The sequence below is a fragment of the Dermacentor variabilis genome, chromosome 11 (genome assembly GCF_050947875.1).
Source record: "Dermacentor variabilis isolate Ectoservices chromosome 11, ASM5094787v1, whole genome shotgun sequence".
Classification (NCBI taxonomy): domain Eukaryota; kingdom Metazoa; phylum Arthropoda; class Arachnida; order Ixodida; family Ixodidae; genus Dermacentor; species Dermacentor variabilis.
In genome coordinates this window covers 99,068,662-99,212,840 of record NC_134578.1, presented here as the reverse complement: position 1 = coordinate 99,212,840, position 144,179 = coordinate 99,068,662, and the positions used below count along the sequence as shown (strand labels likewise).

At 46.2% G+C, this 144,179-nt stretch overlaps 2 protein-coding genes across 3 annotated transcripts; both read left to right on the top strand.

Annotated features, from left to right (window-relative positions):
* The first annotated feature begins 32,259 nt into the window (after positions 1 to 32,259).
* On the top strand, positions 32,260 to 76,719 carry LOC142564882 (uncharacterized). 2 transcript variants are annotated; one of them, XM_075676072.1, is made up of 5 exons: positions 32,260 to 32,457; positions 35,032 to 35,259; positions 51,466 to 51,652; positions 73,428 to 73,470; positions 74,939 to 76,719. In XM_075676072.1, the coding sequence occupies exons 1-4, from the start codon at positions 32,400 to 32,402 to the stop codon at positions 73,462 to 73,464; spliced, it is 510 nt and encodes a 169-aa protein (XP_075532187.1). In that variant the 5' UTR covers positions 32,260 to 32,399; the 3' UTR covers positions 73,465 to 73,470; positions 74,939 to 76,719. The 2 variants fall into 2 exon arrangements, with proteins under 2 accessions (XP_075532187.1, XP_075532188.1); XM_075676073.1 differs by lacking the exon at positions 32,260 to 32,457 and adding an exon at positions 33,128 to 33,269.
* A 31,300-nt stretch (positions 76,720 to 108,019) lies between these two features.
* On the top strand, positions 108,020 to 141,647 carry LOC142564884 (lysosomal acid lipase/cholesteryl ester hydrolase-like). The gene is made up of 9 exons (XM_075676075.1): positions 108,020 to 108,232; positions 110,762 to 110,978; positions 113,631 to 113,745; positions 117,410 to 117,560; positions 120,303 to 120,395; positions 125,362 to 125,514; positions 128,675 to 128,746; positions 135,783 to 135,851; positions 141,246 to 141,647. Exons 1-9 carry the CDS (start codon positions 108,110 to 108,112, stop codon positions 141,498 to 141,500), a joined length of 1,248 nt encoding a protein of 415 aa, XP_075532190.1. The 5' UTR covers positions 108,020 to 108,109; the 3' UTR covers positions 141,501 to 141,647.
* Positions 141,648 to 144,179: the final 2,532 nt, after the last annotated feature.

The window sequence follows — 144,179 nt, the reverse complement described above, 5'->3', positions numbered from 1 at the left end:
AATCAGAAGAATAAGAGTGGGCTGGGGTGCGTTTGGCAGGCATTCTCAGATCATGAAGAGCAGGTTGCCATTATCCTTCAAGATAAAAGTGTATAACAGCTGTGTCTTACCAGTACTCACGTACGGGGCAGAAACCTGGAGGCTTACGAAAAGGGTTCTACTTAAGTTGAGGACGACGCAACAAGCAATGGAAAGAAGAATGGTAGGTGTAACGTTAAGGGATAAGAAAAGAGCAGATTGGGTGAGGGAACAAACTCGAGTTAACGACATCTTAGTTGAAATCAAGCAAACGAAATGGGCATGGGTAGGACATGTAATGAGGAGGGAAGATAACCGATGGTCATTAAGGGTTACGGACTGGATTCCAAGGGGCGGGAAGCGTAGCAGGGGGCGGCAGAAGGTTAGGTCGGCGGATGAGATTAAGAAGTTTGCAGGGACGACATGGCCACAATTAGTACATGACCGGGGTCGTTGGAGAAGTATGGGAGAGGCCTTAGCCCTGCAGTGGGCGTAACCAGGCTGATGATGATGATGATGATGAAGTGGCCAGCTCGCACAAGCGGCGAATGTATGTTCGAAGCCGCGAAGTGTCGCTCGCATACAACTGGTGTGCGCCGCCATTGCTTGTCCGCTCGGTGAAGGGACATTTCCCATTTCCTACATATGTCAGGGGCTTTTGGCACCGAAAACAAGGCTATTTTAGGCCTCTTTGTCAGATTTAAAAAGCTGACGTGTATTTCGGAGCGAAGCAGTGAGTGTCCTTCGTGGTCTACTTTGGTCGAGCTATACCGCCGCTAATCTCGTCGGTGATTTTTAGCACTTGAAACATTCTACATAGGTTTGGAACTTCTAAACAGCAAGGGAAACCCGGGGCTCTTCGGCTTTGAAACTGACACGAACCAGACGACATACAACCATTCCTGTACGGGTTCTGTGTTTAGCGCATATATAGTCTGCTACCTGTAGCAGACGACGCGCGCTGCGGAACCGTTACACGGACTGCAGCGCCAGTATTGCGTCATGATGTGGAGAAGCGCTGAACTACTCTCCAGACTATTGGAATCGCACCGCTGGCACGAGTTGTTGGGAACTCTGCGCTGACGCCCGTTGTTGCACCTGGGTCGCAAGCCCCAAGGGTAGCGTTGGCCTGGCGGCCTGGGGTACAACTGGAAGCATCCGAAGGTCCCGGAAAAGCATGAGTCGACTGGTAACAACAAAACAACTTGTTTATTCTAACATCGCAAAGAGTTGGCGGTCAGGTCGACCGAAGTAGAGAGACGGGAGAGCACGTTACTCAACAGCAGAAATCGGAGCCCCTCTTGGCGTCCGGGGGCAGCTGCTTTTATACTCTCGCAGTTGAGGGCAAGAAGGAACCCCTCTATAGACGAGCACGTGACTGTGCCGCTCGGGCACAATGGGAAGAGAAGGTGGAGCAGCCGTCGTGTCGGCGCCGGTCAGGCACAATGGGAAGAGAAGGTGGCGCATACGTCGTGTCGGCGCCGGTCAGACCCCCTCGCTTCACAGTTGGGGGAGCTCCTCTCCCCGGCTGCCGCGCTTCGACAAGCGTGGGCACCAACATGCACATACACACACACACACGCACACGAAGACACGTGGCATTGGAACATGCCTGGACGCGCTTGGCGGGGAGGCGTAGCGGCGGCGCCGAACGGGCCAAAATGTCTGCCGCTTTGAACGAAGCCCCGGCGTCCGTTGCATCCGCGCCGGCTAAACCGCGCGTCGTAGGCGAAACGTAACAGACCGCCCCGCCGGGGGAAGGAGATCCCGATGGTCAGGGGACTGCATCCGCTGTCCGGAGGGATGTCGCTCGATGATGCTCATAACCGAAGTCGGGCGTCCCTCGACGTTTCTTGAGCGCAGCGCACAGAGAAGGCCTCGTTCTCTCGTTCAGGTTCGCACGGGACACTGCAAAGTGACTTCGGGAGAGTTCACATTTTTGTTCTCGTTCCCGGCAAGCGTTAGAACTACGCTGAAACTCAACCGCTCAGTCAGCAAGCACGGCACAACCCTCACTAAGCCCTGCCAGGCTCTTTCCCCTTTTATACCACTGCCTAGTTCCTTACAGTAGTCTAGCAGCACTCAGAACGCGTCCACAAATTGGAAAATTGCACTAGAAAGCACATCATCACTTTGAAACAATACACAAAAGCAATATGTTAAAAATCCTGCCTCAGGAAGAAAAACATCAGTAACAAACAATTTTGAGGCTGATTCCTACGTTAGGGGCTTCGACTTAAGCCATCGGCGTTACCGTTGAGACTCCCCTTTTGTAACGCACCTCAAAGGAATATTGTTGCAAAGCGAGGCTCCAGCGCAGGAGGCGGCCATTTTTGGGAGAGATGGTCTGCAGCCATTGGAGAGGGCAGTGATCCGTCTCAATGATAAACCTCGAGCCGGCTAGATAGCATGACAATTTCTGAACGGCCCACACGAGACACGCACACTCTTTCTCGGTGGCGCTGTACGCCTGCTCACGACTGGTCTGCTTACGACTAGCATACAGGACGGGGTGTTCTACTTCTCCATTTTCCCGTTGGCACAGTACAACGCCCATGCCTCGCTCACTAGCATCGCACTGAACAACGAACCCTTTTGTATAGTCTGGCGATCGTAGCACCGGCTGGCTTGTTAGGGCACTCTTTAGGGCGCTAAAAGCTCTTTCCTTTGTCTCGTCCCAGACGACTGTTTGCGGCTCTGTCTTTCTTAGAGCATCCGTCAGGGGAGCCGCGATCTCAGAGTACCTGGGGATGTACCTCTGATAGTAGCCGGCGACACCTAAGAACGACCGAATATCGGTCTTCGTGCGCGGTTGCGGGAAGTCTCGCACAGCGGCCACCTTTATTTCAGAGGGGCGGCGACGACCCTGACCAATCACGTGACCGAGGTAGACAACCTCGGCCTGTGCTAACTGGCACTTAGGAGCCTTGACTGTCAAGCCCGCATCGCGCAGGCGGGTTAGCACTGCCCGCAAGTGTGCCATATGCTCAGACCAGGATGCGGAGAATATCGCTACGTCGTCTAGATACGGTAAAGCGAATTCTTGCTGTCCCCGCAACACTTTATCCATGAGGCTTGAAAAGCAGTATGGCGCGTTCTTCAAACCAAAACTCAACACTTTAGGACGGAATGTTCCCATTGGTGAAATGAACGCCGCATACCTACTAGCCTCTTCTGTAAGTGGAACCTGCCAATAACCCCTGACAAGATCTAGGGTGGAAATAAACTGAGCGCTACTAACTTTCTCAAGGCGCTCCTCGATGTTAGGGATCGGATAAATTTGATCCTTAGTGATGGAATTAAGCCTGCGGTAGTCGACGCAAGGACGAGGTTCCTTGCCCGGTACCTCAACTAAAATCAAAGGGGAGGTATAATCACTCTCACCTGCCTCAATAACACCGAGCTGTAGCATTTTCTTTACCTCAGCCTCCATAATATCGCTCTGGCGGGGTGACACCCGGTACGCCTTGGATCGTACTGGCTCTGGGGAGGTAAGTTCTATGTCATGAGTAAGGACAGAAGTCCTACCAGGCCTCTCAGAGAACAGACCTTGAAACTCTTGTAAGAGCTGGTGTAGTTCGGTTTTCTGCTCAGGCGACAGCGATGCTTTACTAAGTCACTAATGACTTGATCGGTGTCTTCCCTGTTCGTCACTGAGCCTAGTCCCGGAAGCTCGACCGGAAGCTCTTCAGGAACGTTTACCATCAGGCACACCACTGCTTCCCTTTGTCTATAAGGTTTGAGCAGATTACAGTGGTAAACTTGCTGTGCTTTCCGCTTTCCTGGCAGACTCACCACGTAGTTAACGTCCGACAGTTTCTGAACAATTCGTGCTGGGCCCTCCCACTGCACGTCTAGTTTGTTGTTTAGCGATGTGCGCAATATCATGACCTCATCGCCCACCTCAAAACGACGGGCCCTGGCTGTCCGATCATAATAAACCTTGGCCCTCTGCTGGGCCTTTGCCATTGCTTCACCTGACAACTCCTGTGCCCTTCTTAAGCGTTCGAGGAGCTTAAGCACGTACTCCACCACGACTGGGTCGTCGCCCCTGCCTTCCCACGATTCTCGAAGCATGCGAAGCGGAGATCGCAGCGAGCGACCGTACACCAGCTCAGCTGGCGAAAACCCCGTAGCCGCATGCGGCGCGGTCCGTAATGCAAACATCACCCCAGGCAGACACAGCTCCCAGTCAGTTTGATGTTCAAAACACAAGGCTCTCAACATGCGCTTCATGACGGAGTGGAGCTTCTCAACGGAATTCGACTGTGGGTGGTACACTGAGCTGTGTAACAGCTTTACCCCACACCTTTCGAGAAAAGTTGTCGTCAAAGCGCTAGTAAACACTGCGCCCTGATCTGATTGGATTTCCGCAGGAAAACCAACTCGCGCAAATATGGACAGTAGTGCATTGACTATCTCAACTGAGCTGAGTTCTTTAAGCGGCACTGCTTCAGGGAACTTTGTCGCTGGGCAGATCACAGTCAAAATGTGTCTGTACCCCGTGGCTGTTACCGGCAGAGGTCCCACTGTATCAATAACGAGCCGTCTAAAACGCTCCGTAATGATAGGTACCAATCTCAACGGCGCCCTCGATTTGTCCCCTGGTTTGCCCACCCGCTGACAGGTGTCACATGTCCTCACGAAATGGTCTGCGTCCCGAAAACACCCTGGCCAATAGTACTCTTGCAAGAGACGGTCCTTAGTTTTCTTAACTCCTAGGTGTCCGGACCACGAACCCCCGTGCGACAAGCGCAACAGATCCTGACGATAGCATTGAGGCACGATCAGCTGATCGAACTCCACTCCCCTGCGGTCTAGATACTTCCGGTACAGGACTCCACCTCTTTCCACAAAACGCGCATTTTTCCTGGCGATACCTTCCTTGATAATGCAGCGTATGTTTTCTAGGCTGCCATCCTTCTTTTGCTCGGCTATCAAAGCCGACCGGCTGACTTTTAGCAACCTATTAAGTCCGTCTGACGTAGGCGCGATGAGCAAATCTGCAGATAGCTCTTCTAACTTTCCCGCATCGGGATTTTCCTCTCCAGTATCTGGTGCCTTTAACGCTACAGGCTCAATTTTATTCAGTTCGGGCGTGCTCTGAATATCGGCTTGCTGCGCCTCTGACCCTTTTTCATTGTTTGATAACGTCGGCCCCGCAACTACCGCCTTTGCAGCGAGCTCCCGAACCTTCGATCTGGTTAAGGCCGGAACGCTAGCCTCACCAAACAAAAGCCCCTTCTCGCGCAGGAGGTGATCGGACCTGTTCGAAAATAGGTACGGGTACTGGGGGGGCAGCATAGATGACACTGCCGCCTCCGTCTCAAGCGCTCCGAAAGGTCCTTCAATAAGCACTTTTGCTACCGGCAGACACACGCTATGAGCTTCCACGGCTTGCTTGATCCATGCGCACTCGCCCGTGAACATATGGGGTTCTACGTAAGAGGGGTGAACTACATCCATCGTAGCTGCGGAATCGCGAAGCACCCGGCACTCTTTCCCGTTCACGAGGAGGTCTCGCATGTAAGGCTCGAGAAGCTTCATGTTCTCGTCAGTGCTGCATAATGACAAAAACACAACTTTTGGTTTTGTTTCCGGACACTGCGCCGAAAAGTGACCCGGCTTCTGGCACGTATAACACAAGCGCGCTTGCCTCATCTCGAACCGCTTTCTGCGTTTGGCTTCGGCTGCCGCCGTCTCCTTACGTTCTGTCGGACTGCTTTCACTCGCATCCGCACTACGTGTGTTCCCCTTTGCTCTCATGGGTGTGAACTTCGGCCTCTCAAACTTCGAGCCAAATTCACCCTTTTGACCGTCCTTAGCTCCGCGAGCCCGACGCGTCACAAACTCCTCGGCTAGCTCAGCGGCTTTAGCCACCGTACAAACGTCTGGCCTATCCAAGACCCAGTACCGCACGTTCTCCGGTAACCGACTATAAAACTGTTCTAGCCCGAAACACTGCAGAACTTTCTCGTGGTCACCAAACGCTTTCTCTTCTTTGAGCCACTCCTGCATGTTTGACATAAGCCTGTACGCAAACTCTGTGTATGACTCACTTCTGCCTTTCTCATTTTCCCGAAACTTCCGACGGAACGCCTCTGCTGACAGCCTGCACTTTTTTAGCAGACTCGATTTCACTTTGTGGAAATCCTTTGCCTCCTCTCTATTCAAGCGAGCGACTACGTCGGCCGCCTCGCCGGGTAACAAAGTGAGCAAGCGCTGTGGCCACGTTTCCCGAGAGAACCCCTGCTTCTCGCACGTTCGCTCAAAGTTAACCAGGAACAAACCAATGTCCTCTCCAAGATTAAACGGCCGCATCAGGTCAGTCATTTTGAACAATACTCGTTCTCCTGCACCGTGTGCCTGACTTCCATTACGAGCGCGTTCCATCTCTACCTCAAGACGCTTCATTTCCAAAGCGTGGTCGCGCTCTTGTTGCTCTCGCTCTTTCTGTTCTTTACGTTCACGCTCTTCTTTTTCTTTCTGTTCTTTAATTTCGCGCACCTGTCTTTTTGCCGTCTCCCTCTCCTCAATGGTCTCAAGGCATTCCGACAGCTCGTCATCCTCAGCTTCTAACTCAAGAATAGCCCTTAGCAGTTCAGGTTTTCTGAGTTTGTCTGAGACATCCAGACCCAACTCTCTTGCAAGCTCCAGCAATTTCGGTTTGCGCAACGACTTCAAATCCATGGCTGCTCTGAATGCTGCTTTCTCTACTGCCTATTATTGTCTTGCCGCAAACTAACCCGGCAGCAACGACAACCACAATTACCAGCTCTGTTTCTGACACTAACAAAAGCCTGGCAAAACTCAGAAGAAGAAAGTCCCGCACTCACCAAACCTCGCAGCCAAGAATTCAGCGCAGTCGTTCCGCTGCAGGCAACCAGTCATCACACAGGGCTCGTTGCATTGCTCCCGATGGTCGTTGAGCTGCTCAGCATACAGTCAACTGCATATCTTCGCTGCTGGCCTCCGTTGTCGCGATCTCACCGCTGGCAGACAGTTGTTGTAATCGCACCGCTGGCACGTGTTGTTGGGAACTCGGCGCTGACGCCCGTTGTTGCACCTGGGTCGCAAGCCCCAAGGGTAGCGTTGGCCTGGCGGCCTGGGGTACAACTGGAAGCATCCGAAGGTCCCGGCAAAGCATGAGTCGACTGGTAACAACAAAACAACTTGTTTATTCTAACATCGCAAAGAGTTGGCGGTCAGGTCGACCGAAGTAGAGAGACGGGAGAGCACGTTACTCAACAGCAGAAATCGGAGCCCCTCTTGGCGTCCGGGGGCAGCTGCTTTTATACTCTCGCAGTTGAGGGCAAGAAGGAACCCCTCTATAGACGAGCACGTGACTGTGCCGCTCGGGCACAATGGGAAGAGAAGGTGGAGCAGCCGTCGTGTCGGCGCCGGTCAGGCACAATGGGAAGAGAAGGTGGCGCATACGTCGTGTCGGCGCCGGTGAGACCCCCTCGCTTCACAGTTGGGGGAGCTCCTCTCCCCGGCTGCCGCGCTTCGACAAGCGTGGGCACCAACATGCACACACACACACACACGCACACGAAGACACGTGGCATTGGAACATGCCTGGACGCGCTTGGCGGGGAGGCGTAGCGGCGGCGCCGAACGGGCCAAAATGTCTGCCGCTTTGAACGAAGCCCCGGCGTCCGTTGCATCCGCGCCGGCTAAACCGCGCGTCGTAGGCGAAACGTAACAAGACGCACCGGTCGACACGCCTAGCCATTTAGTCACCATAGTCTAGGCATAAAAAATATAGAACTCAAGAGAAAAATGCACCATAGCCACGTGACAGGCAAGCGGTACCTCTTTGCGCCTTACGCGGACGCCCATTCGCCCTTGTTACGTTTTGTCTCCGACGTGGGGTGTAGCCGGCGCGGATGCAACGGACGCCGGGGCTTCGTTCACAGCGGCGGACATTTTGGCCAGTTCAGCGCTGCCCCAACAACTGCTAAGCGCGTCCAGGCATGTTTCAATGCCACGTGTCTTCGTGTGTGTCTGTGTGTGTGTGTGTGTGTTTGTGTGTGTGTGTGTGTGTGTGCATGTTGGTGCCCACGCTTGTCAAAGCGTGGCAGCCGGGGAGAGGAGCTCCCCAACTGTGAAGCAAGGAGGTCTGATCGGCGCCGGCCCGGCGGATACTTGTCACAACGTGTTCGTGCGCCGCCGTCACGTGCGCCTCTTCCGAGCCGTTCCTTCTTGCCCTCGACTCCGAGAGTACAAAAGCAGCTGCCCCCGGAAGCCAAGAGAGAAGCTTCGATTTATTCAGTCGAGTAACGTGGTCTCCCGTTTCTCCACTTCGGTCGACCTGACCGGCCGCTCTTTTGCGATGCTAGAATAAACAATTTGTTCTGTTAGCAGTCGACTCATCCTTTGCCAGAACCTTCGAATGCTTCCAGCTGTGCCCCAGGCCGCCAGGCCAACGCTACTCTTGGGGCTTGCGACCCAGATGCAACAACTGGTTGCCAGTGGTGAGATCGCGACAATGGAAGCCAGCAGCGAAGATATGCGGTCGACTGTATGCTGAGCAGCACAACGACCATCCGGGAGCAGTGCAACGAGCCCTGTGTGATGACTGGTTGCCTGCAGAGGAACGACTGCGCTGAATTCTTGGCTGCGAGGTTTGGTGAGTGCGGGACTTTCTTCTTCTGAGTTTTGCCAGGCTTTTGTTAGTGTCAGAAACAGAGCTGGTAATTGTGGTTGTCGTTGCTGCCGGGTTAGTTTGCGGCAAGGCAATAGCAGGCAGTAGAGAAAGCAGCGTTCAGAGCAGCCACGGATTTGAAGTCGTTGCGCAAACCGAAATTGCTGGAGCTTGCAAGAGAGTTGGGTCTGGATGTCTCAGACAATCTCAGAAAACCAGAACTGCTAAAGGCTATTCTTGAGTTAGAAGCTTAGGATGACGAGCTGTCGGAATGCCTTGAGACCATTGAGGAGAGGGAGACGGCAAAAAGACAGGAGCGCGAACGTAAAGAGCAAAAAGAGAAAGAGAAAGAGGAGCGCGACCGTCAACACGCTTTGGAAATGAAGCGTCTCGAGGAAGAGATTGAACGCGCTCGTAATGGAAGCCAGGCACACGGTGCAGGAGAACGAGTATCGTTTAAAATGACTGACCTGATGCGGCCGTTTAAGCTTGGAGAGGACATTGGTTTGTTCCTGGTCAACTTTGAGCGAACGTGCGAGAAGCAGGGCTTCTCTCGGGAAACGTGGCCACAGCGCTTGCTCACTTTGTTACCCGGCGAGGCGGCCGACGTAGTCGCTCGCTTGAAGAGAGAGGAGGCAGAGGATTTCGACCAAGTGAAACCGGATTTCAGTAGAAGCGCTAGTGGATATCTTCAAAATAGCTCATTCTAATGTATTTATATGTGGCGACTTCAATGCACACAACATCATTTGTGGCAATGATCATTGTGATGCACGGGGTAACCTCATTGAGTGCGCTATAGATAAATACTGGGCCCAACATCCTCAATTCGATAATAATTTGACATTAAGCGAGCCTCAATGTGCAATTGCATCATGTCGCCAAAAGTCCGCTGCTGGGCCGGACGGCATTACGTACAATATGCTAAGAAACCTCAGACCGACAGGTACAAATGCTCTCTTAGACATCTATAATAACTTATGGATAGAGGAAACTGTACCTGACTCTTGGAGAGTCGCTGGAATCATACCAATTTTAAAACTCGGTGAGACGCCATTGTGCCTTGAATCCTTCCGCCGTGTTAGTTTGACAAGTTGTTTATGCAAAGTAATGAAGAAAATGATTGACGCGCGACTTCAATGGTGTTGTAATAAAACGAATGTGTTGTCCAACTACTTTGTAGGTTTTAGGAAACATAGATGCACAATGGATGCAATGTTAGATATAGTAACCTGTGTGGAGCACGAGCGTGCACGTGGAAACATGACTATAGCAGTATTCCTAGACATCAACAGGGAATTTGACACTGTTAGTAACGTTCGTGTTCTGCTAAGCATGTTGGAACTTGGTCTGTCTGAGCTCTGAATTTCTATCAGGTCGCAAAATATTTGTTCAGACGGGTGAAGGAAAGAGTGCTGAACATGTTGTCAAACAGGAAGCACCGCAGGGAAGCGTAGTCAGCCCCTTCCTTTTTAACTGCGTCATGGCTGATTTAAGAAGGCTGCCAGAACAGTTGAAGTTTTCACTGTATGCAGATGATCTGTGTATTTGGACATCTAGGTCTAATGCTCATTTACTTCAGATGGCATTGCAAGACGGCATAAATATCATCAACCAATTTTTGAGAGAGAGAAGAATGGTACTAACACATGCAAAGACAGCTGTATTGCCCTTCACTCAGAGGCAGTTAAAAAATTTCTCTCTTATTCTGGAAGGACACCCTCTAATGTTTGGTCACACAGCATCGATTTCTTGACATAATACTTGATAGGCAGCTATGCTGGGCACCCCACATAAAAAAAAAAACTCCAAAACGAGGTCAATGCCATAGTGACTGTACTTTGCAGACTTGCAGGCACATCATGGGGCGGATCAGTATCGTCCATGCTGGCTGTTTACAATGCATTAATACGACAAAAAATTGCGTATTCCGCGCCCATCTTACGCGGACTTTCCCACACGTCAGGAGAGCGACTTCAAAGACTTTTAGCTAGAGGACTAAGCCTATGTCTAGGAGTTCCACGAGCGAGTTCTAGTTCTCTTATAATAGCTGAGGCTCGCCAATCACTATTTCCAGTTATGCGAACTACAGAAAGATGCCGGCATTATTTTCGTCTTCAAACCCAGCATAAAAACCACCCATTGGCTCTAGACATAATGAAACGAGATAGAAGTTATGTTCATATAGAAATTCAAGAAAATCTTCGCATATTGCCAAGACATGAATTTTGGAACTTAGACATCAAATATACTCCATGGCTGCTTACAGTTCCAAAAATCGAATTGTCAGTAGATGGGATATTCAGAAAAAGAGACTTGTTCATTCAAGCTGCTCAACAAGTAGCACTATACCAGATATATATGCGGTATTCAGGATACACCCACGTCTATACAGACGGCTCCTGTACAGCAACCTCTTCAACTTCATCATTCATTAAACCGCACCTCAACAAACAAGAATCATTTAAGTTATCTCGTGCGACTTCGTCCACAACGACTGAACTGTTCGCAATCCTATGTGCGATAAAATTGATATTGTCAGTAAGAAATGCGCAAAAATGGGTAATTTTCAGCGATTCACAGGCGGCTCTAACATCACTCTGCAGCACAAAGAGGAAAACATTCAGGCAGAGTATAATGTATGAAACACTTAAAAACCTCACAGAGGCAAGCGAAGCGAAACATGCAATAGCATTCCAGTGGATACCTGGGCACTGCAACATTCCTAGCAACACAGCAGCCGATGAAGCAGCAGGACAAGCGCACCTCAAAGATGTTACGGCTCCGCTCCCAATATCAAAGAATGAATTACGCGGCATTATAAAGAGAACGTATTTCAAAATGTCTAGAAACACTTGGTTTGACCGGAATCCTAAGAGCTCGGATTTATACCATATTGATCGATTTATTGAATTCAAATTTTATTGTCATTAGATAGAACTATGGAAACCCTTATTCATCGACTAAGGCTAGGCACTGCCTACACAAAGCATTTATTACACAAAATTGGCCGAGCGGAAACCCCCGAATGTGATTGTGGATTCGTAGACAAAGTTATATATCACTTCTTTCTAGGTTGCCCACATCACGACACACCAAGATGCCGACTTAAATCAGCGCTAATTAAATTAGACCGCGGACCTTTCAGTTTAAGGAAACTTTTGGCCCTTGGCCAACAGCGGCCTTGCAGAAGAGCGCTTTAAAAGCACTAAAGACTTTTCTTGAAGACAGCGGCATTGTTGGACGTTATTAGCGCTTTCATTGTTCCCTTCATTTCAATGTCACTGTATATATGCATCTATTTGTGAATTATGTTATGTGGAATGTTCTGCTGTAACTGTATGTGATAATGAATTTACACTATGTATGTACCACCCGCTGACTAGACAATGTGTTATTAGGCGACAGTATCGTTGGTACTTTTGAGACTTTCATCTACATAAGTATGGAGAAATTTACCTTGTATATTGTATGTACCATGTGTTCCTTACGTCATAGTCTTACTGTGGAAACGTTGCGTGATAAGTCCTGGTGCTTGTGTGAAAAGATTATTTGATAATTATGTAATCTTGAACCCTGTATGATGTATGATGGAACCACCTAAGGAAATAAGGAGAAGCCAGCGCCTTAAATTGTGCACCAACATCTCCTTATATCATATCAATAAAAAAAGCGATGTTCGAGGTGTGGGACATCCATTTTAAGTTTAAGCTCCCTCACACGTAGTGAAAAAGGCTGTCTAACAGAGGGTCGATTATGAAAAAATGTAATACACGTGAAGTTGTTAACGGTTTTAGAACACGGATGTTCATGAATAGAGTACACTTTAAGCAAATATGTAAAGATTCAGGATCTATTTAGATAAATGGGACCGCTCATTCGATTCTACGTGTAAGCTTTCAATAGGGCTTCATCTGAAAGCGCCGCTGGCCAGGCCGATACCCAGACAGTGAACGGAGTCTATCAACTTTAGCTCGCTGGGGGCGGCTAAGTGATGTACTACAGCACCATAATCCAGTCGCGATCGAATGAACTCTTGTAAATGTTCATCAAACACTTCCTGCCGCTGCCCCGTGTTTTGTGAGATAGAATTTTCATTGCGTTTGTTCTTTTTAGGCATTTCGCTTTGAGATATTTTATGTACGGGATGAGAGAAGGCTTAGAGTCAAGAATGAAGCCTAAACGTCTGTGTTCTTTGCTCACAGATATCTGTTGTCCATACAGCTCTACACTATGATCGAGAATTTGGCCTCTCTTCCTTGTAAAAAGAACACAAGAACTTTTGTTGGGATTAATATTAAAACCGTTTTCGTTTGCTCACTTAGTGACCTTGTTCAAGCACTGCTGTAATTGTTTGTCACATAGTGCAAGGTTAAAGGATTCGAAACATACTTGCACGTCGTCTCAATAGACACTATAAAAACTATGCGTGGCTCTGCTATTGCAAACGCCACAGACCAGTGGAGCTAGGGGAAGGCCAGTAAAGTAGTGCGAAACCGCACGCTTAGCGTAAGTTTTGCTGGGCTTTACCCAGCTGGGCTTTCCCCGCATGGTCTCCGGTGTTTGCGATAGCAGAGCCACGCATATTTTTTTCTACTGCGAGAATGAGGGCCTCTGAAGTGAGCGCGCGGTTTTCTTATCGGATTGCGCTGACGTCACACCACCTGTGTCCCTGCCTCGGCGCTGCATGTCCCCTACTAGGCTCCTCCCACTCTCGCCGCGGCGCAATGCTGCGCGATCTTATACTCTGCTTTCACTCTCTCTCAGCTTTCTCTCCCTCAGCTCAGCGAAGCTGTGGACGTCAAGAGAAACCAAGCGAGGTTCTAAAAGCTTCACTGTAAAATACGGCGGGTGGTAACGAAGCTCGCAGCGTGTTCATCTTAAGGATAAAAAAGTGCGCAACTCAGCACGCCTCCCTGAGGTACTGCAGCTTCTTGTATAAATGGACGTGTCAATACATTGCCGATTTTTGCGTGGAAGATACGATTAGACTAATAGTTACGTATTGAGTTTAGCATATTGCCGCGGATTCCCATTCCCGTAAAATTCCTCAGGATTCCTTAACGCCACGTTGTGTCGTACGCTTTCTTCATCTCGAGGAATATCGATAAGAAAAACGGTTTATGCACAAATGCGTCAGAGATAATTCAATGCGCAAAGCTGATGAGTTGTTGACCTCCCTTCTCAGAGGCCACACTGATAGGGATCAATCATTTTGTTCAGTTTAAGGAAATATATTAGTCATCGAATAATCTTTGTTTAAATAGCTTACGAAGGCAACTTGTGAGAGAGATATCGGGCGGTAACTTGCCGCCTAGGAAGGGCATTTACGCTGCTTCGAAACAGGGACCGCAATCTCTTCTTTCCATGCGGGTAGAAGGTATATGGCACCCAAAATAGTGTTGAAAAGTGCGGGTAGTGTCACTTGTGTGTCATTGTGTAAGTTATTAATCATGCCATAAATGACTCCTGGTGCAGAGCTCTTGCATGCAATCAAGGCAGCCCTCAACTCTGCAGTACTAGAAGGAGTTATAGGGTTCCTTTTTATGGGATTTGCGGCAAATCCCTTACATTCTTCTATTTGTTTGTACTTGAATGATTGTGAGTAGTGGATTGTGCTTGGCACAGGCTCAAAGTGCTCCCCAAGAGAGTCTGCCTGCTGTTCTAAGGTACTGCCTCGGTTGTTCACCAGAGGCAACGTGTGGATTTCTTGCCTCTTTAGTTTTTTAGGCAATTCCACTTTCTTCTCCTGTGTATGTGAATGTATACCTGAGAGGAATCTAAAACAGCTTTGTCTCTTTGCCTGATGACGTGTTCGCTTTCCCGGTGATTTAATGTTCTTAAATGCTATGTGATTTTCCGCATTTGGTGATCTACGTAGTACGCCCCGAGCTTAATTCTGTCTCTTTCACGCTTATTTGCAGTTTTAGTTTCACAAAGGAACACGCCTTTTATGTGAAGCGCCTTTCGTTTGTAGAATAAGCTTTTCGGCTGCACCAATAATAAAAGCTGTAAAATATACGATATCGTTTTTACTAAATCATTTATAAAATCTCGTGGTAAATAAGTTGAATCTTTAAGGTACTTCCAGTGAGCCGATGCTAATTTCCACCGAGGAATATGGAGAGGGTTGTCATGCGGCGGTAATAGGTTTAAAGTTACAGGGAATTTATCACTGCCAAGAGGATTGCTGATGATATTCTATGCCGGGTCTGGCAGAAGAGGCAGAGCCAATTGTTGGATGTATTGATGAGTAAACATTTTGTTGAAGGCTGTAATACGTGGGCTCCTTTTTATTAAATGGCACGCACCAGAAGTAAGAAGAACATTTTCAATGATTCGACCTCTCGTGTCACAACGGCGCTCTTCCCAGAAAGTATTGCGAGCGTTAAAATCATCCATGAGTATGTTGGGTTCCGGTAGATTATCTATGAGCTTATATAAATCTGTTTTTCTGAGTTGGTATATAGTTAGGTGGTATGTGTATTGTAACGAGTATAAAACAATTTATAACATATTTACAACAATAAAACGTTCGCGTAGGCGGAAGAGAGCCCAGTCCGGCTGTGTCCACTTTCCGTCGTCTTCAGGACCGTCGTCGTTCTTTTTTCGCCTAATCGTAACACGATCGCCGGCGGAAGAAGCACCGTCCCGGTGCGTCAAACACGACCGTCAGCAAGAGCGTGGTAAGGTTTTAGCCGTGCGACATGAACGACATCAGGTGAGGTGAGGCCAGATACTGCGGTAGAAATGACGGGGACGATCTCATAGGTGAGATCGGTCACTTGACGTAAGGCCCGGCAAGGGCCCTTGTAGCAAGGAAGGAGTTTTTCCGAGAGCCCCACTCGACGGGAAGGGGACCAAAGTAGCACAAGGGAACCTGGTGAATAGTGTTCGTCAGGGTGCCGCTTATTGTAAATGTGCTTTTGATTTTCTTGTGGTGCTGCCAGCAGACGAGTACGGACAAGCTGCCTCGCATGGTCAGCACGGCCATGGCGTCACGGACATACACGCTCCTCGAGGCATTAGCAGAGGGAAGTTAAGCGTCCAGGGGAAATACAGGGTCGCAACCATACAGCAGGTAAAACGGCGAATAACCGGCAGTTTCGTGGCGCGGACGTCACGTAGGGTAGTGAAATGTCCCTGTGACGGTGCTCTGGCGAAATGTACTTTGACAGCATATCGGTGCTGGTTCGGTTCAATGGCTCATTCAGTCCATTGGTCTGTGGATGGTACGACCTAGCGAGCTTGTGCGCGGCAGAGCAACAGTGCAATATGTCAGCAATGACTTTGAAAACGAAGGTACGACCACGGTCCGTGAGTAACTATGCACCAAAATGATCCGTGACGTCACTTCTACAGCCAGTTGGAAGCGCTCGGGTTATGGCCTAATGCGTCGCGTAATCCGTAGCCACAGTGATCCACCTGTTGTCTTACTTGGACTCGGGAAAAGGACCGAGAAGGTCCAAGCCCACTCGAAAGAATGGCTCATTTGGGATGTCGAGGGGTTGAGATACCCGACAAGAAGAGTCGCTGTTTTTTTCCCATGCTGACATGGCTCCCACTCCGCAAAGTATAGCCGTGCAGAGCGAGCAAGGTCGGTCCAGTAGAAGCGACGGTGGACACCGCTGTAGGTGCGAGTGACCGAGATGGCCTGCAAATGGTGCGTATTGAAGCTCATGGAGAACAGCTGAGTGAAGGTGTGGAAGGACAACTCAGAGAAGGGAAGGACCGTCGACGGGAAAATTACGGCGGTACAAAACGCCGTTTTGGAGGACGAACCACCTCAAGAATGGCTCAGTGGGCGCAGATTCAACTCGCTCAATGAGGGTTCGCAAAGTGGTGTCACCGCGTTGCTCATTGGCCGTGTCCATAAGTTGGGAGATGGAGACAACGTATACGTTGTCTCCATCTATAGGGGGAAGCGTCCCCGTCGTCGACGTTGGGCATGTCTGCGGGGTAACGGGACAAGCAGTCGGCGCCGGTGTGCTGGCGCTCCCATTTGTAGACCACCGATTAGGTGCACTCCTGCAGCCGCAAAGCGCATCGTCCAGGCCTCCTTGTGGGGTCTTTTAAGGAAGAAAGCCCACAGAGATCGTTGTAGTCAGTGACCACAACGTTCTCGCATAGATTGCAACATGTGCATTGGTTCTGCTTAGCTTTATTGCCACAGAAATACACCAGGAAAAGTGGGGCGCAACAGCTCGAAGTGCTTTAAAAACGGTGCATGCTTCGAACCACTTCGAACGCCTCCCCTCTTCCCCCCCCCCCGTTTTTTCTGTCGTCGCCCTCCTATTTGCTCTTCTGTTTTTTTTCCTCCTGGTGTTTATTTCCATTTTATTTTCTGTCCATACGGACAAATTCCAAAGTCCCAGACGCCAGGAAACCTTTTTCGGCGCCTCGACCACAAAGGGCAGCGCCACTTCTGTATGCCGCTGTGACGGCGACTAACTACTGACGCTAACGTTCCTTGAAAGTCCAAGCTGCTGCTTTTCAACCACGCTTTCCATAGCCACCAGACTCCGTGTCGCCATCTTAACACCTTCAAAATTACCCGACGTATTGCTGCTATGCTACTCATGTCATTCTTTCAAATCGTTTCTTTTTGTTACTCGTACACTAACCGGCTCTTCTAAAACTACCATCGCACGCCCCCGACGACACCTCAGAAGGCTCCTTCTAACCACTTGTTCCTCCATTATCCCACCCTCCTACGTCGTTTTCATTTTTTTTTCGGCCACCTTCCCGCTTTCGCGCTCCTGTCCCCCTTTCCTAGAAACCACGACTAGGGACGCGAAACGGCAGCGCTCATTTTGTTTTCAGTATCGCCCTTCACAGCCAGCGGCCGCCAACAACGACCGCACGCGATGTCACTCTACTAATCCCTTAAAGATAACCTGACGCAGATGACGAGGCCGTCTTTGACGAAGATAGGTGCTCTTATCGAAACGTTGGCTAGCCTTTGTGAGGTACGTTATCCCTGTTTATAGTCTTTATACCACGTCACTGCATGTAGCATAGAACTGTTGAGATATTTCATCGTTTCCTTTTTTGGGGCGGTGCTGTAGTGCTTCCATGATTTTCCTGCTCCTTGTTGCTTGAACGTTCTTGTGTCAGCCTCAATTTTCCATTTGTGTTGTTGCAGGGCTGGCTTTCTGCATTAAGTGTTTATCTGTCGTGTAGTTACAACAAAGTCAATTTTGTGCATTAAGTATTACAGTGCCTTCTATCGAAGTTGCAATATGGGTACTGCGGCTCGCGTCATTACCTAAATGCCTTTCAGAGCTGACTTTCCCTAAAGTAAACGCTAGGTGCAGAAATGTTTCCCGCGTGCCCCTCAGGGATGAGTTTACCGAAGGTACTTGCTATATGAGGATCCTATAGTCCCGACAGGGCGTAATTGCAGAGACTGCTGAGAGGAAGTCTTACGGGGACAAGTGGAAAAATAAAATGCGCACGTGTATTGCTCTCACAGCAAGGAGATGAAAGTGCAATGTGCAAATGCATACATTATGTTTAATCGAGAACGGATAGGTATTGCTGGAATCAACATGGAACCATGTGTTTCTTTTGTTGGGCAAACTTCCATGCGTACGTGGCATTCCGAGAAATTTTGCATACCATATGATCAAGTAATGTATTCATCTTTGAATTGCCTTGTCCAGCGGAAGAAACAACACGGACGACACCTAAACAGAGCTGTCTCTCAGGTGAATATTTATTGCACACGCCGTATAAGCACGAACGTGAATGCGCGTTCGCAACGAAAATCCAGATAACAACGAAAAAAACAAACAAACATGAAAGGCAACGCAATCTGTGTAGCGCTCATGCGTTTCTTTTTTTTTTTTTGAGAATTCGATTTCGTTATCGTTCAAGAAGATAGACGGCTAGCTGATGCACTTCGTACTGCTTTTTCTAATGCGAAAACTCTCTGGTTGAGAGTCAGCATTCTGCGTTTGCGCTTCTCTGTCCTACGTGTTGTTCGCTGCGCTGCACAAGTCAATTAAAACATTGTATCAAGAGGAACTAGCCCGGCTGACAGTTCTGTCATCTGTAACAAATAGAATACGTCGTCTGTATGCTCCGACGGATACTGCCACGATGGCAGCGTTTGCTTTTGCAACACGTGCTCTCCTTATGGGCCATTGTCCTCGTTATCGGTGCATATACTATGCGCTGTAGGAGCCTTGATTTATGCCCATTAGCTACTGCTCTGTTTGCTGCAATACACATGTTAAACTTTGGCGACGTCAACCGAAGATGAAATATTCATCAAAAATAAACAACGTAATTCAATACACTGCTCCAGCTGCCGGGCTGCAAATGAGCTTCAGAACGGCGGCATCGAAAGTGTGCGGAGCTACGTAGGAAGCTCCTTGGAATACGTTAGATGTGAACAAATTTAAGCTCTGCTCATAACCTCCAACTACATATGTTACACCGATCGCAGACTTACGTCACGTAAGGAATGTCATTGCGCTCTCACCGCAGAAGGATAGCTGTATTTTTTCTCGAAATTATTGTATATAAATCCTGATTCCTAGCGCAGATTCCATGCTCGCTAGTCGTCATTGGTTAGTGACAACACATACATGGCTTGCTCGTCTATTGTATTGCCACGTGCACCTGACACGACGTGCCACGGTCATTAACACGTGGTCATACATCCCCGGGCCTTAATGTCAGCGATTTGCATATTCATTAAAAAAAACCGCAAGGGTCGGCTATTAGGACATACTTATTCGATTGGTGTATATTAAATGGCACGTGTAAGTACTAGACCGCGACGTGGTCTGATGAATTTTATTTCGTTCTTTATAGAAATATATAGGCGATATCGGTCAAGAAGTATTCTTGGGCTTAATTAGTTCATATTGGTAGTAAAACAGCGCCTCAGAACACAAGGGACCGGAAGAACAAGAACGACACGTACACAGGGCGCGATAACAACTGAAGGTTTATTCACTGGATGAGCGGGACAAGTACTGGTCGAATATGAATAAACCGAAGATAGGAAAGTATAAGAGACAGGAAGGAGCATCACGTGGTCAAGCCTATACTGCGCGTGGTAAACGGTTCCTGTAAGGAATCTGACGTCTTTCTCTGAGAGCATGACGAACGGCTTGCTGACGCAAGAATCACCCAGCTTTCTTATCTCTAGGGCTTCAACGATCCCCCCTGTTTGAGTATTTGTTGATTTGGACATGATGCCAGTTCTTTTTCCAATAATGATGCGCAGCCGCAGTCCCTACAATGAGTGCCTAGATACGCTGGTATTATTTTTGTTTTGTTGTGCCGATGTTCTTTCAATCTGTCATTTAGGCACTTTCCCGTTTGACCTATGTATCACGCGCCGCAGTAAAAAAAAATTGCGTAGACCACGTTTTGAACGCACCATACAGTCTTATCGCGACGATTGTTAGTGCAGACAGATTCCCTATTTCCTTTATTAACCGCTCTGCACATTTTGGTATCTTGGCGGTTGCGGTAAAAACAACCTATACTTCCGTCCTTTACGCCACTTTCTTCGGCTTATGCGAAACGGAAAGTATGTAAGGAATAAAGGATACAATCTTTGTAGCTTCTTGTGCTCCCGCATGGTTGGCGTTAGTGCGTTGCTTCGTTTGCTTGGTATCTTTTCTGCAACTGCAGAGAGTACTGTTCGCGGGTACCCCGCTTCAGTTAGGCGACTCACTTGCACTTGCAAGGTGAATAATCTACCCCAGCCGCAGAACAACACAATTATTAGAGCTCAATAATGTTTTCACTCACTCACTCACTCACTCACTCACTCACTCACTCACTCACTCACTCACTCACTCACTCACTCACTCACTCACTCACTCACTCACTCACTCACTCACTCACTCACTCACTCGCGTAAGAAAAATGTTACGAAAAAAAGTTCACCGGCAATAACGATACTCCATAATGCGAAATTTGAGTGCAGCTCATATGGGCTTTCATTTCGCGATATATTGGCGAAACGGGCGCAGGAACGGGCGCCAAAGAGCTACGCTCTAAAAAGCGCATTCATAAAGCTAGAACCATTGGTGAAATTGACTAGCTTGCTATGCCCGCCGCTGCAGAGATGTGCGTTGTGAAAAAGTAGTTTGATGATTGGAAAATGTAGAGAGGTCGGCCGGAAGAAAGAGCATCTGGCCTGCTAGTCTACGTAAGGGAAGGGGAAGAGGGCAAGAAGAAGGGTCACAAGAGGGGGGTGATAATAGGAGGAACGAGGTGAACGACACATTGCATAAATGTTATCACTAGCGTGAGTCCAGGCCCGTGTCGCCTAAGAAACGTGAAAGAGCACGCATTGTCTCCATCGTCTGCCAACACTGGCCATGCGCCTAGCAAGAGGTCTTCCGACAGTGGTCCATTGTGTAAATGTCTCAATGTATCTGCTAATGTCAGTCTTTCTCGCGCATACTCGGGGCACACCACAAGCACATGTTCTATAGTTTCTACAGCGCCACACACTGAACAGTCCGGAGAGTCTGTCCGTCCAATGATGTGCAAATATTTGCACGTGAAGGCGACGCCTAATCGAAGTCTGTGTATCAGGCAGGTATGAGAGGGTGGAATTCCACGCAGAACAGGAAATTGCATATCGGGATCCATCCTTTTAAGGCGGACGTGACGAGCGTGTGGCTGGGCCCAGTATCTTCTCGTCACACTGCTCATTAATTCCGACAGGAGGCATGTGATGTCCGGTCTGGAGAATGGCACCATAGTTCGCATTGCTGGCACCATTGCTGTGGGGGCGCCTTGCTGCAGCATCGGCCATCTCATTACCGTTGAGCCCACAGTGTCCCGGGATCCAACGGAGCACTATGCGGTGGTGTTTTTCTTGAGCGCATGAAAGTGGCTCGGTGATCTGCAGTGCCAGAACTTGATACGCGGTGTGCCGCATCCCAAAATTTACAGCGCGGCTTTTGAGTCCGTGAAAGTGCACCGCTCTTGACGTCTTTCCCCGCAGATGTGGCGAATCGCTTACCGAATAGCTACAAGCTCTGCAGCGGTTGGTGTAGAATTATGATCTAGTACAAAACCTCAAGTCATCTGTTGGGCTGGTATCTCCACAGCTGCTGTCGACGCCTTTGGTGACGCGGAGCCGTCTGCGTAAACATGAACATATGTCTGGTATTCTGACTAGATGTATTCCAGAGCAAGTTTTTGTAGTCCGCTAACGGGAACCAGTGATTTCTTTAGTATGACGGGGACATGCACACATACGGAAAGTTGAACCATCACCCACGGTGGTGTGACGGGGTGATGTAGAAGGGCATGATGTTATGTGGGTTAGATGGCAGCGGAGTGCACTGGTGAAACTTCTGTCCGGCCTCTCATGTAGAACCGACGTCAATGGATGGCAATGGTGTCGTTTCAGTAAGCGTAAATATACGCGAAGTGGTTCGTGGGACAGGTATACCGATAATGGGCATACGTGGGCTTCCTCAATTGTGCCTTTGTTGGAGGCCCGCCGTGGCAAACCGAGGCATATTTTGAGTGCCTGTCGACAAAGGTGTGTACGCAATGGTAGCACAGGTGCGAACTTCAGTAGTTCCGCTATTAGTAAGCGTAAGTCAACTCACAAACCCAAACAGCCGTCGCAGCTGTCGACACTGAAAGTAATTTGTGCAACATTTCGGTAGCAGTCTTACAAACCTTCCAGTTTTGCGGATGTTAGGCTATTAAGCGTTGGAACGTGCAGTTGCGGCACATTGGCTAGAGGCCACAACTGAAAGTCGTGGATGGTGCGTGCTTTCATCTTTCTGGCGCGCTCTGATTAGTCCTCTCACAGTGAATTGGGCAGTTTTAGTGCATAATTGCGTTAGGCGTGCGCTGCCGTCGAAGGCAGCACCACCAATGCTGTGCTTCGGACTTCCAACTTTATGTCTGATAGGCTCTGTTTATGTATGCGCGCAATAGATTGACTTTTCATACTCGCCGTGGCAGACAAACGTGTGGTATCTGTCCCTGACAACCGTCAAGCTTGTCATTGATATGTTCTGAGCATTTCTACACTTTACATTGTCTTCTAGTTCGAGCTTTCCCTCTCTGGTAGGGCTCCGTATGATTATTTTTCAGACCGTTTGGAGGGTGTAATTTTTTCATGCGAGTAGAAACAACAACAAAAAAATCGCTGAACTTTTTTGTTAAACAAAGCTCGTTGCTGCTGGAGAATTCGCTGTCGTCTTCCGTGATGCTAGCCTGAGCCTTCTGTTATATTTCTCATAGTTTCAATTCAGCACTCAAAGTGGCGAATTGTTTGTACCCATGGTTTTGCTAACCCTATGGTCTACGATGTGAGCGAGCCTATGCGCACGGCAGGCAGCAATCATGCCTATGATATCAAGGGGGACGTCAGTACGATGAAATATATATTGAAAAACGGCAAGTTAAATTATATGACAATTTATACGACTACCACATGGACTTCCCGAACAAGCGTGATGCTTCGAAATGAAGTATACCTCATTAACGGAACGAATGATCACCGCATTAGCCCTCTTGTAGGTAATCGTATGGAAAGAAGGCGTACGATTACTCTTCTGCGTGGGTAAGGACTTTCGAGCAGACAACACCTGTCTAGTTTGTCTATACTTCTCGATTCTAATGGACTACAAATATTTATCCCTCCAGAAGCGTCAGCGGGGTGTCGTCAAAAAGCGGCATGCGATGGCGATCATTTTTTAGTCTTAAGAATTTTTTTTAAAAATCGCATGTGTCAGATAACAATTATTGTCCCCGAGTTGGATTATTTGAAGAGAACAATTTTACTGACACGAGAAATCAAAACACATATTCAAGTAATAAACAAAAACTCAGTCATTAACATTTCAATTAGTTACGTTATTGGACATATTTCTATTTGCGAGTTGTAGCCGGGGAGTTTGCAAGTCTTAGCCACTTGAAATGTATTTCGAGCATGAAAGTACGTTTTGAGCTTGTTAAGTACGTAAATATGTGTTTTGATCTCATGTCAAAGCAATATCTGCGTCTCTGAATATTCCAGCTCAAGGACTAAAGATCTAAGCATTGAATTGAACGGAAAACTATGTTGTCTACCGTAGGTGATTTCTGAAAATTTTATAAAACATAAATGTCACATCAAGCCTGCCTTTCATTCGTCCTAACTGTTAACTTGGGTTCGGTGTAAAAAGAAGTACACTTTTTTGGGTATCGCCTCATATCGCGGCACTAATGCGTTTTGTAAGAGACGTATATTTTTTAAATTTCCTAATGTATTTATTTAGCGTTGCACTGAAGATGTGCACTCACCGCCTTTGAGAATGTTTAGGTATGTCCCATGAATTTAGTGAAGCTTCGGTTATGTCTCGTCCATAGGCTGGCTGAACACACACACACACACACAAACACACACACACACACACACACACACACACATATATATATATATATATATATATATATATATATATATATATATATATATATATATATATATATATATATTTATATATATATATATATCAGAATCAGCCTTTATTTTCGTCTTTCCAGTGACGTACATCACTAGAGACACTTAATTATTGGTAAGAAAGTGCGCAGTGTGACGCTTACAAATACTCCATTACGTACTTATTTTGCATGCGTAAAGCAAGTAACAACGCTACGGGAAGACCAGACGACAAAGAAAAGTGACAGCAGACGACAGCCATTAGTGGTCTATTAATGTTACAGAGTGGCTGCTAAGAGAAAGGAAGCGCTGTTGAGGAAGGCAGCAAATGAGGTGGCGTGATTAAATGAGTAAAATGCAGGCACAACTTGGAATCAGCTGGTGCACGCTAATTGAAGATAGCTAGGGAAGGCCTTCGTCTTGCAGGGGACATAAAAGTAGGCTGAAGACGTTTGAAAACGTGCAAAATTTGTCGGGTATATTAACGCAGGCTTGTTCTGAAACCCCAGTTCGATTCCTGCTGCCACTCCGCATTAGCATGTTTACAGAACGGCGTCTGGCGCCGCTAGGATTCCGGCCCCGCTATCTCGGCCTCGTACTCTATGTGCACTGACGGTTCCGAACAAAGTGCTCCAGTGTAGCAAGATACACGACTTGAACAGAACTGATCAGATAACAGCTCTAATGTTCACCCATTGCGTGTTTTGCGTGCGGCGCTGAACAGTGCTCTGATTGGCTCTTGAATGTGTGTTCCTTTGAAGCTAGTGGATTTATCGAACGCTGGCACTAATCATTGTAGTGATGTTGACTGATTAACCTTGACTTCTATGAGGTACCACTGGGGCTATGAGAGGCACTGTGGTTAGGGACTTAATACCTTGACGTGAGTAACCTATGATATATTACGGGGCCAATATTTCCATTCTGGGTCCTGAGTTCAAGTGCCTTAATTAAATCTATCCGAATTAACCGTACCTTAATTAACTTCGCCGTAGATAACACCAAAGGTCGTGAGTTCGACTCCCACAAGAAGTCGTGGGTGCGACTCTCGACCTTCACGATGTCAATTGGGATACAACTTGGAGATATGTCTGGTTCGCTCATATCTCCAAGTGCGTTTGACTCCCACTAAAGGTCCGTACCCGAGCACACGAGGGTTGGACCCTCCCGCGTGTAGCCGTGCGCGGCTCAGCCGTGTCCGGGGAAAAGGGGATCCTGGGGGTTGAGCCGATGCTGGGTGTTCGGACCTTTAAGGCCCCCCGGCGGAGGCAACACACCCCTTTGGCCTCTGCTTCACGTAGACGGCACCCCCGGACTGACCCACCCGGGGGAAATCGGTAGTTGCCTTTTCCTGTCTCTCTCCCTATTACCTTCGTCTTTCCCTTACTTTCCGCCTTTCCTGTCTCCTTCTCATTTCTTTATTACTTCCGACCTTCCTGGCAGCAAGGGTTAACCTTGTGTGAGTAGCCAACCTTGGTTATGTCATATTGGGTTATAGTGGCAACGTACAGCTGGCGTTTGCAGGCCCTGTTTTTCAGGCCCTGCAGCGTCCCCTTGTTGGACTCCATGGTGGGTGGCTGGCGTTGCTGCCGAAAACTACACGTCCACACATGGCTACTTCCTTCCCTTCACTACCTGATCGCCCTCAGAAAAGAGGGCGCACCGATGAAGTCTTTCAATTTTTTGGCCGCCAAAAAGAATCGTTCCCGCGTTTCCATGTTATCCATTCTGCAAAACCAGATAAACCAGTAAGAACTATCTCACCCTTCCTTGTTTCGAAGTCATTGACCGAAGCCTTTGGTCCTTGATATAAGGCGTCGAGGATGGCAAGCGGGGATCTCCTCTTGGAGCTCCGCGATAAAAAACAATATGAAAAATTGTCTACACTAGTGTCATTTGGGGAAACCGAAATAATTATAACCCCGCACCGCACGATGAACACCACCCGTGGTGTTGTCTCTGACGATGACTTGATGGAGCTCACTGAGGCTGAACTCTTGGAGGGCTTCAGTGACCAGAATGTTATAAATGTTAAACGAATTAAGATGAGGCGAGATGGAAAAGAGATCAAGACGAAACACCTGATACTCACTTTCGGCTCAAGTGTCCTTCCCGAGTCCATCGAGGCTGGTTATATCAAACTTCGTGTTCGACCATACGTTCCCAATCCTCTCAGATGCTTTAAGTGCCAACGTTTCGGCCACAGTTCACAGAACTGTCGAGGCCGGCTGACTTGTGCCAAGTGCAGTGAAAATGAACATTCCTCCGAAACGTGCCATAACACCCCACACTGTGTCAACTGTGATGGCGAGCATGCCGCATACTCGCGCGCCTGCCCGTCCTGGAAAAAAGAAAAAGAAATTGTGACCATAAAAGTAAAAGAAAATATCACTTTCAAAGAGGCACGGAGGCGGGTGTCATACCTGTCTAAGAGCAGCTTTGCCGATGTGGCGCGTAAGGGGGCAGCGTCACAACGGCCTCCGGCGGCTGTCCGACCCACAAGCAGTGAGTCGGCAGTTACGCCATCTGCCCCCGCGGCGGTCGCAGCTAGCGCTGCTCCGTCAACAGAGCAGGGGGGACCATCGACCCCGAAGGTGGGCGCAGCAGAGGGTGCCCCAATCTCCCCGGCCCCTCCCAGCGCTGGCAACAAGCCGGCGCAGCCAAATCCCGCAGGGTGCCCCATCGACCTCCGGGCTGGTGGGCGCAGGGGTCTTGCCCTCCAAGGCGGGACCCTCTCGGGAAACTTCTCGCTCGCAAGAGCAGGTGTCCGGCGCCTCACAAGAGGCAATGGACACTACACCTATTCTCAAGGCGCACCAAGCGCCTAAGGAGCGGCGAGGCTCCCTCGAACGCTCCAGAAAGGGCAGAACCCCCGTTACAGGGCCTCGAAAGAGCTCTGTAACCTAAGCGGCATCACCTCAATTTCCGTAAACACAGCACAAATTTTTCTTTAAATATGGATACACAAATCATTCAATGGAATGTCAGAGGTCTTCTTAGGAATCTCGATGATGTGCAAGAACTTATCCATAAACACAATCCGAAAGTGCTGTGTTTACAGGAAACACACTTAAAACCAAAACACACAAATTTTCTTCGACAACATGTTACTATTCGCAAAGATCGCGATGATGCTCTCGCATCATCGGGCGGTGTTGCAATTATAATTCAAAAAAGCATAGCCTGTCAACGTTTGCAGCTACGAACGGCCCTTGAGGCAGTGGCGGTTCGAGTCATTCTGCTAAACAAGCTTATCACTATTTGCTCACTTTATATACCCCCACATTATAAACTAAGCAAACATGAATTTCAGTCCTTTATTGATGAATTGCCAGAACCCTACGTTGTTCTTGGCGATTTCAATGCACATAACTACCTGTGGGGCGACCCTCGTATAGATGCGCGAGGACGTCTTCTCGAACAGTTCCTCTTTTCTTCTGGTGCTTGTCTGTTGAATAAAAAGGAACACACATATTACTCTCTTGCAAATAGAACCTATTCTTCCATAGACCTAAGCATAGTCTCCCCGTCTGTACTGCCTGAACTTGAATGGGAAGTTACCGACAACCCTTACGGCAGCGACCACTTCCCTATACTGCTAAGATCACCGAAAGAAAATGAATATCCACCACACGCTCCTAGATGGAAGGTTGAGACAGCTGATTGGGAGAAATTTCGATCTCTGTCTAGTATCTCATGGGCTGACTTGTCTCCGTTAGGAATTGATGCTGCAGTCGAGTTCTTTACAGCATTCATAATAGATGTCACATCTAAATGCATATCCGAAGTGAGTGGTCTGGCATGCAAACGACGTGTGCCGTGGTGGAACAGCGAATGTAGGATCGCCCGTAAGAATCAGAACAAGGCGTGGGGGTTGCTACGCGCTTCTCCCACTGCAGAGAATCTTATGAACTTTAAAAAAATAAAGTCCCAAGGCAGGCGAACCCGCCGACAGGCCAGAAGAGAAAGCTGGCACAAGTTTTTATCAAGTATTAACTCGTTTAGGGATGAGGCCAAAGCCTGGAACAGAGTAAATAGGATTAGAGGGCGGCAAACACATTCACTCCCCCTGGTAAACACACAGGGAGATACACTGCAAGACCAGGCCGACTCACTTGGGGAATATTTTGAGAGCGTGTCAAGTCCAACAAATTACACACAATCCTTTCTCAAACACAAAGAAACAGAAGAACGTAAGCCATTACCAAGAAAAGGTCGAGAGAATGAGCCTTCCAACCGTCCCTTTAGCATTGCCGAGCTAGGAGCTGCCTTGATCACATGCAAGAGCTCTTCACCAGGACCTGACAGAATTATGTACGACATAATTAAGAACGTACACACTGATACACAATTGACTTTACTTGCACTTTTTAACACTATTTGGGCTGCTGGATATCTTCCACTTGCATGGAGAGAAGCGATTGTAATTCCCATTCTGAAGCAAGGTAAAGATCCTTCGTTGGCGTCAAGTTACCGCCCGATAGCCCTCACAAGTTGCATTTGTAAGCTGTTTGAGAAAATGGTTAATCGGCGACTCATACATTTCCTGGAATTAAACCAAATGCTTGATCCCTTTCAGTGTGGCTTCAGGGAAGGGCGGGCTACAATTGATCACCTTGTGCGCATTGAGGGAAACACTCGCGACGCCTTTCTACATAAGCAATATTTCCTATCCGTGTTCCTCGATATGGAGAAGGCGTACGACACAGCGTGGCGCTACGGAATCTTGAGAGACTTGTCGGGAATGGGCATCCGTGGCAATATGCTCGCCCTAATAGAAAGCTATTTGTCCAACCGTACCTTCCGAGTAAAAGTCGGTAATGCACTGTCACGTCCTTTTACGCAGGAAACTGGTGTACCTCAGGGAGGTGTGCTCAGCTGCACTCTTTTCATTGTTAAGATGAACACACTACGTGCTTCACTGCCACCGGCCATTTTTTATTCCGTATACGTCGATGATATACAAATAGGCTTTAAATCCTGCAACCTCGCAGTATGCGAGAGACAGTTACAGCAGGGCCTGAACAAGGTTTGCAAGTGGGCTGACGAAAACGGATTTAAGATCAACCCCCACAAAAGCTCTTGTGTTCTTTTTACTAGAAAGAGAGGCCTGGTTCCAGATCCGTGTGTTCAACTGTGTGGACATCAAATACCCATAAACAAAGAACACAAATTTTTAGGTATTATACTAGACTCCAAGCTCACTTTTATACAGCACATTAAATATCTTAAAGAAAAATGTCTAAGGACAATGAACTTGCTTAAAGTTCTATCCCACTCAACATGGGGTAGCGACAGGAAGTGTCTGATGAATGTTTATAAGAGCCTAATTCGATCACGATTGGACTATGGTGCCGTCGTATATAACTCTGCCGCTCCGAGCGCACTAAAGATCCTAGATCCTATCCACCATCTAGGTATCCGCTTAGCCACTGGTGCTTTCAGAACAAGCCCGATTGAAAGCTTATACGCGGAATCAAATGAATGGTCGCTCCATCTACAGAGAACTTACATCAGCCAAACATATTTTCTGAAAGTCCACTCAAATCCTCAACATCCATGTTTTAACACTGTTAACGATATGACCTGCACTACACTATTCCATAATCGTCCTTCTGTAAGAAAGCCTTTCTCGCTTCGAGTGAGGGAGCTTAGTGATGAGATACATGTCCCACTCCCCGAGCTTCGCCTAATGCATCCAGCCAAGCTGCTACCTCCTTGGGAGTGGCAGCTGATACAATGCGACACATCTTTCATTCAAGTTACAAAGCACGCTCCTGAGGCCGAAATCAGAATGCATTTCCTAGAACTCCAGCACAAGTATTCCTGTGCAGAGTTCTACACAGACGCTTCGAAGTCAAATGCCGGGGTATCCTATGCAGCCGTCGGCCCATCCTTCTCGGAATCCGACGTACTGCATCCGGAAACAAGCATATTTACGGCTGAGGCCTACGCATTACTTTCTGCTGTGAAGCATATAAGAAAATCAAAACTTCCAAAAGCAGCGATCTATACAGACTCTCTAAGCGTCGTGAAGGCCTTGATGTCAGTCTATACACACAAAAATCCTGTACTTAGTGAACTCTACACCGTCTTGTGTAAAGCGTACATATCTAACCAGCGTATCATTATATGCTGGGTGCCTGGCCACAGGAGCATTGAGGGTAACGTTCTGGCGGACGAGATGGCCACGTCCATCGCATCGCGAGCCGCTAATCCTACCGCTGAGGTGCCTGTCACAGATCTGAGGCCTTTCTTGCGAAGGAAGCTGCGAGCCCACTGGCAACACATATGGGATGCGGAAACAAATAATAAGCTGCACCTGATAAAACCGCAGTTAGGATTCTGGCCCTCTACTACAAAATCGCGCCGAACAGATGTCCTATTCTGTCGTCTCAGAATAGGACACACGTTTGGCGCCCATAATTTTCTACTCACCGGAAGTGAGCCTCCAACTTGTGGTAGATGCGGGGAGAGGCTGACCGTACTCCACGTCCTTCTGGAGTGTCGGGAAGCCGAATCTGAAAGAATGAAACATTTTTCCTTAGCTTACAGACAGCACATCCCTCTTCATCCAGTAATGTTCCTCGGCCCAGAACCGCTTTTTAACACGGACACAGTCCTAGGTTTTCTGAGAGATGTGGTCCTACATGTTATTAGCCCCATGCATTCCTAGCGCTTCCTCTCTTTAGAGGATGCCGCTGGGATAGTTGTACGGTATAGCACATGCCTCCAGACCCTTGTGTTTCAAGGGCTCTAAGGAGGCAGTAGTGCTCTAGCATTTATTATAATCTGATATATTTTACCTATTGTATCATTCTTTTTAAGTGCATCGAAATGTTCATAGTACAGGTCATATCTCATCGCCATAATTTTATTACACAGATTTTACGCACTGTAGAGCGTATATTTTAAGGCCCCTTTACAGCCACGTCACACCAATTTCATAGTAATCATAGTTACACTGCACACCCACTACCACAGACATGGCGCTCTTTGGCCATTCCTGGCCTTTGCGCCATAAAACCCCATACATCATCATCATCATCATCATCCCACTAAAGGTCGTGGGTTCGAGTATCTTAACGCTATGTTAACCCATTAGCGCCCAGTGTACCTTTAAGTGTACAGTACCATTTTGATTTGTAAATAATTAAAGACGAAACACACAGTGTTCCTTGGTACGCCATTTTGCTAAGCGCCCTGCGAAGACGACCGCATGGTAGTTTTTTTTTGTCAGCTGCATGATGCATTAAAGTGGATGAAAAAACAACTTGCCGCAGGTGGAAACCGAACACACAACCTTCGCATGCGAAGGTTGTGGGTTCGGTTCCCACCTGAGCAAAGTTGTTTTTTCATCCACTTTAATTTCCATTAATTTATCGTTTATTTCATTTATTAAGCACAAGTAATTTCCCCTATGTCGTCCTTGGTCTCAGTGTTTGTTGGCTTCTTATGATATGACTAAATAAATCGTGCCCCTCGGTTAACCCCCTTTCCTCTCGTTCGTTTTGCTAATAGAAGCTTATGAGAACTTGCGCAGAATTTCGTTTGACTCTTCGCTGCAAGCCTTTTTGTTTGTGGAAGTTCCAAAATATAGCATGTAAATATCAGGACCTATACGAGATTTTGCTCCCATAAAGGCCCAGCGTACTTTATAAAATTCATTGTCGCAGCGTTTCAAACAATAAAGCGCCACTCACAAAACATTCAGAATGCATTTACAGTGTGAAAATATCGTCGGACACGAAAAATCAACGAAATACTCGTGTGAAAATTTTCTTCGGCCTTAATGGTAACTTCGCCTTAATTAATACCAAAGGTAGTGGCTTCAACTATTGACCTTCACGATGTCAATTTGAATCGAACATGGAGATATGGCCAGACCGCGCATATATTTGCAGAGTACCATGTAGGCGAACACTGCTACGTCAGCAAAGCTCTCTGCTTTGCCGCGGAGAAAATAACATACACAGAGAAACAGAAAATATAAAGAGGAACAAGAATAAGGCATTATTGTCTTCTCTCCTTGGCTTCTACAAATTCGTTTGCGTCAAAGGCGCTGTGAGTATCTTTGCAGAAGAGGACATCATATGAGATGCGTAGTTTCCAAGCGCTGTGACGTATGTTCAAATGGTATGTTCTTCTCATTACCAGGGCATATATTATGTACTCGGTGACAGACAATCAGACACACGGTAGCTGTTGCACGGCTACAAACGACATTGAAAAAGCACAAGACGAGCCCATCCACCTTTAGTTGCCATTTGAATTCGTATTTTGGCTTTAGGGTCAGGGGAGAAGATGGCACATCTGGGCATATTCCTTGCAACGTTCACCATCTGGCTGTCAGCAAATGCAGGTAAGATATGGCTACGTACGTCTACAAATCAAGGACACTGTAAATAGGCATAACCTACTGTAGGGCAGGAGCGTGAACATTGCTAATGGAAATTTCAGGGAGCAAGAACTGAACTTGATTACACTACTTCGGTTGCTTTCAATACTGAAATACTTGTTTAACGTCTGATATTATTAAAGGTGAGACAAGCTTAATATCAGTGCACATATATACTGTAGCGCCCAGTGGAAAATATTTTCTGTGTTATAAACTCTTCTTCTTGTTCTTTTTTTAGTTCCCCAAGAGAAATAAAACTGAGGTGCCAGTTTATATATCCGGACAAGCGCCCGCTTCAGCTTCTAGATATTGTACAACCCGCTACCATGTTCGGCTAAAGAAATGGTTGAAACGAGCAAGAAAAAGAAAGTCACACAGAAGCAACTCCGGGAGTTGTCTCAGTATGCACAATCACAGCGCCTCTTTCTAGTCTCCACAAAGCCCAGTGTCATTATGAATGTTAAATAACATGACTTTACTCAGTCCCTCAGCACTCAAATAAAGTTCTTCTCATGTCATGTCATTTACCAGTATAAATGACAGCGCTGCAGGGACACGCACTGGTGCGGGCGGCAGTGCATTGATAACCGAAGCAAAGTGCTGCAGGTGGCTGTGCCAGGTGCGCTGATGGCATGCCGATCATTACAAGTCGTTATCGCTCTTTAGCGCCTGATCCATCCGCGTCAAACCATTAGGAACCGTGATCAACCGTACTCCGGCGCCGGCTGCTATGACGCGGCTGCGCGGTCATTATCTTGAAAGCCACCTGCAATGTGGTGAGTGCGGCGAGTGTTGATAGCTTCGTAAGCGCTGTGTTCTCGCCGCTTAGTTCGCGTCGAAGCGAGAGGCAGCACGAAGTTGAATTCGCTCGCTTGTGCGGGCCTTATCTTGATAGCGATCGTCTTACGGGACGGATGGACGGTTTTCCTCGTTGGGTAAGCATACAATTGCTTACGCATACAGCTAAAGTTTAGGGTTATTTCATTCCTGAACCAAGTTTGGTGTCCGCAGAAGCCAAGGCTGGTGAGCAATAACAGGAACAAGGAAACTAATCAGGAAGACGCGTGCAAGTTGCGCACAGAGAGGGCACTAGCAGCGTTTTCTCCTTTAGGAGTCCCTGCGAATTGTACTTCCTCTGGCAGCGCTACATAACGCGGTACCTTGAGCTCTTGCCGTTTGCGCGATGTTTTTCACATGGAAGATTCATGGCAGGCTGTCGAAAAAGCGTTAAATTATTTGCCGCTTTGCATGTTAGAAATATAAGGTCTCTTCATAATTGCAAGGTTTGCCCAACGGCATAAACTACTAAATATACAATATAAGATGTACAGCTGTTCAGACTTTCTCTAGCGTCCGCATGATCAGGACAAATAGCAGATGTCGCGTTTTATTAGTCAATAAATATTGGTACAACGATTCTGCGACGGTCGTGAATCTTTGAATGTCAACGAGCGCGTCAGTCATCTGAAGAACCGAGCTGCCGCGAGCTGAAATAAAGCCGAAGAATTATGAATTGTCCATGCATGCCAAGTCTGCGTCCTTAAGCGTTTCGTAAATAAGCATTTTGCTCCCGGCTTCCCCGTGTTTTTCTTGTCAATCGAGTGTCATGGCAAAGTTGGACGATATCGGCTTACGTCGCGTATAGGCGAAGGAAGGGAAGTTCCACATTAACCACTACAGATGTTATGTAAACGTGACCTAAGAAATACAGTGTGTTGTTACACTGCTGGAATGCTAATCACATTACCATCGACAATCACCGTGATATGCCGTTCTGCTGTAATTTCATTTAGATAAGGCAACCAAAAAGCTATAAAGGCAGTAATTGGTTATCCACAATCTAAGGAGCGATACGGACGAGACACTAAAAAGGTGCAGCACTAACTTTCAACTGAATTTCAACTGACTCCCTCGCACTCTCCGTACATCATGCTGTAATTTACAAACTTACAATTACTTACAAGAAACACTCAGAAATTCGATTTCTTTCTTTATCAGCGGATCAGCCGTGTTGATATGGTTCTTAGTTTCCAATTAGATAAACGAGGCTCTGCGTATGAGCTCACACTTGAGGTTATCATGCGCCTGCTTTAGTTACGTGGCATATTAAAATAGCGGGGAGTAAGAAATAGTGGATGGATTTAAAGTGCGAAACCCCCAGTCTTTGTAAGAGGCACGCCGTAGTGGTTGGCTCCTGAATAATTTTGACCACTTGGGGTTAACTTGCGTTTAAATCTAAGATCACTAGGGTTTTAGCATTTCCCCTGCTTCTAAAGGAGGCCGCCGCTAGACGGGATTCGATCAGCGACCTCGATCTCAGTAGCGCAATGCCATGGCGAGTCAGCTACCGTCGCAGGACACCTTGACGCAAGTTGCATTGGTTCCAATAGATTTCGAGGTGTCATATCGAGCAAGTTACTACGGCAAGATTCTACTCACGTGAGCTCTCACTTAAGTGAAACATGGCTAGCTGAGCTTCGCTATCATGAAAAATTGCGGAGCTTTTCTGACAAGAAGTGCAATGTTCTCTTTTACAAGGAACGAACCAAGAGGACTACGCTCAGAAGCGGAGCGGAGAGCGCTGCCTTCGCAGGGATAACCGTACGTGTAATGACCTGAAAGCTAGCTATCCGAACGTCACATACATGTTCGCCTATGATGAAGATACCGGAAAATGCAAAGACTTCGGATGGGAATATTTTTCTTATGGTGGAGCCTGCGGAGCTTTCTTCGACTTCTTCTACTGCCACAACACCTGCACACCACGTGAGTTGTACTTGGAGAGTCGTTTTGTTTATTAATGTTGGCAGTAGGGCTACCCTAATTTATGAGCAACAGCATTTATGCCCCATACTTAAAAGGAACCCGCACAAGTAAATCAACGTGCAATTTTTGCGTGACACGTGGACTTCGCACGCCTGATCATGCATGTTTATAGCGTACTGGACTGGACGATGTGTACACTCAATGGTTCTTGTGTAGAAGTGTGGCTCGCGCCAATTATGAATTGCGTGCAACCTACGGGAACATACAGCACAATTAATCTGTAATTGAAACTTCTTTGCACTTCATAGGGCCTTCCTAATGCCTGCGTTAAGTGCACCTCTTGAGTTAAACTTTAACCTGCAACGGGAATTCGGTCCATGGGTTGTTGCCGCCCGTGCATCCGGCGCTACCACAGCAGTTTTAACTTTTCTACAGGACACTGATCTCACCGAAACAATTGATTTCCGAATGCTGCGTTGTTTGCGCGTAAAGTGTCGTATGTCTATGTATATGTCAAATCATTTACCATCGAGTTCACCTCGAGCTTGCTGGGCGGTCTACAACCTCCTTAGTTCTATGAAAGGGCTATCTCGCTTGTAAATTCAATAAAAAGTGCGTAAACTATACATTGTAACAAGAATCTAAGTCACGGCTACAACAGGTGGATTAATTGTGCTTGTTATAGTTATGTTACGAACAGCTGTATTCGCCGAGCAACTTCAGTTTTCATTATTGCAGTCTCGGAGATCGCGCTACTACCTAGCCATACGTTGTTTAGCGGCAAAGTAGCGGGCAAACCGATTTCCTTCTGAAAGACGAAGAGCTTGAGCGTAGCTGTTCGATGCAGGCAAAATGAAGAAGGGTTTGCGGTTTAGAACGTGAAAAGCGCATTCGTAGATTTATTAGCAGCCCAGCCGATGGCTAACCAATGGTGTTGGCCATCAGTTTTTTCTTCTCCGAAGCACATGATCGGCAAGAATGCGGAGCGCAGAGATCACGGATTCTGCCGCACAAAGGATCGCTCGACGATTCTAAGTTAGGCTTGTTGGTTTACGTTCAGCATGCGCATAAATATAAAAAAACTCGTTTCTGCTACACATTTCATTGCCGCATCGACTGCCAACTACTCCCAGGAAAATAATTGAGCCATCCGTAATTTTATTCTACAGCACCGCAATCCCTCGCAGCCATATTTATAGCAATTGCATAGGAAAATTGGGGACGCAAAAGGATAGACAGTTGGGCGAGTTGGTACGGTAACATGATTTTGGCTTCTAGCGCGAAGTGAAACACGGACACAGAAAGGAGCAGACAGGACGAGCGCTAACTCTGAACTAAATTTTTATTAAAACGAAGAACATATATATATAGGTGATTGCAAAAACCGTAGCATAAGAACATGACAAGGTAAAAAGGACCAGTTAAACATATCAGGGGGTATGGAAGTCAAAGAACAAAAATTACTTCAGATTAGTACACGTATTGCGAAGGTACTGAAATTCGCAATCTAACAAAGACAACGAAGGATGACTGACGCAAGTGTCTCCTAATCTTTTTATGTGGAATGCCTCGATAATTTCCCACGTGGTTTGGCATCTGTGTCTAGAAAGAATTTTTGTGTCTTCAAAGAAAGGTTTGCAACCACAACCGAAACAATGTGCCGCTAAATGTGATGCATTAGGGTTGGTTAGACTAAAAGAACACAAACATTCGCTTATGGTAATGCACCTGCCACTCTGTCCAATGTAAGCTTTCCCACACTCGAGTGGAATCTGATAAACTATACCCGTGTCGCAAGGCACTAAAGGGGACACATGTTTAACTCCGCAATCATCTTTTCTTTTTTTTGCCTTCCTGTTCAAGTCTCCTATTTATCAAAGGGCACATGTTAGACAACTTGCGTGGGGCCGAGAAAACGGTACTAACGTCATACCTATTGGACACATTCCTTAAACCATGGGATAATCTATGTATGTAGGGTACTACAACAAACTTTGTTTCTTTTTTCTGTTTTTCTTGTTTCTTACCCGTTTTATAAGTTTTTCGCAGGTTAGTGATAATAAATGCACGGGATAGCTAGCCTTTCCAAGCCTTTCTATCTGTTGTGAAAAACTTTGTTGCATATTGTGCGGACATGACTTAGTAATGGCAGACCTAAGAGTTGAATAAGCTATCCCCTGTTTAACAGGTTTAGAATGGCACGAAGAGAATTCTAGCAGTGGCTTCTTGGCCCTGGGCGAATAATGCCAACAGACATGCTCATCCTAGAACGTTAAGCACAGATCTAGAAACTGTAATTTGTTGCCCTAGATAATCTCTAGCGTGAAACCTAGGCCCGCACCACATTCCCTAAAAACTATTAAATTATCCGTACCTTCGCAATACGTGTACTAATCTGAAGTAATTTTTGTTCTTTAACTTCCATACCCCCTGATATGTTTAACTGATCCTTTTTACCTTGTCATGTTCTTATGCTACGGATTTTGCAATCTCCTATATATATGTTCTTCGTTTTAATAAAAATTTAGTTCAGAGTTAGCGCTCGTCCTGTCTGCTCCGTTCTGTGTCCGTGTTTCACTTCGCGCTAGAAGCCAAAATTGGGGACATCTTAAATTTGACCAAAACACCGCTGTAAGATGCCGTCTTACACACAGTAGTTATAGCAGTTAACTTCCCAAAGAATTAGTTTGTATTAAAAGTACGTTTAGTCTAAATTGTTATATATATACACTGTATATACTTCACACTCGGCGTGTTCTGTTACCCTTCCCTTGCTGAAGCTCGGCACAGGTTACTTGTATGCCCCTCATAGCAGGCAATATATATTGATAACGCCGTGGAAAAAAAACATAACAATGTCGCCATAAGGGCGAAGCACTGAACAAGATAGCAGCATGTTGGAATAGTACACGAAGGATCAAGTTCGTAGCTGTAGCGGCAGTATGAACGGCAGCAGCAGCGGTGAGAACGACGCGGTTTTGTCGGAGAGTCGCCTTGAGTTGACGTCGCGTTCTCGAGAGGCGCATAAGCGCTAGCGGAAAAACGCGCGCTGCGCGTCGGCGGCGGCAAAATGTCGCTGCGGCGGAGCTGCCACACCAACTGGCGGAGAGCAGCTGCGGCAGTGACGTGACCCCAGCATGGTGTACGAAAAACACGGAAGACACATTGTCGAGACTAAAGTGTGAAACTGTGGAAGCCTGACACCACTGACAATGACGATTTGTTGCGTCGGAAAGACCACGGAGGCACACAGCTCGTACACTGTTATGGGAATATTTGTTTGTTTATTAAATGCCTGCAACGTCGTTTACGCCTATGTCTATCGTTTCGATGTCTTCTGAGTTCATCATTTCAAAGCTGTCTTCTGGGAGGATGTCGGCTTGCAACTCATGACCGGCGAACTCCTTGTGCTTTAGTGGATCCACATCCAGGATGGCTGATTTATGGTCCCTGAAGTGCACAGATATGTAGGCAAGGTTGGTCACACTACTGCGAGTGTTGAAGACGAGGTCTAGACAACTCCCATGGTTGGAAGTTGCTTTGCTGGGCGGGGTATCCAACTTGAGCATAGGGGAGGTGTGCATTGCTTGGATGAAATCGTGTTTCACTCTAGTATCTTGATTGAAGTCACCGACCACAAACCAGCGCCGTTTGTGGATCAGGAGGAGACGCGTCTTCCATGGCTGTGTCGGGGTGTAGTTGGCCATCCCCATCACCCACTGTGCTCGATTGACTTGTACTTGCTCAGCTTGCTGCGGCGAGAGGGCGGGCGTGGCGCTTCCGAGCTTCATTTGCCTTGGTATACCCGGAGATGCACCGAGTCACCTCAAACGCATTGCCTCTGTTGCGTTGGCCCGTCGCGTCCCTGGACTTTGTGGTGTCGGACGCGCCTCGCCACCCTGATGCATACGACGTATACGTTCAGCCTCTCTTGAGCGCCGCTTGCGTTCAGCGGCTCCCGCACGTTGCGTGTTGGGAGACACTGGTTTGGTGAGAGGAGGCATCCTTCCCACACAATACGGCAAAGTAAACTGCCGCCACCGCCGCCGCCACACCACACCCAAGCAGACGGTCGCCATGTGCGCCTCGCGACAGTGACGTCAGACCACACAGCGCCCAATCAGGAGGCCACCTCAAGCGCCTGACGACAGTGACGTCAGGGCGCACCGTCGAACACACGGCCGCCACGCGTGCCGATGTGATGAGTCATCCCGCGCGGCAGCGAACCACCCCGATATCTGCACTTGACGACAGTGACGTCACGCACTCTAGCCAATCAGGAGGCGCACACCTGTGCCTAGCGACAGTGATGTCATTACACAGAGGAGACCAATAGGACGCCGGAAAGCTGTGACAGCTTCTGCTAACGGCAGATGACCTTGACAATGAGCCATTAAAGGCTTCCGCCTTAATATGTATACTTCTTACACCGTGCGTGACAGCATAAAAGTCTCGCTTTCTCTCTTTTACTTTGCCTGTAGGTGTCAGATGTCACACGCTTTTTCCTTCGAGTGCTGTCAGATCGGTGCTCTGTTTACCATCTTCGTCCTTCGTTCTTGACCCGTCTTATGAAGACGACAAGTCACCTTGGTGTGCTCTCTGCTGTTGCGGTGCCGCCGCGTTCAAAAGGCAAGGAGAATAAGGTACTGAGTGTTGCCTTCGCGTCCTTTTATTCAAGGCCCGTCTTGTCGTGCAGAATCGGATATGGCGCACTGTCTACAAAAATCCTTTCCATCGAGACGTCTCGGTTTAGAGTCATTGTTGTAAAAACATCGGAAACCATGACAATTAAAACAAGCAAACAAAACAAGCGCGAGCGAGAGCTCAGGCGAGCAGACTATAATATGAACCTGAGCCACCAAGGGGAAGCAAAGGCAAGTGCGATGATTTACTCGTCTCAAACCTACTCATTGTACCCACCGCCAAGCATGGGCAGAAACGCGCACGCGGAACCCTGTCCACCATAGCTGCAGCTGCAGCTGCTAAACCCAAGGCTGCGTTTCCTCATGGCGTCTCTCGCTACAACGGCAACGCGACGCCAGAGTTTAACGCGTACGGCTCGGACTCGGCGTCTACTCACGAAGATGACAGGGAACAAGGAGCATGGAAGACCGTCACATATAAACACCGCAATCCACCGAGGAAACAAGCGAACGCTCGCGCTCAACGCCATTCATACGCTCACACTGTGATCCTAAAACTTCAAGAGCCATGCAGAATCATGGATGAAAATTTCATTGTTATTGATGAGGCAATCTGGAATCACATTCACAACGCTCCCTCAACGCATGAAAGGGAAGCTGACCCGATCGTTCAGATCAGATATTTGGACAGGAGTAATCAAATAGCGGTTGACACCGATGACCGCGACACGCGGGATGCCCTTCTGACTTTAATACAGCTTCCAATAAATGGCAAGCCAACTGCATTTCAAGCATACGAGGCCATACAAAAGGATCAAATCCGGGGCATTATCTGCAACGCAGGAGGAATGACTGCCGAGCAGCTTATGATGAACCTGCACTGCCGGAAGTGCAACATTACCAGCGCTCGCCCCATTGGGGAGAAAGGCACAGCTGTAGTCACTTTTAAAGGGACTAGCCTTCCATACAAAATCGGGCTCAAGTCTTTCACAATACGAGTCTACCCGTTCAAGTCGCAGGTTTACGCTTGTGGGACGTGCCACAAATTAGGACAAGGAAAACAGCATTGTCCGAATTTTAACAGCATTGTCCGAATTTTAACAGCCCGCGTTGTGCCACATGTGGAGGAAAGCAGCATGGCAGTGACGAGGTCTGTCCCAACCAGGCGCCGAAATGCCGCAATTGTGGGGGTAAACACGACGGCTCGAAACTGCCCCCAGCGCATAAAGATCAACAAACAGCTGCGCGTGAAGTCAAAACGACCTCAGAAGCATAGCCAGAACTCCATGGGGTCACAACCGCAAGCTCATGAGCGCCCTCAAAAGACAGTGACCATGAGACAGAACTTTTACACTGGGCCTCCGCGCGCTCCATCAACATCAACTCCTGAGATACCGCCAGAAAATAAACCGCTTTCCAAACACGGCAAACATGCCTTTGCTAATGTCGTCAAGATGGCTAACAGTGAAGCGTTAGAACACGCGAAAGCGAGTCACGCCAGAATTACAGGTCAGTCTGTCCCCGCCTCACTCTCAGCAAATGAAGCTGCACGTGTTCACGGACAAGTCCATGAAACTACCTCTCGAGCCCTCACTGTCGGGGCACCAGAGCAGAGCCAGCATAAGCTGCTAGAAACGCAGCCAAAACCACAAATTCAGCCTGACTACGAAGCAATCTTCTCTGCACGCCTGGCACAAATGGAACACAACATCATGTCAAGGGTACAAACGATGATAGAACGAGCTATCGAAACATGCGTTCGCACCGTCATAGAGCGCCTAATGCTCAATGGAACGCTCTCCTTCGGAGGTCTTACCACGGCCGGATCATTTAATACGGCGCGTTTGCTGCCTGTACAGACAGCTCCGACGCAGATGGCTCACACACAACATGGCTCAGCTAATCACTCAGGTTAATGTTCGCGGTCACGGTCGGGATGTGGGGGGAGCCATCCCGACCGTGATTCAGTGGAACTGCCGCTCCCTCAAGAAGAAAAAAGCAGACATGATTCTACGCTGGGGCCTGTCTCATAACAGTCTCAGACCCGCCGTTCTGGCATTGCAGGAGGTGAACTGCTTCATGCCACGCTTACGATACTACGAGGGCTATGGCTTCCCCGAAGACACCGTCACACCTGTGTGCACAGCTGTGTATGTGGATCGAAGACTCACCCACACAAAGCTCGACACTGAGCCTTGGTGTTCGAATATTGCTAATGTTAACGGATGCCGGATTCAACTCACGCCCGAAAGAATAATTATTGTTTTTTCCGTGTACATGCGTCCAGAAAATGCACGAAGGAAAACTAAGCGCGCCTCGGTAGACTTTAGCTACCTACAAGATTTTCGGAAGATCTATCCCAAGGATACAATTCTAATCTGTGGAGACTTCAATGCTCAACACGTAGCCTGGAACTATAATAAGTGCAGCCCACGCGGTCGTCGTATCATGGAAGAGTTTGACCATTATGGACTATCGCTCCTTAATGTGCCGCAATCCCATACGAGGCTCGGACGGGACACAAGGCAAGCAGACACGACGCCAGACTTAACATGGTCCTCGAGACCCAGAACCTGGCAATGGAGACTTCTAGAGGACCCTCTTGGCAGTGACCATCTTCCAATTGCCATCATGGTGAGAACAAATGGTTCCTCGTGCCGCCCGTCGTCTTACAAACGGGATTGTACGATTACGCACTGGGACAAATATTGGATGCTGCTAGAAGAAAACGGCCCAGTTAACAATCTTGACTCCTTAACGCAAGCTATGACGCGTGCCAAGCGCACAGCAACTAAGACGCTGCAAGTTTCTCCGGACCAACCTGATCCGGATAGGCACCTCCTGCATCTATGGAACCGCAGGCTCAGACTTCTGTCTTCTTATCGAGCGAAGGGGCGCCCCTGGACATTACGAACTAAACTACGCTCTTTACAAGAGGAAATCGAGAAGTATGCGGGAGAGATAGCTTCCCAGCATTGGATGCAGTTGTGCGAGCAACTCAACGGATCGACTAATTGAAGCAGGGCGTGGGCTATATTGAGATCTCTTCTTCGGCAACGTAAAACCTCAGACGCCGCAGCCCGTGTTGCCTTGGAAGAAGGCATTACCAATGCCGAACTCGCAGAGAAAGCGGCAGATATATTTTTCCCCAGTCAAATAGTACCTTAAATATAACATATGCGAGGGACGATGACCAAGACGGACACGATGATCTAAACCAGCCCTTCACGGCCAGCGAGCTCGAAGGCTCCATACGCAGAATCAACACCCGTGGCGCACCAGGGGTTGATGGAATCACGGCAGCGCACATTCAAAACTTTACCGAAGGATGCAAAAATACTCTTCTGGCGGAGTTTAACCGTATATGGAAAGAAGGAACTTTCCCACGAGAATGGCGCCACTCTATTGTCAAGCCTATTCCGAAACCGAGCAAACCACCGAACTGCCTGGGAAACTTAAGACCAGTTTCGCTCACGTCATGTCTGTGCAAACTTTTGGAGAGCATGGTGAACGCAAGGTTAATATGGTGGTTGGAGGTAAATTGTCTTCTGCCTCACACTCAATACGGTTTCCGGCCTGGTCTTTCTACTCAGGATATTATCATCCGCCTAAAAGAGGACGTGCTCGATGTCTCGTCCTCGTGTCCTCGCATAGTTGTTGGGGTGGACATCAGGAAAGCTTTCCATAGCCTTCCCCACGCATCTATCATGCAGGCGATACAAGAAATGGGCATCAAAGGCAACATGCACAACTTTATTGCTGCATTCCTGCAAGACAGAGCGTTTCAAGTTCAAGTAGGCAGCGACCTCAGCTCCTATCATCATAACGGGGTTGGAGTCCCACAGGGAGCCGTAATCTCTCCAACATTATTCAACATCGTCTTAGCAGCTCTTCCTGTAAAACTAGAGACAATCACAAACATTGAGCACGCTATCTACGCAGATGATGTGACGCTGTGGCCTACGCGAGGTTCCCTAGGAGAACAAGAGGAGGCCCTGCAGACGGCGTTGAATACCATCGAGAGCTTCACGAGGGAGATAGGGCTTACACTAGCACCGGAGAAGACCGAGTTTGTCGATATCCATGGTGGGAAAAGGTCAAAGTTAAAGGACGAGGAGAAAGCCAGCGTCCATCTCTCGATCGGACAGACACCCATTCTAAGGGAGCGGGTCATCCGCACACTCGGAATGTTTTTAGACGAGCAGTGTATATCTATAACGTGGTACAATCAAACAGTAAGGGTCACCAAGCAGGTCACTCAAATCCTCCGCAGGATTTCCAAGCGTACAAGGGGAGTTAAAGAAAAAGAAATGAGACACTTTGTGCAGGCTTTCCTGCATTCTCGCATCCTGTATGGCGCCCCTTTTCACCCCATCACTCGAACACAGCTACATCCTTTGGAACGCCTCAACAACGAGGCAAGGAGAGTAATGACAGGATTGCCAAAGTACACGCCACTTCCAGCACTCAAGAGCTGCAGCGCTTTGGGTGACATTGCTGATCTTATTTCAATGCACGAGCATACTCATGTGACCCGCCTCAAGTCCACAAACGCAGGAAGGGCCACATTGGTTAAAATTGGGCATGACATCTCTAACCTTCCGGTGCTTCCACGGATATGTCCCCCTTGGGAGAGCACGTACCAATTGCGGATTCCAAGCCACTGCCGAAGAACATGGGACAAGATCAATTGGCAAGAAGACAGGCCCACGCCAAACGCCATAAGAAATATACGCAATAACTACGTGAGTGGGGCAACGACAACTCTGGCAGGTGCCATATAGTCTATGGATGCTTCTATCGGAGGACCAGAGGAGGAGCCAATGTTCACTACGGCGTGGACAAATATGGAAGCAACCGAACGGGGCAGTAAACTCCACCTCACAACACATGTCGTTCATAGCTCTACGGCAGAACTGTATGCCATCCTAGATTTTGCCAAGCATGCTGAACACACTGCCAAAAAATTTTCAAGAGATTCTAACCACCACTACAAAGTTTTTACGGACTCTCAAAATGCCTTTAGAGCTTGCCAGGACACTCGCACAACCACTGCTCTGGTCCAACAACTCCGCCTCCACGTGCGTCGTCTGCGTGACCAAGGTCATGATTTTAAGCTACACTGGATCCCGGGGCACACGGGTATACCAGGAAATGAACGGGCCCCTCGACTAGCGCGCGCCACGCTACTATCCGCGCTGTCGAAACCGCCCGAACAATTACTGAACAACGTACCTGAAGACACGGAAATACAGTCAGTGGTACGATCCCATGGAAGCAATAGCCGAAGCCAAGCGCCACCGACGCAGCTATCCCTTCACTACGTCCAATCCCATGGACATTCCTCCCCTTCCCTCCCAGGCTGTTACTCGTCGGCAGCAGGTTCTGCTCTGGCAGGGACAGACTGGCAGCCTCCTTACTCCCTTCCTCGTGCAGCGTTTTCGCAGAAAAGAGGACCGTCGTGACCTGGAATGTTCGCGTGCGGGTACCTGCAGCCCCTGCAACACCAGGGCGGACCTCGAACACTTAATCTGGGACTGCCCGCTGTATTCTGGCCCCAGGCAAAGGGCCCTTGCTTCGCTTCCAACGGAATGGCGACCAACCTCCCTACAGACCTGGGCGCTAGCGAGACACTGCAGTGCTGCGACCGCCAACAAGCTCTGGCGGTCACTGTACGAATTCCTGGATGATCCTGAGGCTCCAGCCACTGGGACCAGGCTTCTTCATCTCGAGCGTACCAGCGAAAGCATCAGACCCCATGATGTAGATAATTAAGTCTCCAATTATTTCCCTTACCGCCGCTCCCCAAGCCAATTCACCGCAGCCCTTTAAGGGCAAAAATGTGAATAAAGACGTGTAAACAACAACAACAGACTATATTACGAAACGAGCGGTCGGGCTGAGACTACATGCGAGTACGAATCGAGCAGTCGGCCGCATCCACATGAAACCAGTTTTCCCCGCGCATGTCACACAAGGCGCCGCTCTCATTGGTTTCCGGCATTCGCAGCTCGCTTGACGCCGCGAGGCAGCTTTCGCTGCCCTTCAAGAAAAGATGAGGTGAGTTTGTAATTAAAGTCTCATGAGTTATCACATCACAGCCATTTGACTTTCTCGTGTATTTCTTTGTAATTTTTGGACTTATTCCTAATGTCATTCTAAAACATATTGGCCACCGTCATTCGCATGAATACTTGATGAGTGTTATTCTTGTGAGCATACAATGTCTTCCTAATGTGCGGTCCAGAGCACTTTCTCGTGACTGTCTCATGACTTCCTAATGAACCTCTAATGAGCTTATGCATTAGATTGCTGGCGTTCATATCACTCCTATAAGAAAATTAGTCACCACGTGTGGTAACATTTCTCATGTGTCCCGATAGCAGTCATACCTTATTTAAAGATGTCACCTGTGCCTGACCGTTTTTCGTGCGTGCTTGATATATGCAGCCTCTCTATCTATCTATCTATCTATCTATCTATCTATCTATCTATCTATCTATCTATCTATCTATCTATCTATCTATCTATCTATCTATCTATCTATCTATCTATCTATCTATCTATCTATCTATCTATCTATCTATCTATCTATCAAAGGTGCAGCAAATTTTACATGTACGTGGGCCCGTACATATGCTGCATGTTAGACATTGCTCAACGAAAGAAAGTTAACAAAACATTTATTGCGCATATATCCACGCTTCCTTGAACACAGGAGGAGGTTAAACGAAAGGAAAACATAGTATCCGTCTGGCTACGGATGTGACATTTTCCTTTCATTCAATCTCGCTACTTATCATTGGGGATAGGCTGTTCCTGAAGTGGAAGGTCATCGTATTGAAGTGAGTGCACGCGTACCCTGCATGGTAGAAACGACAGAAAATTAACAAAACTTACCAATAAACCCGAAAAACTTGTGGGTCTGTTGTGCGAAGTTTGTGAAAAAAACGGGAACGACAGTATAAATAAATAAATAAATAAATAAATAAATAAATAAATAAATAAATAAATAAATAAATAAATAAATATCAGTGTGGCAGACCTTGCATATATTTGTCAAGTATGTACCGAGATATAGCCTGTGGTATTGTGCTGGGTATAGGGTATGTGAGCGTCTGCAGTTGTCTGAGGGCCACCGCCAGCGCCCTGTCCAGCTTATCACTGGGCGGAGGGAAGAAGCACAGATACCTTAAGACATAAATTTGTAATTTTATTTGTTGTAGTTTACCTCATTCGTTTGCCGGAAAGTGGAGAGAGAGAGAGAGATAAAACTTTAATATATCCTTGACGGGGTCCAGGGGTGGCGGAGGTTGGGAGACTAACCCCAGTCCCCCTAGTAGGGCTTGTTTATAGGCACTCTTGATCATGGTCTTGAGTTTGAGTTTGTCAATGGCACTGCGGCTAAGGTACGGGGCGACATAGGTGATCCTGCTCAGGCCGTAGGGGGTTACCACGCGTATAAGGTTGTGTTCTTTCATGCCGCGATGTCGATTTGCGATGCGTGCAATGAGGTGAGTGGTTTGGTGTGCATGAGTATCTAATTGCTTGAGTATTTCTGTGTCTCTGCCTCTTCGTTGGATGCGTAAGCATGGATAGGGATGCTAGGTACCGTAGGTATGCATTGCTGATGCACGTGGAGTTCTATATAGCGTGGGGGGGTGAGGGTCTGGACGTCGACCTCCCCAATTAGGCTTGTATAGAATGAGCTCCGATTTCTGTGGGGAGCACTCCGGGCCACGCGGTTCTACGTATGCAACAACCTCGTTGATGGCTGGCTGCAGCGTGTCTTGGAATGCCCCCGTCGCTGCCCCCGGTGACCCACATGGTGATATGGTCGGCGTAGAGGCTATGTTTGAGGTTGGCGATGCTAGCTAATGCAGGCGGTAGTCCGAGCAAGGCCACCTTAAACAGGAAAGGGGACAGAACCGATCCTTGCGGCGTGCCTTTGCTGCCCAAGTGAATAATTGGCGACTGCAACCCTCCGATGGTGATGGTGGCCGTGCGACCTGTAATGCTTGACATAGTTCTATGTTCGATGTCCAACCTGAACTTTTGCCAGTTGGTTCAGTATGGCCTCATGCGTAACGTTATTGAAGGCCTTGGTTAGGTCTAGCCCCAAGATGGCTTTGGTGTCCAGCCTGGAACTTTTATCGCCATAGGTAATTTGGTGCTTGAGCTGAATCATGATATCTTGAGCAGAAAGTTTAGGGCGGAAGTCAACCATGGTATTGGGGAAAAGGTTGTTGTTCACATGCATGTGTAAGGGTTTGAGGATGACGTGTTCGAGGACCTTTCCGACACATGAAGTAAGGGAGATAGGGCGGAGGTTTTCGAGTAGGAGGCGCTTCCCTGGTTTGGTAATCATGATTTTGGCCGCTTTCCATTGTGAGGGGAGGTGTAAGTTTCCAGTACGCGCTAAAATAAGCTGTGAGGGCTAGTATAAAATCCTCACCTATATTGCAAGGCATTTTATTAGTAATACCATCAGGCCCCGGGGCCCAGTTAGGGCGGAGTGCGAGGATGGCTTCACGTACTTCTGCTTCTTGTATGGGTGTGTCCAGGTGGTCGTTAGTGGTGCCAGTGTATGCTGGAGCGAGTGTAGTAGGTTGAGGTTTTACTTAGCAATCTATCAGCTCTTGAAGAAATTCTGCGTCCGTGGCTGGATGGGTGTGAGTAATCTTTTGCAAGTTGGGCTGTTGTATGTTCTTGCTGTTGGCCGGATCGAGGAGGCAACGGTGGATATTCCATGTTTCGGGCAGGTTTGGTTGCCACCGAAGTGCTAGAATGCGGCGCATGTGTCCTGTTCGCATTCGACGGAGGATAAAAAGATAATGCCCGAAAAAGGAGGCATGCCCATGACGCGCCCAAGAAAGGCATGGAAACTGCTCAGGGCAAGGGTGCAGATAGACCACCGGGCAGTCATGGTATTTTTAAGTTGCGACTATACCTTGGTAACAATACGCGGCGCTGGCGCATTTCGTTGCGCAGCCTTCTGCATTTGAGACGCGAAAGCAGTATGCCACGCAGGGTGCGATGATGTCATACGGGACCTTTTCTCGACATTTATTTTTCGCCGGCTATTTTTGCGCGTTCCATGCTATTTCCGTTCACTGACTGCCGTCGAGCAAACTCGGGTAGAACTTGTGCGATCAAGGAACTCGGCGCATCCTGCATAGAACCCATGCCCATGTGTTTCATGCGGTAAAAAAAGATTGGCTATCAGAATACGACAATCCAGCAGCTTTTATTGTTTGCTTACGAGTCACCTTTTTTTTTTAACTCCTCACCTATGCCCCCCCTTTCCCCCTTAGTTATGACAGATATTATATTCCCCCAATACAAGCAGTAGGCTGGTGCATTCTTTTCGAGTTCTTGAAAGGTCTCCGTACCATACCAAGCTGTGGACTGAAGCTTGCTACCTCCCGATTGCACAGACTGCACGGAACTGGCAGCCCCGCATGTGTGGAATGCGGCGAAGAAGAGACTCTCGAGCACCTCCTGTTGCATTGCCCATCCTTTGATGTTGAGCGCACTGCGCTTTGTGCCTCGTATCGTCGCGTGGGTCTGCCTTGCGACGCGGAGGGAGCCCTTCTGTTTCCCGCAGCGCACGCCTCTATCGTCAAAAGAGTGCTTGCTTCCCTCCTTGACTTTTGCTGCGAAACGCAGCTGAGAGCGCGGCTATAAGCGCCGCATCGCTCCTTCTTCAACCTTGTCCTCTCTTTTTTTTGCCGCTTTCTTTCCTTCTCTTCCTGATCCTTTTCTCCCCACTCCCCTTACCCTGCGCAGTGCTGTTGAGGTGTCCTCCTTTGAGAGACAGTTACGGCACTGCACTTCTCTCTTCCTTTCTTCTAAAGATCACTACACACACACACACAAGCTTGCTACCTGCTCTGGACTGAAGAGATGAGTTTGTGCTATGTACGGTTATTTGCATGCTGTACTTTCGCTGACGAATAGCTGGGGAAAACTTTATGAGCCTAGAACGCCTGAGCGATGGCGAGAAAGCTTCGGCGCGTCTTCTGACGTGATGGCTGGGCGCGTCCAAACGGAGCGTCACGCGCTCCTCGTGCGATGGTCGCCTGAGGCGCCTGATTGGTCGGCGCTGCCTAGGACGGGGTGGCGTCCTTGCGTCATTTTGTAACTGAAGTGATGCCGGTTCCCCTCATCAAGCGCAATAGCGCAAGGTCTCGTGGAACAGCTCTGCTCGCAGGCGGGGCGCCGCGGAGTCTCTGCGGGCACAAGCGTCCCTTCCGCCTGCGGGTCGACCGCCATCAGCTGCATCGTCGCTGGCTGTGGGCCGATCGCCACATCTTTGCGCGTGGGATAAGGCCCGTGGGCCGTAGTTAATATGGAGACCGCTTTTCTTGAACAACGAAAGTACATTGCAGTAGAATGTACATAGGTGGCCTACTACTGCACACATATTGCACAATCTTTTTTTTTTCCATTCGCCAAGCACGTCGTGTCGACAAACATAGAAATACTTGAATCAATAGTTCTGCTATGGGCCGTTCCTCTACACATCATCGCATGTGCCGTTGTTGCAGTCTCTGCCGCCTACCGGCGTAACGTAATCTAATGGAATACTAGGGCGCAGCACTGTGGCTGCCTCTGTGACTCCCAAAAGTGGCTCACCACCACCTAAGATCTCTCTGATGCGCGATGATCACCCTGCGCTTTGCGTTATTTGTTTTTCTGTAGGCCAACTAGTTGCTTAGATGCAACTTCAGATGCTTACGCTCAGGTGGCACGATACCTTCAGTAATACGGTACCTGAATTCAGAATCCCCCTGAGGTGCGCATGGTGGTAGAACGTCGCCAAAAGCTTAAAACAATATCTGTAGATAAGAGCATTACCAACATTATGTCTATGTAAATTCCTTCTGTGGAAGTGGCAAACAAGCTTGGTCGTGATCATGTCGTTAGCACAAGTTGCTTCGGATCAGACTAAATGTGGACAGTGCGCGTCCATTTCTTTTCGTCGTGCCATTTTCTACACTTAATTGTTGTAAATGAAGAAACTTAATATTCAGAAGTAAGACTGGCCCATTACGCTATAAGCACTTAGCGAAGAGCGGAACGAGAATCGGCTTGGCCTGGATTTGTGAGTAGGAAAAGTTCACCCTCTGGTCGCACGGGTGTGTGGTGGCATCGCATGAACGGTAGGGTAGCCAGCAACTTTGGTCTTGCATGCGGACGGTGATGTAGCCCACAATGGTTAAGCAAATTAACAATTGCGCCCTTCAAAAATAGATATTTTAAATTTCACGGCAATAAGCGCATTTTATAGCAAGGATTCAAATAGGCCGCCACTCGCATTACGCCGTTTATCTCTACAGCTAAGTTATTTTTCAACGGGTAGTGCTTCTTATGGAGTATCATGAAGTCGATACAAATCAGCTGCCACTCTCTCTAGTTGTGTCAGAGTTAGCGGCAGCGTTGCGTTCATTTAAATTCTGAAAACAGTATCAGGCGCTTTTGAATAATTTTTTTCTTCACTTTAGAACGTCAGATCTTTCAATTGGGCTAAATTCTGTATTTGCCTTTCGTGTTCTTCCAGACCTACCTGCTCCTTCCAATTGTTTCGCTGAAGCATACTATCCTTGCCAGGATTGTGTAGATGTGGCGTATTATTACAACCACACCACCCAGAAATGCAGGAAGTACTTCACTAAAGCTGAGCCGTGGTTTCCTCCTGAAGGGGCTAATTGCTTTGGAAATCGCCAGGAGTGTAAAAGACACTGCAGGTAAGTATTTCCTTCTCATATGGGCTCCTAATGTATTGAAGCAAATGCCGCACTCTTCCCGGTATTGGGTTGGAACTTCATGGGGCGAGCCTTTAGTAACAAAAACGTTCTATGAAGTGTGGATAATGCCGATGGCTTATAAAGGACGAAATGGGTTATCGAGGTTATTCTTTGTGCCACAATATTTCATCCTTTTAGGGGTAACTGACAGGGGTGAACGATTACTGCTCATGCGGTTACTCCTTCAATGACTAACAGTTGCAGTTTTGCGATGCTCCTCAAGGGAGCAACGGTCATTTTTTCCTATGTCCCTCAAAGAACGAAATAATAAAATTAGCCATTGATAGGCAGATGAAAAAGTAAGAGCTAAAGAAAAGAAAAAGTCGCAATTTCACCCGAAAGGCGATAGAAGAATAGAAAGGCAATAGAAAATTAGTCGACAGCTATACCAAGTAAGGGCGGTAGTTCTATGGGCCGTCTAAACTTGTAAACATACGTTTAGTAAGTAAATTAACAAGCCTTGTCCCACACGCGTACAAGTAAACATGAACACATCTCACTCGATCACCGCAGAAACTCGCTGTCAAAACGCCGGAGTAAGGAAACGCGGATACAGCAACGAGTGAACTGACCTTGCGGGTGCGTCTCCCCTCGACGCGACTTCAGTTGCGAAAACACAGCGCGCGGCGGACTCTGTCCCCATCGCAGATGACTTAGAAAATATAGCGGCCCGGTCTGTCGCGCGTGGCCGTCCGGGCCGTCCGGAGGTGAACCCGCCCCTCTCCCTCCCCTCGGAGCCTTGCGCGCGACGGAAGACGGCGCGCTCCCTCTCCGCTTTCCTCCCTTGCATGCACGAGAATGAGCCCCGATCGCTGGCTCACCCTCGCACGATTTCACTCGCACATACAGCGTACGGCGCGCGACGATAATTTTATCGCCCTTGGACGTTATACGGAACCTCACGGCGACGGCATAAATTCGTCTGGAGTATCCATATAATTGCTATTGCAATAAAATTGTCCCAAAGGTCGACTCGAACTTATGTCCTCATGCTCTCGTCTGGTACTGTAACCAGCACACCAGGGCAGCTCGATTGACGAGACAAGATACTGTGGCAAGATTAAGCATCTGAACGCAGGGGCGGTAATACAACAGAGATTCGACATTCTGTGCATGCTATGCGGACCGAGTCTAACGTTGCGTGTGCTAACAACCATAAGCGACTGCAAAGAGAAAGCTGCCCTAACCTTATTAGCATTATTTAAAGTGAGACCCATTAGGTGAGATGCGTGCGGCGAGAGTGGCTTTATCACAGGGAGCTATCGCAGATCTAGTAGCGTCACACAAATGAAAATATGCCCAGCGCTTACGACGTTAGCCGAACGCCGGTGCTGCTTGCGTCTTAAATTTTTTCATAAGATCTTTTACAACAATACTGGCATTAATCAAAATATATGCTTAACCCGCATTACATATCCCATCGCCGTGAACACCCATTAAAAGTAAGGCCAATGAAGTCAAGAACGAACTTGTTAAAGTATTCTTTTTTTCCCAAAACCATCAATGAATGGAATGCTCTGCCTCAGGATACCGTTTCTAAAACATCAAATTCAGACTTTTTCAATGAACTGCTTGACATGTGATCATTTCGCGTGTTTCGATGTTTTTTCTCTCTTGTTATTTTTCGCGTTTGCTTGCCTACTATATGTATTTCTGAGTGTATATATGTTCATATGTTCGTGTATGCCCATGTATGTGTGTATATATGTACATATAGTCCATTTCTTCTTTTTTTTCTTTTTTGCTTGCGGATAGATATGCTGCTTGCACTGCATTATTCGTCACCGTGTTTTTTTTTATGTAACCATAATTACAACTGTTTAACATATGTATTACTTCCCCCCCCCCCACTGTAATGCTCTCTGAGCGAATGTGGGACTGTATAATAAATAAATAAATAAATAAATAAATAAATAAATAAATAAATAAATAAATAAACGAGGCACGAAAGACGTCGAAGAAGGCCGACTTCTGTGTCTCCTAGCGTGCCCCGTTTAAGCTACGCATCGCTTTGCATAAGTTTGTAATCTTCTTGGAACGGAAGAAACTTAGGTACTATTCACCAAAAACGTTTGGCAGTCCAACAGTACACTTGAGCGTTTATTGTATATCGTTCACTTATGATGTGCACTTGATTGCATGGCTTTTCGCATTCCACCTTTTATATTTCACGCAATTTTCTGCCGAAGAGACAAAGTACTATTGCATGTAGTTCAAAAAACAGTGCACAAAGTTCACATTATTCACAATTTATAGGCAACATCGCTTTCGCCGCGTCACTCCCCGACAAGGACGAAAACAGCGGAGTGCATGGGGAATAACTGTTGCCGTTCGTCCTACCTTTATTCTCTTTCCGACCAGGGACTAAGCATTTACTCTCCCAAATTCGTACAGGCCACGCACAGTACTGCAGCTAGTCCCTTGAGGCAAGAAAGCGCCCTCTTTAGGACTAACTGTCCCGTTGCTCCCGTTTTCCCCGGCATTTTTGTTGGACTGATACTACACTATCGTTGCTGTCAGTTGGCAAAGCAGCGTCCTTGGGCAACATAAATTATGCTCACCGCATTTCTTGCTTTCGAGTCTATATCGCCCTCTTCGTCGGTTTTCTAATACCGGACGTCGAAGAATGACCTGAGTGTGTCAAGTTTTGTTCTCCCTTGATAAATGATTTGATGTCGATGATGATGGCACCTCAGAGATTGCCCTCTGAGGTGCCATTCATTACATTAAGAACCAACTGGCTGATCAGTGGGCGAAATACCGCGATTCGAAGGCGACTCTACAATGTTTTCTTCTGGTCCTCGTCGCGGGTCCTGTGAACAGCTCGTGTCGGAGATACGAGAAATGCACCATCATATCGCGACAGGGCAAGACGTCGTGTTGCAGTAGCTGCCGGATCATTACGGTATATGCGGGAAGGACCTCGTCGACGAAGCTGCTGGGAAACCACACGAAGGAGCGAACCTTGTTGCTACACCTTTATCGAGGACAGACGGAGCTCCACACTTGAGCTTGCTAGCGCACCGTATGGCACTGGAGAAGTGGCATACACGTTAATTCACACAGCATCGATTACATTCCCTCGACCCATCTATGCAACTGCGGCTGTTACATTGGCTTCCGCGAAATGAGGAGACAATGCTGTGCTGCTTACGCTTGGGCGTCGCATTCACCACTGCATATACGGAGTTTGAATGAAATCGCTGATAGCGCCGAGTACAATACCTGTGGTGTCGAAGAGACTCTAGAACATCTACTGTGCTTCTGCACATCTTTTGAAAATGAAAGACACGACCTCTGCGCAGCTCTAAATCAGTTAGATAGAAAACCGTTCGCCTTGAGCAAGATCTCGCGACCATGGCCTGGCATATCGCAGCTCCAAAACGCCACAAAAGCGCTGCTGCGATATTTGAAAGCTACCGGATTGAGCGATCGCCTATGATCTGCACTGAGTGAGCGTCACTGAATATAGAGCAGAAAACTGTTATATTCTTTTCTTTTTCTTTCCCTCCCCTTTGGCCTTTCTTCCAGTGTGGAGTACTGGGCTTAGTCTTCGTTAACCTCCCTGTCTTTCATTTATCATGTTCTCTCTCTCTTGACGTGATGCAATGAACAACATTTATATGTCTGCGGTATCAAATAGACAGAAAACTAATTTCATATTTGCACTGCGCGTATCTGCGTAAGCTGTGAGTAGGTACGAAATTGGAGTGACGTGCTGCGTTGTGTAGTCTACGGCGGCTGCCATGGCGTGCCGTGACGAGCCCTTTCGCCTCCGCGACACTGAGTTTTTGACCGGAGCTTTTCCTTCTGACTTCTTCGCCGTGTAGCTTCCAGCGCTCTAGCTGAGACGGAAACAGACAGGAAGCCAGATGTATGAGAGATAACTCCAAGTATAGCTGGGATTCAAAAATGTTTGCGTCATGAGATTCGTAAGACGACGTCCTTGAACAGTGAAGTAACTCTACGATTAAATAGATAGCTGTTTCTGGATTAGGCATGTAAAGAATGTTGCAATTTCCAGATATAGAGCAAATGCAGACAATGGTGGGACCACTAAGGGTAATCAGTTCGATGTAGCTGCTGAACAATTTTTAAAAGTGCGCAAGCCGTAGGACATGTCCATTGTGTTCGAGAGCCTGTACTTTAAAGATGATTATAAGTTTTCCAATATTGAAAGAATTATGCTAAGCAAAAAAATTCTCGTTAGCATTAGGTTCCCCCTTCGAAGGATGCATGATGTTTAATCAGGTGCATTGCCTGGACTGTACCCTACTGTACCCTGGACAAATGATGCTTGGAGTTGTTTACATACTGACTGAAATATATACCTTGCTAGTTTTATGAGAGAAGACGACGAAGTGTCTTCTTGGCAGAACACTTGTTTCTGTGCTCTGTGAATTTTTGGTAAAATCTTCGGCTTTCGAGGTGCCTCGCCTCCCCGTCTTGCAGCCATGGAGGCGGAGCATGCTAGAGGCCCGCCTGGCCAGACGTCATCACTGCCGTCAACCGCAAGGAAGCGAGTTGGCTCCCCCAGTGACACCGAAGACACCGAGCTGTACTCCATGTCGGACGACTCATCCGACGACGGCTTCATACCCATCCGGAGTAAGAGGGCGAGAAGAAAAATCGTCAACACAGCGCCGTCAACTCCTGCGAGCACAACGACTATGAAGTCAAGGCCTGCGCGCTGGCCACACGTCATCATTTATATGCCGGAAGAGCCATCAAGCAACCTACGATTGCTGAACAGGCAAGCCCTATCCATTTTTCTGGAACGTGCGGTGCCGGATCAAATTAAAGATATAAGAATAAATCCACGCAAGAATATACTCGCCATAGACGTGTACAACGCGAGTGCGCTTGGAAAACTTCAAGCGATCACGGAGCTAGGCGGAATCAAAATGCGCCCCTTTATCCCGATCGACGACACATCCATAGCCGGTGTGATTTACGACATCGACATAGCCATTCCTAATGATGACTTACCTAGCCTCATCAAGCCGGCATACGAAGGCACGATCATTACGCAAGTGCGCCGCCTTGGGAATACGCGCTGCGTAAAAGTAATATTCAAGGGGATTGTATCCCATCCCACGTTAAAGTCGGACATTTTCGACATCCGGTCCGACCATTCATCCAGAAGCCGCTTCAATGCCATCAGTGTTTCAGGCTAGGACACGTCAAGGGCGTGTGTCCCAACTCGCTACTGTGTCCCCGTTGCGCTGAACCTCATGCAGAACAGACCTGCGGTGCCACGGTCCTTAAGTGTGCTAACTGTAGCGGCCCTCACGCGGCCTCGTCGAAAGACTGTCCCCGCATCAAGAGGGAACGCGCGGTTCTCAAGCAAATGGCCAGAGACAATTCGGCCCACAGGGAGGCAGCCAAAGTAGTCCGGCGTCGGCGTCGACGTCGGCACCATCGTACGTCTTCGAAGAAGACGCATGCGCGAAGTGACAGTACCCACTCCTCTGCGGTGCCAGTTAGCCGCGCCGCGAAAGGGCCCACCACTTCCACGAAGGAAGCAGAAAAGACTCTATCTTTAGAGGAATGGCCTACGCTACCGAGCCGCTCCCTTGCGAAAGAACCTCAGAAGGTCGGGGCCCCACCTGATCCTTCTCCGGCCATGGATGATTCACCTAAAACAGACCGTCAAGTCATCTCGGTGCTACGTTCTCTCATGGAGGCCATTCGAGCGCTTTTAGTGGACATGAGGACACCATCTGCTCGAAGCGCACTTAAAGTGTTGGACGCCTTAAGCCCAGTGCTTGCATCCCTCAACTAGAAAGATGGCTACTCCTACCCCATCCTTCCGGAAAGAAGTCAAAGCAGCGTCCGTCATCCAGTGGAACGCCAGAGGGCTAAAATCACGAATTTCAGATTTTCGTCAGTTTGTCTACACCAATGGGTTTCCACTCATCGTCATTTGTGAGCCCAACTTGTCGAAACCAATAAGACTGTCAGGATACGAGTTTATCATCTCATCAACAAACGGTGCATGCAGCAAAATCGTCGTTTTTGTTCGTCGTGAACTCACCTATGTTTTGCAACCAATTGCGCCCCACGACGACAATCAATATATATGCATCACAGTTAAAAAGAACAAACTCTTGTTTACTCTCATAGGCGTGTATATATCGCCTTCCAGCAATTTCGATACCAAAAGATTTGCGGATACCTTGAGTGTTTGTCCCGCCCCATGGGTCATCATAGGAGATTTCAATGCACACCATCCAGCATGGGGAAGTACAAGGACAAATGCAAGAGGACGAATATTAGCAAGTATCGCCCACAACTATGGCCTTACTCTCCTGAACGATGGTAGCCCCACCTTTCTTCGAGGCGTGACATACGGCAGCTGCCTCGACCTTGCTTTCGTCTCCAACTCTCTCGCCAGATGTGTGAAGTGGTTTCCAGACATTGAGACACATGGGAGTGACCACATTCCCACCTATCTGAACATCAAAGGCTTGTCGTCTACATCAGGCTCACGGAATACCATTCGGACGATTCAATGGGCCAACTTCAAATCTGAGATGGAAGATGCCTGCCGCGAGGGCCTACCCTCTGGGTTAGAGCAAACGATTAAAATGACGATGCAAAACGCCACTCGCATGATGACGATCTCTTCCACGCGAAATGACTTCGACATAGAATTAGAGCGACTTCGAGCGCTTCGTCGCCGGGCGGAACGTCGATATCGACGTACAAAATCAATCCATGACCTTAGGGCAGCCAGGAGGATGCAAAAGAAGATTCAGCGTCGTATGGATAGATTAGCGTCGGAACGGTGGGCAACGTTTTGCCAGACACTCGACCCCCGCAAGCCACTGTCTCACATTTGGAAAACGGTGCAAAGTCTGCGTTGCCTTCCGGAACGGCGTTTTCCATTCAAGGCGCTAGCGCTTTTCCAAGGGCGGCAAGACATCGATGTCGCAGAAGACTTTTGTGCGCGGATCGCAGCCCAAGCGGCTCGTCCAGATCCTCCAGCCCGAGCTGACGTTCCCCATTCCCGTGATTGCCGCATGGACCTTCCTTTTACAATGGAGGAGCTCGAAGCGGCACTAGCTCTCTGCAGGCGCTCATCATCTCCGGGTCCAGATGGTATATCATACCGGGCCTTGTGCTATCTCGGAGAGTCCGCACGGATAGAATTGTTGAGCCTTTACAACTCCTCATGGCAGGAGGGAAATGTTCCTGACGAATGGAAAGTAAGCCGCCTGGTGCCACTCTTAAAGCAGGGCAAATCCCCATTAGAACTCACCTCTTACCGCCCAATAGCACTGGCCAGCTGTGTAGGAAAGATAATGGAAAGGATGATCCTTGGCCGCCTGGAATGGTACCTTGAATTTTACAAGATTTATCCGCTTTCCATGGCTGGTTTCCGACGTGACCGCTCTTCCATCGACAGTGTAGTTGATCTCGTTTCATATGCCCAGCACGAAAGGTCCCGTAAGCGTTTATCTGCAGCTTTATTCTTAGATGTGAAAGGGGCATACGATAACGTATTACATGAGGCCATTCTCGACGCTCTTGCGACGGTTGGCCTAGGTGGTCGAGTTTTTTTGTGGATTGCAAGTTACCTGTCTGCAAGATCATTCTATGTGTTAACTGACGATGGCCCAACTACGCGACGCTATACCAGCAGGGGCGTTCCTCAAGGCGGTGCTCTCAGCCCGACGCTATTCAACCTCGCTCTTGTTGGACTTGCTGAATGCTTGCCAACTACCATCAAGATTTCAACATACGCTGACGACATCTGTGTCTGGACTTCGGCAGTCACACGTCCTCAGATACGTGCGCGACTTCAAAGAGCGGCCACTTTGACAGCGAACTACTTGTGTAAACAGGGTCTCAGCATTTCACCTGAAAAATGCGCACTAGTCGCATTTACACGGAAACCGATGACGCCTTATATCATCTAAATCAATGGGCGGACCATTTCCTATGTCCGAAACCACAGATTCCTTGGCGTCATTATTGACCGAGACCTCTGTTGGAGCCCACACGTGGCCTACATGAAACGGCGCCTGACAGCTACTTCCCAGTTGTTCAAATACTTGACAGGGAAGACGTGGGGGATGTCAGTAGACGCAATGCTTAAACTCTACAGAGCTCTCTTTCTCGGTTTTTTAAGATACAGTCTACCTGTACTGAACAACACCTGCAAGACAAATATTCGTGTTCTGCAGGCAGTACAAGCTCAAGCACTCAGAGTCTGCCTTGGTTTGCCCAGATGTACGTCAACAGAGGCGACTCTTGCGATTGCTCGGGACCATCCAATGCGAACTCACATTACGGTGGAAGCCCTGAGAACGCACATCAGACATTTTGCACGTGCCCCCTATCACCACCTTGCAGCACTACCTTCAGACAGGCACCAATCATCATTCTCTAAGACTATCAACAAGTACAACGACAAACTTCCCTCGGGCTTCACCGCTGCATCTAAACCATCGATACCCCCTTGGTGTCTTATCAGCCCCACAGTGTACCAGGAATCGGAAAAAAGTCTGAACTGTCGTCGCCTGTCCTCAAACAACTGTCTCTGCTTCTTCTGCACGAGAGGTACGCGGACAGTGAACACATTTATACTGATGGTTCCACAAATATCCAGTGTTCGTCCGGTGCTGTGGTTGTCCCAGCAAAAGCTATTACCATCAGCTTTAGGACTGACCACCCGACAACATCGACATCTGCTGAACTAGCTGCTCTTCGCGCTGCACTCCGTTTCGTCAGTCGGGAGCCACCTCGACAATGGTCCATCTTCAGCGACTCAAAGGCAGCCCTACAATCTGTACTATCAGCTCTGCGTCGCGGGCCATTCGAACAGCTCGTATTCGATATTAGATGCCTACTCCATACATCACAGGAGAAAGGACACCACGTGACGTTTCAGTGGCTGCCAAGTCACTGCGGCGTCACTGGAAACAAAGACGCCGATAATGCAGCTCGGGCAGCCCTTGAAGACGCACAAGAGGAGGCCATACCGCTTTCACGATCCGACGCAGCTAGCAGACTTCGAGTGCTTGCACAGGAGATGACGCTCTCTTCATGGTGCACACCAAACAGCCAGACCAACCAGAGCAACCGTCAATACTACCTGCCCTCTTTGATGCATCTCTATATGCCAACTGGACTCCGCCGAAGCGAGGCGACTCTGCTTTATCGCTTATGGTTAGGGGTGGCTTTCACGAAATCTTACTCATTCCGCATTGGAATGGCCGACAACGCTCTCTGCAATGCCTGTCTTTGCGAGGAGAAGCTGGAACACATTCTGTGCGACTGTCCTGAATATAATGTTCAGCGACAGTCCCTGGCATCCGTTCTCGCGCACCTTGACACTAGACCATTGTCCCTCGACACGATTTTCACATGCCGCCGACAGAAGACATCGCAGGTGAAGGCGACGAAGGGACTACTTCAGTTTTTGAAAGAGACGGGATTGGACAAGCGGCTCTGACAGTGTTATCACGTACAATGCCAGATTGATAGACTCTACCGGACGATGTTTGTGTGCTGTGCTATGTGCTCTCTCTCTCTCCCCCTTCCCCATCTTTCATCGCACCCATCCCTCTCCCATGTGTAGGGTAGCAAGCCGGTTACGCTAAACTGGTTAACCTCCCTGCCTTTCCTTCTCTACTTTTTCCTTCCTTCCTTCCTTCCTTGCTAGTTTTATGAACACACTTGCAATAAAAAAATCTCGACATAAATGTACAGCTTGAGGTCTTGTAAGCACCTCCTTATAGACAAGGGGGGGGGGCACTATAAGTAAGCACATACCTTAAAGACTTTCGTCAACGTGCTCTCTTTGTGCAGTCAGCGATTAGACTAAAAGACACAGATAACTCAGAGATTTTGGTCAGACAACATATAGAATAGGAGGAGGAGGAGGGAAGAGAAAAGTAGAAGGCAGGGAGGTTAACCAGAATAAGAATCTACTATAAGAAATAAGCATAATTAAATTGCCTACTAAAAACAGTGGTTTAGCTTTTTTATGCTCAGCATGACCTTCGACAACTGGAACACTCAGGACAAATTGCACCTTGTATACTTCTTGAAAGGCGTTGCCAAAACTTGGTCAGAGGATCGGAAGTCACTTTAACGACGCAGGACTTCTGTCGCAGCGGCTTCGCAAGTGTAGTGCCGAGTGAACGCGCCGAAGCGCGGCTCGAAGCCCGTGCGCGGGCGTCAATACAGAACGTTGCAATGTTCACAGAGGACATGACTCACCTGTTTAGCCACGCCAATACCGGCATGTCAGAGGAGTAGAAAGTTCGCGTCTTGATGCGGGGGATAAAGTAAGAACTCTCTGCAGAAACCTACCAAGACCGTCGCAGAAATTTAAACGGAAGCAACGGCCATCGAGAAGACAATGTAAGTGCGCACTGGGCAATACAATCGCTATGTGTTTACGCCGAAATGTCAAGTTGAAACAACAAGCCTCGATCACAGACTTCGTGAAAGAAGAACTTCGGCAGTAACTAGGAGTTCCCTATGTGTGACTGGGAGCGCACGAATCGCCGCGACCCCTGCCAGAAACAATTATCGGCGCCACCATCGCCTGCTGTCAGGTTTCACCTCCGCACCAGCACTAGCACCCGTAACGCCGCAATGGCGTAGCCAGTCGCCGCGATCACCACCACCTACAGCCCACGCAGCAACCCGAAGAAGGCAGACATAGGTAGTGCCTCTCACTACCGCCCGCTGTGCTATCAGAGCGGGTAAACAGACCACGTCTACCGCCGATGCCCGCACCGCGAGATTAGACTACGAGGGTTCGCCGTCAACGCGGTGCATCCACTGCAAGACGAGCGAACACGTGAAATCGCCGACTACCTCGCAGCGACTTAGCAGAGGCCTCGACTGCCTTCCCGTTCGCCTTCGCCAGGTCGCTACATCTTGCCTCAGCGCCGACCCTAAATTGGCCGAACTCGTAGCTGGTTCGTTCGCCCTTATCCAGAAAACTGAAAGCAGCAACCGATGGTGGTGCGGTTTCTTTTAGTCGAAATGAGAAAGCTCCTCCGTCGCCGACGATGACGTTGCGAAAACCATCTCTACGATTCCGAAAGGACACGTCGCGATCCAAAGAACTCCTCGATATCAGAAAGAAAACGCGGCCTAAAACATACTTGATGACGTTACGCAGCCGCGACTCCACACACCGACCTGATTCCAATAAAAGACGAAAACCACCAATCTCGATGTGCTTCCCGATGGTCATACAGTCATTGCTCTAGTATACACTGTAGCCTACAACTCCATCGGTGAATCTGTCGCCGCCAAGTTAATGAGAGTTAAGATTGCATGGAATGGCTCTCAAAAAGAAGGGAAATAAATAACGCCAACCGGAACCTTCCTGGCGACAGTAATAGCTCATAAGCTAAGTTACCCTGAGGCGTTTGTTATCGTGCAGCAATGTTTACATGAAATAGCCCTCCGCAGGAACTTCTTAGGACAACATGTTGCTGTCATCGACATAAGTCCAAGTCCATGACGCTGTCCACGAACCAAGGAATATCGCTGGATATCAGTCTCAGTTACCGTGCCTTGAATGCGCTTAAAGATCAAGTCAGCATCCCGATTCACTCTAGATTCATAAGTTACATCGGAAGTGAACCGCCCGCATATGTGAAAGGCGTCGTACGAGCCTCGACGGCTCCACCGTGAAATTTGCGTCGCAAGTAGAATTGGTCGACTGCATGAAAGGAAAGCAAAAGTGATGCTGACAAATTTCAGTCAGGAGTGCAAACACCTTAACAAGGACGTCACAATCGCATACATCGCAGAAATTGTACAAGCCAACAAGATGGTTGTGCTTTCCAATTCTCCTGCATCTGCCTGGACCCCCGCGTTCCCCGCATCAACTTTCGACATCAATCCATGTCTTCCCGTGTGTTAACCGAAACAGCTTCGAGGTTTCTTACAAAGACTGCCTTTCTGGCACCATCGATGATTCGACTAACACCAATTAATCAGCAGCGCATAATAATCGTGGAATGACCTAGACCCTTCTTTCAGAGCCCCTGCTTAGTTTCGAAACGAAAACGAGATGGTGCATGACAAAATCACCCAGCTATCAAAAGCCCGTGAGCGTCTCCCATTGTCTTGCTAAAAAAGAATGATGGAAGTCTGTTTTCTTTCATCCAATACTGTAGCCTAAAAAAGTCACTAAGAAGGACATAAAGGCCTTCGCAATAAGCGGCGACGCACTGGACGAATTCTGCAATGAAATGTATTTTTTTTTTCGATGGATATCAATACCGACTACTGGCGAATCGATGCCGGCAAGCGGGACCGAGAAAAGGCTTCTTTTATTACGCCGGATGGCCTCTTCAAATTGAGAGTCATGCCGTACTGGTTTTGCTCGGCGCCCGCAAAGTTGCTGCGCGTGATGGATACAGTGCTGACAGGCGTGAAGTGGCAGACGTGTATCGTCTATTTAGATACCGTGGTAATGTTTTCTGCGAATTTTCGCGATAACCTGAATGGATTTGAAGTTGTACTACAAGTGATAAAGTCATTCGGACTCGCTCTGAAGCCTTAAAAGGTATGCTTCGTGTACAAATAGCTCTTGTTCCTGGGCCACGCCATGAGGATGTCCGGACTCCGCCCTAGCCCGCAGAAGGCAGCTACCATAGCAAAATTCCAGCAGTGCGCAAGTTTCGTGGCCTTTAAATTACGCCTACTATAAACGCTTTTGCAAGGACTTTCGCCGCACGGCAGAACCACTGACTCATCCCATGAAATCAGACGTCGAGTTCAAGTGGGAAACGCGAGATGTCGAATCATTTGAATAGATTCACATGAAATGAGACGTCGAGTTCAAGTGGGAAACGAAAGATGTCGAATCATTCGAATATATTCCCATAAAATGAGACGTCGAGTTCAAGTGGAAAGCGCGAGATGTCGAATCATTCGAGTAGATTAAACGACGCCTGCAGACACCACCAATACTCGCCCACTTGGACGAAGAGCCCGGCACTGAAATCCACACCGACGCAAGTTGAGTAGGCCTTGACGTAGTCCTACTAAAAGAAAGTATATGTTCCTACGTTTTACGGCTTTCGCTAGCTCGTCACTATCGAAATTGTGGAGCATCAGGCTCCAAACCTGAGCGACATCAGCGTGATTTATTAGTCCGGATGGAAACACTCTGAAGCCGACTGCATGTCTCGCGCCCTCATTGGTCCTCCGCCGCAAGGCAGCTAAGACGATGACACTTTCTGAGGCGCAATAAGTGCAGACGACTTCGCCTAGCAGCAGCGAGCGGACTAGCTGCTAATAAATGTTGCTGAGTACTTGGAACGCAAGGCCGGCTTTGTTCCGAAAGTATTTAGGCGCGCATTGCGTTGCGAAATCGCCTTGCGATTTCCTTTGCGAAACGACGTCTTGGGAAAGAATAACTTCGCAGTTCCTATCAACTCTCTTCTCGTTGTGCCATCGGGCCTGTGGTCAAAGGTTCTGCACACGCTTCATGACGAACCCACCGCTGGACAGCTCGTGTCCTCCGGCATGCTTTCGAGGATACAGAAGTATGACTAGCTGCGCCTCATCGCTGACGCCGCTCATTACATCAGGACGGGCCTACACTGCCAGTTACGCAAGACACTGCCGACGACGTCAGCAGGATTGCCGTAACCAATGGGCCGCTCCTTTTCGACCGTTCCGGCATATTGTCGTTAACTCATTGGGGCCCTATACGATGTCGCACCACGCGTGTTTACTTAGCGGGCTGATGTTTACTGCAATACATCGTGCCAGGAAAGATACATGCTTTACTTCTGGTAATGTTCTGCAATCTTGCTATTGGCTGCATTATTTCACCATTATGCCGAAGTGGTGATTATTTAAATCAGTAAATCTACAAAATAGTTCAACGGCCGAATTCGTCCAGAGGGCAACTAGTACAGAAGTAGGATGCTGAAATTATTACGCCGCGGAAGCTTCTGCCCGCATAATGGCGTGTCTGAAAATCGTGTCGTAGTTGTGACATGTATAGTAGCGGAAATTATATAAAATTATTTAACACGTCGTGATACGTCAAAATGGGGGTCGATTCCGAAAATAGAGCTGTAAAAATATTTGAGTATGAAGCTCTTCCTACTGCACCGACGCGACCAGTTACGCAATAAGGTACGGTACCGCTGCTGTCTCATTCACAACCCGCTCAAGAAGACGTAGTCTTTCACCAGTTTTAGCTCGAGATTGAATTGCCTTGCAACTTTCTTACTACGTTCTTTTTTTTTTCTTTTAGGTTTCGCTTTCGCGTTGTGCTTAGAGCATCGGGGCGATGCCTTTAAAGGGTGAGGGGGGATTCATCGCCACACGTACCTGTTTCCGGTGACCGTTTATCAAGGGTTAAAAAAAGTAATAAAGTTCACGCTCACTGCCAGACGCACATGCTGGCATCAGAAATTGCCCAAATGTTGCGGCGCATTTAATTTTTTATCTATGTTGTCGCCGCACCCTGTATAATCAGATTTCTTGCGCAACGCAGTTGCTGTAAATTATAAAACGCACGCAAGCTTCAGCAATGATGGCTGAATCTTCGGTAGTTATGTATAAATTGCCGATGTGCTTGATCTGGAGATCAGAATTCGACAATTGCCGACTGTGCTCGCCGCAATCGCTGTATTTAGAGTATCACTTGCTCCTCTAGGCACAAGTTCGCCCAGTAAAGAGCCATTTTCGGGACTGACAGTTTCGGCTAGCTTGTTCTTCCTCTTGACTACAACGTCACAAAATATACACTGTGAGCGCAATATGTGACTGTAACTTTAATCTCCCTCAGTTGCACATCCTATAATCACGCGCAAATCTTTCTCGTCTGTATTATCCTTATCAGCGTGCGTGGCGCCGTGTTCGCCGTCGTAGCTCGAGTTCGGTGGGAATAAAACGCTTCCTCTTATGTGTTGGAGGTGCCTTCTGGTTCCCCCAAGTCTCACAATTTCTCCCTGGAGCTTCGCCAATGCGCCGCAAAACACCGCCTGCAATGTCCATTGAAGACAATCTTGGCACGCCGGACGCCGCCATCTCTGTACGGCCTTGTCCTTTAGCAGTGGCCATCAGCAGTTGCCACTGTGACGCCAAAGCGTTCATCAGTCTACGAGCAGATGACGTCGAGGACTGGCTCGAAAACCACGATTGAGTCAGCGACTTCAACAGATGGGACAGATCTCAGAAACTGAGGAACATCCCCGCCTACATGATTTCCGCACTGTGAGCCAGACCATTCTGCACCAGCTCCGTGCACCAGCTCACGCACCAATCCGTCAGATTCTTCGCCGCTACCATTACTAGCGCAGAGGTCGTGAAAAACAAACTCGGAGGGCATATTGAATTCGCTGGAGAATCCAACAATTCGCACATTGAGGACGTCGTTGCAATGCGCAAGCGCGTAAACTCCACCATGTCCTAGAGCGATAGTATAGGGCATATTATTAAACTCATAAATACGATCGTCTTTAACGCCCTTGCTACGCAGAACCACGCCAACAATCAGGACTTCATCACAATTTGCCAGCAATTCGAGGAACTGCCATCCCTTCGCCAACGGCAATAGACCTTCGAACAACTGATCCGTGACATCTGTAGCGATGAGCTCGACGGGTGATGTTCTGTATGTGCTCTCGAAGATACCGTCCCTACTGCGACCGTCTTGCGCGAAATCATTAAAGAGGAGATCGCGTCAGCCTTGCGTCTCAGGGGCTCAGAAGCTTCCGGCGCTCGTCCTGTGCCTACGTATGGCGACGTTGCCACGCTTTCCCCAGTTACCACCATGTATGCGCCTGCACCATCCAGTCACGTATCTTCGGCTTCACTATAACAGCCAGTACGTGCATAGCCATATTACTCCGGTTGGCGTCCTGCCCGCCCCACTTGTTATTACTGCGACTATTGAGGCCACATCTTCCGGTTCTGTCGATGGCGCCAGCAAGATGAGAGGCGCGGCTACGCTCCTCAAAAACGTAGCGACATCTGTACACCCGGAAGCTGCGAGCGGACGTCGAACCACCCTTCGTTGCACCAGTCACCCTCTCCTTCCAAGACTGCTGACTACCATGATCCTGGCGCCGATCAGCTTCTCCTGGTCGTCGCATAGTGTGGCCTCTGCGGCCGGCCTCAAAGCTCTCTGACGGCCACTAGGAAAGTTCTACACTGCAGTTAAGGAAAAACTGCATCGACCGGACAGCCTGCAATTCCACCACAGCGACCGTCGAAACTGTTATTAGGGTTTCTAGAAAGTGCGTATGCAGAAGCTCTCATAGACAAAGGTGCTCGTATATATCAATCAGTCGTGCCGACTTCAGTTCCCGCCTTCGAAAAGTGACCAAGCCATATAGCGACCATCTTTTGCGTGGAACTAACGACGTCACCATTTACTTCATTGCGTAATGCACAGTCCGTGCATCCACAATGACGGTATTGGACATCACCTTGCACTTGCAGTACTCGGTGCGAACTTACACTTGCGAACTCATTTAGGGATGGAACGGCTTGTCTTCTGCACCGCATTTATCTTTTGCGGCCAGTGCCTCATACACCTGACTGCTTCCAGTCATTCTCTTTCCATCGAGATAGCACGCGTTGGCATCGTCAATTTCGCCGATCACGTGATTTGGTCATCCGGAGCAGAAATGATCACTGTTAATTTTGACATTGTGGATGGCGACGTGCTAATTTTACAGTAGCGTCATAACTTGTTTAGAAGGATTGGGATTGCGCCAGGCCTTCTTCGTTTCTCCGTAGGGTCTGCATTCCTTACAGCCATAAACTCCACTCCCGAGCCCGCTCTAAGCCAACTGCGACGTCCACACTGAGCCTGTTGCGACTGTTACTTCTTTGACTGCACTACCAGAGTCAAACTCGCCGTCTCTAATTTAACGCGTCTGTCAGCTACCGTAAGCACACATTAGACACCTGCCACCACCCCCAGATTTGCTTGCCTTGGAGCCACTACTGCCGCAACTCATAATAGACCGTCTGATGGGCCCCGCATTGTTAACTGTTGGCCATATTGCGTGTCTCTTACCGATCGGAAGATTATTGAAAAAAAAATGAATCCAACATGTTTCTATGAAATATATATTCTTCGGGAAGCTTCTGGTGTTCCGCAGTTTTTCTAGTGTCGAAAAAAGACGTTTCATTGCGCTTTGCGTCTACTATCCTTCGCTGAACAAAAATCACGGGCGAAGATGTTCAGTCCTGCGCAACGAATCGCCGACGCACTAGATACTTAGCATAGTGTCGAATACTTCTCCAGTCTTGATGTTCGATCTGGCTACTGGCAGATACCGTTGTCCAAATCCAAGAAGGAAAAAACCGCTTTTGCCACCCCAGAAGGGCATGCCTGTTGGGCCATGCAACGCGTCAATCACATTGGAGCGCATGATATAGGGTCCTGCGTGTTCTGGGATGGAAGACGTGCCTGTGCTATCTAGATGATATTGTAGTATTTTCTTCCGTGTTCTCACAACATCTGCAGCACCTTTGCGAAATGCTCGGTTGTCTTGCACAGACTGCACTACTGCATAATACAAGATATACTTATTCGTCGACAAGACGTCTTCATCAAGAGGCTTGGCCACTAGGCCAGCGAATAAGGGATTCGACTGGACCCTGAGAAGCTTTCCGCAGTCCTCAACTTTCCCTTTCCACTCCGTCAAAAAATACGTGCACAGTTTCCTCGGAAACGCCTCCTAATTTTGATGCGTTATGCAGAACTTCGCGGAACTTGCGAGTTCCTGCTTCATCAACTTCCCGCAGAAGCTGTTCTCTTCGTTTGGCAAAAATACTGCGAAAGTGCTTTGCAGGCTTCCAAAGATGCCGTCACGTCCGTTCCGGTACTCTGCCACTTCGATCGCACCATACCCACCACCCTCCACATCGACGCTAGTTGTCATGACTTCGGAGCCGTTCTCTAGCAAGGTGACCATTGCTTCCGTAAATGAATTACTGGTTACGATAATATTTCAGTAACCTCTGCAGATAAGAATCGCAAAATGACTGAGGAATGCCTCGCCGTTTTTACAGCGGAGCTGTATGTGGCTAGGTTCTCGAAAAAATTGCGTGCGTCTATTGAGCCTTGGGAATTCGGCTCCAATTCCTTCCTGTGGGCGTAGATGAGGGTTCCTGTGATGAGGACCAAGATATGCTTGGTTCAGACTCTGTTGGAGTAGAACAGTAACACATGAGATAAGCACAGATTAGCCATACTCATGCACTGTTTTACAGCGAAGCTGTTTATGGCTAGGTTATGGAAAAAATTGTGTGCGTCTATCGACCCGTGTAGATCGGGAATTTCTGCCCATACGTGGGCCGATACCGAAGACAGTGTAACCGGAAATACTACACTTTAAGCCGCGTCGGGCGTGTGTACGTTTGCACTTTGTCGGCGTTCCAAGCACTTGCGTAACTCCGTTTCTTTCCTTCCGCTCTACCGTGGTGGCGATCCCGTAAGCGTGCTGCCTGCCAAGACCGTGAGGTGGAAATAAATGCGAACCGTCCATGCAGTCTCGATCCCGCAAACTTGGAACGTTTCACCGGAGCAACGACCAGGTTTCAGAGGGAGTCTCTGGGGAGCCAATTTTGTGTGGCCTGTCTTGTGCGTGACCGCTTGTGGTTTTGGAGTGACCTAACAACCATGACTGCACTGTGGGACGTCGACCAACGCACGATCGCCTTGGCTATCGCGAAGCACCGTGTCTGTTCTACGCGCCGGAATTCCTGAGTAAAAGGTGTCGGGCCGCTTTCATGCATCAATACATGTGTATGTATGCCCCCCAGTGCCTCATCATCTTCCGAAGCCCCACATCGTGGAGGGGCGATTAGTCGCGCCTCGCCTTCCATTTATATGCGTACGGCGCATGACGCACGGCAACGGGCAGTTCGCCATTAAGGGGTCCACATACGCAGATTTGTGGCCATCCACCTTCACAGAGTGGAATGCAACTGAAGTTTTTGTGCTGTGTAACATTTCGCCCCTTATCTCCATGGGCACCACTTCACATTAATTATCGAGCACCACGCCTTGTGCTGGCACTCATCGCTCATGAAATTATCGGGAAGCCTTAGTCGTTGAAGGCTTCGCTCACAGGAGCATGACTTGGTGTCACCTAAATGTCTGAAAAGAAGCACCAAGGTACCGATACTCTTTCTGGTTACACTCTTCCCATCCCCGATAGCTCACCGTAGAATTTCAGCGCCAGCGTACACACCGAGTCGTGTTCGCTTTCTTTACTTCTCACAACGCTAGACTGGGTAGGCCCTCAACCCACTTCCGTCCTTGTTTCTGACCAACATAGCGATTCCTACTGCTGGGACGTTCGTCTTCGCCCCCGAACGTCCGACTTCGTCTACAGTCTAAACAATTCAACATTCAGGGCGGGGCTTGTCGCCGTTACATTTACTACATCGATTTCTACAAACGGGTCCCTTGGGAGCCTTTCATGACGATTCCACGGCCCGTCATCTCAGCTATCACAAGAAGTGCACCAGAATCTGAAGTCGCCGTTCCTGGCCTGACCTTGCTTCAGCCGCGGTCATGTATGTCGCCTCTTGCCTGCTTTGCCAACGCCACAAAGGACCCACGTTTGCTCCACTGGGCTCCTGCAACCTCTCCCTTGTCCCACTTGGCCCTTCGAGATCGGTAATATCAACTTCTACGTACCTCTTCCTTTCAACTCCAATGACAATCGTTGGATTGGGATAGCTGCTGTTTATCATCTCACTCGCTATTCGGAGACAACTTCTCTGCAATTAGGCTCCGCTCCTGATTTCTTCCTGCGAAATTTCTTACGCCATGGAGCTCCACGCGTTTTCCTCAGCGACCGCGGCGAGACCTTTTTATATACTATTCTTACGGAAGTTCTGCGCGCGTCAAGCACGTTTTATAAGACAAGGTAACTATAGCTGCCACTAGCAGGAAAATTACACGGAAGAAGGTTTCCATCGCACTCTCTCTGACATGACTGAAATGCACACGTGCTCGGACTACACGAACTATGACGCAATTCTGCCGTTTGTAACTTTCGCGTACAACACTGCCATGCAACGCACCACCGGATTTTCACCTTTTTCCCATGTTTATATATAGCCGCTATCTAAGCTTCGTACTGGATGCCTCTTCCTTCTCATTTCCTGAACCCTCCGTAGCTCCATTTTCGGAGCAGTTCGTTTCTCGCGTTGCTCATTGCCGTTACTTCGCCCGTATTAATACCGTTATCTCCCAGGGAGACCGCAAAGGCTGCTGCGACTCCACTCGCCACACCGTGACTTTCTTCCCTGGATAGCAGGTTCTCATCCAAACACTTGTGCGCACTCCCGGCTTATGCGGAAGATATATAAGTCGTTTTATTGGACTTTACCAAGGTATGATGCAGATATTGCCTGTTAATTTTCCCTTCTCGCCTGTTCGTGGTCCTTCCGACTGCCATTGCTGTGGGGAAGAGAATATCACATGTCAATAGTTTAAAACAATATATTCAGCTCATTTCATAACATTCCCACGTGGACTGGCGGCTGCTTCCGCCTCTAGTGGGCGTTAGTGTGAGCGCCGAATATGTTACCGTTACATTCATCGTTATCCCATGTTTTCCTGGAACGTTGCAGTCGACCAGTTCACGCGATACACGAAAACTGCAGCTCTACCAGCCTTCACAGCAACTGATGTTGCGTTCTTCCTCTTGCGACAATTCATTCTCCGCGGCGGCGTGCATCACGAAATTCTGCGTCACAGAGGACGTATGTTCTTTTCCCATGTCTTCAACGCACTCCTCTCTGAATACGACATCGTACATCGATGCGTACTGAGGGTGGCGTACCGAGTGTACGCCACCCTCTCAAGCTGCCCGCACGCGGAATAATGCCGCAAGCTCGCCCCTCCTTCACGACCAGCTACCAACGACAGAAAAAATCCCGACGGCACGAGGACTGCCCACCTTGCCATGTTCTGCTAGTTTCTCTTGTGTGGCTTTAGATTCCAGCTGTTCCAGCTGGCCTTTCATCTAAACTTCTGTCAAATACCACGTGCAGCGCCTCACACACACACTCTCTTATGCACACACACGTACACACACACAGACATAACGATCAGCGGGCTTGCTTGATCATAATTAGCCTGTGTTACAGCTACTGGCCATTGGTGGCCTTTGTCTTGAACGGCACCGCTGTCTTGCGGCGGCCGGCTGAATTTTACATCTCGGTATGTTCTATTCCCATCAGCCGGCATGACCCATTGCTGCCTTGAGCTGCGTTTGTCTTCTTTCGGCACCCATTATTTTTTTACTCTTGTAGACAACCGCGTTCTTGCTGTAAGTGTTCGATGGACTCCATTTCTATTCCTGATCAACTAGAATGTCTCCTACAGCTGTTTTCCCTATGATCATTTTATAAGCGCTCGCAATAACATTGTGTTCTACCCGGTTCAATATTTTGTTACTTATTATACCTTCTCGTGCTATGCTACATTCCCATTGCATTGGTGCGTATGCTGCAACTCTAAATGACCTCTGTTATGGTCTCCACATGTTACCTGGCTTCTTTGACTAAACATATTTCCTTTGCATGTCAACTGGAGTAACTTTTTAACGTCCGCTTCCTAACGCTTAGTAATTCATTGGCTAGCGGACCATTAATTTTTGTTGCAGTGTTGATCTTTTCAACTGCTTTTTCCTTTTATGTCATCACAACATTTTCATTTTTCGTTTTCTAGGGGATTTACTGCCTCGCAAAAGAACAGCAACCATTAAGCAAAGGTAAGCTTTTTAGGCCTTAGATTACTAAGGCTTTATTATTTATTAAGACCAAGCAACGCAGAGGTTTCTTACTTGAGGCTGTAGCTAATTCTGTTAAAACTATAAACATTTGCTAGTTGTAAGTGTGGCGCTGAAAATTTGTACGCGTACACAGCATGTACGCGTAAAGCATGTAATACTGTAATGTGTAATAGTCTAACAAAGTCAAATTTTCGACAAAAGCTCGTCTGGCGGGCAAACATGCTTGTGCCTAAAGACCATGCACTCGCGAAGAATGAAATAAATATAATGAACATGACGTTTCGGTCCCCGTCTTCATGATCACAGTGATGATATGAGCATGGGCGCGCGACTATTTATGGCTTAGGTGGCGCCATACACCTTGGGAATATTACTCCGCGTCCTGTTTATCGTGCGTCAAGTTGGCCTAATATATAGCGATTCTAAAAGCAAACGGGTAGACAGGTGTTTCTCTGTTGCGATTATGGCTACCGAGTCCCAGTCACTGCTGTGTTTGGTTAGCTCGCGATGTTCGACCAGGGCGTTCGCGGCTATGTGGCCCTTGGTGACGTCATTCATGTGTTGCTTCAACCACCGTTTAGGCGGAATTTAAACCTGCTTTGAAATGTTGCTCAGAGTAGCTTTGTTAAACACGGATCCTATCATCGTACGAATAATAACGTCAATTATGCTCCCTCAAGATAAGCTTGCGCAGCTTGGGGGGCCTTGTTGGAACGTGCGCACTTGTACTCTTCGCTGCACTGTCCGAGTGCAGAAACAGCACGTTGATGTAGCGCCTGTTGTCTTTTGTTGTCTGTTGTTGATCTAGCGCCTGTTGTCGCGCACAGGATGGATGAGCACATGTGGAATGAACGAATGAATGAATATTACTTTCATCTTGAATACAATTTCAGGAAAGGTGCAGGAGCAAAAGGCGCACAGCGCCTGGCAGTGGCCCCTGTACGCGTAAAATACGCGTGTATTATACATTATTTAGTGGCAATTCATTGGTGGTGAGCGAACACACATACCGTTACATATTTTCACACATTGCACATGAGTTTAAGCAGAAAATTATAACAACAGAAATTGACAAATTATTGCGTTACAGTTGGTTGAATAATACATACGGTGAAAGAATAAATGTTCCCCCTTTCCCCTTCTTCCCCTTTCTTCTCCCTGTCCACTAGCAGTAGAACAATTTTCGTTTAACACAACTTCATGCGCTAACTACACAGCACTAGTAGCTTCAATTGTACCACAGATGATGTTGGCTTTGCAGTTCTGGGCTCAAATAATGAATGATGATGTTCACAGGAAAAACAAAAATCAACTTTTGATGCTAACTCATTTTTTTTTTTTTTGCATTGCAAGTGAGAAATTGCGGCGCATATGTTAGGATTTTCTTGTGTTTTGTAGTACATCTTGCAGCTTTCTTATGCAATTCTGTTTCTGCCTTTTCCTGTAGGAAAGCACGAGGACGTTTTGCAGGCCACCAAGAGGTAGCAAAAGAAGATCCATTGTTGGTTACATCACTGTAACATAGGGCGCTATAACGTAAAACCATTCCAAACTTTTCTATTCCAATTTCGGAATCAGCCTTCCGCGATTTGTCTAAAACTTTTTGGACCACCCCCCTTTCGCCTGTCTGTCACGTGACGTCACGAAAACCGCGATAGCTCCCCATCTGATATAACGTGCACACACGGATTGTGCATGATTGTGCATGAACAAATAAAAAATAGTTATTTCTGAATCGACGCCTCTTCGCCATTAGCCCTCGGCCATTGGTCAAAAGTTTTCAGGCTGCGCCCACTTCACCTGCCTCTCACGCGACATCACAAAACCGCAAAAACTCACCGCGTCAAAGTTACGTGTACGCGATAAAAATGCATTAATATGCCGAACAAAACTGAATTTTCTTCTGAATAGCCGCAGGCTGCCCCATTCCGAAAGGAATAAAAGATGGCTGCCGCCGATCGCTCAGGCACTGGCTACTCGCACCTGTCGAAGAGCGTGGGTTTATTTGCGTGTAATAAAACTTTCTACGCGGCCGTGTAACATTTTCGAGCACTTTCGGCCCGTTTACGACCTGGTTCTGCCAACTCTCCTTTGCTGAGGATCCGTTCTAGCGTCATTCTTATGCTTCCTTTGCATGCCGCCGCGACTGTCGACGAGCCACCGCAAGCTAAGTAAGGGAAAGCGGACCAATCGCAGACGCCGGCATCACCCTCTTCATCCGGTTATAGATTTTCAGTGCAGTAGCTCGGCCCTGTCGAATCCCTCTCCACTTGAGCGTGCTTCTCGCCTCTTGTGAGCCAATAAGATAATACAAGCCGCTCAGTGTAGGCAATGTTATTCGTTTTTCAAGAAAACAAAAGTGACCTCCTATGAACGAGGAAAGCGCTTTATTGGTCTGTTCAGAGAACCCGGCGGGTGACCGCCCGATGCTTGCGTCGGCGGTTACGCAAATTGGGCGTCAGGAGACTGGAATAAAAACACATTGGAATAGTTTTACGTTATAGGGCCAAATGTTCTCGCTTCCGTCAAGCCAGAATAATCTCCACGGATAGTTATTTTCCTTCAGAATACTGTATAAAAACTCTACCGAGACCAATACTACTATTGCTCAATAAAATCCGTTTTTAATAAGTCTGTGGGCAGGAGAAATTGGTCCTATATGGGCTACTTCTGCTCTCTTTGGTAAACAGTACTTATAAGCACTGGAAACAAACAAATGAGGAAAGAAGACCTTGTGGCCTAGTTTCTTTGCGGAATTAGTGAGCTAACACGTAATGGGGCAACATATATTTCATTCTACATCAGCGATATTACTAAAGGTGCAGGGACAATATCTCTATTTACATTTTATGTTGTTTCTCTTTGTTCATATCTGAGTGTGTCCAAGCAGCAATAAGTAAATAGGTGATTACTATCACCATGGTATCTTATGTGCTGCGGTTGTGCGCAAACTTAAAACTGAGTATCTCAAAACAGACATATAAACATGAAGCGTACACATGACGTGATTTCGTGACATCGGCATAAAGGTCACTCTAGGTGGCAGTGGGAAGGTTTTTTCTCACGTGCACAAATTTCTAAAATAGCGATAGAATCACGAATTTTGGAGACGGCTATAAAACGCACCTGAAAAATAATATAAGTGCAGCAAGGCACGTTTTAATTGTAGGAATACCGCGTTCAAGGAATACCGAATAAATGAAGCAAACCCAGAAGCTGTGTCGGAGCCTGCTCATTTCTTTTTCCTTCTCGGCGTAGACGTCAACGTGATATAAAAAGATAAAGTAGTGAATCGCTTTAAGATAGTGTGCAGGAAACTTCCTTACTAGCATAAAAAGGTAGTTTTTGTCGCACAAGCTTTGAAATTGTTATTATGTCTTACAGCCAGTTCATTTGTCGTTCTGTTTTCTTTTACCTGAAACCGCTTTCAGTTCGGTTAGCACCGGGAGCCCCTTGCCAATACCGTATGCAATAAGAACGTGTAGTGATACCACCGCTTTTATCATTGCACGCGTAAAGACCGCCGCGACGGACTTTGGTATCGTTGCGTAGAAGAAGAAACAGTCATTACTTTATCATGCATGGGGTGCTTGCACAGATGGCACCCTTGTTGCGTCAAGCATGGCGCAATGGCAGCTAAATTTAGCCTCTCGCTCGGCTTTCCGAGATAAATACCTCATAGGAACATTTGTCCATCAAAGCGGAACGGGTTGTCACTGGGAAAACTCACTCAGCCAAAGTAAGGGATAATAAACGAGCTCTAATCTCATGATCATTAGCCGTTAATGCTTACAAGTGAGCAATTTGTTGCAGAAATTAGGCGGTTCCTGGGCTGGGAAACCCTGGCGTTTTACACCTAGAGTCGAGTAATGGCGGGAAGCGCTTTGGACGGCAGGACAGAGGGATGCCAACCTTTGCCCACCTCTATTTAGCACAGTCGAATGTGGGCCGTCTTCAGAGGAACCGCTGGTGGAGGAGGCACTTATATGGGCTTGCGACACTACACTAGATGCAACCTAAGCTAGGCATGTAAAATTTGTAAAGCTTGAATAAGTGATAGCTGTGTGTTTGGGCACGCAACTCTTTTTTACCCCTGTAGCCATTTTTACAACCTCCCCAGCACGCACAACACGCTTCACGCGTCTCACTGTGGCTGCGTCTGGTTACACAATTTTTAAAAATATCGTGACTTCCGTGTTTCTTAGGACCTTTTCTTGCTGCAAATGGCTCTGCATTTTGCAGAAAGTTCACGGTTGCTTTTAGTGCTTCTGTTACATGATAAAAAATACTTTTTTTGGCGAATCTCCCTGTACCTAACAGACCCCAATTTCGCAGCTGCCAATATCTTGCAGAAAATTACATTTGCACTTATACGAGCACTGCATGTTCACGTCCAAGTGTCACCAGTGGCCACCCCTCTGTTGCATGTAATTAAGCAATACGTAATGCCATAAGGCGTGCGCACATAATGTTACATAATAAGTATTTTTAAATTTCAGGGCTTCCTTAATAAAAATCGCTTAATACTTACCTGTTTATACTTCATATATTATTGTTACTATGATTATTTATACAGATTCATCAATTCAATTATATATAATATTATTTATTATTCGAGGTGTCTCAAGAGGAATGTAGTCCAGTCTTGCAAGTCGCGATCCTGCGGGGATTTTCTTACTCATGTCTTTAGTCAACCTGCGGTGTTTTCTCCGCACCTCTGTTCTCGGACAGCTGAGTATGTGCCTATTCCTGGCCGAGAGAGAGAGACAGAAGAACGTTAATGAAAGAAAGGTGGAGAAGTCGGACTGAGTAATGTGGCACTAGCCTACTAGACGACACTGGGGAAGTGGTTTTGAGGAACGACAGCGATAGGGTAGGAAGGTGAAGGCTGTATGGCGAAGGTGATGATTATAGCTGCTCCACGGCCCAGTGTTTCTGCGTAATCCGCACGTGCGTCCTTCACGGCACATCCACCATGGTGTAGAGTGATCCAGGTTCATGTGGAACACCGCCAGGAGAACATCTATGGCTTGCATGGTTTGCACAGCGCTTCTCTCCACAGGCGTATTTGACCGAGATGGCAGTTGCCACAGGGCGTCAATCATTTGCCGCAGGATCGCTTCGCTTACCTATTTCGACGGGGAGGCAGGACCACTCGTTCGTCTCGTTGATGTTCTTGAGCTCCGAGCTCACATTGGTGAGCTTAGTCATGTATTTGTGTCCGGGCTTCTGTTCACTTCATGGGTTGCCTCTCATTCGACGTTGTCTTGACCACTTTTTGCTCGACAAGCGCAACTAAAGCCAGGGGGCTCTTGTTCTCTTGAATTTCCTGACGACGCAAACGCTTCCTGCGCTTAGGCACTGATGCTGCCGGAACTTTCTGTGTCAAAGTGCTGGCACTCATGTGTTGTAGTGCTGCGATTTCCTTTTTATATTCGCTCAACACTTGGAGTTTGCCTCATGGGAGCCATCGCTATTCAAGCGTTTGGTTGGGTCAATCCTTCACAAAGGCGGGTCATGGTTGCGCAGCGCAGGCGTGCCGCCTTGCCATTGCAAACGGCGCTAACGTGCCCCAACTTTAAACACTTGCGGCACTGTAGCGGTCGGTGTATGTATGTGCAGACCGAATGCCTCACGTAGGCCACCTTGGCGTGAGCAGGTAGGGCATATCTCTCGTAAAGCAGCCTAATGTTTCTTGAGTGGCCAAAGCGATGAAAATATTTATTATTGCGATAGCAATTATATGCACACTCGAGCGCATTTCTGCCGTCGGCGTCGCCGTGAGGCTTCGTATAAAGTCCAAAGGCGATAAAATCGTCGCCGTGCGTCGTGTGCTGTATGTGCGAGTGAAAGTGTGCGAGGCTGAGCTGGCCAAAACGACTCGATCTCTCCTGCGCTAGCAAGGAAGGCGGGGCGGAAGTGTACACAGGGGAGAGGTGAGGGGCGGAGGAGCGTTCTTCTCCGGCGGCTTCCGCTTACGGCGAGGCCGTGCAGGGGCCGTATCTTAAAAGCGATCTGAGACGTGGCCAAAGTGCACGCCCGCGTGGTCATCTTCAAAGCAATCTGCGATGTTTCCAGAATGCGCGTAGTGCCGGTAGCTTCGTATGCGCTGTGATTTCAACTTTTCGTTCACGTTGGAGCGAGAGATGCACGAAGCTCAATTCGCTCGTTGCTGCTGCCGCGATTCCGCACTGCAGCGTTATCACAGGGAGTTTCCGCGGTCATCGAGCGAGGTGTCTTCATACTTCCCTGTGCGCGCGTGACACCGTGCTTGTTAATTTAGTTAGCCAGCAAATGTTTACAAGTTTATACGGCTGACAAAACTACTATCCCTACTTTGTATAGATATGCACGGATTTGCTACCGCAACCGATGCTGGGCTTTTCGGGCGAAACTGTGACTTTCTTTCTTGGTTTGAGAAGGCAACTGGTTTTCCAACTTTTTGTCGCTAATTTCAATAGCGACGCCAGAGGTGACCCTCACTGTAGTCCAGATTACTATGCATAAGAAAAGAGCGAACTTCTAGATGCCCATGAATGCGCACGGCTTTCAATTTTTCTCGGATGGTTGGCATGGTCACCTTCATAATTACATTGTTCTTCCTGCTATTGGCCCCGACTTCATTGACGTGGTATAATCCCGGCCACTTCTTAAAGGCAGGCAAGGGGGTACTGCTGTGCTTAATATTCAAATTACTCGCGGTGTCAAGAAGCACGTAGTGAATCCTGTAAGTCGAGATCCGGCGGGTGCTTGTTGACTCCCGTCTTTGATCAACCTGCGGCGTTTTCTATTCGATCACTTGCCTTTCACGATGGTGAATTTGCTGTCGCAGTTCATGGTAGACCTACCTGTAAGAGACACAATAGGACAGAGATACTTCCAGGACGACGACCGGAGCTAGACAGAACAGCACACGAGAGGAATGGCGAAAAGTCGCTCGACGCCTGAGGTGGCTCACCCTCCGCCATCACCTCGGATGACTATTTTGTCCGAAAATATTCAAATATCCAAAACTGCGAATCAGTTTGGTTGGAATTCGATCCTAGCTTTCTCAACACCGATAATAGAAACTTCACCATTGGTTGCGCTTACCGTTCACCTTCTCCTTCAGTTCCATATCTTTTTCTTTCTCTCGAAAAAAATATTGACAAAGTTATCTATGGAGATGTCATAAATATGGGTGATATGAACACATATTTAATCGTGTCATCTCCGAGCTCTGTCAATAATTCATCTTGCTTTGGGGATTTTGGTTGCGAATGTCTTATTAATGTTCCTACTCGCTTACATTTTGGAGGTTCTATTACTCTAATCGATCATGCATAGTTCAATCATTTGAATCCACCTGATGCAGGTGTACTTGAAACCGGCATTACTGACTATCTTTCCGTCTTTCTGCGCACTACATCTGCACATTATACCCATTCCAACTCTTACACCAAACTTGATTTCAATAAAAAGCTACTCTCAGAAGCTGCATCTCATATTGACGGGTCTTTCGCTCTTGACATCGACGATTCGCAGTCAACCTTCTCGCGATGTTTAACAAAGTTCTTATCAAACTATCACTCCTACTCTAAGATACGCAAATGCAAAAAGAAAGTTGCATCACCCCAATATCCATAGGCCACCGATAGTTCGCTAAACTCCTTGCGCACGCGAAAAAACCTTAACAAAAAGAAAGACAACCATTCCATATATTCCTATGTGCGCGGTACAAGAAATTCTGGAACACACTTTTTCGCGGCATAAAAAAAGCTAAAACGAAATATTATGAAGAAGAAAATACTTAAATACGGTTCTGACGTGAAGAAAAAGACAAATAGTAAACTCATTCTTGCATAGGAAGCAAGGAGCTGATAGCATAGCGAAGATATCCCGCGGTAGTAAAACTGATTTAGAACCACCTATGATTGCGGATGCTTTAAGCGATTTTTTTCTAATATCTACACTCAAGCTGAACAAAACTTATATGCACCAAAGCGGTTTCCACAATCATTTTATATGTGTCCAACCACTCCTGATGAGGTAGTATCAGTAATTAACAATTTAAAATTATTAGTGCTTGATAGGACAACATTTATCCTGGTCATAGTAAATTAATTTCTAAATCAATATAATTTGTACTGTCTGAAATTATTAACCTCATGTTTAGAACAGGGACCCTGAGAGCTCGAACGTGATAGGGTTACACTATTTTTTAAGGAAGGCGGTCGCTCATTACTATCTAAGTATAGACCAATCTGTGTTTTACCGTTCTTCAGCAAGATCATCGGTAATATAATCGAAAATGGTTGATAAAATGCTGAAACAAATTTAATATCCTTTCACCTGACGAGTTTAGATTTCGATCCGGTTACTCTGCTGACTATATCGTGTACCTAACCGTATTTATGGTCGCATGCGTACGGAAGACTCCGGAACCATGATGTTAGAATCATTGAGAAATACTATGTTGTGTCACATCTTGCGATCAAGAAAACCCGGATATCTCGAATAATTCAAGCATGTTACCAGGCGTTAGAGATAATGAAATGGGCTTAGACTGACTCTACTGACATACCTTATGCTGACTTTCTAGTTAGAAGCCCCCTCCCCACCCCCACTCCCCCCCCAAAAAAAATGTCTCGCGAAAGAAAGCGAGAAAAATGATGAGAAGATTTGCAGTATGAGGCAAAGAATAAGGAAAAGAAAACGTAGCGACAGCAGTTGCAAAGTTCACATACAGATTATCATCACGTCAAAAACGGTCGCAGTTTGCGTCCATTTATTTCTTCTACACTTGCACCTATATTCGTTTCCACGTGTTTCCGGTTGGGCTGCCGTAGATTACGAGCTAGTATTTGCAACTGCTAAATTGCAAGTATTGCAAGTGCGGCGGCAAAAGGGCCGTCAATAGCTTTCCCGCGCGAAATGTACAAATAATGTGTATAGTTGTTCGCAGATGCATTGGCTGTAGCTTAAGGGAGGCATCGTGCAAACGCTTTCCAAGCATAGGGCAAGGTCGCTTCCAAGGTCGCCTATTGCACGCGTGGCTCAAAACCACATTGTTCTGGCGGCCTGTCTCGCCACGCTGAGGATTTGCCCTCTGAGCGAAAGTCTCCGCCAAAGCACTTTCCTCGCACCGGACATCTCAGCCTTCGGTGGCGCATCAGTATCAGTTCCGTCTCGTACGGAAAGGCTTCTCCGATGCCTGAGGCAGGCAGGCGCGACCGTAAGCTGCTTGGTGTACCTCCGTCCATACGCGACTCGTGAATTCCCGGTAAGCGCCGAAAGTTGCTTTGTCTCATTTTCTTTTTTTTTTCCAGACTACTTTTAAGTGCTGTTCAAATTCGCCGAAAATATATCGCGTCTCTAACCACGTTCATGGCCGGATGCGTACGGGTCAGTCCGAAACCACGATGTTAGAACCACTCAGAAATGGGGTGTTGTGTCACGTCTTGCGATCACCAAAACCCGTATATCGCGGATAATTCAAGCATGTTTCCGCGCACGTAAGATCCTTTGGGCCGCAATTCTCAAACGTAAGATGGCCTGACAGCCCACAGGGTTATCAGAGTGAGCTAACTTGGATGCTCGGTCGCCACAGTCGGAAAGTCGAAGACGAAGAAGTGGCTCTTGTGTGGAACCCTGTTTTCTATTGCTTTCATTTTGTGAGTATTTTTGCGTGTTTTCGGGAGGCGCCCCTCCCGAGACATTCGGCGATGGAAGCGGAGTCAGCTAGACGTCCGGAGGAGACCGACGTCACAGCGTCAAGCGCTCCGAGGAAGCGCAATCACCTGATGAGCGACACAGGCAGTGAGGACACCTTGCTGTACTACTCTGCTTCAGAAGAAGATCTGTCGGATGACGGCGACTACTTGACAGTTAGCAGGGAAAAAGAAAAGAGGAGAATCGTAACGGCTTCCTCACCTTCAACAAGAACGGCGGCAGCTGCAAAGGCCAATGACACGGCTCATACCATCCTCTTTTTGCCCGACACGCCGACCGACATCTGAATCGGCTAAACAGGCAAGCCATATCTGTCACACTGGAGGCTTTGGTTCCAAATGAGTTTACGGATATGAGAATTAACACCCGTAAGAACATTCTCGCGGTTGATGTCAAGAACAGAGCAGCATTGGATATCTTGAGTACAGTGAGATTGCTGGGCAAGATAAATGTTCGCACCATATTACCACAGGACAGCAATACTGTATCAGGTGGCATTTATGATGTCAATGAGTCAATCGACGACAATGATCTGCCTATTTTGGTCAAACCCGCCACAGCAGATGTAACTATTATTGAAATGCGTCGCCTAGGAGATTCACGCTGTGTGGGGATAATTTTCAAGGGAGGTATCGTGCCATCCCACATGAAAGTTGGATTTTTTCGTCATCCAGTGCGACCGTTCGTTCCAAGACCACTTGAACGCCGTAATTGTTTGAAGATCAGGCATGTCAGCGGCACATGCAAAAATTCGACCGTGTGCGCTAGATGTTCGGAGCAGTACAGCGCTGATGCTTGCCGTGCGACTCACTTCAAGTGTGTCAATTGCTCTGGTTCCCATGAGGCATCGTTGTAAAACTGCCCGAGACACAAGACAGAGCGGAAAGTCCTAAAACAAATGGTGAGAGACAACTCAACTCACAGAGAAGCCGCCGCCAAAGTGCGACGGCGTCGTGTCCGCCGTCACCGCAGACGATCCTAGTCTACTAAAAATACTGATACCGTCTCAAGACAGACGCTACTTCCTGAGGCTAGTGCTCCCAAGGCGCTCACCCACACTAACAACACCGTGTCTGGTGGCGCAGTGAATACCTCTACTGCAAACGACTGGCCTGCACTTCCGACATAAAGTCCTCCAGCCCAACAAAGATTGACGGTGGACTACCGACACGCCGATGGGGGCAGAGATCACGCACGAGGTCAAGACAAGCAAGTAATCGCCATAAAAAAATCTCTAATGAAAGTCATTCGCGTGTTGATAAATAACATGCAGACTCCATCAGCTCGAGGTGCACTACAAGTGCTGGACGGCCTGGATCCGGTTCTTGCGAGCCTCGAGTAGCAAGCACAATGGCTCTACCGCGTCAGCCGTTCTTCAGACAAGTCAAGGAAGCATCTATTATACAATGGAATGCCCGTGGCCTGAAATCCCGCGTTGATTTTCGCCATTACGTTTTCAACAATCGATTCCCCATTGTTGTCTGTGAACCGAAGCTACAGATACCCGTCCGGATTTAAGGCTATGAATCTCATATGTCATCGACTTTAATGACATTAGAAGTGATCATCTACACACGGTGTGAACGGATTTACGTTATTCATCCAGTGCGGCCATATGAGAGTAATCGGCATGTGTGTTTGACCGTGAAAAAACAAAAACTTGCGTTTACTTTAGTGGGCGCTTACCTTTCTCCATCAAGTCGCTTCGATAGGCAGAGACTGAGGGACGTTATAGATGCGACACCTGGTCCATGGATTGTTGTTGGGGTCTTCAACGCGCATCATTCACTTTGGGGAAGCAACAAGATAAGTTCCAAAGGAAGAAACCTCGTATCCATTGCTTGCGACCGTGAACTTTCTTGTCTAAATGATGGCGGTCCCACGTTTCTGCGCGGCCGGACGTACAGTAGTTGTTTAGACTTAGCTTTTGTTTCGCGATGCCTCACTCGCTGCGTCCATTGGTTCGTAGATATAGAAACCCATAGAAGCGACCACATTTCTACCTACCTGAAGATAAGAGGACTCACCAAATCCGTTCCATTAAATTTTCAACAACAATAGATTGGCCCATGTTTAAATCACTTATGGAAGACGCATGCCACGAAGGCATTTGGTCGACACTAGGATTTGAGATCGCCAAGCCTATGCAGGATGCTATGCGTTCATTTCAGCCATTAGAGAAATGCAGATTTCGATTCGGGAATACAGAGCATCCGTGCAATCCGTTGGCTAGCGGAGCGACGGTACAGGCGAATTAATCGTTCTACTACCTCAGAGAGGCTAGACGCATTGAAAAAACAATTCAGCGTCGCCTTGCTGTACTGCAAAATCAACGCTAGGAATTGTTTTGTGAGTCTCTCGACCCGCGTAAACGTCTGTCTGTTGTCTGGAGAACAATCCGTGGACTTCGAACAGCTCCTCAACAGCGCCGTCCATTTAAATCTCTAGCCCACCATAAAGAACGCCGGGAAGTCGATGTAGCCGAATATTACTGCGCAACGATCGCGGGTCCGGCGCTCACGTATTCACCTTTCCACCTATTCCCATTGTGCCCCCTTGCTCCAGACATCCTCGTATGGACGCTCGTTTCTCCATCGAAGAACTGGACGCCGCACTTGCTGGGTGCAGGCGAACTTCGTCACCACGACATGATGGCATGACATACCCTGCGCTTGCAAGCCTTGGTCAAGAGACCAGAGATGCCCTTCTTGGCCTATACAACGCATCATGGTGTGACGGCCTGGTCCCTACAACGTGGAAATCCAGTCGGCTTGTTCCCCTCCTCAAGGCTGGTAAATCCTCGTTGAAATTGTCATCTTACTGTCCAATAGCGCTGGCCAGCTGTGTCGGCAAGGTAATGGAGAGAATGATCCTTACGCGGTTAGAATGGTACTTATAATTTTACAACGTCTATCCAGAGGTAATGGCTGGTTTTCGACGCGGCCGCCTGTCAATAGATAGCCTTATCAACCTTGTGACATAAGTACAACACCAGAAACACCTGAAACGAATGACTTCGGCCCTATTCCTTGATGTTAAGGGCGCGTACGACAATCTAGACCATCATGCAATTCTGGCCGCCTTAGAAGCTGTAGGCATTGGTGGCCACACCTTTCGCTGGATAGGCAACTATTTGAATGGCAGATCTTTTTTGATTTTGACTGAAGACGAACCAATGCCGCCTAGCTATACCAGTCGTGGTGTACCGCAAGGTGGAGTACTCAGCCCTACCCTTTTCAACCTGGTGCTCGTTGGTCTCGCTGATTCGTTACCGCAAACCGTTCAGCTCTGCGTATATGCAGACGACATTTGCATATGGGCTTCAGGCGTGACACGTGTACAAGTCCGCGCAAGACTTCAGAAAGCCTCAACGGCTGTGTCAACATACCTAAGAAGATAAGTCCTGCAGCTTTCCGCTGAGAAATGTGCACTCGTTGCTTTTACTCGCAAAGCGATGGCCCCGTATGCTTTGCGGATTAATGAGCAAATTATACGATATAGACGAACGCACCGATTTCTTGGCGTCATCACTGATAGAGACTTGTCTTGGAGCCCTCACATCTCGTACACGACAGAGCGTTCGGCCGCCATTGTGGACCTTCTAGCGTTTCTCGGCGGGAAGTCCTGGGGCACAACAGTACCGTTAATGTTGCAACTATATAAAGCACTGTTTTTGGGCTTCCTGCGGTACAGCTTACCTGTACTAGGAAACACTTGCACTACGAATATCCGCAAGCTCCAGAGCGTGCAAGCCCAAGCACTCAGGACTTGTATCGGTCTCCCCAAAACTACGTCATCGATTGCGACAGTGGCCACAGCCAGACACGCTGCTTTGACAGTCTACATTGATACAGATGTCCTGAGAGCACACATCCGACACCTGACTCGGATTCCCTCCCACCGTGTTGCTTGCTTGCGAGCAAAAAGGCCACTTTCAACTTTTCCCAAAACTATTGTAAGACATCAGTCCTACTTGCCATCAGAATTTACACCCGCTACACGATTATCAGATCCGTTGTGGTGTCTGCACCAGCCGCAAGTGCGACTGAGAATTCCAGGAATCAGAAAGAAAGCTAGAGCGCCATTGCGTTCTTTGAAAGAAGCAACCTTGGAGCACATTCACAATGTGCACAGATTCCGGCAACATGTATGCACAGATGGTTCATTAAAACTGAACAGCTCTGCTGCTGCAGTCATCATCCCGGCAAAATCTGAGGAAATCAAATTAAGAACTTCATGTGTGATCACGTCGACGGGTGCAGAACTCGCGGCGCTTCGTGCTGCACTTGATTTCGTTAAAGAGAAGCCACCGTAACAATGGACAGTCTTTAGTGACTCCAGGCAGACCTGCACTGCATACGAAGCCCAATGTGCCACGAACCCAATGAACAACTGGCCTCAGAAACTCGGCACATATATCATCAAAGCCATGACAAGGGACACAACATAATCTTTCACTGGCTTCCAGGACATTGTAACATCAGCGGGAATGACCACACCGACGAAGCCGCACGATCTGCGCATGAAAGTGGTCAACGAGTCTTCATCCCGCTTTCGCGAACAGACGCTGCGGCTGGGCGGCGATTGATGTCCCGTGACTGTACTTTGCCCCTGTGGGACTGAAATGTTTTCACCATGTGTCGGTTGCGTTCGTGGTCTCCGGACATACGGATGCACCTCCCGCCCGGGTTACCAGGACGTGAAGAGACCATGCTCTACCATCTCTATCTAGGCGTTGCCTTTACGAACTCATATGCGAACTCATATGCATAAGTTCCTGCAGTCTACGGAGCTTCACGACAGACTCTAAGAATGGTGCCCCTACCGCTCTGTAGTGTACGCGCTTTGTTCGTGCTTGCCTCTCTTCCTTTCTATCTCCATCTTCCACTCTGTTTCTCTTTTTATCCCCCTTAACCCTTCCCCCCTGCGCAGGGTAGCCAACCAGAACTACCTCTGGTTAACCTCCCTGTCTTTCTCTGCATTATCTTATCTCTCTCGCTCTCTCTCTCGCGCGCGCGCGTTTTTGTTTATTTGCGTTTTTTAAGGTGGTAAACACGAATTCACCTCCCCGAATACACTATATCTCCAGGCCTCGAGTGGCGCCTGCCACCGAAAAAAATGCCGAGAACAAGTGGGGCTATACTAATCCAGGTCCAACCAAATTAGGAAGACCCACTAATCTTCAGCAAGACACTCCCTCACCAGAACGATAATTGGCCTCCCTGGTGCATTATTCGGCCACTCCCTCCCAAATGACTCATTCAATTACTCTATGGCCCTCAGTACCCAGCAGCTGCGGAGCACCTTACCAAGGCGGCGGTCAAACCTGTAACGCAGCAGAAGGTGCTAAGAATCTCTGCACTCGGACAGGCCGCCAATGGAAACTGACCCTTGCAGCATTTATTACCCGAACCCTCTCTAGTGAAGCTAGCCTGGCAGGACTCTTTGAGGAAATATCAGGCATTGCTTGGGATATCGTTGGCATTAGTGAGGTTAGAGGAACTGGTGAGGCTTATACAGTGCTGACAAGTGACCACGTCCTCTGCTTTAGAGGACTACCAGATAAGAAACCGTTTGGGGTAAATTCCTAATCTATACGAACATAGCGGGCAACATTGACGAATTCTACAGCAATAATGAGAGGGTAGCAGTAGTCGTATTAAAGCTGAATAGGAGGTATAAAATAAAAGTAAAAACTTACGCTCCAACCTGCAGTCACGATGATGAAGAAATAGAACAGTTTTATGAAGATGTTGAATTAGTGATGAGAAAAGTGAAAACTCAATATACCGTAGTCATGGGCGACTTCACTGCAGAAGTGGAGAAAGGGCAGGCTGGTGAACAAGCAAATGGCAACTACGGCGTGGATTCTAGGTACATTCGAGGAGGGATGTTGGTAGAATTAGCGGAAAGGAATAAGCTTTGAATAATGAACACGTTCTTCAGGAAGCGTTGGAACAAAAAGTTGACCTGGAAAAGCCCTGGTGGTGAAACAAGAAGTAAAATTGAGTCTGATGATGGTCATGCTGATGCTTACGTTAGCCTATGCTTGTGGCTGTCTTTCTTTCTTGATTATACTTATGTGATAAAATTATTGTGTGCTCTACAAGTTCATCGTCCGCTTAATTATTAGTTTGCGTTGCAAGAAATGGCCGACCGCTTTTATTGAATGGGTATCTTATTGCTATTGGGGGGTTACAGAGTCAGCAGTCTTTCAACTGCTCTGTACAGATAGTATTTCCGGCGCATTTCTCTTTTCCTGTAGCTTCTCTATCCTAAATAGTACTTTATTTCTGCTTTAACTTGTTTCAAAATTCTATGGTGACTTCGTATATTCTCAACAATGTTGTTGCTCGAGGTTTTTTAACCGTCACCAACAGGAATGACTGATCAATGATAATTTAAAGTACAACCGCTTATTTTCTGACTTCAAGATTTGTAGAGATGTGAAAACATTGTGTGATAATAATTTCTTGAAAATGGTCCGGGCGTAACTTCCAGAAAGGTAAGCATTGTCATGATGATCATTATTAATAAATAATTAAGGTGAGATATATCATGTCCATTTCGAGATCACAACTGCTCCTGGCGATGTTCAGTAACACTTTCTCTTAACTGACCCCATCATATTGTCTCAAATTTTAATTGCAATGTACTCTTTCCCATAGACACCTGGATTGAGACTTCCTAATCCAAATGAGGTTTATTAGTAATGGTCTAACGTTTGCAAGCTACCTGTAAATGTTCCAGCGGACCGTGCATTCAAGCTTAACGGAATTTGAAAAGACAAGAAAAAATTGTGAACCCGCCAGTGATCCTGATCTTGGAAACCACAGAGGGATTAGCACATGTATAAGAACGCTATTTTCGTTTGTATTTCCGAATAACTATCAGCATTCGTGGCGCAGTAGCCAACATTATAGAAGTGAAGTATAGGAGCAAGAAGCAAATGCTTCGGTTCTCTCCACCAGATACCCCGGCGCAATTTTTTCTAAACCATTTAGAAAAGAATCTGCGCCGCCTGTAGGGTGGTGACGATACGACGGAGTGTCAGTATGAGGAAACAAAACATCTGGCACCGGTGGGCCACCAGTAAGCACAACATGCATGAGCACACCAGTCCCGCCTCGGCAGACTACCTAGGTGCAGGAACGCTCCGAGCCTAGTGTAGCATAATGGCATTCCATACATGCTGTCGCAGTTTTCCTGTGCTTCAATCTGAGAATGCGGGGGCGAGAACAACTGCTGGCGCAAACAGCGCAGCGCTTGGGAGCTAGGTGCGTAGATAGCCGGAAAACTTTTTGTCATGGAGGTTTATGTACAGAAAAAAAGCTGCATCAGAAGTATAGGCTTGCATGGGGATCTATAACATAAAACTATTCTAGTATGGTTTTTTTTTTATTCCAATCTGCTAACGTCAAGTTTACGTAACCGTCAACACAAGCATTGGGCCGTGACTGACAGCGTTACATAAACAGCCTCTAGGGAATTTTGCTCTTCCCGGAATGACAAAAAAGTCCAATCATCCATCGCCGGCTCTGAAGCAACTTACGCTCGTATTACTGCACCAGACGTATCATGAACAGATACATATATACACCCATGGTTCGACCTCACCTACCAGCTCAACTGCCGCATTCGTTGTTCCATCTAAGCAGGTTACGGTTACATTCAAATTATCACACGTGATTACATCTACGTCGGCAGAGCTTGCAGCTCTTCATGCCGCTATGACGTATGTCACCGGAGAGCCAACAGAGAAATGGGTCGTATTTTGTGATTTCAAAGCCTCCTTCTCTCCCTTTTTTCCTCTTTCTAGTCCTCCTTCCCCACCCCCAGTGTAGGGTAGCAAACCGGGTGCTCTTCTGGTTGACCTCCCTGACTTTCCTGTCCTTGCTTGATGGGGCCGAGCCAGCGCAGTGAAAATAGATAACCGGATGAAGAGCGTGCTGCTGGCGTCTGCGATTGGTCCGCTTTCCCTTACTTGGCTTGAGGTGGGTGGTGGAAGATAGCGGTGGCGTGCGACGCTGGGTTAAAAATGCGGCTAAAACGGCTTCTCGACAAAGACGACTTGCCAGAGCGATGTCGTGCACGTGCCGAAAAGGTCGATAAGTTCATACTCTTGGGCAAGAAATTTTGTTATGCGCAAATAAACCCACATTCTCTCGCAGGTGCGAGTAGCCAGTGCCTGAACGATCGGCAGCAACTATCTTCTATTCATTTCGGGATGGGGCAGTCTCCAACTATCCAGAAAAAGAAGAATTCAGTTTTGTTTGGCACATTAATGCATCTTTAACGCGTACACGTCTCTTTGATGAGGTTAGTTATCGTGGTTTTGTGACGCCGAGTGACAGACAGGCTAAAGAGGCTGCAGCCTGAAACCTTTTGATGAATACAAGAGGGTTAATGTCGAAAAGACGTCGAATCAGAAATAATTATCGTTGCATTGTTCGGTCGAGTCATGCATATTCAGTGTGTACACGTCATATCAGTTTGGGAGCTATTGCGGGTTTCGTGACGTCGCGTGACAGGCGAAATCCAACAAAGATTTTGAGCAATCGCGGAGGGTTGATTGCAGAATTATAATAGAAAAAGTTTAGAACAGCTTTACGTTAAGGCGCCCCTGATTTCTTTCGGTGCTTAGTGAGTTTGCGTGGTTTCCGCCTATCGAGGCGCAGTAAAAGTACGCCAGGATGCTCTTTGCGGTTATCGTGGCAACAGCTGCTGTAGGCAATGTACCTGAACACTCAAAGATAAAAATTTCAAAAAAAAGAAAACGTAAGCTCAAACGGTAACCGCTGTGTGTTAGCCGCGGATATGGGAATCAGAACTTTATTGACAGACCCGCCGCTATAAATGAGCCTGATGCAATATAGTGTGTGAATGCAGGGGAGTGCTCGGAGTAGTTTTCATAGCCATTAGCCCAGAATAACCTATGAGCAAAATTATTATCAGTTCACTATCTATTTAGTGCCACCTTGCGACATAAGTGTACACCCACAAAATTCATCCAGGAAGGATTTTACGCCTGAAGAAATTAAGAGTGATAAAGAAAGGGCAGTGTGAAATTCAGTTGTGAAGTATCGGAAATATTTTTGATCCTTTAAAATAAAGCGATCTTTATGTAATAAGTATTTATCTGATAATCCAGTCTCTCTAATGAGTTTTTATGGAAATAATCCGTCTGATAAATCTTTTCACGTTTTATAGTGATTCTTCTTCAAAGCTCTGTGTTTACACAGTACGCTGTCTAAGAAGCATTCTTATTAATTAATTAACTATTATTACAAGAATCAGAAAAAAACATATCTGTACAGAGATAAACTGTTATGTAAAAGGAGCTCTTGGCAGAGCGAAAAACAAAGCTCTGTGACAGCCGATTTATTGCATACATTATCGCGTACGCTTCCTTTCCTTTACAACTTTTAGGAATCGAAACGACGCGCCCAAAAGCACACTTTAACATAGCATCCATTGCTTAGATGAGTTTTTAAGGCCACTTCAATATATTATCAATTCAGCACAGGAGAACAGAAGGCGTAAACAAATGTGTTGATAATGGCGCTAAGTGAAACACATGAGAAATGGCATTACAGCGGCACTTAATGACAGAAAAAAATGATCATTTGTGTGAATATATATGCTACCACACTTTGAATTTCATTGATTAGGCCGCCAGGCTTCTGCATCGTTTAAAGATATTAAAACGAACTTTGTGGCGTGTGTTACATATGCCTGCCTAATTAATGTTCATGGTGAACTGACACACAAATATTAACGGTGAACTGACCCAAGAATTATGCCAACACGACTGATTTTCTGAGTGTTGAATTAAAAATAATATTTCCTTCTCTAAGTGGCGGAAACTTAAAGGGAAATAAAAAAGAAATCCCTCAGTCCGCAAGAACACGAAAGAAAATTACTTTTCCAAACGAAAGAAATCTCGGCTTCCATTCCCAGAAAATTTCCGTACTGAATACGGGAACTCTTTTATTTTCGCTATATTGTACAATTTTTTTACGTTGTAATATGGCGCACAAACGTAATACATCTCAAGTGCAAGAGAACGTATTTCGAAGTCATTGATAATCCGCATTTTTTCACACGTTCAACTTCGCTCACTTGGTCGGGCACTGGGGGCCAGCGCTCACTGAACAAGCGGCTCCTTTTGTTTCATCGTACAAACCTGCCTGGACCTGTTTCCTCCATCTACTGGTTTTCAGTCCAAGAAGGGACAGACGCGTCCAACTTTGTACGGAGAAGAAAAACTACCCTGACTCCCAACTTTTTTTCCTACGTTGCTTAGCCCCACGTAATACGCTCTATGCGTACACCACCACAGCAGACTTACCGCGCTCCTTTTTTTTTATTGAGAGCTGTCGCTGCCCTGCTTAACTTCTTCGATTATTTTGCTACAAGAAAAGGAGGTCACATCATTTGGGTATGCGGCAACCCTGTGTCGTGAGACCTCGCTAATGAAGGCTGGACCCCATGTTGTGAAAGCATGGTTACGTTAGTGGTGAATACATACGGGATAGCTGCGGTATCATTTTTGTTTTACTTTGGCCAACTTTCTCGTTCGTAACCAATCAGGCATTTTAATTTCAGACAAAGAAGGGCACTTTGTTGTTGCGCCCGAAAGCACGTTCTCGGAGAAGACTACGTCGGCAGTAAAAAAGAAAAAAAGTTGCGGAACGTTACTTTGTGGGTATAAAAGAGGAAGCGTCAATCTGTTGAACAACCTGAATTTTGAAGTTGCGAAGTCTGCAGTCGAAAACATAAGCTGGAGTGCTTCTTTACCATTAAGAAGCAAGATGCGCATGACACCAGTGGCATGAAGAAAGCACGCAGTTCGTTACGAAACGAGGCACTTGGCAGTCAGCAATTTCAATCTTCTTGTATAAGCATCCCTCAAGATTAAGCATCGTAGATCCTTTGTTAGTACATGACTTCTTCAAAAGACAGAACCCGGGAGGCTGTTGCAGCGTTAGCACTGGTGTTGAAGAGCTTTTCTTTCGCAATCATACAGCTTACTTGAAGTACGTAAAAGGTGTGATACAGAGGAGAATGATGACAATAAATTTGGGTGTAGTTTCAAAGCGTCTTGCCTTGAAATTCGACAATAATATTTACCTTCAATAATAATTAGGTGGCAGTGTGAGCTTTATATCCAGAAATTGGGCGTGTATATAGGATCAAAAGTGGTGCCCGTACCTTATGATCTGTTTCATAGTCATGTAGACCATTCTATTGCAGCTGATGCACGAAAAACTATAAAGCCTGTTTTTTTATTTTGTGTCCAAATTTCGTGTCGTCAGAGCATTCCGCAGCGCCGACTTTGGCAAAAAACTGGTTACAAAACTCGATTTGAAAGTGTGCCTTGCATCACTCAAGCTCACCTATGAGGTTGGATTCTACAAAGAAAACCTGAGTCATAATATTTCTACCAGTCGCCAACCTCACTGAAGCCCCACCGAACTTTGTGAAGTTGAAGTCCAATTGAGGTTGACGTTTGGCATTAGAAGGTGGGAAGCTCGTGAGGTTGCCCACCTCTGCTGGCAACTTATGTGTCCGTGCCAAGCAGGTGCTGGCGCGTTGGTCACGTGCAAAGGATTCTGTGTTCGTGCGCTAATGGCTGGAGTGTGGAAGTACACAGTGCGTAATCGCCAGCGGTCCGGCACATCAGGCCTCCGTGCCGCCAGAACCCGCGTTCTACAGCTTCCGCCACTATTGGAGCGCGTGACGTCAGTATGCGCTGACCACTCAGAAGTCTAGCGCCCCACGCCCTTACGAGAGTCATGTGAGAACCGGTGTGTGTATTCTGCTGCGATGTTGGTAGTGTATGGTGCAGTATATAAATCTAATTATAATAGGCGGCCGATGATGCTGCTGCATTAATGTCTTCCGGCTCGTTTAATTGAGCACTCCTGTATAACTTCTCGGCAGCCGAACTTCCAACGACAGTGTCAGCCACCGTGACAGTGACAATTGCTTTCGTAATAAACGCCCAGCAATGCTTTGTTGATTCGCTGATTTGCACGTGTGCTTTATTTGATTTCTCTGTTGTGTGGCAAGTACCACGTAGCCCCAACGGGGCTCACTTAAAACGGTTGCTTCAAGCAACACCTGGCAGCGTTTATTGCTTTGGCGGCAGGTGGCCATCCGGCTTATTACCGCCGTGCTCATTCAACGACTGTTTCGCACCATTTGTTGTACCTGACGGTTTCAGAGACAAGCAAATATTACAAACACATGGCACACAGAAAGCAGGATACGGTCGACAAAGCACAACGTCGCTTGGTGTATCCACAAAAAGAGAGTAATTATCTCAAAAATGGGCCGCGCACCGATGTAGCCCATTATATTCTCTGAACGACATGAAATGAAGGTTGCTTCCCTGTGCTCAGGCTCATAGCATTCCCCGAGTTCTGTGTTTCCTCGAAATGCTAAACTGTTTCACAGCTGCTCTCGCGTCTTGCGTGATTCTATTTTTATTCCTGTGTCTTCTAGCTAAACACATCTCTGTTGTCAAATGCACACAATCTATCTCACATGTCTTGACCAGCTCAGTATCTGCACTCTCGAAGCTGGGCTTGCTACGCTCGTATTTGAGAGTAACACTGTTTCCTTCAGTGTCATGGCGTTATCGCTTCGCCCTTATCAGGCCGCATTACATTCCTGAGCTTCACACTTTCCCCAAGCTAGCGAAAAATAAAGATTTCATCTTCATCCACAACGGGCAGTGCATAGCGGAATCGGACTGGTTGACCATTCAAAATTTACAGTCGTGGCTTTGGCGCTTGGCAAACTGCGCATTTTTGCGCCCCACGCACATTACGAGCGTGTTGACACCTGAAATTCAAGAATGGAGCCGTCAGCGAATAATCAAACATCGGATTATGCGCATCGGCATGACGAAGTTGCGGTGCATGGGAACTTTCCTGACGCCTCTTCTCGTTGCCCCAAAGAATGCTTCTCAAAGTTTCCCCAAAAGTAACTAGCTTTACCTTAATCAATCAAGCTTTCTTTGTCCTGGGTAATCATGTCGGGTGATTTTCGAGTCCTGACGTTTGCGATGCTAGGGATGCCGGCAATGGTATGCATTTTTTGTACAGTAAAATAACATTGTAGGCACAATATGTCTTTTAATGGTTATCTTTATTTGGTTGTCTCTTCCTGTGTGTAAGTGTTCCCATTACTATTTCAGTTTATTTTGCATTCTCTCTGAGAAAAATAACTTAATACATTGATACAATGCTCGTAGAAAGCCAGAGACAAAACGTAAAGGTGAGAAAGATGCAAGGGCAGAAATTGAAAGGTAATAAAATGGCATTCTGACGGGGTTATTGTCCCATGTTAGCATATTCCTGTCCTTGTGTATGAGACATATTTTGAAGCTACAACAAAAATACGAGTGTTTGCGGAGAGCAACCGCTCGTTGAGTAGTAAAAGACTTTATTGCTGAAGGAATGTCTTAAGGTATGCCGGTTTGCTGGATATATCCAGTACTTATGCATGACGTGCTGGGAGGCTTTATTCACAGAAAATACAGCCGAGTGATTATATGCGAGTACAGGCTTATCAGATACCCGAGCGCTCGTGTATAGTACTGATAGGGTGTGTTGAAGAGACAGAGTCAGAGAGCTCCTGCATTGCTATACACAATAAACCAAGGCGCGTCATTCTTGCTTCACTATTTTAGTATTACGTTGCTTTTGCTTATCAGCCATCGGTTGCACATGAAGATCATTTTGCAGAAATAAATGTCGATAGAAACTGGTCTCGCAATTCTGCTTTGTGGCGCTGGCCGCCTAGTAAGTCTGAGCATTGTTACCGTTTTCTGATAGTTGTATACTTGAAAAAATATCACTTTCAGAAATTCAATTTATCTTTCTTTGCTTTTGTTTAAGATAATCAAGATTGATATCATACAATCCAGTGCAACAAATTAGTGTGTTTTTGGCAAACCCAGGTGCTCAGAATAACATTACACGGAGAAAAAGCAATGACGCCTGCCAGCGCACTTATAATCACCCTTCGGCTTCTTATATAATTCATGTGACATGTATCTAAGGCTGGTCAAATTTTAAGAACGTGAATGAATTGGCCATTTCTTAAACGAAAGAACTAAATGTGACCATTCTTGATACCTTCTTTTGAAAGAAAACGAGATTAGAACTTCACTGATTCCTGAATCCACATATCATGATCACCTCGTCGAGGCCAGTGCCTTATGGCGCTTAAAAAACGTCATTTGCTCCCACGCAGTAAGCCAACTTTTTTTACTGAAGCGAAAATAAGAAGATGCAGTCAGAAGTTCACAAACGCACGGATGGTGAAGTCCCTGCAAATCAACAGCGAAGATGGAATCACATAAATTGTATGTGAACTTGAAAAACTGTGAGCCCTCAGATACGGGGCCTAATTTCCAGTCGCATTACGGCATTGCAATTATGTAAAGACCACATCATGCTACTTAATAAATCGTGATAACATGTAAGGTTGCAGAAAACAGCCCAGAAAATATTTTTTATTTTTTATTTTTACGTATTATATTTTGCAAGTACTTTTGGCCGATTGGGTCGTTACAGGGGTGGGGTGCAAATATGGCACAAAACCCATCATTGTGCACATAAAGTCGCAATGTATAGCTCATATACAGATTTAGAAATCACACCGTGACGTTGTACATAACGGTAATACAAAGTCTTACATGACAACCGTCATGTCAAACATAAAGCAGCAATGTACAGCGAAAAAATGCACTACAATACCACAATCAACAATTTACATGATACATAGTACATCACATACATGGCAACATTTCGCCATCGGCCATACCATGCTGAATACGCCGGTACATGACAACATTATACATAACAATACTACATTCTACGACTTGCACGAGATATGCTAGATCATGAGGATTCACTTAGAAAATATTTTGTAACCTTGGTTTCAAAATGCTCTACAGTTTCAGAATCACAAATAGCATCCGGCAAATCATTTCAGTCTCTTATGGTTCTAGAGAAAGAACAGTATGCACATGTGTGGACACGAGATTTAGATACTAGAAAGTTTCTACGGTGGTCACATCGTAGGCTCCGGAATTGTCGCGGAATTAGGTACTGCGCTGCATCAAAGTTAAATAAATTTTGAGAAAGCGAAAAACAAGAATTTTGTTCTGGCTATGTGACGGCATTCGAAGAGGGGGTAAATTTAGTTCTTGCTGCATCTCTGTTACAGAATCAGTACGGGAGTACCTTGAAAGAATAAATCGAGCCGCCCTTCTTTGCACCCGATTAATATTATGAATTAATCCTTTTTCGTAGGGGTCCCATATTCATTATGCAAAAAAGAAGTGAGGCATGCAGACAGGACACAAGAGTAGAGAAGGGGACAACACGAACGCCGACTATCAACTGAAGGGAGCACTGAGGCGAAAAAAAGAAAGAAGACACAAAACTCATCTGCGCATGCTCAGGAATGGTAACACCACGTGTCAGTCGGGTACACGTGCCGGTCTACGTGAGAGATAACTGTTAAGGCACTTAATCTCTTCCTTATGTAAATTAATCGAAGGCTGACTCACTCACGCACTTCCACCATTATAGATATGCCATGCCTCTACCATAAGACGCGTATCTTCATTCTTATGCCTGTACAATATCGCGCATTCATCTAACTTTGGCGTGCAGTTACAATCTCGGCAATGTAGCGAAAGATTAGAAGGCGATCCACCGGTTAACGACCTTTTATGTTACATTAGCCTCTGATTGATACACCGTGCCGTTTGCCCTACGCTGAACTGGCCACAGCTAAGGGAAATTTTATAAACCACACCCATACGACAGTCAGTAAAACTGTTGTTCTTATTGTGCTTTACTGGACAAATATCTGTTCGTTTTTTGCCTTTTACCCGCTCCTTTTTATTCTGTACGGCAGCGCATATCTTACTTAGCTTATTGGGAGCAGTGAAAGCAACATTAACATCATATCTACTTGCAACTTTTTTAAGCCTGTGTGACATTGAATGAATATACGGAATAGCCACTACTCTTTTTTTGCAATTACTGCTTTCTGTAACCACGTCTGTCCCTCTCGAAACAGACTTCTTTAGGCGCTCAGCCACAGTGGCCACCGCTACACTAGGATAACCTGCTTCTAATAGGCGCCGGACCTGCGCATTAAAACTGGCGCTCATTTTGTGGATGCAGGATCTGGGGAGGGAAGACTTAAGGCACGACATGGCAATTCCGTTTGTTACTAATTTAGAATGCTTGGATTGAATGTTTAGCAACGGCTTCGAAGATCTTGGGGAGTACTGCCAACAAACATGATTTTGTTCGAAGATCAAAGAAATGTCAAGAAACTGAGTTACGCGTCGCTGAGGAAATTCCTTGGTAAACTTTAATCTTGCCCCATAAAGTTTAAATTGCTCACTTAATGATGTAGCAGCGGAATCGAATTCTTCCCTATTGCAGAAAATCAGGTAAACATCAACGTAACGAAATATCTTGATAACGCTATCACCTAAGGCTTTCTCTAAGCAGTTGTCAACCTTACTCAGATAAATGTTGCTAAGAATAGGGGCAACCTTTGAGCCAATACAAATGCCTGGTTTCTGGAGAAAAACGCCATCTCTCCACCCAATCAACGTCGACTTCAAGTACATTGAAAGAATTTCTAGAAAAGCTCCCGTGGAAACACCGCATTTGTCAATAAAAGCCGACTCTTGCACTTGTTCTTTAATGCACTCATTTACGGAATTTAGCAACCCGTCATGCGGCAAGGAATAATACAGGTCTCCGATGTCCATATTAAAAGCTGTACAATCACCAGGATTTTCCTCTCTCAAATACTGAACCAGTGCCTGAGAATTACGTAACCAAAAGGGGTCTGAAAAAACTAGTGAAGCTAAGCAGTTCTGTAGGTAACTAGCGACACAGACCAACCAAGTCCCTTTCTCTGACACTATAGCACGAAAAGGAATTTCGTGTTTATGGGTCTTCGCCGAGAAAAACAGTTCTAAGGTGAGGGATTTAACTGAAATGTCAGACTCGTGTGAAAATGATGTTACTGTAGTTGGAGTAGTACAATTAAAAATATTTTGAAAGACAGAATGGAAGACCTTGTTATATGGTAAGACGCAATTTTTGAAGAATCAGTTATGATTTCGTCGTTTACAACAAGGCTTTGAGTGGTTTGCGACAACTGACGCCAATATGTTGCGAAAGTGTTCGGAAGTTCAGCAGTGTTTCCTTGGGATATTTCTTTTTCGCTTGCCTAAGCTTTATTCGCAGCTGTGCAGATAGGTTAGATATCTTTTCAGGATTTATTTACTTTCTTTTGTCTTCCTATTTTTCTCTTCAGACGAACAATCTCTCGCTTTGTCAAGGGATTACGCTTATTTCTTCTTTTTTTCCTTAATTGTACGAATGAGTTTACGCAGTGCAAGATAATGGTCTTGAATCTTGCCCGCAACGCATTGACGTCATCGTCAGAGCTCAGACTCTCGAGATGAAACGACAAATAATCAATGATGCTCGTGTCGTCAGCTTTATCAACATTGGGTACGTGCGCAGTGCTTGCTTTAAGATTTGTTGCGTGGACCTTGGTTTCGATTTGAACAAATACAAGTTGATGGTCTGGTATATGCCAGCTTCAACTGCTACCTTATAATTTTCAAACCGTCCATGAAGAGCGACTAAGTCCAATATGGACTTCACTGTTCCCTTATCCGAGTGCTTTTCTGTACCACATCTGTTAAATCGTTAGCGAAAGCATGGTCGAGCAGCACTTCGCAGTCAGCTCGTTCCCGTAACTCTATGGTAATCAAGTTCCAGTCAATCCCAGGCAAGTTAATGTCCCCGGCAATCATTAACTTCTGGTTTCGCGCCTTCTGTTTTTCTAAGGAGCATTGGATGGCCTCTAAATATTCGATCGGTGCATTAGGGGATCTATTGGTTGTTCCTATTACGACTAAAGTAGTTCCCAGTCTTATTTGACACCAAGCGCTCTCGTGATTAGGAATACCGTTCATCCTTACACAATCAGTATTTTTTCGTATTGTGACAGTGTAAAGAAGGGAAACCATATTGGCACTCCCTATAACTACTTATTTTGGGGCTGTGTTGTGCACTGTACGATATCTCCGCTTGAGCACCGCAGCGATTGCAGTAGTGTCAATCTATAGCTTATTAAAATCATGAACGAGAAGGGTAAGGTGAAAAACGAGCGTCAATTCTTGGTTAAATACGATTATACTAGGCCAACCGACAAGGAAGCGAAAGAAAGCGCCAGGAAAATTACTAGGCGTGGGTGAATATACGAAGATTCGAATACAAATCCAAAGATACAGTCTAGCGCAAAAAAGCTATTCGTTATTTTGGAATAATAGAAATTAACAAAAATTTCCCAATTGACTGATAAATCTGGCTACTGTTCTCCGTCTGCTATACGAACTATCGCAAGCAATCAGAACTGTGTTAAGTTAGAAATGCGTTATCAGAATGTGTTATGAAAGCTTTCTTTTCAGTTTCGCAGAGGCAACCTACATGATAACCTGTGATTTTCGCTTGTCTACCATTTGGTATGTTTTCGCAGTATATTCATGTAACACTTTTATGTTTCGCGCTATAACCAGCAATGTTTTCCATGCAAAGTGTCCTTCTACATCTTTGTAGAGCACACATGTCCTTGAAAAGCCACTTCCAACAACCGTTTATTCAGGGTTTTTTGAATGTAAGCCATACATCAGCCATTCATTATTGGAAACAATGTTTGCAAGTAGTGTCAAAATGTGTTGAGAGGCTATTCGTGCACATTTCTTTTATTAAGTAGTGATATTGTTCATAAAACTGATTCTAATTATCGCACTTTCAAGGTGATGCCTTTATGGTCACTCCCTATGTTACTATATCCTTTCTCTTCAATAACCATACTCTCAACTTATCTCAAATTCCTTTGATCATCCGACAGTAATCAACGGTACGTTGCTTATTTCCGGCTTCCCACGTGATCTGGTCATCACACTTGATTACACACATGATCTGGCTCGCAGAAATCTAGCATTAAGTTTTTGTTGGTGTCGGTATAACCATCTAGATTCTCTATATGGTTACTCAAGCAACCTAACAGAACAATTTTGGCAGCATTCCCGAAAGCGTTAATGTCAGCACTTCGGCATTTTACTAACTTTTAATTCTTGGCTATTTTTCGCCGTCCACAAATATGTTACGCCCCGACAAGTTTTTTTCGCTTACTATGCCTCATAGCCAAAGGTGCTCTTGACACTTTGAATTTACTCTTTCCCATTTGGCTCCCTGATGCATGAGTATTGCGACTCCCCTTTCTTTCCGATTTAGTTCTGTTGCACGCGTCTCCAAAATAATTCTCATTGATTGGTGGCGCATCTGAGTCTCTAAGGTGCGTTTCTCTGAACGCATACACACTTATTTGTTCTCTATTTAACTGCTCCTCAATCTATAACCATTTGGCTTTTCTTCTGCTGCCCTGAATGTTTGTGTAACCTATTGCATGGTGAGCGCTCTTCTGTCCTATTTTCTTCGTTATTCTGTTATTTACCGTCATCCTAGTGTGAATTTCCCATAGGGGACCTTCTTCTTCACTACAACCTATCCTGGAATTCTGAGCACCCAAGGCCTCCCCTCCCCCCCCCCCCCCCGCCAAAAAAAAAAGCAGCCTACTTCTCGTCCGAGCTTGTGCTGCAAGTAGGTTCCGTCTCGTTGAAAACCACTGTAATTTCTCACTTCCCTGTCTATTTGCACAACCTCGAAACATTTCATTCGTCTCCCTTCCCATACAGCCTCATTAGCGGCCGAAACCGCTCTTTGTATTAACCGCTTTTTACGTTAATGTCACGTAAAAGTACCACCGGCACCGTTCACACCACAACCTGCTCCCGAGGGGCCATCTCGCGCAAGCCGTCTGCTTACCCCCTTCGCCAAACGCTGGTCTAGTCTTGCCCCCTTTCTGTTTAGCGCGTCATTGAGCACAGCCGCTACTACTAAATGTTTTCGTCCCAGTCCATTATCCGCAAGCTTTTCTCTAACTCGCTCCCTAACAGAGCCCAATGTCTGCCCTGGAAACGTCCTGTCACTGTTTTGTCCGCTCCCTCCCCAATGGCCTCTGAGCATCAACTCAGTTTTAGGTCAACGGTGACTACATGGCCCTTTCACTCTCTCCTACTGTCGAGGCCTCTCCCTGATTCCCTTTGCCAACTTTTTCTGCGTGACTCGGATTTGACACGGGACATAGGGCCCTCCGTTCCTGTCTCCGCTTTGTGGTCGCCGCAGAGCAGGTAAGCCTTTTTTCAGCTTCCAAAACCGCAAGTTCCACACCTTCCACGTTGTTTTTTGGCACTCCTGGTCCTGTTACGCCGCGAGACGGCGTTCTATCGTCGTTACCGTTTTCGTTCGTGATGGCTTGAAGTGTTTCCTTTACTGCCTTCCGAGCATCTCGCTCCATATTGAGCTCATTTTGCATCGAGAGCTGTATATCACTAACCTTCCGTAGTTTTTCCGGCGTCCGTCAACAGAAACGGACTTCGCGTTTTCTAACAAACCCATACGAGTGCAGTGCGGTGGTGCAGATGTGAAAATTCGGAACAGATTAGAATTCTCGCCGTGAACAATGTCGTGACTTCAAGGTTATCGCAGTATATAAGAAGGAGAGGTATCGGCGCTAAAAGCAACTGCGTTATCGATGCGGCGGACACGTATGGTTCGTACACCCTAAGAGCAACGTGCGTACGAGGAGCGCCTGAGGGAACAGCAACGAGAATGTAAACGGCGCCGGTGCGAAACGACCACCGACGATGAACGTTCCCGCGATGCTGAACGAAAACGACAATCGCGAGCTCGGGCACCTCTGAACGAGCAACGACGCTAGACTTGCAACGCAAAAAATGACAACCATTCCACTCTGAGGAGATGGAATGGCAGCGAGAGCACTTTGCTTTTCGTTTGAGAGCTTTGACTGTCGTCAGCTTTCACTGCCATTCCATCTTCACAGAGGGAAATGGTTGTCATGTTTTTGAGCTCTTCGACCAGTTTTACAAGCTTACCCTGGATATACTTCATTTTTCTTTAGTATAGAATCGACAACACAGTGTCTGCCGAACGACTCCATTTCCTCTGCATTTGCATATTTCCCCTCGTCTGCCTTGAGGGATTCCCGCCCGCGGCATGCTTTATCGCGTTTTTTTTTTGCCATATGTTGCGCTTAGCTTTCTCTAATGTTAAAACCGAACCTTTCAGAGCACGTACCTAGAAGCGAAAGCCGATCTTTAAAATGCCATAATTTCTTTATCTGCGATGTTTAGAAGCAATAAATGCCCTACAGACTGAACGTATGACATACGAGCGTACGTTTGCGAACACGCGGCCAAGCTCTGACTGTCCTACAACAACAATATTCCTGATACGATCACACGCACACAAAGAAAACACAAATACTCTCTCCGCTTCCACTCTACTATATAAAAGCTATGAAGACTCCACATTCCGCATCGTTACAGCTGTTGACGCACGTCGCATGAATGTACGCTTTGACTATCCTACAAAACCAACTATACCCGATACGCACAGGCACACACGCCCCAAAATATATATAGAAAATATAAAAAGAAACCTAATAGCTGGTAAGCTTGCCGCTTCCAACTCACTATGTAAAGGCTAAAAAAGTAAACAGCAGGTCTGAAAAGACAAGCAAGCTCAAAGCATGCACACACACAAAAAAACTTTTCGTCGCCGCCACGGAGCCCTGGAAAAACACGTCCGTCTGCTACAAACATCCTGCACTTCCGTGGTAGTGTTTGTCAAAGCCACCACTTACGGCCGCAGCGGCCGACGTAGACCATGTGTTTTTTTACCGCAGCTGCCACAACGTACGTGAGCTTAGGAGAAGGCAACATGCCAATGAGCTCTGGCGTATCACGTCCCGGCATTCGAGGTGCTCGCTGCGCAGTGAACGAGAATAATAGGGAGAGCCAGGCACGTACCCAGAGGAGGGGCCCGGGGGGGGGGCCTGCCTTCCCCCCCCCCTAAATTAGGCGGCATAGCCCCCGCCCCCCACCTTCCCACCCACGCCACCAATCCTCCCGCACATTACTAAAGCGCCGGCAAATCAATGTTCAGACTTGACAGCTATCCGGTCGTCAACATTTTGCTGCATTTTTCACTCGTTTTGGAGGACGGTATTTATCGGCATCTCCTGGGGTGTGAAGGTTAAGTTTTCTCATCGATTCAGTGCCCGCGCAATTAACTGGAGATGCGTTCAGTTGTCACCATCTATTCAACGGTCTCGCTCATGGCTGTTGCTTCGTTAGTTCAGCCTTCTTTGTTTAGACTGATCCAGGGACAAGGAAAGGGATTCGGTTCGTAGTCGGCTAGTCTGTACGCTTGAGGAACAAGTTGCAGCCGAAAAAAAAACGCCAGTTGAGTATAACTGGTCCTTTTGCTTCATTATTACCTCGCGTGACGGCTCGCCGCGACGCTGGCAGATCGTCGCAACCATATATATACCCGCGATATGGGCTAAATAAAGTGCAAATTAAAATAATGCGAAACAGCGTCCATCATCAAATCCTGCAATAACACTTAAACCCGTAAGCCACATGAGCGTCATCCGTTACCTCATCTGGGTTTTCCCTAATTGTACAGCACTTTTTGTGCAATATTGACAATTGGAAACAAGAGTTGCAATGAGTTGAGAAATTAAGCCAAGGCAACAGCCAAACCGGAACGAAAAGCGAAAATTAACAAATTTCCCCCATTGTTTATGAAAGTATTTATGGATCAACATCTTTTTTATTTAAAGAGGAAGTAGAGAAAACGCAGCCGGAAGTGGAGAACATTTCTGTGTATTTGAATGACACTTCTACAGTCATCAGTCGAGCCGCCTGACGTAGCCACTTCTCTGCTGTGCTTATGTACGTGCTTTTGTAACCTTCCCCGGTGGGCGCAGTACGTCTAGAACCACACCGTCCTGCCCTCTGGGTGGTTGTACGGGACTGGTGGCCACTCATCATTACGCAACTTCCCGAATGACAATACGAGTCGGTTTTTGCACTTCACGTGGTAGAGCAGTAAACAAGGGATCCACAAGAACTGTGATTTTCCCGCAAATATACATTTCTCTATAATTCTTACAGAGCTAATTAAAAAAAGAAAAACATCGGGTACTCTATAGTCGGATACAACATAAGTCTGCAGTTAAGCCCCACCCACGCCCTCATACACACCAGCCACTGTTCCACCGCGAGGCTGAAAATCATTCGTACTTCAAACTTTTCCTGTTACCAATATAAGGTAGTAACCCCAAAAATAAAATTATTAGCGCGTAAATTTATGTGTTTTCCCTCGCCTATTATAGTGGAATGGCGAAAGCCTAATCGTTCATTGAAGTGAAATAAAATGCTTGCTTTGCTGGAACTATTTATTGTCAAGTTTCACTTCAGGTTGCAGTGAAATTTCATGAGTAAAACGGGCTCAGCAGAGAAATGAACTGTACCGCAGACTTATGAAGAATTAATTAATTATGGAGTTGCATGTGCCAAAACCACGATTTTATAGTTAGGCACGCTGTAGTGGAGGACTCCGGGAATTTGAACCAACTAGGGTTTTTTAACGTGCACCTAAATTTTAGACGGGTGCTTTAGCATTTCGTCCCCATCGCAATGCGGCCGCCGTGGCCGGGATTCCATCCCGCGACCTCGTGCTTAGCACCCCAGCACCATAGGCGGGTAGACTTTCTAAGAGTGAAATGCTCAGACTCCATACGCTTTATCCACGTCTGTTGCACACCTCATTGCTTCCGTCGACGAAAAGACTCTTCAAGAACAGCAGACGCTCCGGAGGTATCAAGTGCAACGCCATTTTGAAAAGGCCGCATGACGACGATTTTGTTTACTTCTGTGATTGGCTGGCGGAGTAACACAACCCCCCGCGGTCCGCGTGCCTTGTTTGCCAACTGCTGTTATTTAAGTTACGTTCTACTATAGATATCTTTATATTGCGCTTTCGCTTGTTTACTTGTTCCTTGGCAGTGTTCTTCCTGCGCCTCTTTCTTGCGTGATTTCGTTCTTTGTGGTTCCCTCTTTGCCAAGTAAAGAAGAGGTGTATCTCACAGGCGTACTACCTGTGAGATACCTTATTTCATTCCTCTTTGCGGGTTTACGCGTCTTTGTGGCGAATGGCGGGTGTTATTCTCATTTTTACTAGTAAAAGTACCCCCCTCATTTGCATAGAAAAGTTACCTTGGATTGCCCCCCCCCCCCCGAAAGAAAATCCCAGGGAGAGCCAAAGAGCTCGATATTTGCTCATTGCAAGTACATCAAGACAACATAGCAGATGCCAAGAAAAGCATTGAGAAAATTCGGACTGCTATATGTATATTGAATTGAAGGAATCATATGTTGAGGGCAAATAAAATACACTAAATATAAGATTAACAAATTGAAAGGAAAACAGTGAAAGCATAGTCCCCTCGCTTTGAGAAAAAGACATCCCATTCTGTGGTTGCACACTTATTTATCACGTTTTTGCAAAATAAGAGTGACTCAGGTCATTTTTCGCACTTCTCATTCGCCGGCAAGCGTGAATATAAAATTAAAGAGCTGCACTGGCGGTGTTTTTTTTTTTTTTGGTGAAGCTCATTCGTTTTTCCACTGAACAGCTGTTCTGAATGAGCAGGCACATTTCTCCGTAGGTCGACAAAGTTTAAAGCTCGAGCAACAACAAAAATGGAGATATCATAGTGGTGAAAGGAGAGGAGGCCACCTAGAGTGCACGTGCAAATAAAGCAAACAGGACACAACAACGCACATTTGGAACGTCTCTCCGCTCCCTCGTGTGCGCCCATTCTGCGCAGCTCAGGCGGCAGAATGAGTGTTCTGCGGGCGCCCTGGCGTGTTCTACGGAAGCCTATTGCTTTCTTAACGTTTTTTTCGATATGCATCCTGACAACGTATGCCTCCGACGTAGAGCAACAGGCAAAGATGACAACGGTAAGCCAGACGCATCTAGTCTTTGTGACAAAATATTGCAATCTTTCCGACCACTGTGAACGAACTGCCCGCGCGAGAGATCCTCCTTAAAGTAGGGCTCAAGTGTGGACAATGAATATCTTTATTACGTCGAAAAAAAAAAAACCAGCTGCATTGCTTTCAAAAGAAAGCTCACTTTATTGTACTGGCACGGCACCAAGTGTCTCGCACGGAACAGCACATACAATGATAAGATCGGAATTGTGGCACTGGCTCGCCTAAACATGACAGTCTGTTCTTGATGGTGTATCTATGCTTTTCGAAAAAAAAATCGTCTTTGTGAACTTTCCTTTTCTATAGAGTAACACTGTGGCTTCGTAACCAAACCTAGTCGTTACTTTGGTGATGGTACCTTCCAATAACAGTTAGTGGAAAGTACTCTACTAGTTTAGCGCTATGACAAAATGAACCGGCGTTTCCAGGACTGATTCGAACTTGATTGCTATTCCGCAGCGATAACATGAGTAGCTTCGTATGCGCGTACGCATTTTCCCACAGTCTCTTGCGAGGGCAACAAATTCCGATGCGGCTCGAACGTTAAACAACATTTTATGCTTAATTATACCACGGGCACACCTAATATTCCCGCAAATGTGTGTTTTAGCTCACTTTAGCTTTCAAGAGAGGGAGATTCGACTCTGAATGTTCGCTCTGTGTAGAGCCTTAGAAAATGTAAATAGACGTCGAGTTGTGTAAATTTCGGAACGGCGTGTCAATGTAGAAGAGAAAGCGTGGAGAAAAAATTTACTTCATTTAACAAAACCGCAGCAACCTAGCGTGCGATATCATAGGCAACAGTAATTGCTGACACTAATAATTAGTAAAATACATCGTTACGCATATTCAGGAGCAGACAGTTTGTCACCTTGCCTCTATTTCGCGTGACAAAATGATAAAGACCGTATCTGCCTTAGCAGGTCACCATTACGTTTCGTTATCGGGTATGTTTCTAGGCTGTTATATCGGCCGATCTCAAAGTAGTGAAGTCTAAAATGTCGGCAGATATGTGCTACTGGGTATGCGCTTAAGTGGGCCCATGGTAAGACTAGCTGCCCGTGGGGAGACTATATATATATATATATATATATATATATATATATATATATATATATATATATATATATACGTATATTTAACGAACATGAACCAAGGGGGCCAACCGAGGGACCTCATTTTTATTCATCATATCATAAGAAGCCAACATACAAACACAGCAAGGACAACGCAGGGGAAATTATATGTACTTACTAATTGAATTAAAAACATGATAAATTAATTGAATTGAAAGAAGATGAACAGACAACTTGCCGCAGGTGTGGAACGATCCCATGCATTCGCATTACCCGTGCGATACTTTACCAATGGAGCTACCGCGGCGTCGTTTTCCCACCCACTTTGTGGGGTATTTATGTGCTACTACTAGAAATAACCCTTGGCGCTGGACTCTAAAAGAGGATCCTCCAGCACAGAAGCCAGATAATGTAACCTATATGCCATGGACACTACGGTACTTCGCCACTACATTACTACAGCGTGCCTCAACATCAGGTAGGAGGTAAAGCCACAGACGTTATTTAATTTTAATTACCGCATCCTCAAACGTCAGAATGCGCGCCGATCCCGAAGATAACGCAGCAAGAAAAATATGGAGGAGTCCACGCTCCTTCTACTCCCCTCACGCGAGGAGCAACGTGGTAGTGGGCCTTGGGCAGTGATTTCCGCGCATTGTCCGCCCCAGCTCAATCAGAAAGGCATTGTCTTCGATCGTATTCATCTGAATATTGTAACGCCTGCCAAAGTTTTCTTATACCGTGGCTAGATTCTTCTGGTCCTGCTTTATGTTTCGTCGATACCTAGACTCTGTCATAAGCTCGCCTTCCGACCATTACTTGCGTATTTACATGAGGCAGCCCGCATAACAACACCATGTGTTACCGACGCCCGTCCACGTACCACCAAGGAAAGCATTTAAATAAAATAAATAAATTAAATTTAACTATGGGGTTTCGTGGGCCAGAAAACTACGATCTGATTATGAAACGTGCCGTAGTAGGGAACTCCAGAATAATTTCGACTGCATGGGATTCTTGAAAGTACACCTAAATCTAAGTACACGGGCGTCTGCATTTCGTCCGCATCGATATGCGGCCGCCATGGCCGTGATTCGGTCCCGTGAGAGGCCGCGCTTAGCAGTGCAACACCAAAGCCACTAAGCCGCCACGGCGGGTACTTAAAAAAATAAGCGCTAGGTGTATTCAGTTAGTGGCAAACAACCGATTCACACATCGGCTTACCGGTTGTATTGCTACGTTGCGTGTTATGTACAGTTTTGTTGTTTAAGCTCTCGTGTTCTGAAGCGCAGATATGCTACTAATCGCAGTGAAATTAAGCCTACGTCTTTTCGTCGACTTTGCTTTTGGGCGCGTAACTTTCTGTGTAACTAAAAGATGGACACTATGTGTGACCACTTTCTCGCTGTCACGTTTGCAGTGCCAGCTTATCACATACTTTGGCTTTTCCTGTGAGACGACTGCGGCCACCACAGACGACGGGTACATCCTGGAAGTGGACAGGGTGGGCACGTGTGTTCGGGATGAAAGTACGACGTGTGCCAAAAACGGCACCGGTCGCAACCCCATCATCCTGGTGCCGGGCATATTGTCAGAATCGGGTTCGTGGTTCGTGAACTACCCCTCGCAGAGTCCAGGTACGCAAATAATTTGTGGCGTATTTCACAATCAATCAATCAATCAATCAATCAATCAATCAATCAATCAATCAATCTAATGTATTTGTTAAAGTGCGCAGGAACAACCTCAAGGGTCTTGGTGCTGGGGCACTCGGCTTAATGCAAGCTCACACACATGCAAGCACATACACACGCGCGCATCTAAAAGAAAGAATAACAATTTGGCGAACACACAGTTTAACAGCGAACAAAAGGTGTACACGAAGAGAATGCAAAGCAAAAGTGGTCAAACACAAGAAAGGATTAGAGAATAACAAAACACACAACAGATATGAGAGTTCTTGTTCAGTAATTAAAACCTCTGCAACTCCTTTCAGGAAAATATTAAATTTAGGCATGAAAATATCCAGGCACTCTGAATGGGCGTTGTATGTCGCCTGCAATCTAGATAGACCGTCACAAAAATTTGAAGGCTGAAATGCTCGCTGCTTCCTTGTGCCTTTTTGCGGAATGTAAAAGCGCACATTAGAACGCAAGTGCGAGCAGCAGATTTTTCCACGTATCAATTTGTGAAGAAAAGTAACATACGATTTATTGCGTCTGCAGTTGAGGGTAGGTAACGTGAGTGTCTGTGTTAGCTCCATGGAGGTGAAAGGCTTTTGACAGAATCGATGTTTAAATATAGATGGGAACTTTTTTGCGCATTTTCGAGGAGCTCACAATTTGGCCTACACGTGCCAGCCCAAACCACGGAAGCGTACTGAAGAACTGGAAGGCATGCGCTCTTATATAAAGTTACAAATGACCCAGGTTGTTTGAAGTCTTCCGTCACCAAACATACTGTGCAGAGCGTTCGGAGCGCAGGCTGCCTCTCCTGTTGAGCGTGGGGCGAGAAATTAAGAGAGCTATCGAAGCACACTCCAAGGTCCTTCGTTCGCTGAGCTCTTGGCAGTAGAACGTCTTTAACGCTATAGGGAAATAAAGTCCCGTTAGTCTTCCGTGTAAAGCTTACAACTTTCGTTCTTGATGCATATATGAACAGCTTGTTCTCAGCGCACTACGACGCAAAATTTGCAATGTCCCTCTGAAGAGCTGCGCAATCATTAACACTTTTCACCTCTTTGAAAAGTTTTGCGTCATCAGCATATAACAAAATTGAAGAGTTTTGAATGGCTGCCAAAACATCGTTAATAAAGAGCGAGGAAAGAAAAGGGCCCAGGACAGGGGGACCCTTGAGGAACTCCACTTGTAACCGCATAAAGTTCTAACGACTGACAATTTACGCTAACGCAGTGGTACCGGTCCTGTAGATAGCTTTTTATCAGCGCTGTGAATGGTGCAGATCGAGTTGTTTCAACTTCTGAAGGAGTATTTTGTGGCATATGACAGCAAACGCCTTACTTAGGTCAAAACTAATTATATGAAGCTGTCCTTTCTTATACATTGCTTGGGAGGCGTGCATCATGAAGCTAAGGAGGTTGGTAGTTGTGGAGCGTCCCATATCCGTCTATGCTGCTGAGAAATGATAGTATGTTAATGGAGGATGAAATTATTGAGGACAGAGTTGACTCGAATAATTTAGATGCTGCACATAGGAGAGGAATAGGTTTGTTGTTACTCGCAGCAGTTTTACCCCTGACTTAAAGACGGGAACCGGTCAATAAACCCACACATGCTACCTGAAGGCATCAATGTTGCCGGATTCGAGACCGTCGTTATGTGATAAACGAGAAGAAAGGGGGTTAACCGAGGGGCCCGATTTTTATTAGTGATATCTTAAGCCAACAAACACTGACACCAAGGAAACCATAAGGTAAATCACTTGTGCCTAATAAATGAAATAAAGAAACGAAAAATTAATGGAAATGAAAGTGGATGAAAAAACAATCTGCCGAAGGTGGGGAACGATCCCGGAACTTGCGCATTACGTGTGCGATGCCCTAACCATTGAGCTAATGCGGCGCGGTTTCCCCATCCACTTTCTTGGGTATTTATATTTCCTATTAGAACCGTGGGAGTGTTAGATAGCGCCACCACTCACAAACCTTGTCGGCAGATGTGGAACATCCTGTGAGCCGCAGGCGTCACGAGAACGTGATTTTTTGGGTGCGGGGTTATTGACCGGTTGCCTTCACCCAAAAAGATCACGTCCCCGGGACGCCTTCGGCAGGCAGGATGTTCCACATCCGTCGCCAAGGTTTGTGAATGGTGGCGCTGGCTAACACTCCTAGTGTTGTACTTTGAAACGTAAATACCCAAGAAAGTGGATTGGAAACCGACGTCGTAGTAGGTCAATTGGTAGAGCATCGCAAGAGTAATGCGACGGTTGTGAGATCGTTCCCCACCTGCGGCGAGTTGGTTTTTCATCCGCTTTCATTACCATGAATTTATCGCTTCTTTCTTCCACCGATAAAGCACAAGTAATTTCCCCTATCGTTTCCTTGGTGTTAGTGTTTTTTGGCTTCTTATGATATGACTAATAAAAATCGGCGCCCTCGGTTAACCCCCTTTTCTCTCGTTTATATATATATATATATATATATATATATATATATATATATATATATATATATATATATATATATATATATATATATATATATATAAACATGATCAACATTTAGTTACCGTCAAGTAATTTGGTAACGAGATTGCGGTTTTAAATTGCAGGCTTTCTTCTTGCTCAGCGTGGCTACGACCTATGGGCGATGAACACCAGAGAGATAGCGTTCCGCTCTCGCCACAAGACCCTGAGCCAAAATGATGACCGCTACTGGCAATGGAGGCAAGGCATTTTGCACTAATGTTCTTATTTTTGATGTCGAAGTTTCGCATATTTGAAAATGAGAAAAAAAATTTCGCTCACCAAAAATGATAATCAATTAAGTGTCATAAGTTTCTGTTTTCGATAAAAACATTGCGCGATATCTATTCAGAGGATCTAGGGCTTTATTTTTTCTACGATAAAAATAATGTACATTTTGGTCCTTTAGTTTATTATTGGCGGGATCGTAATTGAACACGTTTTAATAGTGAATAAAAGTACCGCACTTTCTCAATGGTCCATAATGGTTGCTGATGGAGACATTCGTCACTAATATCTGCAGTTCTTCACCTGTCGTAGTGCGCAACTTATTGTTTAAAAACCAGCTTTCCTGTTTTTTTATCTTCTGTCGCTCTCACTGGAAAATTAAAATATGTTGCATATCTGCTAAACGACTTTAAATGAAGAAGCCCATAAAAGATTTCTGCTAAACGCATTGACATTATTGACTCTATTGTCAGAAATAGACAATTATTGGCGTTCATCTTCGTGAATGACTACGAATACTTGTCATTTGAAAAAGAAAGAAAGATACCTGCAGTTCTGTCATTTCTACTACGATCACTAAGCGTAAAGATTGATCAGCCCTGGGCAAACACGGTATTTAAGTTTAGGCGTGACGCCAATGTTAACCGAACTAATTTTTTCTTGTTTTTATGGGCCCAAATTTCTATTTCTGAAATTGTGGCCTGTGTTAAAATGCAGCCCATGTTTGCCGGCTACCTGATCAATTGAATATATGAGCGCGAAGAACGTGTGACTACACTAATCGTGTTCGCCATTAGTAATTGGAAAAATGCATCATAATATCGCTTTTCAGTCAAGCACTGTTTAGCAATGTTCGCGCTTTGTCGCAAGGTAAGTCAGTAGAGCTGTCCCGACAAACATGTTATTTCAATATGAATGTTTCATCAAAAACGGCAAATCAATGGTAACGAGATTTTTATGAGTGTCGGGGGGGTGGGTAGATCACCTTATCCGTTGGACATTAAAGTTTATTCTATCTATCTATGAGTTAGAAAGATATAACTTCGATTTATTCTTTACACTTGTCTAACTGCAAAAGGCAATGTTGTATTTGCATTCTCAGCACCGCGGTATATGGTAATTGCACGGTAACCAGAACAAAGAGAGGTACAGTTCACATAAAGTTGCCATCCATGCAAACAATATTCATCCATTTGCATTTAGAGAGTGATTAAAGATTGTTAGTGTTGGTCTCTTACGAAATTAGTCTATGAGAACATAAAGAAAATTAAAGAAGCTGGAACTTCGCGCTTAATTTGCGCTCACAGGAGAGAGCTGGAAGCTTTTATTTCCTGTTTCTTTTATATTCAATGTGCCTTGCAGAAAATCGTCCCCAATAAATAAATACTTACGTAGTACAGAAGCTATCACGCCATCTCTTCAGAGTTGCCCTGCGGTAGGCGTTGGAGTCCTTCGCGTAAGATAGGCCGACAAAAACCCACGATGAAGTTTTAACTTTTATTTTAGCAGCAGCCAAGGGCTAGAGATACAGTTTGCTTTATTCGCCCGTCTATCCGCCCGTTCTGTTATGCCGACGACGACCGCTGTCGTCATCGATGACACAGAACGATGGGTTTGTCGTCGTTGCCCCACCTCGTTATTACTAGCCTTGCCTTTGTGACTGTTGTATAGCTTAATTGTTCTAATCGTTGATGATCGTTCAGGAAGGCGCTGCCATTTGATGTATATATAATGTCCTTTATTAATCAAATTACAGTCAGACAAATAAGATCACTTCCGTTAACGTGTTAAGATCTCGTCCGAGCGGCCTTTATAGCATGCTTGCACAGCAGCTCCCTCCGAGTCGTTCTGTCTCTGTCCGCTCTCCAAGCTTCCCCAATCCCCCCTCCCCCCCCCCCCCCTCCGCCGTGACGTCTCCCCTTTATGGCAAACCGAACGGAAGCCGTAAACTTCAGGACTGCCTCGGGGTACGGGGAAGCCGTCGGTGGAGGGAAGCTCCATTACGTTCTTAAGGTAGAGCGTCTGGAGTATCTCAAATCACGATACTGCCGCACGAGCTTATTTCTATTGGTGTCCGCTGCTTTTCGCAGCACCCTTATAATGTTACAGCGTCTCGCCGATAGCGCGTTGTAGATAAGTTTGATAAAACAGTGGGCCCACTTTATCAGTTCATGCGGGTGATCATGCGGTAGTACATGCGGGTACATGCGGTAGTAATGAGCGGCAGGTTATCGGTAATATGCAGACGAAGTTCAAAGTGTGTTTACAAAGTAATGTTTTTACAGCAGACTAGGTATGCAAACAACCTAGAGCGTTGTAAGTATATTTTCTAAAGAACGCAGAATAAACCTTCCTGCGGGAGTAGTTATCAACGCCACTAAAATAATACACGGGATTATAATATTCAAATGTTATACAATTTTTAAGGTGCGCTTGTGAGACTGCATAATTTTTCGCCTTCAGCTGTATTATTCGAGGCGGATATTACCAGGACGAGAAATCGCAACACATATTTAACTAATGAAACAAAATTTACTCATTAACTTCCCAATTACCTTTCAGCCCATTTTACAATTTACGAATTTTAGCCGGTGAGCTTGCAAGACATATTCACTTGAATTTTCACGATGACATTAGTTGCAAGATATTTCTCAAAATGTGGGTCAAAATACACGGGCGTTCCAGTTACTTTTGTGCTTCAATACATAAAACAGCGCGTTGTTTAAAAAAAGGTAACTGGAACAACAGTGCATTTTTATGGCAAGTTTGATGGCGCACATCTCTAAACTGGCGCCATTCCATAAATTCATTCCAAGTGGACAAACCTTGTAACCTCAGCGCCTACAATTCGGAAATTGGCATTATGTGCCGTAAATTAAGCAATTCCGAAGGTAATTAGTGATTTTTTTTATAATTAGTTCAATGGTGTTTGGATTTCTACTGCAAGTGATGTCCGCCTCTCTGAATGATGCACCTGTAGGGCTAGAATTATGTTGTCTGCAACAGGCAATTTTTTTAAATTCCGTAAAACTGAGCGATGACCACCCTAACTAGTGAAAACCTTGAAAACGTGATGGCCAATTTTCTCGCAAAGTACAAGTGCGTGGGTACGAAATAAAACTTCCTTAAGGAGTGCTGGAAAGCGCTTTATGGGCGCAAGATTTCTGCCTAAATAGTCACATAGGGCCACTGTTTCAGTGCATGTAATTTTATTAGAGACTACGGAGGTTCTCATCACTACAGCCCGAAAAAAAAGGCAGCTTCGCTGGAAGTGAGGTTCTGAGTCTGCAAGGGCTCACAAGTGTGTTGTTTTATCAATAATATTTGTAAAGTTCTTGCAATAGATGAACACGTTTTTTACAGCCGCAGCCGTCGTCCCTAACTAAAGAGCATGTAACCGCTGGATTCATTTCCAGTTCCCCGTTGTGGGTGTTATAGTAAACGAATTCAGAGCTAAACCAAACGCTGTATTTCTTTACAAGCTGAAATCAACACCATGGGACCTCATAAACTGGCAACCAAAGCAACAGTACACATCGTTGTAGTGTATACAGTTAGTCACCGTAAGTGAAGTACATGATTATGAAGGACATTAAAAACTTCTTGCGTTTTGTTTTTCACTGTACCTTTGGCTCAGCTTTGATGAAATTGGCCGCTACGATATCGCTGCCGTCATTGACCTCGTACTGAATGTCACCCGTGCAAGCAAGGTCACCCTGCTGGCATACTCCCAAGGACTGACTTCGAGCTTGGTTCTCCTCTCTACGAGGACGGAGTACAACGACAAGGTTTGTTGTTCGGAGCCCATTTGCCGTGGTGTCGTTGTTGCCTATAGTGTTAGAATTCGCATACGAAGCGGAGTAGTTGTGATACATTTTTAATCTTATACAAACAATAGGGTCGTTCGCGTTGCAAGATACTTAGCTGCCAATAAAGCTGGCGTAATAGCACCTGCAAATGTAAGCGCAAACGCATTCCGATCGTTGCCCTAAAGCTTCGACCTGGAGGTCTCGCCGGTGCCACAAGACATCCTTTGTAAGCTCAGCGGCTATATGCCCCTACTAAGCTGAACTCTGGTCAAGTTAAATCTGGCTAAAAGAAACTGTTAGGATAATAATAATAACTGCCATCGCCAGCCATTGCGCTCAATGGAAAACAGCCACAGCAGTTTGACAGCCGTGTTGAAAAGTAACGCTATTGTAGTCGAAGAGACTGTCACCTGCAAGCCGCTGTGAAGCGATGACATTGCTATGAAGAGCCACCTGTTTGGCGAAAAGACAGTTCGAACTGTTTGGACGATTTTCAGTCACCTGTAGGCTCTCTATCAATGCTAGTCACATCACGCGACGGTATTCGGTCGAGTTCACGACTGCAATGCCAAATTAAATTAGACGGCACGTAATTAATCATGCAGCCACACATGCACGCGCACGCACACACACTGTTATAGTAAGTCGTAAAAATCCTTCGGCGCACTACGACACAAATAAGGATTACCGAAACTTTAGAAACTAAAGACAGCCCTATTTTCTTATCCCTATGACACCTTTGGCAGCATTACGGATACTTGCTTACACGGAGGAATTCACCTGACTACCGTAGTAGGGCAGCAGTAGTGCCATAAAAGCAGCCATGTCATGATTGTCTACGTACTCTAGAAAGGCAAAATAAGCATATTGGAGTAGCTAGCAACCTAGCCTCCACTATGGCTCAGTGGCGATGCTTCACTGTACGGGTCGTGGGTCTCGTTCCCGTCCCGAGTAACTGCATTACACTGTAGGTGTAACCAGAAAACGCGCTTGCACCAACAGCATTTCTATTTCACATTTCGTCCCCTTCAAATCGACGAACTTTTCAAAAATGTGATCTGTGCATTTCAGTTATTGCCAAAAGCTTCTGGTATACTGGTAATATAGTTCTTTCCTTTTGGAACTGGAGCATTATATTATATTACATTCCTTTGCTAAATTGATTGCAATAATTGACTACATAATAATTTCGAGTGGTTTAAAAATGTCATTGTGTAAGAACAATAACTTGTTTGAGCCTGTCACGATGCACCTATGAAATGGCCTGGTAGATGGCACATTGCATGACGAACACTGTCTTTTTGAAGCATCGGCTTCAACAAAACGATGTTAGGCGAGTCTCAGCTTCCCACACAATGGCTTGAAGGTACTTTTCATTACGGCGTGAAAAGTTGGGCTCGTTAAGCTAGCCATCCCAAGTAAAAATGAGTACGAAGAAAACAGACACAATGACACCAGGAGTGTCAAAGACATTTTCTACATGTGCCGAGTGAAAAGGCATGAACCTGCAGTTCTTGTGATCATGTACGAATTATGGAAAACTGGTATTATCCACGTAGCGAATGATCTGGTTTAGCCCAGTAGCTCCGCTCATTGAAACAGATCATTTCAGTGATTTATACCCTTTTGCGATTTTAAATACTCCGACTCCCTGCGGCTGAGCGATGAAGCTAGAACTTAATAGCAATTACTACCATCGAGATCGCCTCAGATACAAAATTTTGTGATTGTTCTATGCACTTCAGCTTGTTTCTACTCTTTCCTACGCTGGTTATTGCCGCCTCTCTTCCTTCGACCCAGCCACAAATCAAACTATTATGGAATCTGCAGCTGGGGTGCAAAAAGATAACATCTCTTCCACATATAAACTAATGTTTGGCAAATTGATAGATCTAGAAAACTTGATTGAACATGATCGGTTGCCTTCTCTGGTTATTTCAAGCTCTCTGTAGCAGTATTAGAAATATACGTGAACGTTTGTGTTTATCGAATTGTCTAATCAGTGAGCGAAAGTTTCAAAAAGGCAGCGATGTTAACGAACAAAATGTCCGGTTGGCTACACTACGCTGGTGAAAGGAAAAGTGGAAAGTTCAAAGAAAGGAATGGGAGAGAAAGGGATGCGGTGAATGTGAGCACGTGCGAGGACGGCACTACGCAAGGGCGCTCACACAAGCCAGTCCTTCTCAGAAATCAGAAAGGTGCCTTCAGTGCTTCCACAGGCCGTGATCGGTGGGGATTGTGTGCCAGTATCGTTTGCTCACTGAGTCGACAATCGTCTAGTTTCATCAATGCGTTCCACAGAGATTGCCTTTGTATCTGAAAATGTGGACAGTGGCACAATGGGTAGTCTGTGTTCTCCACGGAGCCGCAGATAGACATCCTATGCCGAACTTTCAGCCATTCCAACTTGTTCTGTAGTCTTCTGAGAAACCTACTCGACTATTGATTATGAATTCGGCAAATGGATCTGCAGTGGTGCCATACAAAATTATACCTGTACTTAATTTTAGTTCTATCGTTTGCCATCGTCTCATTGTAGAGGAGAAAATGTTGCGTAATCTATAGGTCATTCTAATTTGAGGCCCAATTTGGCACCTTGTTTTCTGCATTCAGCATGGCCCAATAGTACAGTGTGACTCAGTTTTTCCAACTGCCTGATGTTTTTTCGCATGCAAGTTGTATATATCGGGAGGCTATCCCCCCCCCCCTTTTTTTTTACAGATTGATCTTCTCGTTGCCTATGGTCCCGTGGCGAATATAACTCACATCGGGTTCCCTATTCGTGAGCTGATAACAATTTCTGATCCACTGTTCGTGAGTACCAGCTTGATTCAGTAGCTTTCTTTTTTTTTTCTGTTGCATTAGATGCCGCTTTTCAGGAACTACCAAAAAAATGGACATAAGTGGGAAAATTACATTACTTAAATTGCGCGTCATGCCAGCACTCTCCACGAAACTTCCGAAAGAGGAAATAAATACTACGTGCTGCGTGGTGCCTAGGGGCTTCCTGCAACACTTACTAAACTTGACTGGTGTTTTATTACACATAGCGAATGACAAATATGGCCAGGCAGATCACACACACAGACATGAATGATGCGCTGTCCGCTTTCTATATTTCTTTGACCTATCGCCACAAGTCCTCGACTTGGGTTGAAAAATAAAAAAAAAGAGATAGCACGGCTAAACAAAGCCAAAGGGTTTTGTGCTTGCATGCTCATCAAACGCGTCATTTCTTTAACTACTGCAATGTGAAAGACAGTAGCCGCGTACTGATGATAAAAGAAAGATCAAGAAGCGGCAAGGAAATAGCTAGATTGCGTTAGATGAACAAAATCGTATTACCTCAAGCAGGCTAGGTGACTATTTGTGGCTGCCCCTTTTAAAACGGGATGTCAATAAACTTCAGCAACAGCAGCATAATTAGCTATTTTACTTTAGCCAGAATTATCAAAGGACCCCGGGAACTCAATTATTAGCTAGTTAAAGGTATGTAAAGGCGAACACGCAGTGAATCAACGGAAAAAATAGGAGAGTATGAAAACGGAAATGAAAGTTTGGAAATAACTTGCCTACGGTGGCTGTAGAACTCCCCATTTTCGTACACCATATACGAAACAGTACTCCTTGGGGATCTACTTGATTCATATCTATAGAAAATTGTGGCCAGTGCCAAACTAAGGTGAAGACATGGTTAAAAACAAACGAATCAAACGACTATATGAGCCTTTATAAGTAGTAGGGCAAGTACATTGGCCGCAAGTACAGCAAGGACGATATATTGAGTATATCGGACTTGTATTTTCCTGACATCACTTGAGTAATTCGGGTGCATTCTTCATTGGGCACATCGCAAACTGTACACTGTGCATACGAGCACACCACGTGCACCCTGCCGAAAGAATTTGGCAAGTCGACGTGTTTTTCAAATGTACAAACGTGTGCATTATTTTTTTTTCCTTCGAGCGTAAATTGCTGTAATATGTGAAATGTAGACCTTGCGTCTTTATTGTCAAAGTCCTCTCTTACTCATCTTTTAGGTTGAACTATGCACTTCGAGCATAGATACCTGCCATGTCAACATTCTCTTTGCAGAGAAACAAACAGTCGATATATTTACTGCTATTCTTTTACGTAGTGGCCCTGTTTCTATTTAAGCACTTTATTTGTGTCTATAATTTCTCTTACGTTTATTATGGTTGATATTTATTTCATCTAAATCATCAGGCACCTACGCACGTAATAATCTTGTACGTGGAAGCAGGTTAGTTTTTTTTATCTCCGTGTAGCGAATTTACGCAGTCCTGCTTACAAACAATGAGCGCTTCGCCTATAAGCCTGCGCAACGGTGCGGTAGCAGTGCGAATCTTCTACAATTTGTGCTTCCTGTGATTGCATTGCGCAGTGCTGTTATGAAGGCCCGCTTTACAGATATTAAACAAAGTAATGTTCTATTCATAATGTTGATAACTGCCTTCCCATGACCGCTCGTGTTGTTTCTATCTATTGAGCTAGAAGATGCACATACCTGCGCGCTTTACCACATTTCCACTTAATGGGCATGAGCCTGTTCTATTATCTAATTTCTAAATATCGTCATTTCTAGACGTTGTTTAGAATTTTTGCTACGTGAGCTAGCTCTTCTTTAAAGTAACAGTTTGCACACGTTATTCAAGACTGACGCATTTCATTGTGTTATACAGCGGCTGCAGCAGCTTCGGCTACATGAATCATTGCGCCCATAGTTCCAATACGACGCAGAAAAACACAGCGTTAGGTTTCAACACCTGAATCTTGATGTTCAGCGCCTTCAACTTTAACGCCTCTGCTAGCTTGCTCGTACCTGCCACCGTGTACCGCATATGCTGATGGCACAAATCCCATCACGTACCTTTTCGTCATGCGACCGTTCTGCACAAGAATGTAAGCAGGCCAGTAATTTAGTTCTAACTTTTTGCGTCAGTGAAATGTTCAAATGGCAGTAAATTTTGTCCTTTCAGCTACTTTTGCTGTGGGCTCTCACTATGGTGAGAGGGTAATAATAATAGTATATAAAATACCATGACGGACCTCTCTCACCTTACAGTTGCTGGGGTGAGGGGGCGCCTTTTTATTCCATCTCAACTTGTGTGCACAGTTTCGCTAGTCAGTGGGTGGGGGCTCGTCTTACTGTGGCGCACACTAACCAGGTAACAACGCGTCATTATTCATTGGTCTGCGGACGCTAAAACAGCATCTACATCAAGTCCTCCACCCAAACCATTGGCGTGCCAGGTGTGGCGGTGAGGCATTGGACAAAGTAAGAAGCACTGCAGTGGTCGATCGAGGAAAACAAAAGTGCGGCAAGCTTAGAAAGAATCACGCAGTAACTCCTCTCGCCCCACCTCATAAGAAATAAGTGTTTTCTCTTTAACTCTCTCTACTCTGGGAGTTGTCTAAGTATGCGTAATCATTATGTCACTTGCTCATCTCCAAAAGTTGCTGAGGGCGTGATTTAAACCAACGACCCTACAATCATGAGCCTAACTGTTTTGCGTGCTACCATGAAACCAGGCGGAGAGATGCACCCTTACACAGGTTCCGAAAAGGTGGCTTCAACCCATCGCCACAGTGTTATGGCTGTAGGGAGGGGCCCCAATATTACAATTACTTCCTTTCCTGCGTGGATTTCTCTTAGCTCTGATATCCCGTAATTGAGTAAATGCTGCGATGCATACTGATGACAGCACACGTCATATGTTAGGATAGAGTGCCTACTCTATTGATTTACTTCTCTGTTAATTATTACTTTTTGTCTAGTACTTGTACAAGCTATTATATGAATGGTTGACAAGGTACGCCAGTCGTTTTTTATATGATCAGATGTTCTTCGATGTCAGACTACAATCGCTTATTATTCATTTTGGAAGTCATACGGGCGGGAACGTGATTAGTCTTTGTCACTACGAAAAAAAAATGGCTTTAGATATATCACTGGCCTTGCACGCCGTGAGTAAACAGCGTTTCTACCGCCTCTGCGTGATGCGCTGTGTACAGGTCGAATGAAATTCTTGTTTGAGGCTAAATAATAAAAAAAAAACTTGTTAAGCGTGCTATTGTATGACGAGACGGGAGTGTAGGAAGATGAAGGTGCGATTTGTATGCAGTGGAATCAGTGTGACAGTGGTTAGAAAAAAAGTCTAGAGGCACGGTTTCGGAAAGTTTCTATTGCGCTAACTAATTAATCTCCATTGAAAACGTTCATTAATGGAAATAGCGTGCACCAACTAGCAATTGACGGCAAAACGCTCCAGGCTAAGCCAGCTCGTTTCGTAAGGTTGCTGTCCACGTATTGATTTACGACAGAAGGAGTGCTTGTCAGCTTGTTTATTGCATTAGCAATACCAGTGAGAATTATATATATTCCATTAACTTGACAGCACGCATATGTTGGGCGTGGGGACAATAATACAGGCTACTGGACAGCAAATGCAGTGAAATAAGCATTGTTTAGGGCAGCTGCCGATTTGGGGATGGAATACAGGCTGATGGAATTTAAGTAAGTATAATAGAGGCGTCAGAGGTGTTCGTTTGCCAATATGTCTCCCGTTGTTTAAAGCGTGGCCAGAAGTGTCTTAATATAGAAGTCACCCTTAGCTTGTGCTAGAGCAACGGTGCGCCTATTTTCAGCACTAATGTACTTCTCCCGTGGAGTTATGCAAGCAGAATTTTTAACACAAAGATACTCTATCCTTAGATGCTTTTTCTGCACTTTAATAAAGCACAAGAGGTCAGTCTGCTCTGGTGTGGTTATTGGCGGAACATGTTTATCTACCATGCAAAGCAGTTTTTCATACGATAGTCATTTGTACTCCATGTAATGTTCGCGACAGCTGCCAGCCCATTTATTGACAGTATTTTTCAGTTCGTTTATCATTATTTCTTTCCCACCTATCACTGCTGCCGCCGCAAAAGCAAACACACAGCTTTTTCTACCCATTTTCTTTCTGCATTTTCTCGAAATGTTTTATCGTTGTTTCACTACTCATAATTTGCGATACTTTGTTTAGGAAACGGAGAGATGTAAACAGACTTTAAATGACACTTGTTCCATAACCTTTGGTCAGGTTCCAATATTCAAAAATACCGAATAGTCCCCTTACGAATGCGACACAATTATTTTGTGATTAATATTCGATTCGTATAGAAAATTCAAATATTTCCCATACCTAGTTAAATGTTACCTAATTTGACACAGTTATCGGCAGTTTGTCGATACTTATGATTAAAGGGGATATCAGAGGGATTCAATTCCAGCTTTGAGAGAAATTGAATTCATTTTTTCAGTTCTTCCACAATCATATTACTTTGATTTATGTTATCACTGAACTAACAGAATAATTGCTCTGCGTGTTCCGCGTAACAGTGAACACCACACAATATGTGCGGTTTTGTCAAATATGGCTTTTTGCTGCTGTATTGCAATTCGCCTGGAAGGATCCCGCTTCTGTTGTCGAACGTGTATAGCTGAGAATTTCTTTTTTCCGAGATTCTTTCAGAGCGAAAAAGCTGTTTGGCACTATGGACTGTTTTTATGCCACCATAGTAGTCAATTGAAAACATACATTTGTGAATACTTGTATCGCAAACACGGAATATTTCAAAGGCTTTGCTCTCAGTCTAAGACGATAAGTCCAGTTCTTTCGCGTGACAAACTGGGTGCAATAATTTCATCCGCTCTGATTTCATTGGTTCGAAGTGAGCTTAATCTGACCTGACGAACTCACTCCTTTCTACGCAGCTTCTTCTGGACCCTTTTGGAGAGAGCGGTTATTTGTACCTACCCGAAGCTCCACGGGGCCTGGTGGAGCTCGTATGTGGCGTTCTTCAAGGGCAACCATGCAGCCTATTTCTATCAATTACGCTATTGAGCAGTCCTGAACAGCTGAACAAGGTACGGTGGCTTCGATCTGTAGTACACTTTACGGCTGTGCAAATATTTGAATTTTTATAATAAATAATTGAATACTGTGCTATTCGATCCGGTCTTCGATTCGAGTAGCCACCATTCGTAAATGCGAATATTTTTCGGATACTTTTTGAAAACTTCAGAACATCAGCTTAGCGTAGATATCTGTGCTTACTGTTCCGCGCACGTTATGGCGCCTCCACCCAAGGTACGAACCGCTGTTGAAGGAGAGGGTCGTTGAGTTACGCGCGCGGCTGCAACCGGGCAACGTCGAGCGCCGCTGATCGCTGTGCAGAGAGCAGCACAAGCCTCACCTCGCCGCTCAGTTCAGTTGCTATCGTGAAAACGACGGTGCCAGTATGTGCAAGAAGACTTCGGCGCGTTATCTCCGTCCAATACACAATGCCGCTCTTCGGGCACGGGGTCTTGTTTGGACTTTGTATCGATAAACAACAAAGTACCTGTAGTGAGCTTCATTCTACTTCGCGACCTACTTTTCAGATCGTAAAGCGCGCCTAGTATGTTTCAATAAATGCGTGCAAATTAAAACCCTACTTTCCGTATACTCACTACTTGCATTTACCGTCTTCCATCTGCTTACGACGGTCTCCTATAAAGCCGCTTCTCTAGCTAACGCTGTGGTTGTGCTGCCTTTGCCGCGCAGTCCGGTGAATTTTATGATGTGCTACTTATAATCTCCAAATGTCCTTGTTTCGCCAAAGACGCAGACTTATTTTTTTAAAATCTAGAGATCCTATATGCACAATGTAAATTATCTTAAAGATGTGGCAGCGTTTATTATTGAACATTGGCGTCTGCATAAAAATATTTGACACTATTTCTTTATTGGTAAATTAGCATACGGCCATTCCACCAAGCAATCTCGCATTGGTTTCTTTTACTTTTGTATCTCTTAGGATGGTCCACGAACATGGATTCTCAAAAAGCCTCCCAGCATCAAAACGTTATGTTAATGGGTTTACACTATATTACTCCTTATATTTCAGCGCATGCGCTTTCGGTTGCTTGTTCCAGTTTTCAAGACCTCTCTGAATAGCTTTTCTTTGTCTTATATGTGAGCACACGTCTACACAATTGACACCAATAATATAAATTCCAGATTCGTAAATCCTCTTATTAAAATTGATGACTGTAGCGGACAATACGTTAAACAACAGCGGAGCAACAAAAGCCCCAGTAAAGGACATAACATTTTCTACGTAAGTGGCAAAGATGAACTCGGATAGTAAATCACAAATCTGTGGACAAAATTTTACAAATGATAACTGTGGTTCTTTCATACACAAAACAATTTGACCTAAACATTTGTAAAATATTCGTTGTGCTCATGCTCCTATTATGTTAGAATTATCTAGAGAAAAACCTGTCTTTAATTATGCATTCCGACTGTTTACTGGTAAGCCCCATGTAACTGAAGTTCAGAAGTACTGAGGTGACAATAATGGCAATGCATTTTTATGCCATATTCACGACTCTCCCCCTAGCGGCCGCGCTGAGAACCAGCGGATACAAGTTGGGCCGGTCAGGATGCATGTCATGCTACGGGGCCACATATCGTTTTGATAGGATGCTTTAGTTTAGCAGCTGTAAGCAAAATGTGCTGTTTTCTCATTGAGCGTGGTGAGTCGACTGTTTATTCGCTCGCTGAAAAATTTGGAAGCAACTGCAAACAACGCTCGTCCTAGATTTGGATCATGCGGCCTGGCCACTGCGCTGCTAGCTTGCTTTCCAACGCGGCGAACGCTAGCTAATTCCATCACAATTGATTCCATTCATTCCCTAAACAATGCAGTAGCACTAATACAAATGACATTGCTCAAAAGAAAGCCCGCGCTAAATTTCAGAAACCTAAATGAAGAAACTCGACTTGGTCCGATTCGTTGTTATTCGCTTCTCGCGTTTCCCTAGCGTTTAAGGTTTTCTACGGCTGGCGGGTGTCCTCTGCGTCCGCAAGTCTGAAGCTCACTTACAACATTGCGTACATTGAGCGCGAACAGCGCCACTCACTGGACGCAGACTACCTCACTACACGGATCAGATAACTATAAAGAGAAAGACGCACTTCGATGCACAGACGGAGTGCTTACTTGCTTTTATTCCACTGACACACTGAAACACACTGACTAGGTAACCATCGTTCTATCAGCGCACAATCTCCGTACTTACAGAAGGATTGAAATCGGGGCCAGTTGGTACATAGTTGAAGGAAAAAAACCAGTCAAAAAACACAAAGCACAAGAGGAGAAATTCACACCACAACGACAGTCGTTGTGGTGTGAACCTCCCCTCTTGTCCTTTGTGTTCTTGACTGTCTTTTTCCTTCAACTCCGTACTTACCTTCTCAAAGCACGACAGATATCAGGGCGTATATATGGTGGGATGCTATGTGATATGCTACAACACGAGTCACGCTGCTGAAAAGCCTATGAAGGTCCAAAACGGTCAAGTGTCGTAGCTGTAGCGGTGGTGTGACGCCACGAACGAGAGCTGGCACTTTTCGGTGGCTCTCTACGCAGACCAATTCTTTTTTAGCCTCCGGCTTGACTGAAAGGCTTTTTGTCTTTAAAAAGAATGCGATGCGGCTTGCTTACCAAGTTGGAGGTCTGCACGCATAGCGCAACTACTTCCTCGGCTTCATCACTGAAAGCCTTGAGACCGATCAAGATAAGGTAACTGGTATCTGCTTCGACGAAGCACCTCGATTCTCTGACGTCAAATAGAGATTCAAGCAGAGGCCAAGCGAAAACGCTGCCGTGAACCTGGATATCGTAGACGTCTTTGTATATTCAGACTGTCTTGTCAGCACAATAACTGATTTTGGAGTTGCGAATAGCCAAGCACGCATATGCCAACAAAATAAAGCACTTAACTTTTCTTTTAACTAACAATCTGGTGCTGTGTGTTTAATTAGGTTAGTGTTGCACTTATCAAGGTGGTGTTTGTTTTTCTTGATGTTCGTCTTTTTGTCATTTGAAGTGCAAGTCTAAGTTGTTAAATCTGTTTGGTAACGGGATTTAATTATTATTCAGTCACGCCAATAAGACGAATATATTTTTTCCATTAAGTGTGACATCAGCAGAAGGGCAGTTTCAGTTGGCTCCTGCAATAGTTTTGTTTGTTTCAGACGAGAATACCTGTAATGCTGTCACATTATCCCATTGGGACTTCGTATCAAAATCTACGACACTTCGTGCAGGTAAGAAATAAAAGAAGCATATATGACGCTATAGCGATGTTTTGTGCTATATCTTCCTTCGCTTGGAAGCAGGATCATTACAACAACTGGATCCTATCCGTGAAAATTAGCTGAGTACCCGTGACCACCTAACGCCATCTTATAAATACTGATACGACGCGTGTACTTTCTGGTTAATATTTGATAGACTCTGGCTGTGTCTTTTACCATGCACCCGAATGGCCGCATTCTCACCAGGAAAAAGTCTTAAGCTGTCGCGTAAGCAACGGTAAAGAAAGCAGGCGCCTTACATAAAGGCGATTAGCAAAGTATTCAAGGTTGTGCACGGCTACACCACAATGCAAGTTTATTTCGACCAAAGGGCAGAAGCTACGGCTCGAAAGATTAAACATTTATACTAAGTCAGTGAGGACAAATTTGTTTAATTTCCTAACTTTTCGAGCAGATTTCTTTGTCGCGTTCAGTCCAGAATCCGGCCTGGATATTTTCTAGTGAGTCATACGTGTTCTTTTGAGTAGAAAAAAAGAAATCTGAACGCATTAAAGTTTTCAGGCTCAGCAAAAAAAAAAAAAGAAAGCTAGCGTGCGGAGTTTGAAGACTTACTAACCTACTCATACTCATATTTTCGTCAATCGGATCCCTTTATTGATCCTGGCAATTGTATTATCTTCTCGGGGTATCACCGTGAATTTTCTATTACCACTTTCTGGTCTTATGATTCCTGTTGAAGTACTGCACATTACCAAGAATAGGCGACGAAAAAGATTGGTCAGAAATAACTTGAGAAATTAAAAATTCTACCACTGAACGAAATTTTCTGTTGTAGAAAACGGAACATGTTCGTTTCATTTCTTTGTTCTTATGTTTTCATTTTTTGCAGTGTACAAAACTTGCTTCAGAAAATTTATGTTTATTTTTAAAGCAGATGTTTCTTTACATGACCTCGCCGGTTTGGCGGGGCGGCTCTCTTGCCGTGTAGTGCGCACCTCGTGCGTGGGTCGTACCAAAAATAATGACTTCATGCCCTCGTTTTCGTACTATTGTCATCGCTTCTGGCTACTTGCTACAGTCTTGCAAAAATGGCAGGTGCCGGACATAGCGCAAACAAGCACCGGATATAGGGCGAATCAAGCTGACAAATGATCCACCCGTGACAAATGATCCGCCAAAACATCAGTTGCTGCTATATTTGGAAATTTATATAGATGATATTTATGTGGGTGCTGCAATAAAGTACCGGCATACGGGCTTATATGACGAATGCGTGCTGAGTGACAGTAGCGCCAATAGGCGAACGCTTGCTCTAAGTAATAAAACAAACAAATACTTACGTAAGACCAGCACATGTAATCATGGATGTCTCTGATCTACGCCATGTTAATGAAATAGCGCATTATGTTTACTGGATTCTTTTCATCTATTGTTCATGTCTTCAAGTTTATTGCCGGGAAAACATGGGGATTGTCAGTGGGCTCCATGCTACAGTTATATCGAGCACTTTTTATCGGATTGCTACGTTATAGTTCTCCCGCGCTTGCTAAAACATGCAAGTCAAATCTTCGAGAACTACAGAGCGTGCAAGCACAGGCACTAAGTGTTTGCCTAGGACTTCCGCGGAGCGCCTCAACAGCAGGAACCATTATAATGGCTCGAGACCATCCGATCACGACTTACATTAGCATCGACACGCTTAGGGCCCATGTTCGTCATGTTTCACGCATGCAATCAAGCTCTTTTGCCTGCTTGCAAGAGCGACGACCACAGGCGTCCTTCTCCAACGAGGTCAGCATCCATCGTGCCTGTCTACCATCGGGCTTTACACCCTCAGCACGTTCAACCTCAGCTTTGTGGTGTTTAGAACAACCTCAAGTGCGTCTCACGGTTCCAGGAATAAGAAACAAGACCGACCTGCCTACCTTGGCCCTGAAGCAAGCAGCTCTGGATTGTTTGAACACTTTCTGCTTTGACCGAGTCCACATATATACGGATGGCTCTTCCACTCAGACCAGCTCCACCGGCGTAGTGGTTATACCATCACGATCAAGTAGCGTCCGATACAAGATTTCTCACATGACAACATCGACCGGATCGGAGCTTGTTGCCCTCCGAGGTGCCATTGATTACATTAACAATCAACCCGCTAATCGTTTTCTGCGATTCGAAGGCGGCCTTGCAATGTCTTCTCTCATCTCTTCGTCGCGGGTCGTTTGAACAACTAGTCTCGGAGATACGAGAAATGCACCATCGTATGATAGCGAAAGGACACGACGTCGTGTTTCAGTGGCTGCCTGGCCATTGCGGTATCTCCGGCAACGACCTCGCCGACGAAGCTGCTAGGAAAGCACACGAAGGAGCAACCCTTGTTTCTGTACCTTTATCGCTGACCGACGCAGCCCAACACCTAAGCAAGGTAGCACACCGTATGACAATAGAGATGTGGCACACACCTGAATTCACCCAAGAACGATTGCATTCCCTCGACCCCTCTATGCAACTGCGGATGTTACCAGGGCTTCTGCGAAATGAGGAAACAATGCTGTGCCGCTTACGCTTGGGCGTCGCATTCACCAATGCATATACGTTTTTGATTGGAATGACTGATAGCGCCGACTGTAATGCCTGCGGTGCCGAGGAAACTACAGAACATCTACTGTGCTACTGCCCATCTTTTCAAAACGAAAGACATGACCTCTGCACAGCTCTCAATCAGCTTGATGGAACACCGTTCACCTTCAAGAAGATCTTGGGACCATGACCTCGCATATCGCAGCTACAAAAGGCCACAAAAGCTCTACTGCGATATTTGAAGGCTACTGGATTGAGTCAGCGTCTGTGATCCGGACTGTGTGACCGAACGATATACCCAGTAGACTTTCTCTTCTTCTTTTAATCTTTCCGTCCCCTTTTGCCTTTCCCCAGTGTAGGGTAGCCAACCGGGCTCAGTCCTGGTTAACCTCCCTACCTTTCCTTTATCATTTGCTCTCTCTTTAATTACTTTGTTTTCTTTCATTTGGCCATTCACTACCACGAGTGCATGTCCACTCTCCACCGCTCCGTCGGAATGTCCAGGTGCTTTGGTGGCAAAAATGTGCTGAACCGTTAAATGCAGGACGCCGAACAAACGACCTATACATGGGATAATATTGTGCTATGGCCAGAGTGATCAGATGGCCGCAGCCAACAGCGCGCAAGCAGCAGCAAGTGAAGTGGCCTTCGTGTTGCCTCCCGCTTCAACACGAACCATGTGTAGAAAGCAAAGCACATACGAAGCTACCCGCACTCGATGCCGCACCGTACGCAGCAGCCGCCAGAGCAGAACGCGCCTCCCCGCCCCTATGCCTCGCCCGTGGCGGCAAACGCGCGCTTCCTCCGCGCTTCCCTTCCTTACACCCCGGGTGGCCCTCGCCGGGTGATCGTCGGGTGACCTACGCAGGTTTCACTCGCGCACACGGCTCGCGGCGATGATGTTATCGTGCTTTGACTTTATACGAAACGTCACGGCAGCAGCGACGCCGGTGGTGACGGCAGAAATGCACCTGGAGTGTTTATATTATTGCAGTCATAATGGAATGAGCGCACTCTGACGAGCTGTGGCCAGATAGCAGGTGCCGTCGACCGTGATTATGACGGTCGGCGAGTAAGGCCTACCGTCTTTTCCGGCCGTATTTCGGTGGGGGAGAAGTGCAAAACGTTGATTAGGTGCGCTTTAAAGAACTCCAGGTAGTGAAAAATTGAGCTGGAGTCTTCTAACTATAGCACGTGCCTAATATTGAAATTGTAATGTTGCCGCCCCAGCCCTCCAAAGAGAGAGAGAGAGAGAGAGAGATAAAGCGCCGTCCTCGTGTGCAAGCGGATGTGGCAAGTGCCGGCGGAGCCTACGGCACGGCGCTATAGGACCTGCAATATATCGACGCCGTCTAACGTTTTCAAAGATGGCGTAGGTCACCCGGTGCACCCATTGGGCGGTCAGTATCTCCTGTAAGAGGACGCCGCAAGCCGGCTTATGAAGCATGGAAATTATCCACAAATTAGAGACCACCTGTGTTGCGTATTGTTAAACATAACGAAAGTATTAATGTAAATCAGGTAAGCATGTGCAAACTTCACAAAGAGAAAGTGGGCTAGCAATCGTCTTCGTAAAGGAACACCATACTCACAGTTGCAGATGAGAAAAAAAAAGAGAAATAGAAGAAGGACATAAAGGAAGAGAACAAAAGAGATGAACAAAAACAAATCACACACTCACACGCACAGTACGACCATTGCTGACGAATGCGTAGCCATGTGGTTGGCGAAAATTTCAGCACAGCTTTGTGAACCTGCTATCGATTGGAAGCACGACCTTTCGGAAAAATTTCACAAGCGCAGTTAGAGCGCTTGGAATGCATTGATGGAACTTCTTCCGCAGCACACAACGACAATTGTGAAACCGCCACTACGCCACTACATATACAGGGTGATCCACGTTACTTTTGGCAAACCTTAAAAATGTGCAAATGCCACGTAGCTAAACAGAACCAAGGTAATGTTGTCTGCCGTCACTTGGACATACTCTGATCAATTTTGCATCGTCCCCATAAGCAGAATTAGCCTTAATTAATTAATTAACTTCTCCAATATTATAAATACATTAAAAGTGTCAATGAGATAATAGTAGAGCAACATGAAAAACTGCCAATGCAGCTTTCTGTTGCTCAATACATGCTCCATAAACGTTTTTCCTAGCATGAAAGAAGCCCGCGAGTACACGCAAAGTGCTTGAAGCGCCCAGTAGCGTAGCAGGCCATCCTGGAGTGGGCTGAGAGGATAGAGGAGGCCTAGTTCAATAGTCCCCTCCCTCAACCCTCTATTCCGTGGCGCCCTTCCCTTTAAAGAGGGATAAATAAAGTTTTTCATCATTATCGCGTGTTCGCGTGCTTCTTTCACGCTGAGAAAAACACTTTATGTAGGGCGTATTGAGCAACAAAAAGCTGTATCGAGAGTTTTTTATGTTGCTCTAGAATTTTCTTATGAAACTTCTCTTGTAATTATAATATTTTAGAAGTTGAATAATTAATTAGGACTAACTGTGTAATTAGGTGGAATGTAAAAAATAATCTGACTATCTGCAAGCAACGGCAAACAAAATTACCTTGGCTCTGTACAGCTACGTGGCATTTGCATACTTTCAATGCTTGGATAAAGTAACATGGGAAAACCGGTATGTCATGTGATAGTCTTCTGTTAAGGAACACTGACAATTTATTGCAACAAATGAATGAGGGCCTTAACCGAGAAAGTATAAGAGTAGGGCTAAAGTTGAATATAAAGAATGCAAAGGAAATGCCCAGTAGCTTCGCAAGGAAACAAGAATTCATGACCGCCCGTAAGCATCTCAGCCTGTACAAAAGTGCGTTTTTCTAAGCAAATTACTCACAGGGAACTCCGAGCATGAGCTGGAAATTTACATAAGTATCAAAGTTGGTGGGAGTGCAATGGCAGCCATTACCAAATCCTGACTGGAGGCTTACCACTGTCGTTGAAACGAAAACTGTACAATCATTGTTTTCTACCAGCGCTCACATATGGGGCTGAAACTTGGAGGTTGACAAAGAAGCTCGAGGACAAGTTAAGGACCGCGCAAAGACAGATGGAACGGGAAATGTTAGGCGTAACATTAGGAGGTAGCAGTGCGGTGGTGTGGCGGTAAGAGCAGTCGAGAACGGCAGAAAATTACGTGGAGTGATGAAATCGCAAAATTTTCAGGCAGAGGTTAGAATCGGCTTGTGGAAGACAAAGGTAAATGGAGATCGCTGAAAGACGCCTTCGTCCTGCAGTGGACGTAAAGATAGGCTAAGGATGGCGATGACGATGATAATAATCTGTAAAGTAAACAGATCTTTTGACGCATGATATTTGCGTGACGCTCAACGGCTGCTTTGATTTTCTCAAGCTTCTTTTGAGCTGGCCAACCACAATCTTAGGTAGCTGTCGATGTACCTCTATATGCTTTGTCTTATAAGCAGAAAAATTTGAATGACAACGTAGTGACCTTGAGCAAACCTTTGCCCTACACGATCAAAGCAGAGAATATGAAGATCCAAAGCACATGTTGGAAGCGATGTGCAGCGATCCTTGTTGCGAAGCGGTTAATTAAATGCTTTAGAACTAATAACGATGCGTACGATATTGTTTATTTTACAGCTCGGCGAAGTGTAATCTCACGAAATGCTTAAATTTACCCACCACTCAGGTCAAAACTTTATTTTGATTCAAAGCTTATGCTTATGTTAGACTCTACTCACAAGCTATGCCGGAATTCAAACACCAAATCAGATGAGTGCACAGTGTGGAATGCCTACTTAGCGATGCCACCAATCCAAAGCCGATGTGAGGGGTATAACAGTGATGACAGGTGAATGCGCAGAAACTACGACACGCATCCAGCTTCAGCTAAAGATTCTGTGTTTATTTTGTACCTTCGGCACATACCATTCTGAATTATTGGCGAAAAATGGACGCATACACGTATGGCGGCATACGGAACAAATAAAAATAAATTAACTGAATGAAAAAAATATCCAATTGAAGGCCCACTACCATTAGCAGCTCTGTGTACTTCAGAGACACCTGCGAGCTAACATTTGGACAGACCTTACGCAGGATTTTTCTTGTTTGCATATTACGCTGAACAGAGGCGCGATTACTGGCTCTGCTAATTCTTCGGTGAACATACACGAATAATAGGCCGTTTCCTGCTACTCGTATTCTGTACACATGAAACATAATTGTATTTGTATAGTAGTTAGTAGTATACAAACATAATTGTAACAGTAAGTGTATCCTCTGAGGTACCAACTGACGAAGCAGCAGCCACCTCGAATCAGGGAGGGCAGGCAAGAAAAGCTTCGCGTTAATTAAGAAATAAAGCCTTGGAGCCCGTTGTTCTTGAAAAGAGCGGTCATGTAATCTTTGCCAAACTACGCTAAAGTGCTTTCATGACACCCTAACATGCAACTGCAACATACAATCTTACGTTCTTTCTTATCTATTGCAGATCAATCGAGAAAAAGACTTTCTTATGTATAATTATGGTGCCTCCAAGAACAAAGATCGCTACGGACAGGTAAGGAATCGGAAGTTTGTTTTGCACTAGTTGGTCGTTGATGTTCAAAAGTTATGTCCTTTGAACATCAACGACCAACAGATCCTGGCGATCAAACAGATCCTTGCGATCTGTTTGATCGCAAGGATCAAACTGGCTCCCATTATGATCACCTCCGTCTGACCACTTCTTCAAGTGACCGCGGCCACTTGTACGCAAGGGAGGGGTTCAGCATCTGTGGCAAACTGTTATTCTTCTTCTGGCGCGTCGCCGGTTCTAGACATGATCGAGTAGTGTGGTACGGCTTAAGAGATGAGGAAGAGGAGTTATGAACAATGGAGTCGATCAAATGAAGGGCCGTACAAACTAAACCCCTGCACTCTTAAGTGTGTGGTGGTTCGACACACGATACGCGGATGAGCATTTGTCGACGCCACACGAACTGCAGCCGACGCACTTTTATTCGACAACATTGAAATAGCTCGTCACTTCGGGCTGAACTTTCTTGTCTTCAATGTCCGTAAAAAAGATTTGATCATCCTTGAACTTTATACGAACCTAACGGCGACGCGACGCCGACGGCAGAAATACGCCTGCAGTATCCATGCAACTGCCATCGTAATAAAAAAAAACACCGTGGAAATTTGTCAAGCGCACAAATGACGTACGGCGCATAGACTCAAAGCCGCATAAAAACACCGTAGCGTCCTGGCGACATTGTAGCACCGTACTGTCTAGACGTCGGACTTCATTTCAACACGTCTGTGCCCACTACGGTAGCTTTGCAGTTATGACATTGCTCTGGGTCGCGCGTTCGCTCCCTACCGCGGCAGCCATATTTCGACAGGGGAGAAATACGAAAACGCTCGTTCGCTTAGATTTAGGCGCTCGTCAAAGAGAACCCCGTGGGGTAAATCGATCTGGTGTCTGCCACTACGGCGTGCCCTATAATCCGATTGTAGTTTTGGCACGTACAGCCCATAATTTAAATAATGTGTAACACTTCTGCCTAACCTTCTCGGAGGTTATGAACAATGGCGCACAGGAACGCAAGCAAACGCTGTCGTTGTGCGTTTTGTGTACTACGTTGACAAACAACAGCGGTGCACGGAAGGTAACATGTGCCATCAACTCACCAATCTGCTATTGCACTAAACGTTGAAGAAAAACATTCGCCGTTAAAATCACCGCTATATCTATTGTGAGTGCAATCAAACAGCACAGAAAGCTTCGCTTACGTCACAGTGCGCGGGATCAGCACAATTTTAAAGCGAAGCTTTGTTTGCCTCTTCCCTTTTTTCACTGCTCCTGCTGCTTTTGCACTCCCGTGTCAAGGGGTGGTTGAGAGCTCATGGTAGGGGTGCGGAGACGAGACAGGCGACGTCAATGGTGGTTAGGTAGAGTCGAGCCACAATTCCCTCGGCCTCGCCCTAGAGGGCGTCACAATGCCTTGTCAGGCTCCCTGGGGGACGCCACAATGCCCTCTGGACGCCACGATCAGGTGTAACCCCCTTCAAAAGCAATGCAGAAGCTGCCGCGCTTTTTTCCGTGCTCACGCACAACAGCGACGACATACCAGATATAGGGAGAATGTAGGGAGAAGGTAGGGAGGTAGGGAAAATGTTGCAGAGCAGAGAGAGAGAGAGAGGAGGCAGGGTGTGGCTACAGCCGAATCCCGTAGCGACTCACTCAGGAAACGGATGATTAGCCTTACTGCTGTGCGCTCGTGTAAGTTCACCCAACATGAGACAGGGTAAAGAAAATGCGTCGTCGGAAAGCATAGCTCATTGGGCTCTTTCCGTAAAGGAAAGAACGAATGAAGGGCACATCTCTCTGCGTACATTGTGGTGAGACAGAAGGGGTTTCACATCATGAATCTCATACGCCGTTAATGTCACCGCCAAATGCCCTCAATAAACGCAAACAGCACAGAAAGCTTCGCTTCCATCGATTCTTACAGGGCGTGTATTCTTACAGCGTGTATTCTTACGGTTCTACAAATGCATTCCATTACTCTGCTCTTCCTCGTGCTATCAGATTATGGAACTCGCTGCCGGACAGCATTGCATTCCGGTCCAACTACGATTAATTTCGTGATGCCTTGACTGAACACATGGCTAAAGAAATGTGAAGTTTTACGTTTGTCGCACAATGCTTTCATGTACTTGCACTATCTTTTACAGCTTATTGTAGCATTATTACCGTTATCTCGCTATGTTTACCGTTCCATCGGAATGTCGCGTCAGTAACTTTTCTGTCTTTTTTAAATCAATATTGTGTTTAGCACTCCGGTCTTAGTAATTACATGACTTCACTGAAAACAATCTCTGTGATTTATTCCTTATTATTTTATTATGTTTTATTTTTTGCCTAGTGAATCGTGAACTAAATAATTCTTGGTGGTACGGCGCTCTTCCTGCCTGGTAAGCCGCTTCTTCGGGCGTCCGAACTTTCTTCCGTCTTCCCATGCCAGGAGCACGTACACACGGAGTAGAGGTGGCGAGAGGTGGGTCGCTGCGCCGGCTGTTACGAGCTTTTACTCCCCTGGGAGGTCACGGCTCCGCCGACGCACGCGGGGTGAGAGGAGGTTATGTGGCTGGGTGCTCTCGCAGGTGGTTGCTAGGCAACGCGAGGCGGCACACAGCTGGGATGAGTTTTCTGGTAACGCTCCACGGCAGGACTAAAAGCCTACACAACTCTGCTGTTAAAAACGAACCAGAAAGCGTAGCGTTCGGCGAAAGCTTTTCGCGGTAAAGATTACGGTTTCATAAGCTGCATTTGCCGGCATGTATATGCCGTGGCGCGTCGCGGCACTAGCAGTTGATGCGGTCATCAGTGCGATGCCCCAATATACCGTGAAATGAAAACGCCTATAGAATTACGCTTAAATTTCGCATTAGGGAGCATCGTAATCGTCGGTGAATCTTTTTCCTTTTTTTGTTCTTCTCAAGTTGGAGCTATGCGGTTTTTCACGCCCCTTTCGCGGTTCTAACGAACACCTTTGCCTGGAAGTACTGAGTTCGCGAACAGATTATATATGTAGCACGATCGGAACCCAGAAAAAAAAACCGCGCATCCGTTACATGAACATTTGCTGTTAGCGAAATGCTTAGTTGTACAAATACGAAAGCATTGTAGTCGCTTTAGTGAAATGTTTTCGCTTAGATATTCATCCGCATGTTGTCCTGCACGTTGCAAACTTGCACGGAGTTTCTCTTGAGAAGTGATGGCTGTGGCACACATATTTCGTACACTCATGATTTCGATTCGAGATTGTTGTTGTTTCCTCTCACGTATGTGGCCCCTACTCACTATGCGGGATTGAGCAGTAAATGGATACGCGGAGCACAGCAGTGCCATTTCGCAATGAAGGATCGTTAGCGCGTGATGGAAGGCGATGGTGACGGTGACCTGCAAACCATCAGAAGTGCTTTGTGAGCTTTTGCCCATAGAGAAGACTCAATGCCTGGTTGTGTAAGACACTGAGAAATGTGACGTCAATCCTACAATTTCTTGACCTCTTTTTCTTTTTCTGCCGTTGGCCATTTTTGGTGCTATGTTTTGGTCACGCGCGCCAGATTTTTGCGAAATGGGGCATATAATGCTTTCGCATTAATAACAAAAACCGGTCCACGTGCTCTGTACGTTTAGAGTAAACGCACTCAATGCAGCTCCACTGGAGTGCGCTTCTACACTCAACACTGTGGTGCCATTCTAAGCGATACTGACAGATCACAGAATACCGAGCTCAATGCCACTTTCTGATGAGGTTGTCAGTGTATTAAATCGAACAGCTTTAATTGGCTGTTTTCGTTGTTGCTACATAGTCGGTTTGCGGACACGAGCCAGGAAAACTTTCCTACGTTCTTTCGTTACATGTTTCGTCAGTTTGGGATATTCGTTTGCATGGGGGGGGGGGGCAATAGTCGTCCATGGTTTCTGTACAACTCTTCCAGCTTACTTCTCGAAAGGTAGAAATTTAGCGTACGCTTCCGACATTAGCAAAAGAAAAATCCGGTAGAACCCCTCTCAGGATGACTTTCAAGGTAATTTGATTATCGTTAATGTAATGTAGTGATAAAACGCTTTGGTGGAGATGCGTTTACTGAAGATATGTAGTGATGATTGCGAGACTTCTGTCGCTTCGGCTACATGCGCATGCATTTTTTCATAAGGTTTAGAGGATTATAACATAGTTTTAGAGACTGAACATTTTACAAGTTGTTGAACAAGAAAAAAAGAACACTCGGCACAGTTTTATTGTCTGCATTGTTTTACTCTCTCTTTCTTTTTTTGGGCTATTTAAGTGAGATATGCATTTTGTACATATAAACAATGAATTATTGTAATATTTTTATTATATCTGTGCGCGGCCATGTTTTCATGTCGACTGTACATGTATGTATGAAAAACTTCGTTTAGGTCCTGGGAAATCAGTCTGAGACTGATGCGGGCCGCTCATATTGCACATGTAACTGTGCATTTATTTTTTAGCCATTTACTTCTGTATTTATTTCTTTATATTTAATCAAACATACTGACAATACCGATAGGGTATAATGGAAAAGGGATCCAACAACAAATATATATATATATATATATATATATATATATATACCTCGTACAAGTAGACCTTACAAGATAAATCGAAGATGCAGAACAGTTTTTAGCAATCAAAATTTATTTGTATACAATGTGGGTAATGCTTGTGTAAACACCACAAGAAATACATAAGCACAAGAACATGATTCCTAATGAAACAAGCTAACCGGTTATTTTTTTAGGTACAAGAATGTGAATATATACAATTGGATTTCTGTATAGGATAACAAGCGGTAAATGCAATAAAGAAGCTAATGAAACACAGTAGTAATCATCATTATAATACATTATCTAGAAAAACTGGTTGAAAATGCGGGTGAAATAGTTCAATTAAAGTGGAAGAAAAGGTGAGCATATAAGCTGTAAACGGTGCAGTTATTCATGCCGTTCTTGAATTCGGTTTTGCTATTTACATAACATGAACTAAAGATGAATATGTCTCCATGACTACGCCACGCAATCTAATGATTAGTAGTATGCTCATTATAATTGTTTACTATGTTTACTATGCCTGTTACGCAAACCATTACATGTCAACTTTGCTAATCTGCAATGCCTGCAATATGTACCATATTATATAACTATAAAACTAGAGTATCATATAATTTAAATACTGCCTACATGTTTTTGTTTCCAGGCTTGGACAAGCTCGGCAAGCCTCGGTTGAGCATTTTGTTGCCACCCTCAGCTTTTCACGAAAATAAGGCGCTGACATAAGCTCATTGATCAATCGATCCATTCATTATTTGATTGATGAGTTGATTGAGTGATCGATTCACTTTGCTTACTTCTTCATGCTGCATGCGCTTGCAGAAAGATCCTCCTCCTTACGACGTGGACCGCATTACAGTCCCGATAGCACTGTTCTCGTCAGAGGGAGACACGGTCGCCGATCCGAAAGATGTGTCTCTCCTTACTGAAAGGCTGGGTCCCAGGTTACTCTTCAACCACGTGGTGCCACCCAAGGACTTCCGTCACCTAGACTTCGATGCGGGCTACAAAGCAACGGATTTCCTCCACAAGATTATGATTGACACAATCGAAAAGTACGCCGGCACGATAACTTAACCAGAGCAACAACGAACCAGAAGGAACAGCAGAAAAAAGTCTATTCGAAGTTGACTAAATAAACTCCAAATAAATGTAACAATACTTAGAGCAACATTCCTATGAGGCTTCAGTGTTGAAGAAAAAATAAAGATCCATTGTCATTAATTTGTGAGTGGTACATTTGCTAGATTATCTATGCCGCAACTATAGCCCACTACGTTCGGAAGCCCATCTTTTTGTTTTTATTTTTTTTACGAGAAAGGATGTTTTTATTGTGGTAGCGGCCACTTCTTCAACAAAAATAAATTCTGGAATTTAACACGCCAGTGCAACATCTGATTGTGATGAACACTGTAGTGTGGTACTACGGATTCATTTTAGCCACCTAGGATTCTTTACCGTTCACGGGAATCGAAAATTATAAGTAGTACAGTGCATGAGGATTGCTCCCTTTCGCTCCTATGAGCTGCAGTCGCCGCAGCCGTGATCGAACCCAGGTCGAACCCACATCGAACACCCACTGTGCTACCGGGACAATTTTTTGATGCGAAAGCGTGAGCTGGACCATTGAGCAAATAAAAAATAAAAAGCCGGAGTCTGTGGTCTGTAGTAGAGGAACAGCCCCTAAACTCGCATTGCCATTGGCTACAACGCCACGTCACAAGCTGCTACCTCGACGGTGCAGAGGAGGCGAAAGGGAACACCTGTTGCCCCGGTGGCGCGACAGGTATTACATGAGGGGAGAGGGCATAGCCGCGACCGGTGTTGCGGAATGAGGGCCCCCTTTCCATTCCAATTCCATTCCGCTGAATTAGAAGTGGCTGCAGTTCCATTCCTTTAAATTCTCCTCTGTATGCAAAAGATTTAGCTCATTCGAACTCCGGAAATGGCCGGGCAGTGCAATTCCATCCCTGCGATTCCTCAACGTGGGAAAAATACATCTTGGTAGTTTTATCGAGTTACCGATGAACGCACCATAACGCATCGTGGTGAGACGCATTGAGAACTGCAATAATGCGCGAAACACGTTACCAAGGTCGAGAGATGGTAGCTTGGTGACATATTCCGTGCAGCACAAACACCCTACTAGTTCTCATAGGGGCAGTTTTCCCGCTACATATAGTATTTGCATGGTCGGCATGGGACTATGCTGACTATGCATGGGCAGCATGGTCAGCAAGCTTAAATATGTTAATGTTAAAATGACGACATAGTGTATCTTCGCTTAGGTGTCCTCGTGATATTTAAATGCTGCAATAAGGGTCGTCAGCAGTGCAAGGTGCGAAAAGAAGCTTTACCTTGGTTTTATTCATCGAAATTTTGCAGCAAAATGTCATCAGCTAAACGGGCTCTTTACCGTTTAGTTTTGAAAACCCAAAGCGTAAATGATGGGTACTTCAAAAGGTTAGTCTTAAAAAAAGCCGAGATAAAGCAACTGCCTTCTACCAAACTTTTCGTTGCACTTCACAAACGTGAGCTGCTCGAAAGAGGTGCTTGACAGCCGATTTCACTTCGCTGTCGTTATCAGGGATGCCGCAGAAAACACGCGTTCCACGTCAGCTGACATGACATTCATAGGGAAAACCATCCTTGCGAGGCGAGAAAACAAGGGAGAAGCGGCTAGCATTCGCTTTCCAATAGGTCGGGGCTTAACCATGTCTGGGCAACTTCCCTTTGTAAGGTGTGGAGAAATTTCCCGTGCATTGGGTTCAGTCATATTGTCTTCGTGGGTATTTTCATTTTGCGTGATGTTTTTAAACGTCAATCTGCTTGGCCCTGCTTGCCAGTCTGCATTCGCGACGGTGCTGACTATGTCTTGCCCTAACAAAAGAGGCCCCTTCTCCAGCACAACAGAACGCATCTGCTTGGCTCTTGCAGCTGAACATCAAGAAGACCTAAACACTGGGTCTAGGTGGGCACCCATAAAAAAAAAAAACACAGTCAATCTACCTGCTTTCGGACCCCTTCTCTAGGCTACGTTATAGGCCTTTAGCCACCTCTTTGCATGGAAGTGTGCCTTTACTTAAGATTTCTGCAAGAGAAACTTCGATATTTCGCAAAGCACGAAGCAAAAGACCGGCTCTCTCGTGTCTTCTCTTCAGCAACTCCGTGGCTTCCTCTGCAGGTGAGAGAAGCTCAATCAAGTCTGTCGCCAACCTGAGTTTATATTTAGACAGTTTGGCCTTCCTGCACGCGTGCAAAGTTTCTTTCGGGCCGGGAAGACTCGAAAAAGTGGTAACGAGCTTTCTCATCGTTCGCAGCTGCGAGTTCCACCTCGTCGCGTTCTGAGATTTCACAACACTTGTTCCGTATCGGTGGTGCTCTTGTGTGTAGATGTAGCGATGGCGCTGCATTTTTGTACGACTTCCTCGGCATTTGGATCCTAAAATAAAGCGAGAACAGCAATTAGTAAATATTGCCACTGCAAGTAGAGGTAACGCAAACGGCAAACATGCAATGGAATAGGTTTCAAAAGGAAAATGATGACATATGTAATCATATGGTATGGCAATCGGCGACACACTGACTCTCTTCAAGACTTCAACAGACACAGTAGTTTTCTCTAGCCCTACGATAAATTGAGTGCGCATTAATGCATAGGCTGCATCTTCCTGTTCTTTAGGAATAAATGTCGTGCGCGTAGTGCTGTGGCTACGGCACTACGGCTGGTATTATCCTTATGAAATTTGCTTCGTA

Bases quoted from the DNA above. Each gene is read 5' to 3' on its own strand.
- LOC142564882 (XM_075676072.1), top strand. From the start codon at position 32,400: ATGGCACATCTGGGCATATTCCTTGCAACGTTCACCATCTGGCTGTCA. The intron at 32,458-35,031 runs GTAAGATATGGC...CTCTTTTACAAG, and splicing joins CTGGCTGTCAGCAAATGCAG to GAACGAACCAAGAGGACTAC. The intron at 35,260-51,465 runs GTGAGTTGTACT...GTGTTCTTCCAG, and splicing joins CCACAACACCTGCACACCAC to ACCTACCTGCTCCTTCCAAT.
- LOC142564884 (XM_075676075.1), top strand. From the start codon at position 108,110: ATGAGTGTTCTGCGGGCGCCCTGGCGTGTTCTACGGAAGCCTATTGCT. The intron at 125,515-128,674 runs GTACGGTGGCTT...TGTTTGTTTCAG, and splicing joins GTCCTGAACAGCTGAACAAG to ACGAGAATACCTGTAATGCT. The intron at 135,852-141,245 runs GTAAGGAATCGG...ATGCGCTTGCAG, and splicing joins ACAAAGATCGCTACGGACAG to AAAGATCCTCCTCCTTACGA.